Below are 139857 nucleotides of genomic sequence, written 5' to 3' on the forward strand. Positions count from 1 at the left end.
CTAGATTAGAGTTTTTCAGCCTTGGCCAGATAAAATTCTTTGTTGTGGGTGGCTGTCCTGTGTATTGTAGGATACTTAACTGCACCCCTGGCCTCTCCCCACTAGGTGGTAGTAGCATCTCACTTTTAGTTGTGACAACCAAAAATGTTTCCATTTTCCAATGTCCCCTGAAGGGTGAGCGAGTACCCCGGGTTGAGAACCACTGATGTAAACATATTCCTCTAATCAGGATTAAACAATACACATAAACTTTATTTATCAATACTTCTATTTTATAGGTAGGAAAACTAAGATTTCATGGAAAACGAAATCCATTGTACAATGCATAATATAGTCAAAGATCTGAAATAGAACTAGTGTCTTAACCATTTCTCATCTTTAATCAATGAATATTATTTCTCTTAAGAGGACATGAAAAAATTACCCATATTAAAAATACTGAAAATAAACATCATTAATAAATACCTTTAAACGCTGCATCTCTCTAACCTCTTTGTATTCATTAACTAGCATTCCATAGTAAAAATAATCATAGTTTTTTATGGCTTCCTATTTCTTTAAAATAGTAACTGAAATTGGTTTCCAATTTGGTAAACCTAGTAACTAATGCTATTTGGTTTCTTTTGTGTGTGTGTGAGGAAGATTAGCCCTGAGCTAACATCTGCCAATCTTCTTTTTTTTTTTTTGCTGAGGAAGACTGGCCCTGGGCTAAGATCCATGCCCATCTTCCTCCACTTTATATGGGACGCCGCCACAGCATGGCTTGCCAAGCGGTGCGCCGGTGCGCACCCGGGATCCGAACTGGCAAACCCCGGGCCACCGCAGCAGAGCGCGCGCACTTAACCGCTTGCGCCACCGGGCTAGCCCCTGCCATTTGGTTTTGAACAGAATTGTATCTTAATCATCAGGCTAAAGATATAAGAAAATAATGACATTGTCACTTGAAGGTCATCTCGGTCTACTGTTCACCATGTAATCAGACACCCTTAAATTAATTTCTGCAGAAAACTTAAGGAATTCATGGATCAATCTCCTAGGCACATCAAGAAAAGTGCTAATATACTGGACAGTTAAAAGACAATGGCGGTAGAACATCTTATTTAAACTTTTTTTTTTTGGTGAGGAAGATTGGCCCTGAGCTAATATCTGTGCCCATCCACCTCTATTTTCTATGTGGGATGCTGCCACAGCACGGCTTGATGAGAGGTGTGTAGGTCTGCACCTGGGATCTGAACCTGCAAACCCAAGGCCGCCAAAGTGCAGTGCACGAACTTAACCACTAAGCCACTGGGCTAGGCCCTGTTTAACCTTTTGATAATAAAACAATACAGAAGTGGAAACCCTTGTGAAATTTTTTTTCTCGTTTTGGTAACGAGATCATTAATTCTTTACACTTGTGTAATACTGTAAGATTTAAAGAATAAAATAAGCAAGAGAGCTCCAAAATATACTTGAAATATGAAAAACTATAGCCCAAAGTTCCTTACGTTCCAAGCAAGCTAGTCAACTTTCATTATTCATTAGGACACCATCAGGTAGGCCAGTTTACAAATAAGCAGTACTCTACAAACGGCTCTTACTTACTACATAGTTCTTAGGATAAACGTGTTTATATGCTGACTGAACAGTCACGTAGATACTATAAACATGACGACTGTATATCACTATTCGGTGAAGTTTCTTGCCTTCCTTCACAATTTCTTCATTCTTTTTTTCAGTGGACAAAAGATTTTCTAAAAAGTCTGAATCTTCTAAGTATAGCTCATCACCTGAAAAATAGTATTTTAATTCCACAAAGTGTTATTTTATAAAACATTCCAATATATTAGTGACACATAAATCTGTATTTATTTTTATCTATTTCATGTATTTGGAACTGAGATAGTTGTTAAATAACCCTAATTTTATAAGCTTACCTCAATTTCTTTCTTGTGTTTTTAATACCTATACACCCCCAGCTCCCCAATCTCCAGCCAAGAATTTTCTTTGGGCACATAAATTTTTATGATTGGTATTTTTTAATCATGAACTATAACTTTTATACTAGTTCATGACTCTCTTTAACCCAGTCAATATTAATATTGTCCTTGATATCCATACATTTTTGATGTTTCAACGTGAGCTGCTCTAATAATTTTAAGGTTAATTAGAGAAATTATCAATTACACATCAAAACTGCTAAAATGTCCCACTGTAGGATAAGTAACAAATATTATCACATTTCTGAGAACTGAGACAGGTAGCCATAAGACAGGTCACAAAGCCCCATTCTGAATAAAACCTCCATCCTGCACTTGCCCAACAACTGACCTCCAACAAACTCCTAATTCAAATAAGCTGACAATTAACACGTTCTCATGATTCAAAATTAAAGTATAAAAAAGTGAGAGCATATATGAGAAAGAACTTTGTCAATGTCTAGGAAACATATTTACATAAATATACATGTGTGTCTATAAAGAGACTTATTCAGAACTTCTGGTTATAATAAATACTATGACTATCTTATAGACTTTGACCTTATTTAATTAATACTGCTGTAGTGTGTGAAACACAGACTGTAATTCACGTCTCTGTGTCGGGCAATGCTGCCATCTGGGCCAGTGCATTAAATGTGAATACTGGGCCGGCCCCATGGCTTAGCGGTTAGGTGCACGCGCTCCGCTGCTGGCAGCCCGGGTTCGGAACCCTGGGCGCGCACCGACACACCGCTTCTCTGGCCATGCTGAGGCCACGTCCCACATACAGCAACTAGAAGGATGTGCAACTATGACATACAACTATCTACTGGGGCTTTGGGGGGAAAAAAAAAAGAGGAGGATTGGCAATAGATGTTAGCTCAGAGCCAGTCTTCCTCAGCAAAAAGAGGAGGATTAGCACGGATGTTAGCTCAGGGCTGATCTTCCTCAAAAAAAAAAAAAAAAATGTGAATACTAACAATAGCATTTACCTGGTAAAAGCTGGAGCCTCCCATCAGCGGTTAATAATGTGATTGGCAGCCACCGTTCCGTCCCTTCTAATGCACGATCCAAACAAAACTTGTGCAAGTCAGAGAGAGAGGCAAAGTTTTCCAGTCTTCTTATTTCGTAGAACTGTGGGGGTGCCAACCAAATTTTTTCTGCTACGAAACATTCAGTTGCCTCTGATGGAGATGACCACTGTGGAAGACAAAGGTAGGATTTCCTAAGGTTTATTCCATAGACAATGCAAGATTGGAGATCATTAGACCAGTGCCTAAGATCTAATTGAAGATGTAAAATTAATTCATTACTGTGTCTTACTAGATTCCTCGGAGACAACATGAAAAGATTCAGTGAAGAAAGCTGGGTTGATCACCTTAAGAGGTTGATTATTAGGACAGTGATTCTGAGAACTAGCAAATAAACCAGGATAGATCACCAAGGGTTGACCTGGGAGAGTTTTTCAGCATAAAAGGCAGGAAATGCTGAGAATGCAAGGTGGTTCTGGTCACTCCCAAAGGAAAGATGACTCTGAAATGTAAACTCAGGACAGCAGATTGAGAATTTAGTGCCCATTTGTTCCTCACATAAGTGAGTGCCTTGGCTGAGCCCTGAGAGATGTGGTTGTAGACAAGACAAAGTTCTCTCAGGTCCTATGGGGCCTTCAGGAAACAAAATGTAACATGATGTGTGTCACATGTTACAATGGGGGTAAAGAGTCAGAAGCAATAGGGGCTTTCAGGAAGGTCGACAGGCATGACTCAGTCTACAGTCCCACAAGTGTAATAATAGCAGGGTATCAACCAGACACTGTTTGCCTCACTGCTGTGACCTGCCCTCCTTCCCAAGCCTTCCTTCCATACATATTTAGATAAAAAGAGCTGATTCAATAAATATGGAATAACTCCAAAAGATCTTCCTTTAACTGGTTCACTAAATATCCACTTCACTGCTGGAAACTGATTCCCACGCCCAAACCCAGGGAGTTGAAAGTGATTTCTGCCTTGCACAACTATAGGCCAAAGGTTTACAAGCTTGTATGTGCTTAAATAGCCCCTGAGAAACCTGTTAAATCTTCAATCTGTGAGGCCCAGCAATCTATGTTTAACAAGCACCCCAGATTATTCTGAAGTTGGCCAAGGTTGCATTTTGAAAAACAAAGCTCGGACCTCAAATGACCACTGGATCTCTAAGTTATTTACCAAGCATTCTGCTTTGTCACTTCCAAGTGAGTTCAGTGATAACAATCAAGGTGACAGGTTAAACAAACGCATAAACCCACATAATTCAACCTATTCAGGTTAGTCCAATCCATAGGGTAAAAAAACTTATTTATTGGTTACTTGTTGTAAAGTATTTTGAGCAGTGCTTTACTGCTTTACAAGTAACCAACAAGTTTGAGCAGTAAAGCACTGCTCAAAATACTTTACATACAATATTTCCAATCCTTAGGACAACCCTGCATACTCTCATTTTACAGATGAGGAAATTCAGGAAGCTCCTCTAACTAGAAAATCTGGGATTCAAAATCGGGGGTAGGGGGCAGGGGGCTCTAAATTCCACTCTGTTTCTACTAGGTTTCTGAACCTCAGCATTATTGACACTTTAGGCCAGATGATTCTTTGTCGTGGCAGGTTGTCCTGTGCACTGAATGATATTTAGCAGCACCCCTGGGCTCTACCCAGTAGAAATTCCCGAGTTGTGACAACCAAAAATGTCTCCAGACACTGCCAAATAATACCCCGGGGTTGGGTGGGTGAATCATCCCCTGCTGAGAACCACCAGCCTGGACCAGGTTAGAAATTGTTTATGGAGCCAGCCCTGAAGGCCTAGTGGTTAAAGTTCAGCACGCTCCGCTTTGGCGGCCCAAGTTCAGTACCCAGGCGTGGAACCACACCACTCGTCTGTCAGTAGCCATGCTGTGGTGGCGGCTCACATAGAAAGACTTACAGCTAGAATATACAACTATGTACTGGGGTTTTGGGGAGATAAAAAAAAAAGAGAGAGGAAGATTGGCAACAGATGGTAGCTCAGGGTGAATCTTTCCCAGAAAAAAAAAAAGAAATAAAATGTTCTTTAAAAAAAAAAAAATTGTTTATGGAATCTCCTCTTCCAGCCATGAATGCTAGAATTACCTTCCCCCAACATAATATAAACAATAGAGAAGTGGACAAAAGCTATGAAACTACCATTTCTGGACATTGAAAAATGCAAAATTGTAATTTGCGAGAAAAGGAAAACAAATGAGTGAACTCTACCATTGTGAGTGCTTTCTGCCTAAAGATAATCCCCAAACCACAGCACACACTAGAAAACGATGATTCCTGAGAAAAGAACCATTACCTGGGAGCTTTAAGACTAATAATTCGCAGGGCTCACTTAGGGCCAGGAACTTTTCAAATTCCCTCCAACCACAGGGGAGAAACCTTGCTGAATATAAGGGGCACTGAGTAGACCCCAGAAGGGTTGCACATTAGAAGTGCAGCTAAATTAGCCCTAGAATAAAGGCTACTAGACCTACACTAAAACCACTTACAAAACAAACCTCAAAAGGATCAAGTTAATTTGCAATAACTTAACTCCTGCCAGGAAAAGTCCAACAATCTTAAAGGAATATGACAAAATCCAGTACTCAACTAAACATCACAATATCCAATATCCAATCAAAAACTGCAAGACCTAGGACAAAGCAAGAAAATGTGACCCATAACTAGAAGAAAAATCAGTCAACAAAAACAGACCCAGAAATAACAGAGATGATGGAATTAGCAGAAAAGAACATTAAAACCACTGTTACAAGCATGTTCCATTGGCTCAAAGACATAAAGGAAAATATGAACATGATGAGAGAAGCAAAAAATACTTGAAAAGAACTAAATGGAACTTCTGGAGATGAAAAATGTCTGAAACGAAAATACAGTGGATAGTATTTACAGCAGATTAGATACTACACAAGAAAACACACAACTTGAAAAATAGCAATAGACTCTATTCAAAATAAAGCACAGAGAGGAAAAAAGATTGGAAAAAAAAATTAACAAGGTATCAGTGACCTATGGGACATTATCAAGTAGTCTAACATGCATGAGGGGAAGTGAAAAATATTTGAAAAAATAAATAAATAATAAAACAAAAAGAAAGAGGCTGACCTGGTGGCATAGTGATTAAGTTCACAAGCTCCACTTCCACGGCCCAGGGTTTGCAGGCTCGGATCCTGTGCCGGGACCTACACACAGCTCATCAAGCCATGCTGTGGCAGGCGTCCCATATATAAAATAGAGGAAGATGGGCACAGATGTTAGCTCAAGGCCAATCTGCCTCAGCAAAAAGAGGAAGACTGGCAACAGATGATAGCTCAGGGCTAATCTTCCTCACCAAAAAGAAAAAAAAAAGAAAGAAACCCATGTACATGATAATCAAATTGTTGAAAACCAATAAATAAGAGGCAATATTCAAAGTAGCCACACACACCAAGAAAACAAAACAAACCATAAATTATGTACAAAGAGACAAAAGAGTTAAAAACAGACTTCTCATCAGAAAATTATGCAAACCAGAAAATAATGCAGCAATGTCTTTAAGTACTGACAGAAAAAAAATTGTTAACCTAGAATTCTATAGCCAGCCAAAATATTTTTCAAAAAATGAAGGCAAAATAAAATATTTTTCAGATAAACAAAACTTAGAGGATTCATTGTCAGAAGATCTGAAATACAAGACACATTAGAGGAAGTCCTTTATGCATAAAAATACCAGATGTAGATTTAAATCTACAAAAAGAATGAAGAGTGCTAAGAATGGTATGCGTGTAGGTAACCATCAACAACCGTTTTTCCTCATTTTCAAAGTCTTTAACATATTGACTGTTTAAGGTAAAAATAATCATGTATTGTAGAGTTTATAATAGCAATAAAAGTCCAATGTATGATAACGATAGCATAAAGGACGGCAGGGGAGAAATGTAAGTATACTGTTGTAAGGTTCCAGCACTATACATGAGGTGGAAGATGATTACTGCAAAGCCTAGAGCAACCACAAAGAGGTACAGTTAGTAAGTCAATAATGGAGCTAAAATAGAGTCCTAAAAATACTCAAATAATCTAAGAGAAGTCAGGAAAAGAAAAACATTGCAAAGAATAGATGGGACAGGTTAAAAACAAACAGCAAGATGTTAGATTTGAATCTAACCTTATTGATAATAACATTAAACATAAATGACCTAAACACTCCAATTAAAAGGCAGAAATTGTCATATTGGATAAAAAAGCCAGACTGCATGTTGCCTACAAGAAACACACTTTAAATATAAAGACACAGATAGTTTACAAATAAAGGATGGAAAAACATACACTATGCTATTGCTAACTGAAAGAAAAGTAGAGTGGCTCTATTAGTATCAGACAGACAAACTTCAGATTTCAGACTAAGGAGTACTACCAGGGATAAAGAAGGATACTTCATAATAATCAAAGGGTCAACCCATCAAGCTTTAACAGTCCTAAACGTCTATCAGCACCCCAGAGGGGAGCTTCAAAATACACGAAGCAAACCCTGCTAGAACTGAAAAGAGAAAAAGACAAATTCCTCGAAGACTTCAGCATTGTTCTCTATCCGACGTAACAAGAAATTGACATGGAAGACCCGACTCTATCAAGGAATTTAACCTAATTGACATTTTTACAAACACTCCATCAAACACAGAATACACATTCTTTTTAGGTGCAAAAGGAACATTCCCCAAGGTAGACCATATTTATGGCCGTAACACAAGTCTCAATAAATTTTAAAAGAGTCAAATCACATACAGTACGTTCTCCGAGAAACAAGAACCGAGCTGCCGCGGGGATGAAGTGAGTTAAGGCGCGTGAGGCGCTTGGGCAGGAGCCTGGCGCCTGGGCAGCGATCCCTGCAGCGGCGCTGCTGGGGGACCGCGTGGGGACACAGGGTCGAGGCCTGAGGGCTGCGAGCGGGAAAGCAGAGGGCACTTCACCCAGGTCCTGGCTGCGGCCCGCGTCCCCTGCCCGTTCACCGAGGTCCTGGCTGCCCGGCCCTGAGGGACCGGATTAGCCTCTGGGGTCTCGGCCTGTCGGGAGGCTGCGGCCGGGGCGCGCACCCTCAGGTGCCCGCGGTTCGCCGCTCGGCGCCGTGAGGACGCCCTACCTGGTAGGCCACCACCTCGGCCAAGTCCGGGCAGACGGGCGGCGGCTCGCGCAGGCAGCACACGAAGAAGGCCGTGTCGAAGCGGCGGCCGCCTGGGCTCGTGAAGGGCGTCAGCCAGGCGCTCCAGTCGTGCAGCGCCCAGACGTCGGGCGTGCAGTCGAGGTGCGCACACAGGCGCAGGAAGTGGCGCGGGTCGCGGCGGACGCGGGCGCGCCAGGCGGCCAGGCCGGGCGGCGGCGGCTCGAGGGCGCGGCCCGGCTCGCGCGCCGGGGGCCGCGAGCCCCTGGGCCGCAGCAGCAGCACGCCGGCCTCCTCGAAGGCCTCGCGGATGGCGCAGATGCGGAGGGCTACGTCATCCGGCAGCGCCGCGACGGCGGCGGCGGCGGCGGCGGCGGCGGGCCCGGCGGGCAGCTCCGGGAAGGCGGCGCGCGGCGGCGGCGCCGGTCCCAGGCCGAAGCGCGGCGGCCCGTGGTGCGGCTCGAAGAGGCGCAGCCAGTCGGCCGAGCGGTCTGCCGCGTCCAGCACGCCGCCCGGGAAGACGTGCGCCCCAGGCAAGAAGCCTTGGCTCGAGGCGCGCTGCAGCAGCAGCAGCCGGAAGCCCTCGGCGGGCGGCGACGGGGCGGCGGGCCGCGGGTGCGTCCAGCCCGCCGCCAGCACGACGGAGGCCGCGCGCCGCCAGCTGCTCGGGCTCGGCCGCAGGGGGCCGCTCATGGCGGGCGGCGGCGCGCGGCTTCCGGGCTCCGGGTTCTGGCGCGGTGGGAGCTCCCGGGCGCTGATCCTCCCGCCCCCGGCGGTCTTGCCGGCCTTGAGGACGGAGGCCCGTGTCTCGCAGGACGAACTCCGGGCGGGGCGGGCACCGGGCGCTCGGTGAGCCCGGGCTGCTCGTCCTTCACCGGCTCCCGCCGGGAGAGGGGCGTGGCGCCGGCGCCAGCAAGCACCTCCTTGAGTGCCCTTGTTCTCCCCCTGCTCACTCTCGCGGGACAAAGGCTGTCACAGCCGCCGGCCAGGGATTGTCGTTCACAGTCGCCTGAAAAGAAGGCTGCATCATCCCCACTCAGGACACTCGCATCAGGAGCAGGAATGCTCAGGGGCGCCCATGATCGGCCGCGGTGAAAAGGCAATGCAAACCCAGGCCTGGTGACGCTTACCCCACCAAAACCTCAGAGCTAAGACTTTCTCCCTTAAACCACGCGTCACCACAAGGATGTGTTTCTTTTTGGGGTGGGAGGGCCGAGAGGTCCAAAGTGCAAGTGGGTGAGCTTTACGGGCTCACGTGAACCCCAGCAATAAGAAACTGATGGATGAACCACGTGCCAAATAAGTTTCCTACTGCACAGCCTGAGTGTGAAAGTTCCTCCTTGAATCCGTGCTTCCCAGGGTAATCTCTCTTGTGTTCCGGACATCTTTTACTGGCAGGGCACTTGAGACCACCTTAAGCATCTTCCATCATTTGATGATTTCCACTTTCATGGGAGATGTTTAATCCAGGCCTAGAGATGGGAGTTTCTCTTCACTCTATATTTTTCGAAGCTGTAACACTCCAACCTCCAAGAGATACTTGATCCTGTTTCAATTTGAGTCTTCTCTTTTACCACTCCTTATCAGTTGCCAACAGCTTCTCTCACAATTGCTGTTATAATTGATCACACATTCATTATATTTTGGGATGAGATATAGACTATACTCTTGCTGAGCCTCATTTACAAACTATCATTTTGATGTGGGTCAATTCCTGGGGGAGAATCCACAGATGGCACCACCAGTATTTAGGTTGATTTTTGTTAGCATTGTTTTCTAAGAGTGCAAATCCCTGTGTACTGACTGCAGCCCAGAAACAAGAAAATGGGGCTACATGTTGAGAAAAGCAGGTATGGAGGCCAAGGGAGGTCACATGTCCTACTGGGAGGGTCTGCCAATTTTCATCCACCTTGAGTCTCTACAGAATCCACAGCTGGAGACCTCCTCCCTAAACTGCTTCCAACTGCATGCAGCTTTCTGCTCTGAAGCAATCATTTCAGAATCTGTTGTAGAGTCGGGTGGCACTCTGGAGCCTGTATTTTAACAATCCCCTACTCCCCGGGTCATCCCAGTGCTATTAGCCATTGGAAGCCATGAAAGCTGGTGACATGATCAAGTTCATATCTTCAAAGGTCACCCTGACGGCAGCATGGTGACTCCATTGGATTGGACTGGAGGCCCGTGGAATGCACTAGGCAAGAAATAATGAGGGCCTAACCTAGGACAGTGGCTGTAGAGAGGGGGTGAGGTGGGGAGAAGGGAATGATTAAGAGAGTATTTAATCTTGACTTGATGTAACGTGGTAATTGGTTGAATATGCAGAGCAAGGGAAAGGAAGGAGTTAAAGTTCTGGCTTGGGAGATTGAAGTAACAGTCCTTCAATCCCAGGAGTAATAATATTTACTAAGCACTTACTGAATGTGAAGTATTAGGAACTCTGTAAGTATTAGCTGTATAATCCTCACAAAACCCTATGAGGTGGAAATAGCTCTTACCATTTTACAGATGAGAAACCACTCACAGAGTGGTTGTCTTAAGAAAAGACACACTACTCACTGTAAAATAACAACCATTGTTTTGTACGCATAAATGTTTATTTCTATATCAGCTGGTTTTCCCAAAAGCTGGTTACTCCTGAGTAAGATGACCAAGTCCTGGAGTGCATAGCAAAACCATGCACTTTGGTTGGATCTTAACCTACGCAGAACAGTCTCCAGAACTGCACACTGCCATGTCGCTCTTACTCAGGAGGCTCTGTGATGATGTAGTACCAGTTGACACATCCTATAACTTCAAGTTATCTGAAATGTAGCTAAGAACCAGAGCAGAAGCAAAGAACAGACCCTGAGCAGCAAAAGAGATACAAATATCATATTCAAATCTAGTGTGCTCTGCTCACAGGAAAAATTAATTTATGGATATATTACTTATGTACTGATGTTAAGTAATTCCTCTAGAACTTGGTGGCTTAAAACAATAAACATCTCACAGTTTTTGTGGACCAGGAATCTGAGAGCATCTTAGCTGGGTGGTTCTGACCCAGTATCTCCTGTGAGATTGTTGTCAGCGTGTCAGCCGGGGCTTGAGTAGGGGCTGGGGGATCCATTTCTACAATGTCTCACCCACTTGTCTATCGGCCAGAGGCCTCAATTCCTTACCACATTGGCCTCTCCATAGGGCTGCTTGAATGTCTTTGAGACCTGCCAGGGAACTTCCCTCAGAGAGAGTGGTCCGAGAGAGAAGAAGAAAGAAGCCATGATGCCTTTGGTGACTTAGCCTCAGAAGTCACACTTCATCGTTTCCACAGTATCCTACTGTTACCCTGGTCAGTTCTATTCAATATGGGATGGGACTACATGAAAATAGCAGGAGGTGGGGATCATTGGGGTCATCTTGGAGGCTGGCTACCACAGTGGATAAAAAATGAAACCAGCTAAGCATTAGAAGAAAACAGGTAAATTCCTCTATAGTCTTTGACTCAAAATTTAGAAGTAATAGGGAAAAGATTGACCAATTTGACATTCTCTCTCCATATTTATAACTTCATTATGATAAAAAACACCATAAGTCTTAAGATAACAAACTGGAAAAATTATCTGTAATACCTGTGACAAAGAAGTAAGAGTTAGAAAAAAATGGAGAAGAAAAAACCTCCAATTGTGTAGAAAAATGGGCAAGAGATATAAAAAGACAGTTCATTGTGATTTATTTAAGATCACACACCTGCCAGAATCTGTCTCCAAGCCTATCATCATGCTCTCAGAGCACCCCACCTGGCCCTGTTCTGCCAGGGGCACAGTGCCTGCTACCCCAGGCCTGACAGTAAGTGCACGCAGCCATCCCCTACTAGCACTAGCAATACCATGGTGCCACTTGGTCACGAGAGTGCGTTTTTTGTTTATGACAACAGTTGCTTACTTCATAGGTAAGGACATTTGACTCTTTGTTCCTGTGTTCCACTGGTCCTCCCCAGCTATCTTTACAATAAGAAAGTCTTACGTTCTACTGGTTCATCCCAGCTATCTTTACAATAAGAAATTTCCTTATTTGGTTTATTAGAACACGCATAATTCTGAAAGAAAAAAAAAATTTTCCAAACTTGTCATGTTGCTTCTTACCTATAGCTCCAAGCAGGCTTTTATTTCAATCTCTAGTTCAGCGAGCCCAAATTCATTTCTGTTATCCATTATTTATCATGTTTTTCTGTTGAAAACGAAAGAAAAGAAGAGAACGTGATCTGCAGGGCTAGCCATGGAGAGATGACTTCGGCTGGAGACTCAGTGGTAGCAGGAGACTTTGTTCAACCTGCCTAGAAACCAAGGCCTGTCACTGCAGTTCAAAAAAATTCACCCATGAATGACCAGTTACATCCTGCGCACCAAGAGTCACTGTGTAGGGGGCCGGCCCCGTGGCTTAGCGGTTAAGTGCGTGCTCTCCGCTGCCGGCGGCCCGGGTTCGGATCCCGGGTGCGCGCCAAGGCACCACTCCTCCAGCCATGCTGAGGCCGCATCCCACATACAGCAACTAGAAGGGTGTGCAGCTATGACAGACAACTATGTACTGGGGCTTTGGGGGAAAAATAAATAAATAAATAAAATCTTTAAAAGAGTCACTGTGTGAAAATTATTTCTCAAAATGGTTTTTTTTGAGGGGAGGGGGAAGATTAGCCCTTAGCTAACATCTGTTCCCAATCTTCCTCTTTTTGCTGAGGAAGATTGGCCCTGGCTGACATCCGTACCCATCTTCCTCTACTTTATATGTGGGACGCCTGCCACAGCATGGCTTGATAAGTGGTGTGTAGGTCCGTGCCTGGGATCCAAACCCACAAACCCCGGGCCACTGAAGCAGAGTGTGTGAACTTAACCACTATGCCACCAGGCTGGCCCCTCAAAATGTTTTTTGAGAAAGGTCTAAAAAATGCTCACAACATTGTTTTCTCAAAAATATATGGATTCCATTTGTGTGACAGTCTGGAAACGGCAAAACTATAGGGACAGAAATCAGATCAGTGGTTGCCAGAGCCTCGGGTGGGAGGAAAGGATGACTACAAAAGGACGTGGGGGAGCTTGTGGGGGTGACGGAAACATTCTGTATCTTGATTGCGGTGGTAGTTACATGATTGCGTACATTTGTCAAAACTCAAAGCTGCACACTTGAAAAGGGTAAATGTTCCTGTATTTAAATTATACCTCAATAGATTTGACTTTTAAAATGTGCAGATTCCAACTTCTAGATCAACCTGAATTTCCCTCTGTAACCTTGACCCTTATACAACATACTTTCTCTCATTTGACAAGTTTACCTAGTTTTAACCTTCAAATTGATTTTTAGCAGATTTTACCTAAGTTATAGAAAGTTAAATGTTTTCACATATGTTGTGTCTTTTGCCCAACCATCCCATTTTTAGAACTTCTGAAGCAGTCTGATAAATAATAACAGCAGTGGCCGCCAATATTTATTGAGTGCTGTGCCTAGAAAAAGTCTCATCTCAATATCCCTATGAAATATACCCTATTATTACTCGCCTTGTAAAGATAAAGGAATTAAGTCAGAGAGACTAAGGAACTTCTTCAATGAGATCAGATCTGAATTCAGGTGCACCTTATTCCATAGTCTGCTCTTAATCTCAATGCTGTTCTCTCCTAACACTACATTTCAAAACACGCTTCTGAAACAGACTCATAGATACAGAGGACAATTTGGTGGTTGCCAGAGGAAGGGCAAAATAGGTGAAGGGGATAAGAGGTACAAACTTCTGGTCATAAAAAAAAATAAGTCATAGGGATGTAATGTGCAGCTTAGGGAATACAGTCAACAATATTGTAATAACTTTGTATGGTGACTGATGGATACTAGTCTTATTAGGGTGATAATTTTGTAATGTAAATAAATGTTGAATCACTATGTTGTACACCTGAAACTAAAACAATATTGTATGTCAACTATACTTAATTAAAAAATATGTATATATATATATATATATGCTTCTGATTCCCTGGGGGTAAGATTCCAAAGGTGTTTTGCTATGCTTTTTTGGGAGAAGGTTCTGAAATAGTTTCTCATTATAGTTGAGACCCTAACTGTTAAAATTTATATTTTAATAACAATAACATTTTCTAGATGATAAGAGCATTCAAAATTGTATTGTAAAAACAATATAACAACATTAAATAAAAATCTGAAAAAACACCATTCATAATCCCACCACCTTAAAGAGTCTTTTCATTTCTTGATATTTCCTTGTAGATCTTCTGTATATGCCTAACACATACACATAGGCAGGGGACATTCAACTTTGCTTTCTGGCAACAGCATATTAAAAGGACTCTTCAAAATCATTTTGCCAACAGGAGGTCTCATTTGGCTTATTTACATTTACCATATAACCATTATTGTTATAAAATTCTAAACTTAAACACCAAAGAACGGGGATGCCCAAGATACCATAGCACTGAATGAAAACACCCAGAATCCTCTGTGGAATGAGATGAAAATAAGTAAATGAAAGAGAGGAATGCGTTTCCAGGAATCCCCCTCATCTTCTTGGACACAGGGCTGTGGCGTATGGTCAGTTTCTGCCCTTTGGTCAGTGTCTAAGAGCAAAGAAACAGTATTTGAATATGACTCTGATCTGTGTTGACTACAGCCAAAGATCGTTGATGTGGAAACCTACTATTCTTCTCGGATTCCATCCTGCATTAAAAGATGAGTATAATCGTATTGTGGAAAAGCACTTGGCGATTTATAATCCTGGGGTATTTCTGAACATCTCTTTATGTAATGAAATCTGTGAAGGGTAAATATGTTGATCAGGACATTCACTTCAATTCAAATGTGCATGAAGAAAATGAAGGTTATTTTTTAAAAATCACAATAGTTGATTGCTGAATCATTTGAGGGTGACTTTTCCGAATAAAAGTTATAAATGCTGCATGTTATCTTTAAGTTTTTACTTATTAATAAGCATTTTAGTTAGAAGCATCATTCAAACAGTAGACACGAAGCCTTTAATTCCACCTTGGATCTGATGCCACATGCAAAACAACCCATGCTTCCCAACATGACGCAGCTAATGCAGTTACAGTTCTGAGGGCACCGGGTTACTCAGAACAGGATTCTCCCAGCCTCCATGACAAATGACGGTTTCACATCTGTAATTTATCAGAATCACTTGAGGTATCCCAATTACTGGGTAAAACAAACTTGAATAAATGCTAGGCCTTCTTGGACTCAGACATAGAGTCTGAATTTAAATTCCTAATCTAACTTAAATACTATAAATAAGTAGCATTTACACAAATTTGTTTTTAAGTCCATCCACTAATTCTGATATGGACTAAATTCACAGTAAGCTTAGTTCATTCTGATTTTTTAAATTCATATGGAATTTTACCAACAGACTAGTTTTAGACAATAACCATCAAACTGTAAGATTCCATTTCAATATGCACCAAATCCAACAATAACAACCAAAAAATCCAAACACACAAAATAACTCTTTCTTGTTTAATTGCATTCCGTTAAACGTTTTAAGCTCTGGAAGGGACCTTTGAGCTAATCAGTCAGGCCCCCCCCATTTCACGAATGAAGGAAGCGAGGCACAGGGAGGTCAGTGACTTGTCTGAGGTACTTGGAGAAAGAGGCAGAGCCCCTGCCCATTGCAGCTGGTCCAGCCTTGAGGGAGGAGGCACTCCCCAAAGGAATGCAGAGGCGAGTCCCACAGCCCTTCATTTCTCAGGCTGACATATAGGCTCATACTTTGGGGCTCAAACTCTTAACAAGCATGTACAGAACAGAGAACTCCATTCTGAAAAGCAACCAAGTACCTAAAAATGTATCAATGTGCACATTGAAAAGGAAAATGCAGCGTTATCAGAGTCTTCATGCGAACCAAAACTCTCTTTAACCAAAACTACTTTTCAGTCATTCAACATCACACATATCTCATGCAGCTTACTGTCAACCTTAGGTAAATCATGAGGTTTATGCTCTAATTTTATTTACCAAAAATATTTTCCCTTTAGGCATTGAAAAGCAGTTCTTAGAGCACATAAAAAAGAGTTTGCCAGGCATCATTTTTCTCCTACAAACATTACTAGTTTTTTTTTTTTTTTTTAATAGCCAACAGTTCAAAGTTCCCAAGATAAGTGCCTTGACATTCCAAGTTCTTGTCTTCTTCGGATCAGATAAAGCAGTACTGTTTTCCCAAAAGAGAAGCCAGGAATGTTTTCTCTTTTCAGATATTTAACTTTACAAGAGATTTATAGCATTTAACTTCGGAAGTAAAGATCTATCCTTTTACTTGTACCTTTAATTTGGGAAAGTAGGCATTCTCTACCAAAGACTTTGACATTGACCTCATCATATATAACCTATACTAAACATTTTGAATTTTTGGGGTTTTTTTCTATCACTTGTATCATAGTATAAGATCATACCAAATGTTTTTAGAAAATTAATGACTTTAATATCAAACATTTAAATTGAATCAGGCTTCAGTCAGAAAGTGATCTCTTGAATTACATGTAGAAATGAGAGTAGGGAGACAGACAGCATCCTATTGCTCAAGCAGAAAGTGATTTTGCTTGCATCATATAGCAAAAGTTCTACTAGGCAACGTTATAACTCCAAATAATGACAAATATTATGAATACTTAAAATTTTCAAGGTCAAAGAGTTGTTTAGGTTAACAGGTCCACGGGATAAATATGTTTATTGTAATTCAGCTTTTTTTTTTTGCAACATTTTATCACTAATTTCAGTGAGCAGAGGACTCTTAGAAGCAGGTACACATCTGATTGCACATGTAAGTAAATACTCAAGGATTTTCCAAGTGGGTGGAAAGAGTGACAACAAAGCAATTTGTCCGTTGCTCTCTAGGGATTACACAACGTCTGATGGGTTGTTTCTTGAATAGGTTCTGCTGAACAATTCTTTTTTTCATGAACCAAAACACCTTGTTAAGAACAGAGTCACAGTCTTAAAAACAGAAGATTATATTTAGGGCTTGTTTTTTAGGGATATTTTCCAACACTGGGTCACAATATGCCCCAGCCTCCTCATGCCTGAGAGATGAGACTTTGGGGAAGGTGGCAGAGATTCCATGTTGTGGTGTGTGTGGGAGGAGGAAGAAAGGAGTTAGAAAACTTTCTGTGTCATCTCTGAAAGTACCCTGGGCATGCAGGTGCAAAAGAATTTGACATGGCCCCTATTCAGATTCACCCAGACTAGATGAGGCAGACGGAGTTCTTTTTATTAGTTATTGTTGTAAAACTTTTGATTGGCTTAAGACCTTGTGGGTCTTTTAACACCATTATCACAGACACACACAAACAGATCCCATGTTTTCTCTATCAAGGTACTAGAGTCTCTGTGCTGAGGGGGAGTGGAGCCGGCTAGGCTGGGAGGGGGCCCTTAGGACCAGGTGCCCAGAGAGCACTCCTGCTGCTGTTTTTCTCTGCCCCTTGGCTCTCCAACCTGCCCTTGTGAAAAATTGCCAGTTCCCTCCTCCTGGTCCCCCTTCTCACTTCTGGGGTAAAAAAGAAAAACAAAAAATCCTTGTCAGTTTTTAATCAAACCAGTCTCTGGGTTTTGTTTCAGATTATCTTTAGAGTTAAATGCCTCTGTTTTCTCAGCCTTACTTCCCCAACAATGCTCTCTCTGGACTACACATGGGAAGTGGTGGCTCCTCTCAGGTAAATTCCAGCCTGGGATCCACATTTCCTTATTTAGTGACCAAAAGAAGCAGGGGCCACTTAACTTCTGTCATCTACACTTGTGGTTACAGTAGCTTATGCCATGACCTCCTGTCTTCAAGAAGATGGATTTTAAAAATAGATGCAGATGTATATTTAGCAACCTAAGTATATAAAGTAAAGACCGCTATGTTTGACTCATTGGCAAGTATGAATTTGTGACCAAACGTCCTTTATAAAAAACCAGCTTTGATAGTCCACAATGTGGTTATGTGATTTTTCTTCCAAATGATTTTTGTAAAAAGCTTCTTAAATTCCAAGTTAAAGCTGTTACATTCTAACCCAGTCTCAGGGCTAATTGGCTCAAAACCTCTGTGCGCCACTGATGCGACTTTACCGTCTCAGGGAGCAGTGTCGGGGTCAGGGAGCTGTGAAGCTCCCTCCACAGCTAGATCTCCTACTGGCCAGTAGGCAAATTCCAAGGGATAGATAGGATTAAGGACTCCAAAGAGGATTCCCCAGCCCCGCCCCCCCCAAAGGAGGATCAACAACTGCTCTAGTTCTGGAACAAAAATAAGCCCCAGCGAAGGAGACAGTGCCTGTTAAACGCCAGGTAGCTCTTCCCAAAGCTTGCCCCGCTCCTTTTCCATGGGCAAGAGTGTGCAGTGGATCCCAGCCCCTGAGGGCAGGTTCAACAGCCCTTCTCTGGTTTCCTAAGTAGAGTCAGACCCTGCGCGGGAGATCACGACCCCAAACCTCTTCTAGCTGCTTTTGGTGACTAATGGATAAATTCCGCCAAAAAGCGCAATCGTGAGCCATAGAGAAAGCACTTCGATAAACTGCTATTTGCACACCCTCCTAAACTTAGGCCCCAAAGGATTAAGGTAATAAAAACTGCTTACATCTTACTGCAATTTGTTTCTTGTGTAAGAAACAAAACCACCACCTACACACAGCAAAACAGCCCCCTTTTCCGCAGTTCATTTGACCTCACCCCATTTTCCAAAGTGCCCACCCGGAGAGTGGGTATCGCCGGCAGGGGTGGGGGCCCCAAACTCAGACTCAGTGTAAACACGCCCCAGCAGCACATGCGGTAACGCATTAACTCGGAGGAATCTGGGGTCACTGTGGCCGGTTTTCTATTAATAGGGGATAAAGCTCCTGCATATATTAGTGGCAATACGCCGGCGGCCCGCACAAAATTAACACTTCCCTGGCCAGCAAGAGGAAACCATGTTCTGCCCAAGGAGATGTGTGCTTGAAATACGCGTGGAGACGTACATACACAGGGTTTTAGAACCGCTTCCCTTAAACATGCCAGATCCCATTTCCATCCGGGTTGCCGTCTTTCCCGGAGGGCTACCCCTGGGGAGGACGCTGTGGCGGCGGGGAGGCGTCGGGTGTCGGGTCAGCTCAGCTTCACCACGCACACGGCTAGTGCCACAGCCACCAGCAGCACGGCGCTGAAGACGGTGGCGGCCAGAGCCTTGCTCAGGTCGCAGGGCCTCGTGCGCTCTTCTATGGACACGCCGCCCGCCGAAGAGACGCCGGCGCTGGATAGAAGCTCGGCGCCCGCTGCCAGCCGGGCCTGCACTGTCCAGCGGGGCACGTTGACCTTCATCTCCATGTCGTGGATCATCTCGCCCACCTGAAGGATCTCCCGCTCCAGCTCGTGCAGGTCGTTCACGTCGAAGTCTCGCTCCGCCTCGTGCCGCAGCCTGCGGACGCTCAGGGCGCGCGCAGCTATGCTCTCCGCACCACCGGTCACCCCCGTGTGCACGAGCGGCCGCCGCGGCGCGTGCAGCGTGAACGCGGTGCCCAGCGCCAGCGCACGCCGCATGTCGGCTTCCAGCAGGTCCAGGCAGCCGGAGAAGGCCACCCAGAGGCGCTCGAACTCGGCGCGCTCCTCGGCGTCCAAGCCCCGGTCGCGCAGCGCGGCCGTCAGCCGGGCGCGGGTGGTCACTGCCAGCTCCTGCGCCTTCTGGCGCGTCTCCTGCAGCTCCTCCCGCAGGTTCTGCGAATCCGCCGAGCTGCCGACGGTCAGCACCAGGTGGTGGTAGCAAGCTGTCGCCTTGTTGAGCGCGTCCAGCAGCGCCTTGCACTCCTCCCTCGCCATGGCGGTGCGCTCCGGCGCAGCGCGGCCTCCCGCGCCCCTCTCGGCCTCACGCCCTCAGCGCGGCAGGGCGCGGCCAGACCCGACGACAGCCCCGGGCTGGGCGGTCCGAGCGCTCCTCATGGCCCGAGACTAGCTCAGCGCTGCCGCTGCTGTCGACGGGGCCCGCTCGGGACCCGCGACGTGCGCCTCCGCAGACCGGGAGCAGAGAGGAAGCTCCGTTAGCTGCCTCCCGTCCCCTCGTCCATCCTCCCAGATGCGCTCTGAGTCACACGCCGAGTCTCTGCACGGCGCTCGCCTCCACGGTGGCCCCCTGCGAAGCCCAGTTTGCGGTCCCCATCCTCCTCTGGTGCCGACGCCAGGGCTAGCCGGCCGCCGAGCTGCGCTCAGCCTTAGCCGCTGCCAAGGGCGGCCGGGTCGGGTTTCTTAGGATCCGCCCACCCCCGCCCGTCCTCGCTGGGCGCTTCCATCCCCTGGACCAGGGATAGGCGGGGCCCCGCGAGGGGAGGTCACGTGTAGGTCCCCTTCTCCCCCTCTTCCGCACCCCACGTAAGTTCTGTAAGTTCTGGAATACTAGCGCTTGGCAGATCCAGCCCTCCCCTATTTTATGGATGGGGAAACTGAGGCCCAGGTAAAAAAAGGGTGCCTAGGTCACGCAACGTCCGTGCGAGTGAGGGGTAGAACCCAGGGACCCTGACTCCCAGACCCTGCCAGCGACAGGAGTGGTGTGCTTCATAGGACTGGGCACCTCCGTCCTCTAAAGTGAGCAATAAAGGGCGATCCGCGGGGCCGGACGGCTCCCGGGTCTCCCCATCCGGGTCCAGCCCACTTGCCAGCGAGGGAGCTCGGACCCCACCCCTAGTGTCAGATCTGCCCTCGGCCCCGCCTTCTCCCGTCACGGGCATGCGCAGTCGGCGGCTCTGGGCTGGTCCACCCTGAGTAGGAAGCGCGGTGCACCGCCTGAGCCCCACCCTCGGCTGACTGGGCTCAATGATTGTTCTGCGCACACGTCACTCTGGGTAAGGACGGCCGCTCATTGGGCTGACCGAGGGCCCTGAGGCGCGGCTCCGCCCGACGGTGGAGTAAGGCGGTGGGCGGTGGAGCTAAGCCGCCGCGCTGAGGTCATGGGCCCTGAGGTCCGAGCCCGTGTCACCGGCCGTCCGGGAAGGGCAGGGAGTGAAACTATGTAGCCTTTTAAGTAAGTGTCCTTTCTCCTGTCTGCTCCTGTGCCGCCCTTCCCTCGGGACGGCTGCGCCTCGGGGCCTGGAGGCCGGGCGGGGCCCCGGAGGGGGTAGGGGGAGGGGCTCCTTCCTCTCCGCGGCCGGTGCCCCAGGCTGGGCGGGAGGCCTCCAAGACCCCTGCCCCTCGCCGGGGGGACTGCCCTGCCCGCGCTCTCCCGAGCCCGGTCCGCCGCCGGGCTCGCTCTGCCCCTCGTGTCCGTTGGGGTTGGGGTGGGGAAGAATGCACCCTCTGACCCCCGCGGCTCCAGGACGGGTCTGCGGGTCCGGGGTCCCGGGAGCTGAGACTTGGGGGCAGTGGGCGGGGCTGTCGCTATGCCCTCAGTGGCCTCTGTGGTTTGCGGGCGGCCTGGCCCGGCGGGTGTAAGGGAGGCTGTGGGTGGGGGTCCGGCGCCTCAGGTCGTCTTTTATGGTCCCCAGGGGTGATGAAGGTGCGGGAGAGGGGCGAGGGAATCGCCGCCTGCCTGCCTGCCTCTCGCGGGGCGGGGTCTCCTGGTCCTGCTGGGTAAAGATTACTCCAGGAAAACTCCTAAGCACCAGGAGATGTTCTGCACTCTGGGTCTTTTCGGTTCTTTTCGTTGAAAACGGACTGCCCATAGGCGCGTCCTTTAGGCGGCCGGTTGTCGCCACCGCTTGGGGGCACCGGGCCTTGGGCCATTCTCTTCGGTGAAGGGTCTCAGCCACCCACCGGCCGAATGGGGGCCTTGACAGGGGAAGAGTAGTTTTCAGGATAAAATGTGTAGAAGCAGGGAGAACCCATCTCTTTGGGGAGCTTTGTGGACAGCAGAGGGAGACCAGAAGTGAGAGGTGCGCCATGCCAAGTAGAGAAGATGAGAGTTCCTCTAGTAGAGAGTGGAGGGGAGGTGGTGCAAGAATCCTGCACAGACCTCAGAGTTGGAAGGATCACTTTGTTGTGTGAGATCCAGGAGGCAGAGCTGGTAGGCCTCGGTGGAGGAAGTGTGTGACCAGAGCAGGAACAGACACTTCTGAAGAGCCCTAGTGGCAGGAAAGCAGTTGGGACTCTGAAGTTGGGTAGACACCTGGGGTGAGCTCTCCCCACCTTGGCTTGTCAGTTGAAATAGTCCTGCCTCCCAGCATTGCTGGAGGAGCGAGCAGTAGTGTCTGCATAGGGCCTGGGGTCAAGGTCTTGATCGTGCCTCTTTGTGACTCTGGGACTGTGTTGCCCTCATGAGGGCAGCTGCTGGGTCCTTGTTCACGTGTCTGGGCGCCATTGGTGTTTGTGACGGGGCTCCCTCTCTGTTTATGAGTTGCCAGGATAGCTTGGTGTCCATTGACTTCATCCTCTCCTAGAGGAGCAGAGGAGTGTGACCATGTGATGGTAGGTATCAGACCTAGAAAGGATTCAGACTTGAGGAATCCGGACATGATTTGTCCTGAAGTTGCTTCCACATCTGAGAGACACTGAGAAGTGGCCCTTGGAGCTCCTGCCCTTCTGCCCAAGATGCTGACAGGGAGATGGGTGCTGGTGGCTCTACCTGCAGCTCCAGGAGCAGGGCAACGAAGTGGCATTCTGAGGGACAGCTGTGCTCCTCCACACTTTCCTACTCCCTTGGTGGTCACACCCCTCTTCCAGCCCAGAGGCCTCCTTTCCCTCTGTGACCCTCCACATTCCAGCTGTCACTGTGTTTAGCCAACTCTGTTTCTGGCTTTCTGCCAGTGCCTGCATGGCTGCCTGGGGCCAGCCCCTCACCCTCCCCTAGATATGGGCAGTGGATTTGCAGCTCCTGTGAGAGATGATCCTTCCCTGGGAACTTGAGCTTCCTCTGAGACCCCAATATCCTTTTGTTCAAGTAGACACACAGTTACTGCATATGTACAGTGAGCCGGGCAGCCAGGCGCAGTCTGGGTGCTTTGAAGAAGAGCTCTGAGAAAAATGTGGACAGGATCCATAGACGTTACAGGCCAGAAGGACACCAGTGACTGTAATACCCTACATTACATCATCAAATTGCTTCCGTTTGGTATTAAACATAGATGAATAGAAAGTTTTCTCTTTTGCTTTTTCCTTCTGAACCAGAAATTAAATCAACTGGAGAATATCGCTCATCAGTTGGAAAGTACACCTGGTCTGGGTCTTTGGTCAGGGCCCTGGAACGGGGGAGCAGCCAGAGCAGTGAGATTTCAGCAGGGAGCGCATCTCTGGGAGGTGCAGACTTTCCTGTGCAGGGTTCTGCTGAGCCAGGCTGCACGCTGTCACCAGATGGTCGCTGACCACTCAGACTCATCCTGGCTGGCAGGACGGTTGAAGACCACAAAACCACGAGTGTGCACAGCGCCTCCTGAAGTGCCCGATACTGGTTTGAGGCCTCGCCTGGCTCTCCTGTTCGTAGAGTAAGCTCAGATAGCTCATGTTCAGGGCTATTTGGTATCTCTCACTAGCTTCACTGGATTTTCTGTAAATCATCCCGTCATTTGAGCTTAGGTAGGGGTGGAATTTTTTTTCTTTTTTAAGGAATTTTATTAGAGGATTCACTCATCTTTCCATTTTTACAAGGAAAAGTCAGTTTACTTTGCATCTTATTTTCAAATATAAAACTTAATTCTTGTAAGTAAACTTGTCAGGGTGTTAAATTATTTTTAAGCATGTACCCCTGTATGAGAAGTCAACTCTGGTATTAAGCACCAGATTGTATGCGATCGTTACATATTTTTAACACCGGACAGAAAGGTTGAGAACAGTGGTGGACAGAGCTCTTGGAAGCCCTGCTCCTGGACAGAGGGTTCTGTGATTGGCAAGCAGGAGGACTCATGTGCAAGAGAAAGCAGATGACTTGGGACTGAAAAACAGCAAGCATTCACCAGCAGTGCTTGCTGAGAGGCTTGTGTTGACACAGTTCACTCATCTGAACGGAGTGTTTTGATGTGGCATTCAAGGGCTTTCCTTTACTTGCTGCCCCTCTCTGTTTGGATTCTTATTATTTCCCTGGACTCATCTTCTCATCCTGTCAAAAAAGTTTACCTGTAGGTTTTCTCTGTCCACAGGAACCTGTTCCTGCCTCCTGAACCTGTGGCCCTGCTCTGGTCCCTGCGGGGGATGTTTGCCCCCTCACCACGCCCGCCCCCTTCCCTGCAGCTCCCGTCTCTGTCTGGTCCTTACCTCTCCCAGCACTGTTCTGGGTGTGTTTGACTCTTCCGGTGCACATTCCTTGCCTCCCAGCTAGGTTGTTAGTTCCTCCATCAACGCCTGCCCTTGTCACCTCCATCTTAGGGGCAGAGGTGTTGGTGCTCTGCCAGCATCTTGCCTGAGGAGCAGAAGGAATGTCCCTTCCTAGCTTTAGTCTGACCGTGTCTCATCCTGTTTCTCATGTGGTTTTTGTCCCAGGCATCTTTACTTTTGCGCTCTGCCGTGTAGAACCAGCTATATCAGGAACCAGGAAGAATTTTGTTTTCTTGTGACTCTGTTCTGGCAAAATTACATTATCCAGTTGTTCTGGTAGGGACTCATAAAAGGATTATCTGGGCTCCAGTAATCATTGAATTCAACAGTTCAAATACCTAAATTGTTGCAGAGCTGTCTCTGGGGTCCAGGAAGGGATTATATGTAGCCATTTTCAGGCTAGGATCTTTTCCCTAAGAGGATTTGCAGGGGCTTCCTTCAGGCGGTCCCCAGGAAGGCCTGCAGCCAAGACAGCTCTGGCCAGGCCAGACTGAGGGAATTCTGTGTGGGTGTCTGTCAGGGGGACTTTTCCTTTGGGGGAAATGAAGTATAGAATCTGTGCATCTGTGGCTCATGCAATAACCCCTGATCCAGGCATGTTTATTTTACATGATGGGTGTAGTGGTTAAAGGGATGGGTGTTAGAATAAATTCTGACATCTGTGTAACCTCAAGTTGGCCAGCTGAACCTCAGTTTCTTCATCTGTGACATAGGGCTAATGATACCTCTACTTATTGTGAGCACTAGTTGTAGTTAGTTACCTATAGTTATCATGAGCAATAAAATGAGATGAGGATGTATAGAAGTTATCACAGTGCCTGGACCAAGGATGCTCTCGAATGGTGGCTGTTTTTATCATTAACCATAAGGGATAGAATTCATAATGCACTTATGCGTACTGTTCTGGTGTTTTCCCAAGGAGGCATTTTGGAATATTGTTACGTAGTGAAAAAGTAATTCAGTTTTTCACTCATATTTCATTCATCTGATTGTGTCAAGGATAAGTTTACTTGATGCTCTTTAATAGTTGCTAATTTTCTCTTCTTAATAAAGAGAAGAGGCCTCAGGCTCAAGCTCAGAACCTTTGGCAGGCAATGGTATCCAGCAAGGTTTTAAGTAATATCAGTTGTTTTTATAATTTTTAATTTTAAGGTCATCTTCTCTTTATGGGAAGTGATACTGTTTTTCCATTTAAAGTAGTAATAGAGGGGCCGGCCCAGTGGCGCAAGCGCTTAAGTGCGCACGCTGCCCTGCGGCGGCCCAGGATTCGCCAGTTCGGATCCTGGGCGCGAACCGACGCAGTGCTTGGCAAGCCATGCTGTGGCGGCGTCCCATATAAAGTGGAGGAGGATGGGCAAGGATGTTAGCCCAGGGCCAGTCTTCCTCAGCAAAAAGAGGAGGATTGGCAGATGTTAGCTCAGGGCCGATCTCCTCACAAATAAATAAATAAATAAATAAATAAAAAGAAAAAAAATAAAGTAGTAATAGGGTTCTTTTTAAAGTAAATTTTCAAAGGAAGTACGTGTTTAAAGTAAAAGGTCAGACACTAACAGTGAAGCCATTGTGTACAGTTGTGCAGGTTATTCATTGCACAGGTGCCCTACCCAGGGGAGGGGAGGTGCTGGCAAACTGGGGCTGATACGGCCTGTGAGCTGCTTACCAAGCCATGTGCCCTGGCGTAGAACGGCGGGACTGGGAAGATGGAGTGCCTTTTTCCATTTCCCACAAAGGCACCGTGTGGGCCAGCAGTAAGTGGTGGTACATTGGTATGCAGTATGGCAAAAATAGCGAAGGTGGCATGTAGATGGGAATCCTGCAAGACAGGTATTCATATTCTCAATTGTACAAACTGAGATGGAGGCTCAGAGGGCTGGAATGACATGGCTAGAACTCTGATTCCTTTCCTGTGCCCATTTTTCATACAGGCATACCTCAGAGATATTGCGGATTCAGTTCCAAACCACCACAATAAAGCGAATATCCCAATAAAGCAAGTCTCACGAATTTTTTGGTTTTCTAATGCATATAAAAGTTATGTTTATACTATACTGTAGTCTGTTAAGCGTGCAGTAGCATTATCTCTAAAAAAAACAATGTACCTACCTTAATAAAATAATACTTTATTGCTAAAAAATGCTATCTGAGCCTTTAGTGAGTCATAACTCAATAAAACCACACTGATGTGAGATAAGGGGAGCAGACCAGGGGCAATGGAGGCCCCATTCACAACAGGAGCAAGTCTATACAGAATGTATAAATAATATCTAATAAAAGTTATATACGGGGGCCAGCCTGGTGGTGCAAGCGGTTAAGTGCCCGCGCTCTGCTGCGGCGGCCTGGGGTTCCCCCGTTCGGATCCCGGGCGCGCACCGATGCACCACTTGTTAAGCCATGCTGTGGCGGCGTCCCATATAAAGTGGAGAAAGATGGGCACGGATGTTAGCCCAGGGCCAATCTTCCTCAGCAAAAAAAGAGGAGGATTGGCAGATGTTAGCACAGGGCTGATCTTCCTCACATACACACAAAAAAAGTTATATATGATCTATGATCTTGATGGCGAAAATTTAATTGGAGGACATAGAAGAAGACATACATAGAAAGACATACCGTATTCATGGATAAGATTCATTATTATAAAGACGTTGACTCTCCAGTCCATAAAATTAGTGCAGTTTCAATAAAAATCCCAACAGGATTTTTCATGGAATCAATAAGCTGACTCTAATTCATATGATATTGTAAAGAATTAGGAATAACCAGACAATTTAGGAGAACAAGGGAGGAGGCCTTTTTCTATGAGATATCAAGGCTTATTATGAAACTGTAGTCATGCAAAATAATGTGGTCTAGCCCTGCTCTGTCTAATATAATAGCCACTAGTCACATGTGGCTACTAAGCACTTGAAATGTAGCTAATATGAATTGAGAAGTACTGTAGATGTAAAATAAACACAAGATTTTGAAGGCTTAGTAGGAGTAAAAAAGAATGTAAAATATGTCATTAATAATTTTAAAATATTGATCACATGTTGAAAATAGAATATTTTGGATATATTAGGATGAATAAAATATTAAAATTAATTTCACCTGTTTCTTTTTTCATGTGGCTACTAGAAAATTTAAAATTACATATGTACGGGCCGGCTCCGTGGCTTAGCGGTTAAGTGCGCGCGCTCTGATGCTGGCGGCCCGGGTTCGGATCCCGGGAGCGCCCCGAGGCACCACTTCTCCGTCCAACGCGAGGCCGAGTCCCACGTACAGCAACTAGAAGGATGTGAACCTATGACATACAACTCTCTACTGGGGCTTTGGGGGGAAAAAACTGAATAAATAAAATCTTTAAAATTACATATGTAATTATGTAATATATCTGTTGGATGGTGCTGGTCTAGACCATTGAAAGAGAGTAGAGCCCAAAAACAGGCTAAATGTATGGAAACTTGGAGTATGATGAAGGTAGCATTATCAGCCAGTGTGAAAGGGGTAGACTGTTCAACAAATGATGATGGGACGATTGGCTTATGCTATGGACTGAATGTTTGTGGCCCCCCTAAAATTCATATGTTGAAGCTCTAATCCTTAGTGTAATGATATTTGGAGGTGGGGCTTTGGGATCTAATTGGAGTTAGATTAGATCATAAGGGTAGGGCCCTCGTGATGGAATTAATGCCTTCATAAAAAGAGGAAGAGATAGGAGAACTCTCTTTCCACCATGTGAGGATACAGTGAGAAGGCGGCCGTCTGCAATCCAGGAAGTGGGCCCTCACTCAGAACCAAATCTGCTGGCATCTTGATCTTGGACTTCCCCACCTCCAGAATTGTGAGAAATAAATATGTGTTGTTTAAGTCACCCAGTCTATGGTATTTTGTTATAGCAGCCGGAAAAGGCTAAGACAGCTTACCATATGGAAAAAAGTTAAATTAAATGCTCAATTTATCATATATATAAAAATAAAGATGAATTGAAGACTAAAAATGAAAAACTTTAAGATTCTTAAAGATTTTAGGGAGTATTTTTATGGCCTTGGAGTTGGAAAGGATGTGGTTTTAGGTAGCCACCTTTGCTGTGCAACAAACCAGCCCAAATCTTAGTGGCTTAAAACTGCCAGAGTTTATTATGTCCTACTATTGTGTGGGCTGGCAGGGTGGCTCTTCTGCTGGTGCCACCTGGACTCACTCACGTGGCTGCGTTCAGCTGGGGGGTGGATTGGCTGTGCTTGCTGGACCGTCTGGGCCTCTCTCTCCCCATAATCTTTCATCCCATGGGCTTCCTCACAGCATGGTGGTCTCAGGGTGCCAGTCTCAAGAGAATGAGTGTGAGATCTACAAGGCTCCTTGGGGCTGAGATGCAGAAATCACAGAATGTCAGTTCTCTCTGTTGATTGGTTAAAGCAAATCACAGGGCTGGCTCGGATTCAAGGGGTGGTGAATTCTGATGGGGGAATGGTGAAGTCACTTTGCAAAGGGGCATGCCAGATAATAGGATTTCTTAAGATCCAAAAAACACTCACAATGAAGGCAAAGATTAACAAGTTCAATTATGTTAAAATCAAACACTTCTATTTCTGAAAATAGCCATTTGAAAAAATGAAAACACAAATCACAGATTGGGAGAAGATATTTGAAACATCTTTTAGTATCCATATATGTAAAGAACTCTAAATCATAAGAAAAAGGCCAACAACCCATTAGGAAAGTGGGCAAACATGGTGATAAGGTAATTTATGAACATAATGAAATGATGTTTAATTTTGTTAGAGAAATGAAAATTAAAGATGGCAAAATACTATTTTATACTCACAGACTGGCAGAAATGAGATAATCTGACAATGCTAAGAAGTGTTGGCTAGGATGTGATGTGAGGAAGGGGAATGCTCATGCACTTTTCATGGAGGTAGAGAGCGGTCCAGCGTTGTCAATATCTGGTGATGGTGTAGGTGGATGCTCCGCAGTGCCTCTCCTAGGGACATCCCTAGATATGTGCTCAAGGAACACTTAAGGGGATAGGAGTGTTCATTCCAGCATTGTTTGTAATACTGAAAATGTGGGAGCAACTGAAATATAAGATATTAGATGAATGAATTGTGTCATGTTCACCTAGTATACTATAACCACAGAAGTTAGTGAATTAAGGAGAGCTGTGTAGATCAGTATGGATAAAACTTGAAAACATGATGTTGACTGAAAAGGGTATGTTCTGGAATACTTATATTGTGATACCATTTATGTAAATTTTGATGCCCATAAATCAGCATTTTATATTATTTATGAATACATAAGTATTAAAGGAATAGAAACGTGAGCAAGATGGATACACAGCAACTTGCAGATAGTGGTTGCCCCTGCAAGGGGAGGAGAGGGTGGGATCAGAGAGGGGCACATGGGGGATTCCAGTCTACTCTACTTTATTTCCTAAAGAAAAGCTGAGGCAAATATGGCAAACTGTTAAGATTTGGTAATTCTGGGTGGTAGGTTTGCATAATTACTCTGTACTTTTCTGTATGCTTAAAGTATTTTGTTAAAAATATATGCATATCTTTAAAATGTCATAATTTTGGTCATGTAGGTTGTTCTAAATGTAGCCATTTTTATTTTTGCGATGACTTGGGGTTTAACAAGATTTTCTGAACGTAATTTGTACATTTAATCAGAAAAAGGTCATTTTGGAATTAGGGGGTTATCTTTGATATTTCCTGATGGAGTGTTAAGTCTGTAGAGTAGAATAATACACATTAGGGATGCTTTTTAGAAATTGCCAGATCAAGACTTTTATGTGTTATATAAATGTGAAAGTGATTGTTTACTGCCTTTTCCTCCCCTGTCCCAGGAGACTCGCTCTGCCCCATCTGAAGTCCATATGGCTCTGTATGATGAAGATCTCCTGAAAAACCCTTTCTATCTGGCTCTTCAGAAGTGGCGTCCTGACTTGTGCAACAAGGTGGCCCAAATCCATGGCATTGTAAGTGCATCCATCCTGAGGGTTGTCCTCCTTTGTTAGGTGTGGACCGAGCAGTGCTGACGAGGCCAGAAATATGGTAGACTTCAGGGAAGTTTAGAGGGAGTCAGTGTCAAACCTCTTCAGTGTAACAAGCCCCAGACCATGCTCCTTATGTGAACGAGCAGAGAGGGACCGCCATGAGCTGCTTCCTCCTGGAAGCCTCCTGTGACTGCACCAGCCCAGCGTGTAATCCATTCTCTGAACTCTGCCCCTGTTGACACTGGTCTCACGGTATTCACCTGTTTCTCTTGCTTCCATGTTGATCCTGAGGACTTCTCGAGGCAGAAATCATCTTCCTCCTCAGGGCCTCACGAGTCCTCTTCTGTGGGGTGGGTGCTCACTCCCATAGAATAAGGGAATGTGTGAAGGCATTTGCATGTCGCTTTCAAAGGCATTTCCTAAAGGGAAGGAACTGTGCTGAAAGAACTTTTGTGATAGAGGCCACAACCTGAGAAGCCCACGGGGGCAGCCAGGGAACAGGAATGAGAGAAGCATGCGAGAGAAATCCTGGCCCACTGGTGGGGCATCTGCTGCCTGGAGGGAGGGCAGGCCCCGAGTGGTGGGTCTTCCCAGTTCTCAGGTTGGTGAAATTGGCGGGCATCTGATTGCACAACATGGCGGGACGCAGTGTGCTAGGCACCTCTGTGCCGTCTGTCTGTGGCCTCTGCTTGAGGAGTCTCCTGTCTTCTTTTTGTATGTTGTCCTCTTGTCTTCTCGTACTGTGTCCCTGCTTTTCTTGCCGTGTGGTGTGACTGTACTCAGGCATGTCAGGTGACTGAGGATTTGAACCAAAGGAGAAGTCAGCTCAGTTCAGGTTGACTTCAGGTTCTCAGCTGCCTGTGGAAAAGTGGAATTGACTTTCACCTTATTCAGTCCCTCCCTCTGCCTTCAGAAGCCTGATTTCTTAAAGTCCCTTCCCATTTTTGTGATTGGTTTTGTGATTCGTATATTTCTCCCAGAATTTTTTACTTTGGATTTTGGAAGTTATAAAGTTCATTATAAAAAAATCAGAGAATACAGTTGTTTCCAAAGAAGAAAATAAAAATCTCATAAAGCTCACCAAAGATGTTCATGGTCACTGATTCATTTCACACTGGTTGTTAAATGCGGCTCTAGGCAGGGCACTGTGTCTGAAGCTGGGGACTCAGCACGACATGTGAATACGCATCACCGTCTTTACCCTAACGAAGCTGACATTCTAGTGGGAGACATGGGCGTACTCTGGGCGCGTGTGTACTAATCATAGTTGTGGTAAGTGTCACAGAGAAAAAGAACAGGATGCAAAGCAGTCCTGTTCACTGGGATGGCCTGACCTGATCTGGAAACTAGTTCCTTCCCATCTTTGTTCTCTGATGTTTTTTGAATGCTGTCTAGGTAAGAGCGTATCATCGTATGTCACTTTCTCTTGCTTTTTAAAAATGCCGCGCTGTGGAATGCTGTTATTTTTCAGGGAGCTGTGTGAGGCCTTTCTGGCTTACTCACCACTGTGTTGTCAGCACTTCACATGGTTCCTGTCACCTAGTAGGTGCTTTTCCAGCTGCGAGTAGTGGAGTTCCCCTCGAGCTCACTTCAGCAGAAGGGGAACTTGCAATAAGAACTGTAGCATCGTGGTCACCTTATTTTCAGGTCCACTGAGGAATGGGAGATTCTTCTTAAACTGTGTGTCCCGAGTTCCCGCTGGTGTGCTAGGCCTCTTACTCAGCTGCTCCTGAGATCCATGGGAGCCACAGGGGCTGCTTGGGGCCCGTGTTTGTCAGCCCTGAGTTTCTGGCCTTGCTCGGCCTCGTTCAGTGGACTCTGAATCAGTGAGGCCAGCTTCTCTGCAGGAGTCAGCAGTGAGAAGGAGCTAGGTCTCCTGTCTGCTCAGCCCGCTCAGATGTTGATGGCTACCTCCTGTTCCCTGTTGGCCGTGTGACAGGAGCACCGGCTCCTCCCTGTCTAATCCATAGTGGTGCTCCATCCATGTCTATTGGCTGAATGATAAAGTGGAATATTCTAGTCACCCCCAGAAGAGCACTTATCGTTTCTGCCACCCGTGAGGGATCCACATGGCCTCAGCAGGTAAATGCCACATTTCTTTCCATGAGTCTTGGGCATTGGTCCAAGGTTGGCCACTCTTGAATCTGCCCTGGGGATCAGAGTCCTTTATTGGGTTCTAAAAAATGTGAAATCACCACTTTTAAACATGCGTGTCCCCCAGGGTTAACTGCCTCTCACATCTCTCCCTACAGGCCAAGGTCCCGGGCCGCCTCATCCTCACGTGACGGTGTGCGTGGCGGCTGAGGGTGCAGCTTGACTGCTTCCCCCCGACGCCCCAGCCCCTCCTCAAGTCTGACTTCCTTCCCAGGCCTTCCTTAGATAGGGATGCCTCCACGTCCAGGCAGGTGCCTCCTGCCGTCGCCTGCTCTCTGCCTGGACAGCAGAAGCTCTTTTCCCCATGTTCCCTAGATTCCAATCACAGAGGCCCATGATGCCCACATGCTGCTTCTAATGGTCGCCCCTGTTCTTACAACCATCTGCCTAATAATGCACTGCGGCTTCTTCAGAGCAGGCAGGGAGGCCTACCGCATCCCTGGGGCTCTTGTCTGTGGGGCGTTGGGGGGAGAGTCCTCCAGGTTTCCCAGGGGGAGATTAAATTTGTGGTCCTTTAATTATGGAGTATGCAAGCTTTTGAGGGCTAGCCTGGAAAGCTAACAGCATGTCTTCAAAGTTCAAGGAACTGACTTTCAAGTAAAATACCTAGACAGCCGAGCTAAGGGCACTGGGGGCTATATTCCAGTTCTCAGGATTCGTTTAGTGTAGATTCGTCCAACAGACATTGGTTGAGCATCTCCTGTGTGCCAGGCACTGTGCTGGGTTCCAGGCTTACATGGATGAGTGGGGAACACGGCATGCCTTCAGGGAGTTCCAGAGACAGGCTCTTTGCAGGACAGAGGAATGAGTGTCAGGAAAGCAGTCGTCACAGGCTCACATGGAATGTCTAACCCAGCCTGGGGAGGAGTCAGGAGGGTACCCTGGAGTAGGTGTCGCTGATGCTGATTCTTGCTTTTATTCTATTGTCTTTTCTTTAATTACCATTATTTAAAAAATTCTTTATAAAAGGACTAGAATAAAAAGTTCTATTGTTAAGCTTTGAAATGAGTAGGTCCCCAGCTTATGGCTTTACTTGGTGACTCTAAACTTTGTGTACCCCACATAGGCTGTTGAACCTCATGTCTACTCCAGACGTAGTCTGAAGCTCCCTCTTGGAGAAGCCCCAGGGCACTCGACTCCAGCTGCCAGGCAGCTTCCTAGCTGCTCCGCCCCCTCCTCCATGGCCACCTTCCTCACCCATCTCAGCAGGACTCTGGTGGAGATGGGTGGAGCCACAGAGAGCCAGCCGCTGGCTTCCTCTTGCAGTGAAATACCCCAGGCATTGTCTGCCTGAAAACCGAGGGGATCCCTGAAATTGTAGGGCCCTGTTTTCACTCAACAAACGTTGATTGGTCACCTACTGTATCATTGAGTGGTGTGCTTGGTAATGGGGATACAAGGTAGCAGGAGCTGGTCATGCTTTATTCTAGGTAGGGAGGCAGGGAAGGAGTAAGTTTACGGGTAAATAGAGTGTAGTCACAGCTGGAGTGAAGTTCTCCGAAGTTTCTGGTCCCTCAGGGGCCTTTCCTCAAATGGGCCTGTGTGACTCCTTCGTCCATAGAGCTGGAGTGGGACCATCTCGTGGCCTCTCTGAGCATTAGACATCTCCTAGGTCTGTACATGGCGTTCCCTGCCTGAGGCCACTCTCAGGTTCCCCGGATCCTCCTTCTGTGCTCACTGCTGCCATGAGTCCTCCTGGGAGCCTTGAGGTAGTTTCTTGCTTCAGGCTCACACCTGAGGGCCTGCCTTTTCTTTCTTTGAGTTTTATTTTCATTAAAATTTTAAAATTATGATGTTTAACTTCAAATATACAGAGGTAGAAAAAGTAATGTAATGAGCCCCGTGCACCCATCACCCAGCTTCAACAGTGATCAGTTCAGTGGCTGGTCACATCTTGTTTCTATGCCTTTCTGCCCTCCGCCCTCAGCCACTGGATTATTTTGAAGCAAATCCCAGAAAATTATGTAAGGTAGTCGTATGGTTTCATCTGTAAATATTTAGGAATGTATTTTTAAATGATATGTACTCTTTTTAAAAATGTAAGCACAATGCCAGTATCACAGCTAAAAAATTCCTCAATAATTCTTCAGTATTGTCAAATATCTAGTCACTATTCAGATTTCCCAAATTGTCTCATAATTTTTTTTGTTTATTTGTTTTACAGTTGGTTTGTTCAAATCGGGATCTAAAGGAGGTCCACACATTACCTTGGCTTGGTGGGTCTTTTGTCTCTCTCTTTTTCTCCCCACTTTACTGAGCTGTTGAAGTACACTGAACTGCGCATACTGGGTGTGTAAAGTCTGATTCATTTTGACATGTGTATGGACTTGTGAAACCTTCACCACAGTCTTGAGTTTCTTTTTTAAACTATTTTATTTATTTTTCCCCCAAAGCCCCAGTAGATAGTTGTATGTCATAGTTGCACATCCTTCTAGTTGCTGTATGTGGGACGCGGCCTCAGCATGGCCAGAGAAGCGGTGCATCCGTGTGCGCCCAGGATCCGAACCCGGGCCACCAGCAGCAGAGCGCGTGCACTTAACCGCTAAGCCATGGGGCCGGCCCTTGAGTTTCTTTTTAATTCCATCTTCGCCTTCCCCATTTTCTTTCTTTCTTATCCAGGTCATTTATTCTGGAGTTTCCTGCATTCTGGCTTTGCCAGTTGCAGTCCTGTGCTGTGTTTACCATGGTCCTCTGTGCTGGTCGCTGAAATTGGGAGTTAAATCTGGATCTTGATCTGATTCAGTCTTGATTTTTTGAGGAGGGGCAAGGGGACGTGTTCTTCCATCAGCAAGCACCTCCCTTTTGCGCTGTGAGGAATCGGCGTGTCCGTCCGTGGGGGAGGGGCCGTGCTGCGCTGTCTAACCTGCCTGAGGAGGCTCCTGGGGAAGCTGCTCTCGAAGGCTCTGGAGTTCCATGTGTCTTTGCAGAGGAAACTCCAGCAGGTGCGGGGCTGTGCTTCCAGCACTGGCTCCAGGAGGCAGCAGGACGGGGCAGTGGTCAGGAAGGTGGCAGGAGTTCACTGGCTGTGTGACCCTGGACGGGTTACTTCACTCCCTGAGCCTCAGTTTCCTTGTCGGTACAGTGGGGATAGTGCAAAAGCCGCTTGCTCTGTGCTGGGCTGCTGTAGGAGATGGGGCTCTGAGGCACTTCACCACCATGGTCCTCTTCCATCCAGGTACGCTTGAGTCTGAGAGATTCCTCTTAAACGTGAGTCCCTGAACCCAGCACTGATCTGCGCCTGGTTGCCGGGGCAGAAGGCGGTGTTGAGGGTCGAGCTCCTTCCCTTTGGTGTGTTGAGCTGAGAAGCTGGTGCCAGGTCAGCGTGGTTGCCACGGTCGGACCAAAATTCACGTTTCACATTGAGCCTGCCCCAGTGAGGAGTCTGGCACTTGGAGAGGTTGCTGGTGGGGGTGGCAGCCTGCAGTAGGAAACTGTTTCTATGGATTGTATTACAAACTGTGATCACAACTGGGCTTACAAAACAACAACAGAAAGAAGATGGCAAGGAAGCTGTCTTCCATGTGCAGTGTTTATCATCCAGGTGGTGGAATTATGTGTGACTGTTTAGTTTCACTTTTCTGTACTCTCCAAACGATTCTCTCTTTATCTGGAATCGTTTCTGAGCTTGTTGAGAATAGAGGGGGGCACCTGGGGTTAGCTGTGGGGGGACCCGGCCGGTGTGGGAACAAGCGCGCCCGTCTGCAGGTCTGTGATGGATGAGGACTGGTGCCGCCTCCCTGTGCCGGTGTGGGGAGCCGCGGCTTCCATCACGACGATGACAGATTAACTCAGCTGGCCTCGACTGCTGTCATTGTGGCAAGTGGCCCCAGGCGTCCTCTCTGCCAGTGGGTCCCCACAGCAGTTCCGCTGGAGCGTCTTTGGATATGTTCTGTTCTGCTGGACTTGTCAATGACGCATCTCGCTGGTATTCACCCCCGTTGTTTTTTCCAGGTGTTAGTGCCCTGCAAGGGAAGCCTGTCGAGCAGTATTCAGCCTGCGTGTCAGTTTGAGTCCTATGTCCTGAGGCCATTGGAGGAGCACTTCCAGACCTTAAATGGAAAGGTACTCCTGTCTCTGTGGGTCACCCGGGGTCGCTGCCTCAGAGGGTGGGGCGGGGAGAGGACCCTGCTCCTTGCCTCGCACATCTGTTCAGTGCCGGCTTTGGCACCTGGCAGCCCTGTGGGAGGGGTGGAGGGCCGCTGCCTGTGAGGACGGAGGAGGTGCTGGTGGTGAGTAGGGCCCTGGCTGTGGCCTCGGAGGGCGAGGGGCGGCCCAGCATGTCCCCCTCGGCCCAGGAGCTTCTGCCGGGGAGTCAGGGAGTTGCTGTGGCACCTCCTCACCGAGGGCCTGTCAGAGAAGCTGTTTCATCCCAGTGCCCTTGAGAGCTCGCCGGTTTCTTGGCCACAAAGTGGACATCAGGGATGAATTTTTAATTTTTTAAAAACTTTTTGGTTTGAAATAATCTCAGACCTGCAGAAAGTTTCAGTAAAGTACAAAGAACTCGCATATACCTTTCCCTGAGATTGGTCAGCTGTTATGTTAGCATTTTGGCCACATTTGTTTTCTTTCTCTCTCTCTGAGGGAGAGTACATACACACACACGCACACACCCCCACACACACGTTATTATGACTTTTCTCTGAACCTTTTTCAGAAAGAATAAGTTGCAGACCCCATGTCCCTTTACTCCCAAACAGTGTGTATTTTCTACATAACTACAGCGCAGTGACCACACTCAGAAAATTCAGCATTGATAGAATACTGTTCCCCGACATACTCTCCTTATACAGATTATGCTCATTATACTCATAATATCCTTTTATAGCAAAACACAATTTTTTTTTCTTTTTAGATCCAGACTCATGCTGTGCATTCAGTTGTTAGTCTTCTCCGTTTCCTTTGATCTGGAACAGCTCCTCAGTCTGTCTTTTCTTTCACGACACTGACGTCTTTGTTTTGCTCTGTAGCCTCTCCCTTGTGCGGGGTCTCTGATGTTCCCTCGTGATTAGATTGCAGTCATGCATTTTTGGTAGGAATGCCCCAGAAGGATGTTTTACTTTCTCAGCGCATCGTGTCAGGAGGCACGTGGTGTCAGTCTGTCTCATCTTTGATGTTAACTTTGGGCTGCGCATTTTCTTATCGTGTAAGTGGAAGCAGATAGGTTCTGAGAGCGGGAGGTTCCATTCCCAGTTAGGACTTGCCATGGTCCCAGCCTACTCCCAGTCAGGGGAGGGGGCCATACCACCCTTTTCCACTGGGGTTGGTGCTGCAGCTTGGCCCCTTGGACCTGGCCCCTGGGGCTTGTGGGCACTGTGCGGGAGTTGCAGAGGGACGGGGCACGGGGTTACCAGTATGCCAGCTCAGGGTGTCAGCAGCCCTGTGGCTCACGAGGCATGCCACTGTTTTCCTGCCAGGGAACTGCTCACCACAGCTGCCAGCACTTGTCAGTTTATTTGTTCTCTTCAGGGTACCGAAATCCACAAAGAGAACAGAGGAGTCGGGCTTATGATGACTGGGCTGCTCTGCCCTGGGCAGCCCAGCCGCGGCGAGAGTGGTGAGCCATGGAGGGGCTGCAGTGTGCATCCTCCAGCCCCATCCACATCGCAGCACAGGGTCATTTTGATCTCTTGTTCAGAGAAGAGAGCCTTCTTACTTTTTCCTTTCCGAAAGGTACAGGTTTTCTTCTTCTCTAAGGAGCAGCTTAATGCTTTTCTGCTGCAACATTTAAAAAGGATCAGGGTCCTATGTAGCCACAGCTTTGGGGTGAGCAAAGAGGAAAGAAAACATTTTAGTCTCAAAAAAGCAAAATAGAAGAGTGTCCGTGCCCCTGCACCCCACACTGGAGTGAAGGTGGGCAGGTCGGGTGATGTGCCGTATCGGGAGCCAGGCTGAGAGGGGCCACTGGTCACCGCTGGCCGCGGATGCAGTGATGGCTCTCTTGTTCCAGGATGTCTTTATACACGGAAACAGGATTAAATTAGGAGCTGGTTTCGCCTGTCTTCTCTCAGTGCCCATTCTCTTTGAAGAAACTTTCTACAATGAGAAAGAAGAAAGTTTCAGCATACTGTGTATAGCTCATCCTTTGGAGAAGAGAGAGAGTTCAGGTATTCTGGGGGAAAACTCCTTTCTCCTGATTTGGTGAAATGTGTTTGTTGAACTTCCTCCTGACATAGCTGTTATAAACATCCCATAAAATATTTGAGTCCACTAGAAACCTGCGTAACTGTTTACAGTAATTCCTCATAGAGCTTAAAAAGTCATCTTGCGCCAAGGAGATGTGGATTGGGGCTGCTGCGTGTGGTTGCGCAGGTTGGATATTGCACAGTTCCAGGAGGCACTGTTCTCATAGACCTCAATGTGCATGTTGCCCCCTGGAGTTGCGCAGAGTGGCAGCCCTGGTTTGTGTCTGAGCCTAGCTTTAGGGCTAGCTCTTACAGCATTGTTACCCACCCAGCCCCACTGTTGTACCTCTTTGAGATCTCTTCATTTTTAATGAATAATAATTCTTCAGTTGCTCCAGGAAGTTGAGATGACAGTTAATGTGCCAAATGCACTCTTATTGTCGGGAATCAAGCAAGGCTTCTTCACCAGAGCCTCATGAGTCATCCCTGTGGTCCCAAATAGTCCAGGTTTGTCCCACTGAAGGGCTTCAAGAGGATCAGGCTCTCTGGACCCTGGGTTGTCCTGTCACTGGGCTGCTCTTGGGCAATATCTAAATCAGGTCATCCCTCTCCTTCCCTGGAAGATGGGGCCCCAGACCCTGGGGGAGCAGGGCAAAGGATGTGGCATTTCCTCTGGTAGGAAACAGTGAAGGCTTTAGCCAGCCTGACCCTCTGTCTCTTTTTCAGAAGAGCCTTCAACCCCCTCAGATTCCTTTTCTCTGAAAACCATTGAAGATGTGAGAGAGTTTTTGGGAAGACACTCGGAGAGGTTTGACAAGAACATCACCTCTTTCCAGCGAATGTTCAGGGAATGCGAAAGAAAGAGCCTCCGTCATCACATAGTCAGTAGCGTGTCTTGCTTTGCCAGGCGTGCCCTGTCTCAGGCCAATTCAGGGCGCCCGGATCCCTCTCAGTTCACTCTGAAACTTTGCTGCCTCCACAGTTGGAGGTTTCGTTTGAATATTTCTTTCTAGCTCTAAAAGTAGTACAAGCCACTGTGGAAAACTTGAAAATCATAGAGAAGTATAAAAATGAATATTATCATCTATGTTAACCCCAAGGGGAATTTTTTATTGCTCTTAATGCATATACGCCTAAAAAAAACGTTGAAAAAAATCACATAATTGATGTAATGAGCTTGCATTAGAACTGAAAGCTTGTCACCCAAGAAATACATTGTGTGAAATGTTCTCGCTCCAGGCTGCATTTGATGTTCTGGGTTTGGGGTGGCGGCCTCAGATGACGAGAGTGACCCGTCTCTCTGCTCTGTGTTGCGCAGGACTCGGTGAACGCTCTCTACACCAAATGCCTTCAGCAGCTGCTGAGGGACTCGCATCTGGTGAGCAGCAGGACTTTCCAAAGAGAGGGTTGCGGTTTGCCTGCCTGTAGATCCAAGCTCTTTAACTGTACTTTCCTTGTCCTCTAGAAAGTGCTCGCCAAGCAGGAGGCCCAGATGAACCTGATGAAGCAGGCGGTGGAGGTAGGAGGCCAGGGCATCACGGGGAGAGGAGGCAGCAGGGCCAGGGCCTCCCCTTGTTGCCCCCACACCCTGAACTGGGCCCACTGATTTCACAGATGTATGTCCAGCACGATATTTACGATCTGATCTTTAAATACGTGGGGACCATGGAGGCGAGCGAGGTAGGTTCTAAATCATTGTCATCCCGGATGGAAGCCTTATTCTGAGCCTTTTAAGACATTTGAAGCTTCATTAAAATCTGTTGTTAGGATGCCACCTTTAACAAAATCACGAGAAGCCTCCAAGACCTTCAGCAGAAAGATATTGGTGTGAAGCCCGAGTTCAGGTAAGGGTTTGCTCTGTGGCAGCTCGGGGTACTCAGAGGCTGGGGCATCGTTCCTCCCAGAAGCAGCGGTGGCAGCACGCTGATTTGACTTAGTTCGTACTGAGGACCAAAGATCAAGGGCTGAATTAGCAGCTGACTGTAGCTGTTGCCCTGCTGCACCTGTGTGCCAGCATGCCTGCTGGGTGGGAGCTAACGGGGGTGGGGACTCCAGGTGGGCACACGACTCGCCCAGGTGGGTCCCACATGCTGACATCTCTCCTCACCTGCCCATCTGAGGGAACACTGCCATAGATGCACCTCCTTTTGAATTAAGTTTCATTAGGAAACAAAAATGGGTATTTATGTTTAAACTTTTTTTTTCCCCCTTGGGCCATTTTAGTCTGGGGCTGAGGATTTTTGATTTTTTTTCCAATTTTCTGGGGCAGCTATATCACCTGACAGCCTGAATGGGACATTTAAAGCTGTTGTCTTTTGCCACTGACTTGAGTTTGATTACTTCTAAGTTTCTATTTTTGTTTTTTGTTTGTTTGTTTGTTTTTGTGAGGAAGATTAGCCATGAGCTAACATCCAGTGCCAATCCTTCTCTTTTTTGCTGAGGAAGATTGGCCCTGGGCTAACATCCATGCCCATTTTCCTCTATTTTATATGGGACGCCGCCACAGCACGGCTTGACAAGCAATGTGTCAGTGCGCGCATGGGATCTGAACCTGTGAACCCTGGGCTGCTGAAGCGGAGTGCACGCACTTAACCGCTGTGCCACTAGGCCGCCCCTCTATTTTTGTTTTTCATTATTTACGGTTTGTTGTTAGAAATGTAAATCTGAGGTATGGTATTAGATCAAGGAAGAAGGGCCCTCACACTGGGGTCTTGTCACTTTCCCAATTATTTCACAGCTTCAACATACCTCGTGCAAAGAGGGAACTGGCTCAGCTGAACAAATGCACCTCCCCACAACAGAAGCTGGTTTGTTTGCGAAAGGTGGTGCAGCTCATTACGCAATCTCCTAGCCAGAGAGGTTTGTGCTCGGGGAAGGGGCCTGGCAATGGGGTATCTGCGTATGGCCAGATGCAAAAGTCTGTTAAGGAGCAGTGCTGTCTTAAGCATCCAGTGTGAGCATCCCAGAGTCTGTTCTGATGAATGGGTGCCTAGTAATTGGGGGAGTTCAGTTAGGCATGATTAGGGTAAGAAAATAGTGGCAGAGAAGCAACAACCTCAAAAATGAGCCAAGCTGGTGATGGGTACATGGCGGTTCAACTGTTTGTTAGACTGTTCTCCAAATTTTGTATCTGTTTAAAATTTTCCATGAGAAAAAGTAAATCAAAACAAAATAAGCTAAGAAAAAAGTAACGAGGAGGCCGATCTGTGTGTGCAGATAGAGGATGATCTTCAAAGCATATTAAATGAAATAAACGAGAGTGTATATGGTACACTTCCAACAGCATTACAGAAAGAGGGGGATGGCTCTGTACCCATATATATGATGGTGAATTTGGAGACCCTCTCTGGAAAGCTATGTGGGAAGCAGTGGCAGTAGCCTCTGGGAAAGAAGTATGGGTGGCAAGGATGGGAAGGACATGCATGGCTTGCTCTTTGATGTTGTTTGAATTTTTAAACGTGTGAATGAATTACTTAAAAATGAAAAAAATAAAATTAGGCTACATGTCAGCATTGGTCTCCGCAGTGTATAAAATGGAAATGATCTCAGGAGGAAAGAAGCTCTTGGAGGTGGCTGTGGGCACACCTTAGCTTGTGTCCACCGTCGCTGACGTCCCTGGGCCTCTCTAACCGTCCCGGAAGGTGGTGAGGGGTGGTCTGCTTGGAATTTCCTTCTTTTGCACTAACAAGTTGTGACAATGCTAGGCATTCGTATTCCTCTTGAATCTGACATGTATTCAGGACACTGTAAAGGAAATTGTGCAATTGAATTTCTCCCTGATGTGTAATCTTACTGGGCTATGCTTTTGTGGGTTGGATGGTGGTGGGGAGTTGATATGCTTGCTGGTCCATTTGCGTCTCCTGATGGCTTTGAACATGTATTTCCCCCTGCAGTTAACTTGGAGACCATGTGTGCTGATGATCTGCTGTCAGTCCTGTTATATTTGCTTGTGAAAACAGAGATCCCCAATTGGTAATCTTGTTTTGTTAAAATACTTTTTCAAAATGGCAGCACAGTACTGTGGTGGCTTTGGTATAACTCTAGGAAATTGAGCATCTCTTATGAGTCGGTTACTGTGCCTGCTCTGTCTTCATTCTGCAGGTGGTGGCTATCATTCCATTTACAGATGGGGAAACTGAGGCCCAGAGAGCTGATGTTTCTTGTTCTGAAACACTCAGCTAGTCATTGACTGAGTGGGAAGCTGACTCCAGTTCTGTCTGGATCCAGAGCCCTTCCTCTTCCCACAGAAACCCACAGTTCACTTTACGATAATCAGCTTTCTAAAAACTAGCCTATTGCAGGAAAGTAACAAGTAGTTTTACTTATTTTCCTAATTGTACGCGTTCTAAATAGAGAGCAAGTGGGTAGTGGTCTTGGCTCCCCGGAACTAGCTGACTTCAGTCTCCCAGCCCAAGGGCGTTGTTTCTGCAAAAGTGGTAACTGAGTAGACAAGAATAAAGCTTTTTTCTTTCTTTTGTTAGGATGGCAAATTTGAGTTACATCAAAAACTTCAGATTTAGCACCTCAGCAAAAGATGAATTGGGATACTGCCTGACCTCAATTGAGGCTGCAATCGAATATATTCGCCAAGGAAACCTCTCCATTAAACCGCCCGTAAGCTCTCCCCCTGCCCTGGCTTTTCTTTGTGGGTGTCGTGGCATGTTTGATAGGGTTCTGAGGTTGGGGGGTGGAGAGGGGATTCTTAAATGGTCTCCCGAAAATGGGCCTCAGCTGTTGAGGGCTGTGAGGCTTGACAGCCACTGAGCAGACTGAACACCAGGCCCCCAATTGGATGTGCAAGTTGGCGGGTTCTGATCAGGACTCACATTGTTAACGTCCTGCTTCCTTAGTGCTTATCATCCTCAGAAGCACATGAGCAGAAGGGGAAGCTAGAAATGGTGAATTTGGCTAGCCAGGCAAGAAAGGAGATTATTAATGTGTGCAAGTTTAGGACTCAGTAGCCTTATTGTTATTTTCTTGGTTGGTGAGCTTTGGCTAGGGGAGGTGATTTTATTTCTATGTGAATTGTGAGAATCTTAAGCCAAGATTGCCTCGCTGGCATATTTCAGTACATACCAACAGGCAAAACATGACAGTACTCACAGAAATCGCAAAGTTCACATTAATAAAATGAAGAGGTTTCTGTATTACCAGCCAAGAGTCTTGAGGATTGGACATTCTCTTGATCTTAATTTTCTACTGATGTTAGACTTTCCCAAAGTAACGTTAAGTCAAAACACCTGGAAGAGAGCACAGGCTTGTCCAGACAGGTGCACTCCGGGAAAAGCTGTTGCCCTGAGTTCATTCATCGTTAACATGTTTATGTATTTTCCAGTCTTTTCTTATCTGTGTATACTTTACGTAATTGAAATTATATTGTATGCTGTGTTTTCCCCAAAAGAACAGTTTTATTCTTTTCTGATTAGAAGACTAATATTTGCTTATAGACAATATTTGCAATATATAAAGTTGCAGTGAAGACAACAAAAACCTCTCATAAACTCACCAGCTCGGGATGACTTTTATTAACATTTTGGTTTATGTCTTTTTTCTCTGCCTATACAATTGTATTTTAACCAAAATTTGAGATTCTGCTGCACTCCTTGGCACCTAGCCTGACAGTGTCGTGGTACTCACTGGAGTGTCTGGGGTCTGATTTGATCTCCCACACATACGCACGTGAAATTAGAGGCTGTCCATTTCAGCTCAAATGTGGCTGCCTGTGACTCTTGAGAAAATTTGTTTCTGATTTAGGGGGAAATCACTAACATTCTAGAATGCACATGTGTGTGCACGTGTGCCTCTGCATGCACACGTGTCTGCAGAATCAGAATTGCCGCTCACTCTGTAGTTGGGAGTAAGATTTCTTAGTTTGGATTGTCTTCTGTGAGGTTCTAGGAACATGTTGTTCCTATAGTGCCTGGGCTGTTGCCCTTCTGGTTCTTTCCCTCTGGTCGGTCTGAGAGGTTGCTCCCCTGCTGGCTCCACCACCCGGCAGAGGAATCACCTGAGGCTTCTTGATGGGGCCAGAGCACTCCTTGTCCCTGGAGGGAGGTGCCCACCTCCAGAAGGTGCTCCCGTCCCCTTGCTGCCCCCAGACTGTACTGGGGCCATGCTGCTTTCTTACTTTCCATGGTGTGTAGGCAGGAAGGCCGACACTTGAAGGCCTTTGGCCGGAGTGTAAGGAGGTGGCTGACCGAACAGTATCGGTAGGCTTCCCACACCCACTTTTAGTTCCGAAAATATTCCAGGTGGGATTGGGGAAGTGTTTGAGGGGCGGCCCCTCTTGTGCTGGTGTTGGTTTGACTCCAGCACTTCTGTTTGCCCATGGGCAAGTCTGTTTGTCTCTCTCAGCCTCTGTCCATGCTTTATTTTTCACCCCTTGCTAGGTAGCTGTGAGAATCGAGTGAGATATTTGAAAGTGGCTTTTTGAGGCATGAAGTGGTACTGGTGCCCGTACTTGCTCTTCCAACCCCCCTGCCTCTGGGTGTCTCTGTTTCCTGGTTCTCTGGTGCATCCTGCATGGATAGCCCCAAGGATGGCTGTTAGCTTGGGTGGGCAAGGCGGGGACACAGCCTAGCACTCCACTCTTGTCTGGGGCATCTGTCCCTGGTCCTGCCTTCCCAAATGGGGATGGTTGGTCCCGTCAGACGTTGGGACAAGGTGTGCGTCATCCTTCCTGCTGGCTGTAAAGCCCGTCCCTTGGGTCTTGAGTGGCAGGCCTGAGAGACGCTCTTCACCTTGACTGACAGAGCAGGTGTGGTGGCGCCAGCGTTGGGGTTCTGTCTTGTGGTGTCGCCTCTGCTGTAGCTGCCGGCTGGTGTCTTTTCAGTAGTGCAGTTCCATCTAGGAATGTGTGAGGCCCTGCTGTGTGTTGTGTCCTTTCCTGGGGAGAGCACCCGTGATATCTCCACACAGCGAGTGAGGTTTCTGAAAAGCATTAAGGACTGAATATTAGTAAATTCAATTATGTCTTATTATCAACTCTCATTTAATAGAATGTAGTTTCACAGAAATTTTCTCTCCTAGGTATAATCATACTTGAGGAGACCGTATGTTCTTTAAGCATAAAGACTTGAAGTCTCATAAATAAAGACTGTAGCTCTTTGAAAATGAACATTACTGGGATGACTGGTGTAACCTTTGTGGACAGAAACCAGCGGGGAGAACCTGAAAGAATCTGTCCGTGTCTCTGCTCCAGCTTTGCAGGCTTCTGGTCTTTCTCACTTCACTGGGTTTCTAGTAAATAATATTTGCCCCTTTCCCAAATAGGTCTTAGCTGATATGCTGTTTCTTCTGGTAGCTCATTCTTCCCTGAAGATTCAGTCCTAGAAGACCTGCCTGTCTTCATCACTGCCCTGCAGATAGTCACCCAGAGTTGAGGAAGGAGCCCCACATTTACCTGAACAGTAATAGTCTTTGACATTTCTTGGACCCTAAGCTGCTTGGCTGTAAATCACTGAATAAAGCAGGCTGTTGGGGTCTTATATAGCATACAGCAGCTGGGCGCACAAGTGGCTCTAATTCGAGGGTTGGTGCTTGTTTGCCAAGTTAACCCTCTTAGGGCAGCTGGTGTGAGGGACCCTGTTTGACAGTGGACCCCAGAAATGGTCCTTCCGCCAAGGTGCTTGCTGTTGGCTCTGCTGTTAGCTGGACCTATCAGTCAGAACTTAGAACTTAGTTAGAACTTAGGCCATAAAGAGAGCTTGTCCCGTGATTTTGTCAGGGTTTGGTGAGTTCTTCTGGCAGCAGCTGGCTGGAAAAGATTCTCTTTACCTCCCACAAGACTCTTTGAGGAGGGTACTTTGTCGGTAGACACTTGAGTTGCAGGTGCTCAAGTGAGTGTTGAAGTGCCTTGCTAGAAATTATTTCATAAAGGAAGGATGCATTTTAGATTTTTGTATGTAGGTAAACATTACCTGCAATATGAAGACCTGAATTTATTAATTGGAGTGACCCCAGTATCTTACTGGACTTTAGGCCAGTGGTCATATTGTCTGCTGTTTTAATAAGGGTGTTCTAAAAGCAAAACCCCTCCCTCCTGCTGGTTGATACTGGGAATATAGACCAGCCTGTCAGATGGTTTTCCTGTAGGCCCAGGTAAAATAGCAGGGGAGAGGGCTAGGCAGGCTTTATGACAGAGGTTTGAGAGGAGGAGGAGGCCAGGACAATCCAGGTTTCCCTCTGGAGGATGATGGTGTGAGCGTGCTACATTCCACACTTAGAGGTGGCATTTTCCACACACGTGCACATGCACACACATGCACGCACACTTAGCCAAGTGCCGGCACTCTCCCAGATCTCAGATCCCCACCAGGAAACACTTCTCCCAGCCCCAGGAGGGTCTGCTCTCCGGCTCAGTGAAGGGCAACACGGCACTGCTGACCCTGTTCTGTGGGAAATGGCAAAGATGTTCCTGGGTCTTCTATTTTGAAGGATCTGCACTGATACCTCGTGACGTGTAATACAACAGATTGTCGGTTTTTTCCTGTAGGAGTCTGAGGGATTTGGTGACAGACTGTTCCTTAAGCAGAGAATGAGCCTACTGTCTCAGATGACTTCAACTCCCATTGACTGTCTTTTTAAGGTAAGACATCTATGGGCACAGATGTGTGAGGAGCACTCCATCTCTCCACGTCTCTAGAGCCTCTACACTGTATCAGTGTGGTCTATGTAGTTAAGCACTGACGTTCGTTTGTGCTGAGTGGGTGGTAGGATTACTGAGGTTTACATTGGGATCAGCACGTCTTCCCATCTCCCCCATGTGTGCTGTGCTGTGCTGTAGCCACACTGGATGGCACACTGAGCGTGCCAGGCTGTCCTCTTGTTCTTCAGAGCCAGCTCACTGGTAGCTCCAGCGGAGCTGATGCCTCTCCTCGGCTCCAGGAGCCCGTATCACAGATGTTCGTGTGTGTGCCCTGGGCTGGGAGCTCAGCACCGGTGGTGGTTTGGTCATATGGCACATGCAGGCAGCTCCCTACTCAGGTCTGATTGACCACTGGGGGCTAGCGAGGTGCTCTGCCAGGCAGTCAGCGAGGGCTGGGTGAGGGCCGACCTCCTTGGGGAGCCTGCTGAGGCTTCCAGGCTACCCAGAGCCAGAGTGGGTTCCATGGGGTCCCAGGGAGCCTCCCAGGGCAATGTGCTCCCCAGGACATCTCTCTCCCTGAGAGGAGCACATCCAGGAGTCACAGGGGTGGGCCCTGCGGGTTTGTTTGTTGATGAGGTCTCCTGCCAGCTGCAGCTGTTCTCTTTCCCCCCAAATGGAGGCTCCAGAATACAAGAGGACAGAACCAGGGCTTGTTCTAGCGAGGTGTCCGAATCCACACTGAGGGTCAGGATGTATTGCCTCCCGACTCCTGTTGCTTTGGAAATTTTGTCATGTTGTTTTTTTAATTATGGAAAATTTCTAACATTTACAAAAATGAACGAGAGTAGTAGAGTGAACGAACCCCCATGTGGCCATCTCCCCGTCTTGTTTCATCTCTACCCCACCACTTTCCCCATCCACCCAGATTATTTTGAAACAAATCGCAGAGAGCAAGTCATTCGCTCCATACATACATAGATACGTGTTTCTGTAAGGACATCAAAAAATTCTCACCTTGGGCCGGCCCCGTGGCTTAGCGGTTAAGTGCGTGCGCTCCGCTGCCGGCGGCCCGGGTTCGGATCCCGGGTGCGCACCGAGGCACCACTCCTCCAGCCATGCTGAGGCCGCGTCCCACATACAGCAACTAGAAGGATGTGCAGCTATGACAGACAACTATGTACTGGGGCTTTGGGGGAAAAATAAATAAATAAAATCTTTAAAAAAAAAAAAAATTCTCACCTTAAAAAGTAAATAATGCCTTAATATCAGTAATTTTTTTGATGTCACTTTTTAGCACATTGCATCAGGTAACCAGAAAGAAGTGGAAAGACTTCTGAGCCAAGACGACCAAGACAAAGATGCCGTCCAAAAGATGTGTCACCCTCTGTGCTTCTGTGACGAGTGCGAGAAACTCGTCTCTGGGTAAGTGGGTCCTCGTGGAGGCTCAGTGTGCCAGGAAGCGGGAGACTCAGGGCCTGGGCGGGACTTTTCCACGTGTTTGCCATGCGGTTTTGAATAAGGAGCTATCCTCGCTGCTGCTTCTGCTGTAAAGTGGAGACAAAACCTCCACCTCTTTGGAGAATCAGATGGCATAAAGTTTCTAAAAATACTTGGCACTGCTGGGCTGGATACTAGGGTGGGCAGGTGAAGAGCCTGCCCAGCCTCAGAAAGTGGGTTTTAAGATGGAAGAATATTACCCTCTCCCAGCAACCTTTTGGTTTCCCCTTATTCATGTCAGGCTGTTTCGGGGTGGGGTGGGAGGAGGGACCCTGGAACTAGACGCTTCAGTTCCTCGTCCTGCGGGAGACCGAGCAGGGCCTGATGATCTCTGGGGCACTGCAGAAGAGACCCAGCTTGGATCACACTCGGAGCTCGGTCTTCTAGCCCAGGACCCTGGCATGGGCAGCCTGGTCAGGGAGAGGCTTTGCCATGCCGTTGCTAGGGTGTATTTTTCTGTATCTTCTCTTTATTTTAGAAGGCTGAATGATCCCTCAGTTGTCACTCCATTCTCCAGAGATGACAGGGGTCACACCCCGCTCCATGTGGCTGCCCTCTGTGGTATGTGGTCTCAGGCTGGCCTCTGTGGGCTAGCAAGGCAAAGAGATGGAGCCAGGGGTGGCCCGGTGGAGGCCTGGCTGAGAGGGGGCCGTGGAGTTGGGGTGGTGGAAGGGGCTGTGCGTGGGTCTGCCCCTGAGGGCCTCCATCTGCTGTCTCCCGGGCTGGAAGAGCACGTATCCATAGTCCCACTGTGCACACACCTGACACGGCCCCTGACCTGGTCATCTAGTGAGGGAAGGCTTGAGTCCGAGCTATGAGAGTGGTCTCAGAATTGGGGTTCTCATAGTCCTGCTTTTAAAAAATAATTGTATTGTATTTTAAAGTAAGCATTCAAAGTAAAAAACACAAACTCGCCAGTATCACCTGCCATCCTTCCATGTTCCAGGGATAATTTTGATTTGTGAGTGTCTGGGATTTTGGCATGCTTGTATGTATGTATTTATAAAATATATGAGATTGTGGGGATCATACTGTTCTGTCCTGTGCTTTTTTCACTTGGCAATATATAAGAACATTTCTTCTTGTCAGTATTTTTTTAATGGTTGCATAATATTCCATCCTATGAATTGATGAACCATGAAGTCTTCTGTGGGCGTCTAAGGCTCTTTTCCACTAACTTCTGGAGCCAGGTCCCCTCCAGGGCCACCCCAGAGTGTCCTGAATTTGCAGGGTCTGCCTTGACATCAGTCTGGTTCCTCTCAAGCCAAAAAATACTTCCTGGCATGTCTCTTGCCAGGGAATAAAATAATGCTGTGGCTTCACATTTAGGGTTTGGAGAGCCTCTTCTCTTTCCTTCTCCATTGTGAAGTCCTTCTGTTCTGCAGGGCAGGCGGCCCTCATTGACCTCCTGGTTTCCAAAGGTGCTGTGGTGAACGCCACGGATTATCATGGGGCCACTCCGCTTCATCTGGCCTGTCAGAAGGGCTATCAGAGCGTGACGGTGAGCAGGGGGGCACCCTGTGTGCGTGCAGGTGCCCCGTGTGCATGCAGGTGCCCTGGGCGCGTGCCAGGCGGAGCTGGGCTCCGCCTTCCGACTTGACCATCATGCTGGCGCGCTCCTCTGTTCCGCACGGGCTCCCTGCAGCTGCACAAGAGGGGCTGCCAGTCGAGGCACCTCCCTGTGGGTCTGCTGGACAGAACTGTTAGGTGTAGATTTGAGATGATAATCTGGGGGAAGAAGGGTGGGGCCGTACACTTGTAATCTCTGCACTGCTGTAAGGGAGGATGAGAGTGATGACACCGTTTTAATTGTAGTTTAGGTAAGTGGGATTGAAAAAGGAGACGAGTGACCCCTTGTAGGACTCCAGGCCACCCTTCCTGAGGAAGCGTGTGCCTGCACCTCGGGTGCTGGCGCTCATCACTTTCTTCTCTCCTCGGCAGCTGCTGCTGTTGCACTACAAAGCCAGCCCCGAGGTGCAGGATAACAACGGCAGCACCCCTCTGCACCTGGCCTGCACCTACGGCCACGAAGACGTAAGTGGTGCTTCTCGTTCCGAAAGCCGCTATCTTGCCCCTTTCTCGTTACACTAATTAGTTTAATGTAGTGTTTTGTGTTGATAATTATTGGGATATTTGGTCTGTAATTTTTTTAATTAAAAAATTTAAAATTTATTACAGATGCTATGTTGAAATAACTGAAATCTAAAACTTAATTGCCCATTATCTTATCCTGAAATTAAATCATTTTCATTTATCCCTGCTACCCTCTGGTTCTTACCTTTGTTGATATTCAATTTTTACATTTTTATAGTAATATCAAGGAACTTTATAATTTCCATTTTCACTTAATGTTTAACTGTGTGTGTGTTATTTTTTCCCAACCACTCTCTCCTCCCCTTCTCCCCATAGTGGTACAAAGATGGATTTATACATAGGGTTAAGGCTGGGTTAGGTGGTTGATGTGCAAAAATGGGATCATACCCTACACATTTTTATGCAACTTGCTTTCCTAACTTAACAGTACATCATGGAAATCCTCTAGATCAATAAATGTAGATCTAGCCCATTCTTTAGTTGCTACACAGTAATCTATTATAGGTGTTGTGTCAGTGTCCCCAGGACCGCCCCAGGTTCAGTGATTTGCTAGGAGTACTCAGTATGTAGTTGTACTCAGGGCTCTGATTTATTCCACAAAGGGACACAAAGCAAAATCAGCAGAGGGAAAGGTGCACGGGGTGAGGTCTGGAGGAAACCAGACACAGGCTGCTAAGACTCCCCTCTCCCAGGGGAGTCACACAGTATGGCTTAATCCCTTCAGCAAAGAGTTGTGACAACACGTGTGAAGTGCTGTCTACCAGGAAAGCTCATTCGGGACTCAGGGCCTGAGATGTTCATTGGAGGCTGGTCACATATACACCCCCTGCCTAGCATGTACCCAAATTCCAGACTCCCAGAAGGAAAGCGGGTATTCAGCATAAACCACTTTGTTGTACAGTTTAGGCACACTGAGCCCCTCTTACCAGTTAAGGGACTGTGGGAACACTCCCCAAATCCAGGCTCCCAAGGAACACTGCATGTCAAGGGCTAGCCTTGCAGGCAGGCCTTTCAAGGGGTAGCGGTCTCAGGCCTGCTCTGGTAACTCCTTCCTGCACCTGGGTACATCGCAGTGTTATTCAGCCTTTTCTTACTGATTGGCAGCTGGGTTCTTTTGAAAAAATGATGTGTCCTGATCAGGTAACCTGGAACCCTTGAGGTCTGACTCTGTCACTGCACAGTTGTCTAGTGAGTGGAGCCTGGATTGAACTGGGACACGGACTGAGGCTGTGGAGCGCACAGACATTGCCCCAGGCCTGGTGTGGGAGTTAATGGTCGCTCTCCCATTTTCTTCGCAGTGTGTGAAGGCTTTGGTCTACTATGATGTGCAGTCGTGCAGACTCGATATCGGCAACGAGAAAGGAGACACTCCACTACACATAGCTGCCCGTTGGGGTTACCAGGGCATCATAGAGACTTTGCTACAAAATGGAGCATCCACGGAGATCCAGAACAGACTGAAGGAAACGCCCCTCAAGTGTGCACTGAACTCAAAGGTAGCCTTTTTTCATCTTAGAGCAGCAATGACTTTAAAAAAATCAGTGTCCACAGACTAGGTCTTGGCTGTACTGGACAAACTGTGCGTTAGTGCCTGAGGACAGAACTTGGCTTGCACCTCTCTTCTACATTTAGGAGCTGGTTGTTAATGGGTTTTACTTATTTATATTATTTTCAGTTTTACTAGCAATTTTTCTCAGTGTTGTTCCAAGAGCTGCTCCCAGCCTTGTTTGCCCCGGCCTCTGAGTGCTGTTGGTTTATGAGCAAATGGAGGAGGTGAAAGAGGATGGTGGCTCTGGCCAAGAAAAGCAGGGACAGGGCCTGGGGTGTGGACGCAGTGTGTCGGGCTCTGTTTTCCTGTTACTTCACCCTTGGCTCCTAAAAACCTTATTCTGATTTGGCCAGTTTTGAACATCATATTGTTTCGTTCATAGATGATTTGCTAATGAACTACTCATCCTTTCCTGGTAGTAATTTCTGGAAACGTAGTTTTTGGCAGCGCGTCGTGAAGTACTCACCTCGTGAGTGGGTGGGGAAAGGGGGAGCTTATGGAGACCAGTTCTTCGTGCCTCGTCTCCCAGCAGCAGCCTGATGCCTTCAGAGAGCGTGTTCAGCCAGCTAGCCCGAGGAAGCATAGGGCCATGCGCTGTCGAAGTCCAGGGTCATGAGGCTGCTGTGTCCAGAACATCGTTGATTTGTGGCTCACATGAGCCATTGCATTTTAATACAGGTCTCCAGCTGTCTCCCTTTGCACATCCCCTGCCTTCTGCCTCCAGATGTTTTACTGGCTCCCTTCTACAATTTCCACCGCTCTTCTCGGGAGCTTTTCAGTTTGTTCATGTTGTCTTCTTGGAGTAGCACAGTTTTTGTCGATGTTTTTGTAAGCCCCTTTATTGAGGTCTGATTGATATACAAAGAGCTGTACATAATTAATGTGTACAACTCAGTGAGTTTGGAGGTAAGTGTACACCTGCGAGACCATCACCACAATCGATGCCGTAAACCTATCCATCCCCTCCAAAACTTCCTCCCACCCTCTTTATTTATTGTGGTTATTTTTGTTAACATCAGATCTACAGTAAGACGGTTTTTGAAGGTTTACACCCTTGCGCCCGACCCCAGGGGGTCCTCAACTTTGTAGCCGCCAGGGCTGCTGGGACTGGGCAGTGCTGCCCTTGGCCTGAGATGCCCGTGAGGAGCTGAGGGCTCCTCTGCTGCTGTAGCTTCTACCAGAGGCCCCTTCTAGAGGGACACCTGCAGAGGGAAGGGGGAGGTTGCCTTCTTGGCTCCGTTCTGAGCTGCTCCTGCTTGAGACCCACGGGTGCCAGTGCAAAGGTCACTTTACACCTGTGGACAAACAGCCGGGACCGGACAAGGCAGCCTTTGAGGCCCCTCTGTGCTTGGGCTTCTCCTGTCCTCTGAGCCCATCCATGGGAAGCACAGCTCCTCCTGTGGGCCAGCAGGAGTGGTGGTCTGGTGGAAGAAGCCCAGACTTAATCAGTGCGATGCCACGTTCCCACCTGCTCCAGACCTTGGCTCCTCTGGCTCTCCAAGGGTATGGCTGGGCTGCGTGCACCTTCTAAGGAGATGGGCAGGCAGTGGGGCCTTGTGGCTGATGACACTTGGTGACCCATCTCGTTTAGTGCTCTTCATGTCCCCTTCATCCTCCCAGATTCTGTCCATAATGGAAGCCCGTCACCTGTCCCTCGAAAGGAGGCAGAGGTCTTCAGAGGTACGTGGACAGGACTGTGCTTGTTGGCCCTATTTGAGAGCAGGGCCCCCTCTCTGGCCCTCACACGTCCCTTCTCTTGGCGGGCTCCTGTGCTCCAGGTCCCTGTGCGTTCCCCGCAGCGCTCTGTGGATTCCATCAGCCAGGGCTCCTCCACCTCCAGCTTCTCCTCCGTGTCAGCGAGCTCCAGACAAGAGGACCCCAAGAAGGACTACAGAGAGGTGAGGCTCCCAGGCAGAGGGTGGACACAAGGGCTGGGCGGCCCTGCGTTATGGCAGCCAGTTAAAGAGCCATGCCTGACGAGCGCTGCCCCATCGGCCTGCTCGCCGTTACTGGGACACTCACGTCTGCTGTGGCGGAGGCTGGTGCGCTTACGAGGAGCCCAGCCAGTTCTTACCTGCTTGCCCTTCCTGGTCTGCTCCCGAAGCAGCTCTTTCTTTGTGGGCAGCACGCGCGTGTGTGCGTGTGTGCATGTGTGTGTGAGAGAGAGAGAGAGAGGGACCTGTAGGTCCCCTGATTTAAGATCGTTTTGCCACATAAGTTCCCAGTCCTTCCCTCCCACTCCCTAAGCACCCCGTTAACCTGATGCGTGTCGTTCCTGACTTCTTGCAAAGTTCATGTATACGTTTGCAGGCACTCCCACATTGCGTTTTGCAAAAGCTGATTTATAGCCTGTTTTTTTTTTTTTCCATTTAACCTGTCTCAGAGCTTGTCCACTGTCAGCCTACAGAGCAGGCTGTTGCATGGATGGGCCACGGTTCCTTTGCCTGTTCCTGTGGATGGGGAACCCTCACTGACTCCACCCAGGGCCCCCCTCCCCTGCCACCCCCAAGCCCTGACCTGCTCTTGGAGGGCCCAGTAAGCTTAGCTTGATGCAAAAGCACAGCAAAGAAAGCCAAGAGATGCACTCCAATTCTAACTGAGACCTGGACTCATTCTTGGGAGGGGTGTCCCCCTGGTGTGCCCTCAGCCAGTGGATAAGGAGAGCTGAAGATACGTCATTCTAAAGGGTGGCTGGCTTCTTGGGGAGCACTTGTGCTTCAAGGTGACCATCATTGCACCTTACCACATAAACAGCAGCGTCATTTTATAGACCTTAAATGGTGATGGTTCAGTGCACACCAGCACCCTCCTGGGGTGTCCTGTCTGACAGTTTTAGGGATATGTTTGAAAGGGACTGGATGATTTGTTAAACCTCCACAGATCAAGAGACAAATGAAAGCTACTAGGCTTTCAGAATGTTGTTTTTATTATTTCTATTTTATTTTGTATTAAAATAATTTTTCTAACATTCTTTTTCCTTTTATTAAGGTAGAAAAACTTTTAAGAGCAGTAGCTGATGGAGATCTAGAAATGGTGAGTGTTTAGAAGGGCATTTAAAAAAGCTTGCTCTTGGGTTAAAACAGCCACACCTGTGTCTTGTCCCCAGTTGACGTGGGAGCTGTGTGGATTTTGTTCCCTCTCACGTAGAAGGGGCACGTCGTAAATAACTGGTAATGACACGTTCTTGTTTTCCCTACAAGTAATGGACAGGTGGACAGAAAGCTGCATTGTGAGCAGGTCCTCGCCTTTCAGACATTTGTATTCCAGGAGGGTGGTGAGATGTTGGCAAGAAGACCAGCCCATGTCCAGGGGCACAGAGTGTGGGCTCAGAGCCCGGGCCCACCAGCAGGGGGCAAGATGAGCAGACAGCGGTGGGGGTGAGGAGGCGGCGGAGGAGGTGCAGGCAGAGCCCAGAGGGCGTTTGTGTGGCCCTGTAGAAGTTCTGGACGGCTGTGACCCCTGGGCCAGGAGGCCGAGGTCTGAGGCTTGGGGCCCCAAGGAGTCACAAGCAGGTGTCTCGATGAGATGGTGCTGGCTACTCTGGGTTGGCACGTGGAGAGGATGTCCTGGCTGGAGGGAAGGTATCTTAACCCTCACTGTCGGGTGACAGGGACCATCCGTGATGCAATCCCTGGGGAGTGGAGACAGCCTTTGTGAGATTCCCGTGGGCACTTTTCCCTGGCTTGCCTTCAGCCAGCTTCCTGAAAGGAATTTGTTCCGTTTTCCACTTTAAAAGGAGGAGTAATTAAGGGCTTACCAAATTAGGAGTTCTGAATAAACCATGTTACAGGAGAGCTTCGCATGGTGTGTGTTTTGGGACTGCTTTTCGCTGATGTTGAGTTTGAGGTGGTGGACAGATGACTGGGACCTGTCATAACCGCCTGTGGGGTATCAAGAGTCTGAATGCAGTTACAAGTGTCCTGGCCTTTGCCCAGGAGGCCACTCTTCATCCACACAGTTCCTCGGGGGCCGGGACACGAGTGTCTGTATCTGGCTGATGTTGTGTTGCTCCTGCGTGAGACCAGCCGCAGGAGGACCCAGTGTTTTTTGGGAGAAGGAAAGGAGGACTTCTTTGGGCACCCTACGAGCCATGGTGTGAGCCAGTGGCAGAGCCTGTGTGGAGAAGAGATTACGACTGTCTCTGTGTTCTGACACACCTGCTCTTCCTTCTCTGGGCCGGTGAGGGGGCTGAGGCCACTCGTGAAGGAGGTGAGCAGGGACAAACTGCCCAGTGCCCTGGAGTCTCCATCCAACTAATCTACACACTTGACAGCCTCCAAGTCCCTGTGTGAGGCCACCTGCCCCCCGCCCCCGATCTTGTTCCTCTCGTCACGAGGACCCGCCCTCTGTCTGCCCCAGCTAGCCTGCTAGGTGAGGGCTTTGGTGTTTCCAGCCTGAGGAGTGTCTGTGATCGGGAGTGTGGAAGGGATCTGGAGGAAAGAAGTTTGGGGTCGAAGGGGGTCTTCCTGGAACATACACTGACTTCCTTAGTGCTTAGAACCAGGCCTACAAATGTATTTATATTGTTTTCTTTTCTCAAGTTTAATATCCTAGGAACTAGTCTTTACTAGAACATAAATTTGACCTGTTGGGGGTCTTTCCAGTGCTCTCACCTGTGGGCTAGTGCATGACAGTGGAAAGCACACTGGCATGGAGTCAGAGAGCCCCTGTTCAGGTTCCGACCCCCACTGACTGTGGTATGGCCTTGAATGAGTTGTTGACCTCTCTCCCAGGTGAGGAGGGACTGCTTGTTGAAAGCGTACAATTAGATCGTGTACGAGGAGGTGCTCACGAAATGCTCCAGGACCAGGGTTTAAAGCTTTTGCCCTGACACGGCACCGCCCTGCCCCTTTCTGAGAAGAAAAGAATCTCTAACACAAGTTGCAGAAGTGGCAGCTTAATCCCTCTGTGTCACCATTAAAAGGACTTAGGAAAGGTTTAGCACAGGTGTGCCCTGGAATCTTCGTGAGGGAGCAGCTGTCATGTAGAAGTTACTTGGGTGGTTGAGGAAGTGTAGGCCCTGCCCTGGGAACAGTGGAGGGTGTATGTTGAAGATACTCTCGCTGGGAAAGGAGCCAAGGCTGAGTTTTGGTCCCTTGTTTCTCCTTCCTGCCCCTCACCAGGTGCGTTACCTTCTGGAGTGGACCGAGGAGGACCTGGATGAGGTGGAGGATGCTGTCAGTGCCGCGGATCTTGAACTTTGTCATCCCTTGTGCCAGTGCCCCAAATGTGCTCCAGCTCAAAAGGTTTGGCTTTGCTTCTGTGGGTGGGGGTGCGGGGGGGTGGGCAGATACTTTTTTTCCACTTAGGAAAGTTGTCTGCCTCTCAGCCAGCTCATTCCTGAGTGGCTGGCAGTGGTTTCCTCTGAGATGTGGTGGAGATCAGTTAGCTCAGGGTGGAGAGAAGCGTACGCTAGTACAGGATCTGGCTTGGGCTGCCTCCGCTCTGAACGGGCAGGGCAGTGAGCAAGGACGTGCACACGGGCTCAGTGTCTCAGCTGTTCTCTGGGCCCCTCAGTCACAAGGTAGGAGCTTAGGAACAGATGTGCACAGGGTTGCTGTCCACATGGCTGCAGTCCCCATGCAGGCGGCATGCGAGATCCATGCCACTGCCTTACCTCACATTGGTATACCCTCTGCGGGAGGACCCTCCCTCCAAGTACAGAGGATCCCCTGTGCCCTTTACATAGTTTCCCCCAGTGGTAACAGCCTGCAAAACCACAGCACAAGATCCCAACCAGGATATCAACATGGATACAATCCATCTGTCGTATGTAGCTTTCACCACTTTGACTTGTGCTCATTTGCGTGCGTGCGTGTGTGTGTGTGTGTGTTTAGTTCTATCCAGTTTTATCACATGTAGCTTTGTGTATCCGCCACCACATTCAAGGCACAGAACAGTTTGCTTACCACAAGAAGAACCTCTCATGTTGCCCTTTTATAACCACACCACCTCTCTCACTGTCACCCCCACCCCACCATCCCTGACCCCAGGGACCTACTGATCCGTTCTCCATTTCTGTCACTTTGTCATTTCATCTCATTACATTTTCTATAAATGGAATCATAAGCATAGAACCTCTTGGGATTGCCTTTGCTCACTCAGCATGATTCCAAGTTGCTGCATGTAATCGACAGTTCATTCCTTTATTGTTGAGTAGTAGGCCATGGTGTAGGTACCACTGTTTGTTAAACCATTTACCTGTTGAAGGAGATGGGGGTTGTTTGTGGTTTTAGGATATTACATATAAATTTTTTTTTTTTTTCGTGAAGAAGATCAGCCCTGAGCTAACATCCATGCTAATCCTCCTCTTTTTGCTGAGGAAGACCGGCTCTGAGCTAACATCTATTGCCAATCCTCCTCCTTCCCCCCCACCCCCAAGCCCCAGTAGATAGTTAGATGTCATAGTTGCACATCCTTCTAGTTGCTGTATGTGGGACGCGGCCTCAGCATGGCCAGAGAAGCGGTGTGTCTGTGTGCGCCTGGGATCTGAACCCGGGCCGCCAGTAGCGGAGCACGCGCACCTAACCACTAAGCCACTGGGCCGGCCCTTACATATAAAATAGATAGGTACATTAGTGTACAGGTTTTTGTGAGAACATAAGTTTTCATTTCTCTAAGATAAATGCCCAGGAATGCAACTGCTGAATCGTGTGGTAATGACATGGTAATCCTATAAGGAACTGACAAACTTTTTCCTGAGTGGCTGCACCATTTTACATTCCCACCAGCAATGTATGAGTGAACCAATTTCTCCACATCCTCACCAGCATTTGGTGTTGTCACGATTTTTTATATTAGCCATTCTGATAGGTGTGTAGCGCTATCTCATTGTAGTTGTAATTTGCATTACCCTAATGGGTTATGATGTTGAACATCTTTTCATGTGCTTATTTGCCATCTGTCTATGCTCTTCAGTGAAATGCCTGTTCATTTCCTTTGCCCCTTTTCCTTATTGGTTTGTTTTTTTCTTTACTGTTGAGGTTTGAGAGTTCTTTATATATTTTAGATTCTAGTTCTTTGTCAGATATTTTCTTTTAGTCTGTAGCTTGCCTGTAGCTTCTTCACATGGCTTTTCAGAGAGCAAGTGTTTTTTGTTTTTTTTTTTTGCTGAGAAAGATTTGCCCTGAGCTCACATCTGTGCCAATCTTCCTCTATTTTTTTGTATGTGGGACACTGCCACAGCATGGCTGGTCAGTGGAGTAGGTCCACACCCAGGATCCAAACCCACGAACCCTGGCTGCCAAAGTGGAGCGCGCAGAACTTTAACCACTTGGCCACGGGACTGGGCCCATCACAGAGCAAGTTTTTAATTTAGAAGTCTAGTTTATCAATTTTTCCTTTTATGGATCATGCTTTTGGTGTCAAGTCTAAGAACTCCTTGCTTAACCCTAGATTCCAAATATTTTCTCCTAAAAGTTTTATAATTTTATAGTTTACAGTTAAGTCTGTGATCCAGTTTGAGTTAATTTTTGTACAGTATATGAGACTTAGGTTGAGGTTCTTTTTTGCCCGTGGGTGTCCACGTGCTCCAGCACCATTTGTTGAAAAGCCATCCTTCCCGCGCTGACTTGCTTTTGCACCTGTTGACTAGGTATGATGTGGGTCCATGTCTGGGCTCTCTGTTCTGTCCCATTGATCTGTGTCTCCCTCCACCAGTGCCACACTGTCTTGATTATTGTAGCTACATAGTCAGTCCTGAAATTTGGTAGACTGATTCCTTCCACTTTATTCCTCTTTTTCCAAAATTGTTTTAGCTATGCTAAGGCCTGTGCCTTTCCATATAAATTTTAGAATAAGCTTGTCTCTGTCTACAAAAGACCTTGTTAGGGTTTTGATAGGAATTGCATTAAAACTGTAGATCAATTTGGGGAGAAATAACATCTTTACTATGTTGAGTCTTCATGAACATGGTATATCTCTCCAGATGTTTAGGTCTTCTTTGATTTCTTCATCCTTTTGTGATTTTCAGGGTACAGATCCTGTCCATGTTTTCTTAAGTGTGTACCTAAGTGTTTCATTTTCTTGTGAGCTGTTAACATGGCATTGTGTACATAGTGTGCACTCATGTGCTAGCTGTTGAACTCGGTGTGTGTCCCATACTAAGAAAATTAATTTGACTTTACAAAACAGACACAGTGGTGGTGTCCTTTGTACTGCAAGATAATACTACCTTATTTAAAAGCTTCACATGGTTACTCTAACCCAAGGATATTGAAATGACTAAAATTTTCATTCACATTTTCAGCTGCCGGGTACTAAGTACACTGGGGATGTACAACCTTTTTTCTGTCCCCATGCTGGTGGACATGTAGCGTCTAAAAAATGATTTCCCTTAAGTGGGCTGCTGTGAAAAATAGGGATTAAAAAGGCAGATGATGTTTCAGAGGATACCTTGTGGAGAAACAAAGCCTTCAGGCCCGGTCCGTGACTGTGTGGCTAGACGCATCTCTGTTATTGTTCTTTCTGTCAGTTTCCTACACTCTGTTCTTCCCCACCTGAGAGTTCATTAGTTGTAACAAGAAACTGAATTACACGTTAAAATAACTGTTGAATTTATTGGGTAAAACCTTAGGTTTCCTGTTCTTTGAAAACCTCTTTTCTTTTTCTCTTTTTCTAATTTCTCAAAAAGAAACAAAATGAAATGTCTTCATGTCTGTGATTAAATTAAAACTCTCCCTTTAAGCCCATCCTTTTCTTTTTTTTTTTTAAAGATTTTATTTATTTATTTTCTTCCCCCCAAAGCCCAGTAGATAGTTGTATGTCATAACCGCACATCCTTGTAGTTGCTGTACGTGGGACGTGGCCTCAGCATGGCCAGAGAAGCGGTGCGTCGGTGCGCGCCCGGGATCCGAACCCGGGCTGCCAGCAGCAGAGCGCGCGCACTTAACCACTAAGCCACGGGGCCGGCCCTAGAAGCCCATCCTTTTCTAGCTCACTGGTGTATTTAGAGGTTTTTTTTGTGTGTGTGTGAGGAAGATTAGCCCTGAGCTAACATCCGATGCCAATCCTCCTCTTTTTGCTGAGGAAAATTGGCCCTGTTCTTCCTCTACTTTATATGGGATGCCACCACAGCAGGCTTGACAAGCGGTGCGTTCGTGCGTGCCCAGGATCTGAACCTGTGAACCCCGGGCCACCAAAGCAGAGCACGCGCACTTAACCACTGCGCCACCGGGCTGGCTCCTAGAGTTTGTTTCTTTAAATCTTTATTGAAGTACAATTTACATACTTTAAAGTGTAGAATTTGGTGAGTTTGTACAGAGGCATAAACCCACGAAGCCATCACCACAGTCACGACGTGGAACGTCTGCATCACCTCCAGGAGCTTCCTTGTGCTGCTTTGGAGCTCTTGCCTTCCTCCCTCTGTCCCTGTCCCAGGCAGCCGCTGTTCTGCCTTCTCTTGGCACTTTCTAGAGTTTTATGTGAATGGAACCACACAGTACACACTCTTGAGTCTGGCTTCCTTCACTCAGCAGAATGTTTTTGAGATCCACGTGGATCAGTAATTCATTTCTTTTTACTGCTGGGTGGTATTTTGTTGAATATACCGTGATTGGTTTTTCTAATCACCTGTTGATGGGCAGTGGCGTAGTTTCCTGTTTTTGGCTTTGTGAAGAAAGCTGCTGTGAACATTTGTGGACGAGTCTTTGTATAAATGTATGTTTACTTGGGTAAATACCTAGGGCTGTAATTGCTGGATTATACAGTAAGTATACATCTAACTTGATGAGACACTGCCGGCTTCCCCGAGTGCTTGGAGCATTTCCGTTCCCACGGGCCGTGTGAGAGGTCTGAGTGCCCCACAGCCTCTTGACTTTAGCCATTTTGGCTTTAATTTTGGCCATTCTGGTAAGTGTGCAATGGTATTTCATTGTGTTTTTTTCTCCCTACTTCTTCATGTGTTTATTTTTGATTTTTGAGGTAAATCACTCTTAATTTAAAATATAGTTTTTCTAAGAGATAACATTTTTAATTATCAAAAAGCGAACTAGAGAATTAAAGTTTTAGTCCTTGATCAGTCACATAAAACATTGACATATTAATTTCACTATCAAAATGTGTGATTCAACATCACAATTTAATGTTTGTTTTTAGTTATATCGTTTATGTCAGTTTTATTTGCCATTTTAATGACTGATTATTCTTATATTGGCATGATTGATTTTAAAACTACTGTGAATAATAAGGTAGTTTCATGATAAAAATGAAAGTGAACTATGGAGATAAGTAGCAAACAGTTTGATGCGGCCATGAACACGTGGCCGTGTGACCACCAGCACCATCAAAACGCAGGATGTCTGCATCGTCCCGATAGTTTCTCCTGCCCCTGTGTAGTTAACCCCTGGCAACCACCCATCTGTGTTCTGACGCTTTGCTTTTGTCATTCCTGATTTTGATCTGCACTTCCCTGATAACTAAAGATGTTATTTTATGTGCTCTGTGACCGACCATTCCTCTGGCCTCCTTTTATGAAAAGTCTTTTCAAATATTTTTTTTCAAATCTTTTGCTGATTTAAAAAAAAAAATTGGATTGTCTAATTGAGTTATCAGAGTTTTTTGTATTTTGACATTCTGGTTGGTACAAGTCCTTTGCCAGAGACACATATTGCAAACATTTTCTCCCTTTCTGTGACTTGCCTTTTCATTTTCGTAATTGTTTCTTTCAAAGAGCAAACATTTAAAATTTTTATTAAGTCCAGTTTATCAAACTGTTCTTTTATGGTTTTCGCATCTTGTGTCTTATCTAAGAAATCTTTGCTTATCCCAGTGTTGCAGATTTTCTCCTGTGTTTGCTTCAAGAGGTTTACATTTGTAGCTTTTACAGGTTTTTGAGGTCTGTGATACATTCTTAATTTCTGTGTTTGGTGTGAGATGAGGGTTGATGTGCAGTTTTCCGTATGTGGGTATTCAGTTGTTCCATCTGTTGAACAGACTTTCTGTTCCCACTTGAATTGCCTTGGCGTAAAGGGTATCATTTTAGGGGGCTTGCTTTCTTGAAAACGGAAGTTAATCCTTTGGTATATCACACCTTTCTAAAGTAGTAGGAATTCACCTGGGGACAGCCTGATTCTGGATCCCACTGCGATCCCAGATTTTGCACAGGGGCTGTGGGGGGTATATGGCTTCGATTTCTTCAGCCTGGTTTCTTAAATACTATTGACATTTCTGTCTCCATTTTGCACTTACTAGAAGCTGGCAAAGATTCCTGCCAGTGGGCTTGGTGTAAATGTGACCAACCAGGAGGGCTCCTCCCCACTGCACGTTGCTGCCCTGCACGGTCGGGCAGAGCTCGTCCCCCTCCTGTTGAAGCATGGTGCCAGTCCGGGTGCCAGAAACGTGAACCAAGCCGTCCCACTCCACCTGGCCTGCCAGAAGGGCCACTTCCAGGTATGGGTTCTGTCTCTTGGGCAGCGTGTGCAGGGTGCTTGCTTTGGTTAGAACCTCCTTTGGTGGGAATTCTGCCGAGGGGCAGGGTTGGCAGCTGGCCCAGTGGATGGCACAGGTCCTTTCTCTCAGCCCTGAGATTCTGTGATGCAGGACCGCTCAGCAACACAACACAGAACTCTGGTGCTTCTGGGGGTGGGGCCATCCCCTCTTCCACTCCAGTGCACACCTGGGTGGCACAGAGGCTGTCATCCTGATTCTGACCCCACCAGGAGCCGTCTCTGGTGCTCGAGTGTTAGTCGTCGAGGGCTCTACCCACGTCTTAGCACCTTTACATTCCTCTTGGTCTGTGCCAAACAGTTTAGTACTTTATAAAGTGGACTGTGGCCCTATAGAGGAGGTTCAAGAGATAATTGTGGAATGATTGACTTTTTTTTTTTTTAATTTTATTTATTTATTTTTCCCTCAAAGCCCCAGTAGATAGTTGTATGTCACAGCTGCACATCCTTCTAGTTGTTGTACGTGGGACGCGGCCTCAGCATGGCCTGAGAAGCAGTACATTGGTGCGTGCCCGGGATCCGAACCCGGGCCACCAGCAGCCGAGCGTGCACACTTAACCGCTAAGCCATGGGGCCGGCCCTAATTGACTTTTTTTAAATCACATTTCTTTTTGAAAATTATCTATTTTTTAAAATTTTCCCTTATTAGTTCTGCTGTGAGCTTTGAGACAGGAACCATATTTCAAGTCTTCCGTCTCTCTCATAACACCTAGCAGAGTGCTTCAAGCGTCAGTCCCCTAATCTGTAACACTGGAGTCGTAACTCCAGCTCTCCATGGGACAGATCTAATGATGAAATGAAACGCAGGGCCCAGGACTTGTCTGGCACGGAGCAGACCCTCAGCAAATGTTAATCCGCCCCTTCAGTTGGTCTGCTTTCTCCCGAGGAGCAGACGTGTCTAAAGAGCCTTCTAAGTGAACTTAGAGAAATGTCAAAAGAATATCAAGTTAGAGGATTTCTCCCTGCCAATTTTAATTAAGGTTGAAATTTTTCTGCTCTGGCCTAGGTGGTGAAGTATTTATTAGATTCTAATGCAAAACCCAATAAAAAGGATATAAGTGGAAACACACCCCTCATTTACGCCTGTTCCAGTGGCCACCACGAAGTCGCGGCACTGTTGCTGCAGGTAAGGCCCACAGCCCAGGAGCTGCTGACCCGAGTCCGTGATGGGCGTTTCGTCCCCTGGGTGCTGCGTTGCTATTGACTGTACTGTTCCTCCTTCCAGCACGGGGCCTCCCTTAACGTTTCTAACAACAAGGGCAACACGGCGCTGCACGAGGCTGTGATCGAGAAGCACGTCTTGGTGGTGGAGCTGCTTCTGCTTCACGGAGCATCGGTTCAGGTGTTGAACAAGAGGCAGTGCACGGCCTTAGACTGTGCTGAGCGGGTGAGTGGGAGCGCTTAGGAGTGGAGGGCATCCCAAGGCCCTCACAGCTCCCTCTGGATTCCCTGTATTTAAGGCAGATCTGAAATAGCAAGAGCTGGACCTTTGAGTCGTTATGCCGGGCTGACGTGGTGTGCCGGCAGTCAGCCGGTGTGGCTCAATACCTGGTCCTTGGTTGCCTGGCAGAGGGGGCTTGCTCCGGGAGCCGGTGTTTCAGGGGTCGCTTTCAAGGGCTGAGCAGAGGTGCTCCCCCAAGTGCGGGTGTCAGCGCCCTGGTCTGGCCCTCTGACTTGCAATCAGGGCCTCACAGGAAGCAGCAGGCTGAGTTCCGTTCACCCTCCCTGCCTGCGGTGGGGTGCACCTGTGGTCTCTGTTCGCCCTCTCTGCCTGCAGTGGGGTGCACCTGTGGTCTCTGTTCGCCCTCCCTGCCTGCGGTGGGGTGCACCTGTGGTCTCTGTTCGCCCTCCCTGCCTGCGGTGGGGTACACCTGAGGTCTCAGCACAATGGAGAAAGGTCGTTCAGTTGGTGGCTTTGAAAGTCCTTCAGTTCTGTAGGGAGAATCGTGAATTTACCCCTCTCCCCACTGCTGTTCATGTTTGCCATGGAGAAGTGGGGAGGAAGTCTTCTGAGGAGAAGGTAGCTCTTTACTGTTCCTGTGTTCATGATGAATATCTAGTTTTCTACTCTGGGTAGACAACTGGTAGGCTGTTAAATGACACTACTGTCATGTTAGAGTCACCATAAATCTGGCCTACTCATAGGCTTATTAATTTTCAGTGACATTTCTTAACAGAATTGAAATATTTTAAACTTTCAACTTAGCACTGTCTCAAATGATAATGATGAATGTCTTTTATTGAGTACTTCCTATGCACCAGGCCCTCCATAACCTCATGGTAACTCTACGATAATAGATCCTGTTATTGTCAGCCCGGCTGCAGAGCAGTCCAATTCCCGGCCCAGAGTACCCAGGAGAGGGCAGGGCCAGGCTGTCCTAACCACTAGGCTTTATGGCTTCCAAGTGTTGTGTGTAATTACTTCTTAGCTTTTGTGCCAGCCACATCAATAGTGACAGATCAAAAACAGGCAATTACCTGTTACCTTTTCCCTTTCAAATTGTAGAATTCAAAAATAATGGAATTACTTCAGGTCGTACCAAGCTGTGTGGCCACGTTAGATGATGATGGCAAAACAGACCACCAGGAATACGTTACTGTTAAGATCAGGAAAAAATGTAAGAACTTACATCCTTTCTGTAATTTTCAACTTGGGTTTATTTGGAAGTTCATGAGTAGGTGCTGGTTTCATTTAATTGTAGATGTGAAATGTAATTGTAATCATGACTGTGGGTGGAATGTAGGCACCAAAGAAATGTATGTGACATCCTAATTCATCAGCTTTTTTTGACACTGGTTTTCTGGTTGATGTGATGCTTCCTGAGGAAGTCAGGTGGAGACTCTCAGCGTGACCTTGAAGGTTCGGGCCTCCCTCACCAACTGGAGAGGAGGACCAACCTTGGGTAGTTTCTTTCATGCCTCATGTTCCAAAGCCAGGCCATTTTCTAAGCATTTCCTGGACATCCGGGGTAAAACGGACCTTTCAAGATTTTTTTTTTTAATTTGCAGGTGCGCAGAAGTTGATGGTAATTATAATGGCAGTTGCCAACCGGGTGGGGCTGAAGTATTTTCTTCTTTTTTTAAAAGTTGTTATAGTTTAGAGGAGGTCCTTGTTCTACTCATTTTTTTTTTTAAATTACGATATGAGTTTGCAATGCAGTGTGAACAAACCCACTCACATGCCTGGATAATCCTGAGGCTGTCTCACCGTAGTTGGCTGGGGAATATCAGTGTATTGAGGATTTATCTTTCTTTTTCATGGGGGTTCATACAGTAATAAATAGTTGTCTACGAATATGCTTCTTTAAGCAAATGCAGTGCTTAATTTTATAAATTTTGTTAAAGTAAGAAAATTGAGAGGTTGCGTCTATGCTGTAATTTGAAAACAATTCTTCAACTATTTTGGAAGTTTTCAGATGTTTATCCTTTCATCTACAGGGAACTCAAAAATGTATGATCTACCAGAAGAACCTTTTCCTAGGCAGTTTTACTGTGTCCCCTCAGTTGGTCAGTTTAAGTGAGTATCAACTTCGAGCTGATTTCTGTGCTTTCGAGCCTCCCTTGACCTCCAGCTGGAGTCGGATATGCAGCTTTTCTGAAAGGGCTGTAGACAAGCCTGCACTCCGCGAGCGCTGCCACCTCGTGGCCAGCCAGTGCCTTGCTATCCCCACTATCCCAAACGTTTATTTTAGTTTGCTTTGGGTTTCAGGGGAATGACTTCAAGGGAGATTATGGCCAGAGATAGAAGTGCCCCCAATCTTACTGAAGGTTCGTTGCATGAGGTGAGTTACTACACTGGCTTATAATCGTATTTTTTTAAAGCCTGGCTTTTCTAACCTAAACACATTGCTTATGTCATGATTCCCTTCACTGTAAGAGTTAATAATAATTAAAATGAGTTCTTTAGTGGGAGGGTCAAGTATAGACCTCATTTATTGTTATATTTAACAATACATTTCTGAGCTGAGAAAGTGAGGAAAAGTGGAAAATAGTTGTACACATGGAAAGACGCAATTCATGGTGTGTACACACACTGTGTGAACTGTCTCAAATGTCACTATCTAAGCAAATTCACTAATATGTGAACCACTTATGTAAGGAAGAAAACAAGTTTGTATATAGGTGGGTAAAAACTCCGAATGTGGTATAGAGTTGCTCATATAGACAGCGCTGTCGGTGGCCGTCTTCCTAAAGCACTCTCTAATCACTGTTATAAAAGAAGCCTGCTCTACGTTCTCAGGTGCCTCTTCTCAGAAACAGGACTTTTCTTATTGCTGCTTGACCTACGACTATTGATGAGAAATGGAATTCATAGCATGTATGGCATAGGCTTGTTGAAACAAATATACTGAAGTTCTAAATCTTTGTTTTAGAGCATTAAAGTGACTCTTGTAAACATGACTAATTTTGATTTCCTATTTCCTCTTTCATGACTTTGCTCATAGACCTGCTGTTGGGTGGGAAACCCACCAACTCTGAAATCTGCCTGGGTTCAGCTTTTCCCTTGCTAGCTGTGGGACTCCAGGCAGGTTGCTTGACTTTGCTCAACCTGTTTCCTCAGCTGTAAAATGGGCGCAACAATAGCACACACGTTAGAGTTGTAAAGATTAAATGTGCAAACGTGAAGCATTTGCGTTTTGTCTGACATTTGGAGTACACACATCCTACTATGCCCACAGGGATGGCAGAGTGGAAATTATGCCCGGAAGCACTGAGCACAGGGACACGTATAAGCACTCAAGGGTGGCTGTTAACGTGTGGCAGTGGTTTAAAGCACAGTGCAAACGTGAACTGTTTGAATTGTACCCTTTCTTCAGCCAGGGAGGCAAAGAGTCACACGGGAACAGGATAACCTGCCAGACCAGAGCAGATCTCAGACTGCTGACAAAGGAGGTGGTGAGCAGCCCCAGAGGCCTGGACTGAAACAGACTGCTCCTGGGAACAGGCGAATGCTCCGCAGACACACTGTCGACGATGCAGTTGTAGCCAAGGGCCCAGAGACTGCTGGCAGCCCTGCTACTCCCCACGAGGCTAGTATTTCCCAGTCTTAACAGGAATAAGGAATTGTTAAATTCGCTGCCAAGCAGTGAGTCCTCAACAAGAAGATGCTGGGCATGAAGACAGCTTAGAACTAAATGTACTTTGGCTTGAGAGAGAAGCAGGTTCCTGAAAGCTTTTCTGTGGCTAAGGGGAAGAATGCAACAACAAAAAACTACTACCATCTCTTTCCTCTTCAAAGTTAATAAATACACTTGGAATGGACAAAAATTCCAGTGGTGTCCAGATCCTTAAGACTGGGGTGTATGTTTCCTGAAGTATTAGGGTTCCCTGGTTAGAGTGAGAGGTTTCATCACCAGATTCTGACCTCCTCCTACTGATAGGTGCTAAACCTCTGTGATGTGTGTAAATTAGCAAACCACAAGCTGAAAGAATTCCTCCATCTGGGATAAGCTGGAGAGAGCAGCAGTTCAGGTTTCATGTTTCCGTGGAGGCTGGGCAGGAATGCCACATTTGCATGAAGAAAACGGGACCTGGAAAATGTTCCTTTGCAAAGCAACATTTGAACCCAAAGATGCCTAAATGCCATTCTGATGTTCATTTTAGTGAAAAGGACACTGTATAACCTGTTCTACATTATGTATGTGGGACAAGTTTGGTATAATTTTTCTTCCAACAGAGTACAGATATTTGATCACCGCACATACGCACTTGCAGCAGCGTCTCTAGAAACATCCCTTTCCGTTAAGAACCTCCCTTAAATGTCACACCTGACGGATGGTTACTGAACTAGAGAGTAGATTTGGCACATCTTAGTCTTTTGATTCAGATTCAAAACTTACAGCACAAACCAGGTCAAAGTTACTTTAAGTTAGAATTTATTGCCATTCATTCCTTTTTATAAACTTCTACAGATTACACTTATTTTTTTATGTTATTAATTGGTCTCGGAGCTGCAAACATGGGTTTACCTTGAGTACATTTTCAAAGACCTTTGTAATAGGGAAATGGTTTTGTGCATGTTCTTGGAAATAACTTGTGTATTATAGAAGGGAGGGGCTGATTATTTTTCTACAAAGTAATTTATGATTTCTAATTTTCTAATGTGCCTTGGATATGTGCCAAATGATGGAAAAGAAACAGTAAACTTTATGATTCTTGAGTGTGTCATGGTACGCTTTTTTAATTCATGTTTTGCTGTGGAGATGATATATGGGTTTCTCAGCCTCTGCTATAAACGTGCGCTTTGTGTATGGAAAAATCTTCCCCAATTGGGTGGACATACATTTTATTTTTCAGTTGTAGATGTGTGACTGAAACATGTAAACTGGATTATTGGGAGCAGATTATTATCCATCTGCCTGACTACGGCTGACTTGAGGCATGGTGCCTAGGGCCCACAAAAATGTTTTCATTTCTTTTAAACTCAGAACAAAAAATGAATATAATACAGCTTCTTAGCCCAAACAGGAAATGAACACTGTTGCTTTGCGAATTTCTTTGTTCTGATTTATTTTTTCTCCTTTACCCCACTTTTAAACTAAATAACCTTATCGACTTAAGTTGCTGTGGTTCTCTACCATCCTAATTAAGAAACCATAGCCTATACAGTTTATCAGCACAGCCATTTCCAAGATGCAAATATATACATTTGATACCACTTAATTTTTTGGGTGGTGCAGTATAATTTTGAAAACTTTCACTTATACCCCTATTTAATTCTAACATTTGCCCTGGCTGGTAGAATTGTCAAATGAGGAAACAGGTTTAGAGAAATAAGGGGACCAATTTGCTTGAAATATCAGAACTGGGGCCAAAGCCCAACTGGCAGTGTCATCTGAATTGGCAGTTTCCAGTGCAGTGTGCCCTTCATCTAGAGATATAAATACCGTGAATGGGACTGTCCATCTTACCAGAGAAGTTTCTTCTTGAGCTATTCTGGTAATCAGCAGTGTGAGTCATCTGAAGTGATTACCTCGATTATTTTTAAACACCTGTGTTTTTCTCCAATTGCTTTCCCCGCTTAAAACTCAAAAATAAAAAAAATAATAAAGTAAAAAAAACCCCAAACTAAACTTGACTTGACAATTCAGAAACTGGTAATGCCCAAATTTCTATTTTGTGTGAGAGTGTTTTGAATTCAAAGTATTGTCAGTTCACTGAGTTAAATGAGAAAGTTTAGAGTAACCACTCCCCACTCCCTAGACCCAAATGTACACCACCCCCTTGTTGCCTTCAAGAACTTCTATCTCCCATACAGAACCACTTTCCATTCTCAAGTGGCTTTGAAGGACAGGATTTGACAATCTTGAAACACATTCACATCAGTAGGTGCCATTAGGACAGTGGTTATTCTGCCAGAGACAGCATGTAACAAAACGGGCTGAAACTGTCTCCTTTCCCTCCAGCATTTTTATGTAAATGAGTCCCAAAGCAAAATTTACCTGTAATTGGGTTTTTTTTAAAAATCCTTGACCGAATTTTACTTTTGACTATTTATTCTGTTCCTTTAAAAAATTCTGCATGTTTTTAACGTTCTGATGTTCTTACTCATTTGTTTTCTCAGGAATGCAAGACACTTATTTCAATACTGACTTCCTTCATTGACCACAGTTACAAATTGTAAGTCTCAAATATAGTAAAATCTCACATACAGTTTACATGTTTGTCAGCAGTGTGCTAGCTAACGCGGAGACTGCGACTGTAAACCTCATTTCCCGTCGCTGTGCTGCTGCTAATCCTGTCCCCCTCATTAACCTTATGACCGTCCTCCTAGCTGGGTCTCAGGACTGACATCTAGAGGGCACACGACACAGCTCACTGGAGAGAGAAGTTCATGACTTACACGTATGAGCAAAGGTTACTGTAACCTAGTGGGAGTGAAGCACAACATAAGATGACATTTGCTTAAGTTACCTGCAACTTGATCAGTGAAGAACCCAGGCTATTTCTACCCAAATGTTTAACTGCTAAACAATCTTAACTGGATTTTAATCATTAGAAGTCATTTCTCTTACAAACATGTTTATTATTGTTGAAGTATTATTACTAGTATGTCCCAGTTATTTTGGTAATATTTTTCAATTCAAGTACCACTCTATTATAGAGGTAGTTTTGGATAGGGGTAATAGTTGTTAGATAATTTAGTCTCACTGCTTTTGAAAAGCAGATTATAAGTGAAACTAAAGCTAGGAATTTTCTTACATTAAATATAAGTACTATCTGCAGGAAGAAAAATAGCTTACGTGCTTTCAGAGCCTATGTCTTGGAAATATGAGACGTTTAATACTGGAGCTGATTCAGCTTAGTCCATGGGTTTTACCTCCCATGACGTTACTGGACGCTGTTTTCCTCTTACTGAAGAGTGCTCGAGCAGCTTCTGTTTCTGCTAAGGCCATTTTCCCACCTAACACTAATGTGACAATTAGAAAGGGTATATTCATGCTGCTACACATGTAAAAGCTTTTGGTAGGAAAGGAACAAATTCAAAAAGCAGATCTTCTGTTCATTCAGCTATGGTACTAAAACAACTTTGCCCAAATTGTTTCATTTTGCATAACAAGTTTATTTTTTTAAAAGGCATATAGACAATAAACAAAGTAAACATCAATCAAATCTCAACTTCTCCCAAATATTATCTATCCTAGAATGGTTCCATTAAGTTCCAGTCTCTAAACATCTTAAATTCAATAATCGTCATCTTCATCAGAGTCCATTACTTTTCTTCTGCTGAACTAGGGGGAAAATTAAATGAGTGTCATAACATGTTTAATAAAGCATAACTCAATTTTCTGAGAAGAAAAATGTCTACATACTATATATTTTTGTCTGTCTTTGAAACAACTCTGTGTTCTAGATCTAAGGGGGGGAACGTCAAGAGACGAGCCTTAAAATTTACACCCCTCGAAGGGAATTGGGGGGTGGGCACAAGGGGTGAAGGAGTGCATTTATATGGTGACTGACAAATAATAATGTACAACTGGAATCCCACAATGTTATAAACTATTATGACATCAAAAAAACCCCTGCCAAATCAAAAAAAATCAGACCCCTCAATATATGCAGCCTTCCTCCCCAAACTTCCGTGTTACAAAATGAAAATGTCGATGGGCGGAAACCTGTTTTGATACAGTAGGTGTATATTCAACACTTATTTAAAATAGCAATCTTTTTCTTTTGCATTGTGCATCTGTAGAAACTTACTTTAACTGTTGTTTTCTTTTCTGTTTGCTGGCTTACTTTTTCAAGGATTTCTATTAAACCTTGTTCTGATACCTAGGATAACCAGAAAGAAAAACAGTACTTTTTTAAAACAAAGTGTTGCCCTCAACAGACCGAACTGTTTTAGTCTCTCAGGGGTATGGGATAGAGGTCAGTGGGGAAGGAGAGGTGGACAGGGGTTGAAACTACTGGTTATAACTACTGGTTTAGTTCCAAATAAAATCTGCTCTGCCAGTCCTCCTTTGAGGAGGGGAAAAAGTATCCATAAATTAGCTTCCTCAGAAAAATCCAAAGTTAACAGATAATTAAGAACACCTTTATCACCACTAGCAGCCAGTGACAACCACCTACACCACTGTGTTAAGTGTCAAGGACAGACACACACCGGCCTCTGTCCTTGAGACGCTTAAGTGCAGGAGATAAGTCACTCAAAAAAGACGGGCCAGTCGTCGTACCTTCCACACACGGGCTTAGGGTAAGGGGTTCAGGCCAGGACTGATCCCTGCAGGCTGTGGTGGCAGCAGAGGGCTGCCCAGTGCGGGTGGGGCTCTTCTGGATCTTGAAGGAAGGTCAGGCTTGCCAGAATATACCCATCACGGCATTATAGCAACACACATAACTGGGGCATCTTAGCACCTCCTCACTCGCAAAACATGCTTAACTTCTATCTACACGGGTAGTATTTTAATTGGTACTACTGACAAACCTTGTTTCCAGTGTAGAAGCAGTTTAAGCTAGCTGACGCTACAATCATTGGGTCACACAGACACCAAGAAGGTTCCATAGCAACGTCAGGACAAGACAGCAGCAGAGGACTTTAGGAAAGGCCATTAGTTATCTTTTAGGATAGTAGATACAACTACTCATTCTCTTGTTGAACAATCACTTCACTGAAATAGTCAACAAGAATTCTGTAACCGGAAGATGAAGCAGACTTTTGAAGATAAGTTTTGATAAAGTAGGTAACATTACGTAAAACTGCCTCAAGGCAGTCCAAGCTTACCTTCCCACTTAGTTGTCCATATCTTGCCATCTGTATAAGGTAATTCTCTACTGCTTTAGTTTTTTCAGGCTTTACAAGTGCTAAGTTACTTACTGAAAAGAAAAAAATACATATATACACATTAAAAGGAGTCAAAACTCAATGCACTTGTTATACCTTAAAACTATGCACCGACATTTCCAAAGCACTTCACGGACTTATTTTGTCTTGAGACTAGCGAGGTAGGCAGGGCAGATGGTACTGTTATCCCTCTTAACAATGAGGAAACTACAGTTCAGCGACATCAATCTCAAGGCCACACAGAAGTAGTGGCACAGCCAAGATTAAACTTGGGCCCTCAGATTCTAAGTCCTTGCTTTTCTTTTTCTTTACATATATGACTGCCCTCTGGAAAGCAGATTGATATATTACTACACATATATAATCATGGTGACGCATTTTAAAGCTGCCTCTTTAAGCTGGGCTTCAAGTTACAACACAGAAGACACTAGTTCATTCCGATTGGCTCATTTTGTTTCTCCATGGTTTTCTTTCCACATTTTATTATAAAAAGTGATGAGCATACATTAAAACAGAGACTACAATAAACCCCTAAGCCCCTATCACCCCACATCAACTACCAGCAACATTTTGTGATTGACTTAAGAGTTCTTTCCTATACATTTTACCTAATATGCACTTGAAGATCATCTCCTGGGTAAGAGAGAGCCGAGCTGGTACTTTTAATAATGATTTAAGTACATTTATTTAGGTTTATAAACTTCACACTTACAAATAATCTGTATCTCAAGTGTCTTTAGGTTACACAAATATTCAATCTGGAGACAGCAATAATTTCATAAATATCTCCCTATTCAACTAACTCAAGCCAATTTTATGGAAATAACTTAAAAGGAAACTGAAGATGCTTACACCGGGCCCGAGCTGACTGATCCAGAACTTGGGCTAAGATACTGTTTCTCATTTCTGCTTCCCTACAACAAAAACAGGTCAAGCAAAATTAGAACTAAGCTGTCAGCATTCCTACTGAACATACAAAATGTAACTCACTCAATACGTTTCTCAAGATGGAAGCCTGCAGTACATAAGACTGCACTAGAGTAGGTGCTGTGTGGATGGCAGCAGCTACAGTAAACCGAAGAGTCCACTCTTGCCCTCAAAGCCAGTTTTAGATTATGTGGGTGTAAACCCACCGGGTTGACAGGTAAAACTTTACATTTTCATAATTCAGGGTGGAGTTTCAGTTCAACCACATTTACCAGCATTTATTAAGTACCTAGTGTGAGAGGTGCCAGAAATTTGTAGTGAGATTTCAGGCAATTAGAAGGACCAAGTGATTAATCTGTGTAATCTTCTCAGAGATGAAGCAGCTGAGACCCAGGGAGGCTCTGTTAAGGGGACACAGATATCGTGGCCAAGCTAGAACCACATCCCATGTCTCAAGACTCTCAGTTCTATTTTTTGGATGGGGAGGGGAAGTGAAGTTATAACTCTGCAACTATCCTTGCATCTTCCTACCTATCCAAGTAGGAACTGGTTCATATTGATAGGACCGTGGTTTCAAACTTTTTTTTTAAGCAGCAGATAAATTTTTTTTTCAAATGAAGTCCTTCAAGGAACTTAATACACAACACAGACAGAAGCAGAGATTCTTTGGCTGAATGAGAGGGGAGCTGGAGCTGGCTGTGCTCACTAACCACCCCACCTGAGGAGCCCTAGGGCTCATGGAACATGGCTTGAAGCCTACTTCCACAGGCCATTCTTCATTGCTCCTGCGTACTTCAACCCTGCCATGAACTACTGTTACTACGTTCACTGAGTCTAAGATGCCATCGATTATAAGATGCAACCTAGTTTCATGTATCTCTAGGAATGAAAAAACACCCTAAATGAGGTGTTAATGGGAGACCCCCACTCAAGGCTGGGGCACGAAGAGCAACATCCTCAGTACAAGGTGAACAAGAAAGAAACGCTCCCTGCAGAAAGGGACAGCAAGAAAGCCTGCGTGCATCAACCTTGGCCCCACGTGGAGGAGGAAAAAAGCTCCTCTGAGAATGTGAACGTCAAGCTTCAGTCTCAGGGCGGCCTGGTGGTGCAAGCGGTTAAGTGCGTGCGCTCCGCTGTGGCTGCAGCGAACGGTGGCCCCGGGTTCGCCGGTTCGGATCGGATCCCCGGCGCGCACCGACGTACTGCTTGTTAAGCCATGCTGTGGCGGCATCCCATATAAAGTAGAGGAAGATGGGCACGGATATTAGCCCAGGGCCTGTCTTCCTCAGCAAAAAGAAGAGGATTGGCATCGGATGTTAGCTCAGGACTGGTCTTCCTCAAAAAAAAAATAAATAAATAAAATAAGCTTCAGTCTTGCAGGCTTGCTGTCTGAATTCACACTACAGGGGTGAAGAGACCGGGGAGCCCCAGCCAGAGAATTTAATTTTACGGTCTCAAGTTAGAAATGTACCCAAGTGATGGCAGAAGCAAAAGTAAATCCTGTCTAGAAGAATCCAGGGCAAGAGCGTGCAAGGAGACACACCCAATTTCAGATATGTTCATATGTGAAAAAATGTATACCTTAGAACCAATGAAATTTGTGTAGTAGTTTTATTTTCTTCTTAGCACTATCTCAGGTGCTTACCGTCTGTCTTCTCCCACTCACATAAGCCACATATGGGCAGGAACCTTCTCTGCCTTGCCTCTTTCTGTAGACCCAGCAATGCTCAGTGCCTGACCTACAGCTGGTGCTCAATCAATACTTGATGAATGAATGAGTTAAAGGTAGCGTGGTGGGGGAGGGGAAAAGGAGTTGTTGTTCAATAGGCATAGTTTCAGTTTTGCAAGATGAAAAAGTTCTAGAGATCTGTTGCACAACAAGAATATAGTTAACACAACTGAACTATACACTTAAAGATGGTTAAGATGGTAAATTTTATATTTTTAATCAATTAGAAAAACAGGTAGCATGATGGGGTAATCAGGTATCATTCAATTAACCTGCCAAGTGTGAGGTGCTCTGCCACGTGCTGGGCTAAAATAAAAAGTTAACAGTATTTATTGAGCACTTACTAGACGTGAGGCACTGTTTCCATGAAATCCTCAAAACGTGCGTATGAGATAGTCCTATTATTATGCTTATTGTAAGGTAATCACAGTTTAGCAGAGAAGCGAACATCAACCAGTAACTGCAATACAAGGCAGTGAGTGCTGAGGGGCTCCACACGTTTATTTCATTAACAAATTAATGACCAAGATACCCTAGCGATTTAAGGACAAATCGCAATGATGGGAAAAACTTTAAGATCCACACATCTATTAAAATAACCCAAGTAAAAAAACCGTTTGGTGAGAAAACCCTTCAGAAAAGGGCAGAGCTCCAGCCCATACCTGTGCTTTGCTTCCTGTTGTGCTGCATCGCTAGGATCCTGAAAAAATAATTTCATCTTTCAGTTGGGTAATTTCACCGAAGAAAAAAACAGGAACTATTCTATTGTGTTTCCATACTTAATTGGCTCCTACAGTGATAGAGACCAAATTATTACCAAATAAATAAAAGCGGGGCCTCACAGAAGTTAATGGGATAGTTTTCCACTTAACTACAATGTTTTGATAAGCTTCTCAAGTCACAATCTAATAGAGGGTTTTAGAATACGTTAGGGAGGGGAGCATCTGTACTAGGATACCGTATTTTAAAATAGAATAAATCTGGAAAATAAAATGTGCTTGGGTATGAACGCTGATGATTCAACCGCTCTTCCTTCGAGGCCATCCCGCTCGGTCCTAACCCGTCACTGCTCTTCTCTTTAGGGTGGAGTGTAGTCAGGACTCGGGCATTTTGTCTACGGGATTAGCAGTCAGCGTCTGGCTCCTCCCGGGGCTGCCAACCCGTTAAAGAGCGGATGCTCCCCCTGCACCCTCAGCGCCCGGCACACAGCAGACCCTCAAGAAACGCCGACCCCTTGGGTCAAAACAACTGAATTCCAGACAGTTCGGCTGGAACAGTAGTGGAAGCGGGCTAGATCCGAACGCTAAGGGTCCGGAGAGCCCGAGGGGCTGGGCATTCGGCTGCCGACCCCCGCCCGGCACAGGCCGGCGCCCGACCGCCCGTGGCGGCACGTGGTCGGCTGGCCGCCGCGCGCCCCCCGCGACCGGGGAGGGCCGGGGCCGCCGGGGGGTCCTCGGGCCGCGGCGCCCGGAGCCTCCGCCTGGGGCCGCGCCCTCCACCTCGGGCGAGGGCGGCGCCCGGCAGGGACAGGCCCGGCGGGCGCGCTCACCCCATGCTTGGCCTGCAGCTCCGCCAGCCTCTGCTTCCGCAGCGCCTCCAGCTCGTCCTCCGCCATGGTGCGGCCGTCCGGGTCCAGCGGCTCTCGGCGTCCAGCAGCCGCGCCCACGCTCCGGCCCGCTCCGGGGGATCTCCCGCAGCCCCTCCGCGCGCGGCCCTCCCCACTGCGCAGGCGCCCGCAGCGCCCAGGCGTCACCAATCCAGCCCGGAGCGGCGCCGCCCGCCGCCCGCCGCCCGCCGCAGCCAGGGCGCCGACAGAGGCCCGATTCCGCGATCTGGGGCCGTGAGGCGTGGGCGGAGCCTTCCAGACCGCGGCCCATGGCCCCGCCCCATCCGGAGCTGGGCGCCCGGGCGCCCGGGAGCTGGCACCTACTACAGGGGTGGGGCAAGATAGTAATCTAGAAGGAGGTCGTCCACGGGTGTAATAGTAATAGGTAAAATTTGCTGGTGGACTGTTCCTTGCTAGGCTCATGTGTGTCCATTTACAGATGAGGCTGCTGCGGCTTAGGCTAAGTGGGGTGATGGAAATGTTCTAAAGCGGGATTGTGGTGACGGTTGCACAACTCTTACATTTGCTCAAAAATAGTAAATGCTACACGTAAAATGGGTTGGGGGTGCGGAGAAAGCAGAGACTCGCTGGTCACCAGACTATTAAGAAACCAAATTAAAGCACACTTGGAGGCTGACTCGGGCACAGACGGGCCTTTCCTCAGAGGCTGGAGCAGGGGCCGCGAGGTGTGGTGTAACCTCTTCCACCCCCACATCCCCCTATACCCGCTCCCCTTTGCCTTCCCCCCGCCACGCGGGCCTGTCCTGGAGGATGCTGGGGTGGGCAGCTGTGGCGCGCGCCTCGAGTGGGGACGTTGGGGTGGGGCAGGGGGTGGGCGGAGTGGGGTGGGGGGGTGATGCTCAGCTCCCTAAATCTTGTGACATGCAGATTATCCAGTTGTCGGTTTTTTGATTGTGCCAAAATATAAAATTTGCCATTTTAACCATTTTTAAGTGTACAGTTTAGTAAAAGTGTTAAATACGTTCACGTTGTGCAACTAATCTCTAGAACTCTTTTCATCTTGTAAAACTGAAACTCTATACCGATTAGATAACTCCCATCCCCTCTTCCCCCAGCCCTTGGAAACCACCATTCTACTTTCTGTCTATATGAATTTGCCTCTTCTGGGTATGTTACTGGATACATACCCAGGTTTTTTACCAACCACACAAGAGGGTCCAAATAAAAACTGGAACACCAGGCTTATGGCAAGGAAAGAGTTTTTATTTCGGGTGATGTCAGCAGGAAGATGAGAGCTCTCAAATTTGTCCCATCTCCCGGAAAGATGGGAGGCAAGGGGTTTTAAAGGTTGCGAGGGAGAGCATGTGCTGGGGTTTTAGGTAGGGGAGGGGGAGCACGTGGACGTGCTGGCTGGCACCTTCCCACCAGCTTGCGCTTGGCCTTGAAGACTGAATTTCTTTCCCTTGACTGTCTGGACTTTTCTGATTAGTTTTCATTTTCAGCCTGTGTTTGGCCTTGTGAGGCTGAAGCTTGATGTCTGGACCTTGACTTCCTGGGAAGGACAGCTCACTCATGTATTAAGGAGGGACAGAAAGACCTGGTTGGTTTTAAACAACAGTTGATTACACTGAATATGCACAGCTGCAGTTAGCAAAGCTTATCTCAGAGTTTTTGCTAACTTCTTCTAGCGGGGAAGGTTTTTTAACCTCTTTGTGCTTGGTTTCAGGTGCCCCCTATGAGTGAAATCATACAATATTTATCCTTTTGTGACTGGCTTATTTCACTTAGCATAATGTCTTCAAGGTTCATCCATGTTGTAGCGTGTGTCAGAATTCCCTTCCTTTTTAAGGCCGAATAATATTCCATTATATGTATATATCACATTTTGTTTATCCATTCATCTGTCAGTGGACACTTGGGTTGTTTCCACCTTTTGGCTATTGTGAATAATGCTGCCGTGGACATGGGTGTGCAATTGAGTTCTTGGCTATAGAGATTTTGTGTGTTTGGAATTTGATATTCTTAAACGTTAATGATACCTTTCCTCTAATATGTAGGCAGGCAAGATGTTGATGGGAGAGATTATAAAAATGATAGTCTGGAGTCTTCTATCTCAGAGTGTCACGGTGGAGACCCTTTGTGGGCCATATGTGAAATGGGTGATGTGATGGCTCAGGTGACTTCCACTCAGGAGGATGCAGACACCTGGGCTGGTGTCTGAGTGGCACTCGCCCATGAGGATGTGGGGAAACCAGAATCAGCAGACACAAGGGATTCTCACCCCATTCATTCCTTAAATTAAAATATGTTCCCAATGGATAAAATATTTAAAAGTTTAGAAAGTAAATCACAAAACTAAGATAAATTCTTTAGGTAGTTGTGTGACTATTTTAGGGCAGAAATGAAAGGACTCTTCATCAAACCATCTGGGTCTCTCAGACCCAGGTTGGGTCTGTCTTTTAAATATATTCTTTTGGGGTCATCCACCTGTTCGGGTTTCCTGTTTCTTCTCAAGATAATTTTAATTTCTGGAGAACCACTCATTTCATCCAGAGTTTCACATTTTAGAAATATGTGGCTACCACATCTGTATGTGTGGTTACTTCCCTTTTAGGGACTGTTGATTGTTTATTTGGGTTATTGTTTTTTCCTTGATTATAGTTTTCAGACATTTTAATATTTCACTGTTTTTCCCAAAGAGCTCAAATTTATCAGTAGTCTTTTATAATCGATTACTTTCTGCTTTTATCTTTATGTATTTCTGCCTCTTTTTCATATTTTCGTTGTCATTTTCTTTCCACTTCCTTCAGATGAATGTTCTATTTTTTTTTTCTTGTTTAATAATGAAAACATTTAAGGAATGAATTTGCTTGTGAGTACAATTTTGGTCACATCTCGTATATAGGGTTTTCAATGTTCTTGTTTTTTTCTCTTTCACAATGTCCTAAAACATTTTCCTGTTGTTTTGAGATAATGATAATTTCTTTAAACCTTGATGAAAATAATATATCTGTATGGTTAAAAGAAAGGTCAATGGTGTATGAGGAAAGACAGCTCTTCCTGGCTCACTCCTACCCCTCTCGGTTCCCCAGAGGTAGAAACTTTTGCCTCTAGCTTTTGCTTCCACCTTTTGGCTATTGTGATTAATGCTGCTGATATGGTGTATAAATATCTGTTCAGGTCCCTGCTCTCACTTCTTTTGTGTATATATCCAGATAAGGAATTGCTGGATTACATGGTAATGCTATGTTTAGTTTTTTGAGGAATTGCCATACAATTTTCCACAGTGGCTGTGCTATTTTACATTCCCACCAGCAATGCACAAGGGTTCCAATTTCTCTCCATCCTTGCCAACACTTGTTATTTTCTGTTTTTGGATCATAGCCATCCCACTGGATGTGAAGTTGTACCTCATTGTGGTTTTGATATGCATTTAAATTAGGTGTTGAACATCTTTTCATGTGCTGATTGACCATTTGTATATCTTCTTTAGAAATGTTTGTTCAAGTCCTTTGCCCATTTTAAAAATTGGATTGTTTCATTTTTGTTGTTGAATTGTAGGAGTTCTTTATATATTTATATATAAATATATGATTTGAGAATATTTTCTCCTATTCTGTGGGTTACCCTTTCACTCTGTTGTTAGTGTTCTTTGATGCACAAAAGTTTTTAATTTTAATGAAGTCCAATTATCTACTTTTTCTTTTGTTGCCTGTGCTTTTGATGTCATAATTGGGAAATCATTGCCAAGTCCAATGTCATGAAGCTTTCCCCCCAAGTTTTCTTCTGGAAGTTCTATACTTTTAGCTCTTATGTTTAGGTATTTGATCTATTTTGAGTTAATTTTTGTATATGGTGTAAAGTAAGTGTCCAACTTCGTTTTTTTTTTTTATTGAGGTAACATTTATAACAGTGTATAAATTTCAGGTGTACATCATTATATTTCGACTTCTGTATAGCCTACATCGTGTTCACCACCAAAAGTGTAGTTGCCACACATCACCATATAAATGTGCCCCTTTACCTCTTTTACCCTCTCTCCATCCCCTTTCCCCTCTGGTCACCACCAATCTATTCTCTCTATCTATGTGTTTGTTTGTTGTTGTTGTTTTTATCTTCCACATGAGTGAAATCGTATGGTATTTGAATTTCTCCATCACACTTATTTTGCTTAGCATAATACCCTGAAGGTCTACCCATGTTGTCACAAAGGGCACAGTTTTGTATTTTTTAATGGCTTAGTATTCCATTGTGTGTATTTACCACATCTTCTTTATCCATTCATCCGCTGATGGGCACTTAGGTTGTTTCCAAGTCTTGGGTGTTGTGAATAATGCTGCAATGAACATAGGGGTGCATAGATCTTTTCCAATTAGTGTCTTTGTGTTCTTTGGATAAATACCCAGAAGTGGAATAATTGGATCATACGGTAGTTTTGTTTTGTAATTTTTTGAGGAATCTCCATACTGTTTTCCATAGTGGCTGCACCATCTTACATTCCCATCAGCAGTGTACTAGGGTTCCTTTTTCTCCACATCCTCTCCAACACATTATTTCTTGTCTTTTTAATAATAGCCATTCTGATGGGTGTAAAGTGATATCTCATTGTGGTTTTGATTTGCAGTTCCCTAATAATGGGTGGTGTTGGATATTTTTTCATGTACCTGTTGGCCATCTGTATGTCTTCTTTGGAAAAATATCTATTTAGATCCTCTGCCCATTTTTTGATTGGGTTGTTTGTTTTTTTGTTGTTGAGTTGTATGAGTTCTTTATATATTTTGGATATTAACCCTTTATCACATATATCATTTGCAGATATTTTCTCACAGTTGGTGGCTTGTCTTTTGTTTTGTTGATGGTTTCTTTTGCTGTGCTGAAGTTTTTTTAGTTTGATGTGGTCCCATTTGTTTATTTTTTCTTGTGTTTCCCTTGCCTGAGGAAACATATTCAAAAAGATACTGCTAAGACCTATGTCAAAGAGTGTACTGCCTACATTTTCTTCTAGGAGTTTTATAGTTACATTCAAGTCGTTAATCCATTTTGAGTTAATTTTTGTGTGTGGTATAAGATAATGGTCTACTTTCATTCTTTTGCATGTGGCTGTCCAGTTTCCCCAACACCATTTATTGAAGAAACTTTCCTTTCTCCATTGTATGTGCTTGGCTCCTTTGTCAAAAATTAGCTGTCCATAGATGTGTGGTTTTATTTCCAGGCTGTCAGTTCTGTTCCATTGATCTGTGTGTCTGTTTTTCTACCAGTACCTTGCTGTTTTGATTACTATAGCTTTGTAGTGTACTTTGAAATCAGGGAGTGTGATGCCTCCAGCTTTGTTCTTTTTTCTCAGGATTGCTTTGGCTGTTCAGAGCCTTTTGTTGTTCCATGTAAATTTTAGGATTCTTTGTTCTGTTTCCATGGAGAATGTCACTGGGATTCTGATTGGGATTACATTGATTCTGTAGATTGCTTTAGGTAGTATGGACATTTTACCTATGTTAATTCTTCCAATCCATGAGCATAGGATATCTTTCTATTTCTTTGTGTCTTCTTTAATTTCTTTCAACAGTGTTTTTATGGTTTTCACTGTATAGCTCTTTCACCTCCTTGGTTAAATTTATTCCTAGTTTTCAATTTCTTTTAGCAACATTTTGAAGTTTTCAGTGTACAAGTCTTTTGCCTCCTTGGTTTAGTTTATTTCTAAGCATTTTACTTTTTTAATGCTAATATAAATGAAATTATTTTCTTAATTTCTTTTTCATCTTGTTCATTGTTAATGTATAGAAATGTAACTGATTTTTGTATATTGATTTTCTATCTTGAAACTTTACTGAATTTGTTTATTAGTTCTAACAGTTTTTTAAAAAATGGAATCTTTAGGCTTCTCTACATATAAGATCATGTTTGTAAATAGAGATCATTTTACTTCTTCTTTTGAAATTTGGGTGCCTTTTATTTCTTTTTCTTGCCAATGGCTCTGGCGAGAACTTCCAGTACTATGTTGAAGATATGGTGAAAGCGGGCCGGCCCCGTGGCTTGGCGGTTGAGTGCGCGCGCTCCGCTGCTGGCGACCCGGGTTCGGAGCCCGGACGCGCACCGACGCACCGCTTCTCCGGCCGTGCTGAGGCCGCGTCCCACATACGGCAACTAGCAGGATGTGCAACTACAACATACAACTATCTACTGGGGCTTTGGGGGAGAAAAAGGAGGAGGATTGGCAATAGATGTTAGCTCAGAGCCAGTCTTCCTCAGCAAAAAAAAAAAAAAAAGATATGGTGAAAGCAAGAATTCTTGTCTTGTTGCTGATCTTAGAGGAAAAGCTTTCTGTCTTTCACTATTGAATATGATGTTAGCTGTGAGTTTTTCATAGATGGCCTTCATTATGTGCGGGTAGTTTCCTTCTATTCCTAGTTTGTTGAGTGTTTTTATCATGAAAGGGCATTGAATTTTGTCAAGTGCTTTTTCTGCATCAATTGAGATGATGATGTAGTTTTTCCCCTTCATTCTGTTACTGTGGTGTATTACTTTGTTTGATTTTCGTATATTGAAACATCTTTGTATTCCAGGAATAAATCCCACTTGGTCGTAATGTATAATCCTTTTAATATGCTGTTGAATTCTTTTTCCTTATATTTTGTTGGGGATTTTGCGTCAGTGTTCATAAGGGTATTTGTAGTTTTGTTTTTGCTTGTAGTGTCTTTGTCTGGCTTTGGTGTCAGGGTAATGCTGGCCTTATAAAATGGGTTAGGAAGTATTCCTTCCTCCTCTGTTGTTTGGAAGAGTTTGAGAAGTGTTTGTGTTAATTCTTCTGTAAGTGTTTGGTAGAATTCACACGTGAAGCCGTCTGGTCCTGGACTTTTCTTGGTTGGGAGGTTTTTGATTACTGATTCAATCTCCTTACCAGTTTTTGGTCTATTCAGATTTTCTATTTCTTCATGATTTAGTCTTGGTAGGTTGTGTGTTTCTAGGAATTTTACATTTCATCTATGATATCCAATTTGTTGGTGTACAGTTGTTCACAGGTGTACAATTGTTCATAGGATTCTTATAATCCTTTTATTTCTGTAAAATCAGTAGTAATGTCCTCTCTTTCATTTCTGACATTAGTTATTCGGTCTTCTTTTTCCAGTTAGTTAATCTAGCTAAAGGTTTGTCAATTTTGTCATTTTGAAGAACCAACTGTTGGTTTTGTTTATCTTCTCTCTTGTTCTTCTATTCTCTATTTTGTTTATCTTTGCTGTAATCTTTATTATCTCCTTCCTTCTGTTAACTTTGAGATTAGTTTGCTCTTATTTGAGACCTTGTTTTTGAATGTGTTTATAGCTATAAATTTTCATCTTAGCACTGCTTTTGCTGCATGCAGCAAGTTTTGATATATGTGTTTTCATTTTTATTTGTCTAAAGATATTTTCTAATTTCCTTTGTGATCTTTTCTTTGACCTCTTGGTTGTTTAAGAGTGTGTTGTTTAATTTCCACGTATTTGTGAACTTTCCAATTTTCCTTCTGCTGTTGATTTCTAGTTTCATTCCATTATGATCAGAAAAGATATTTTGTATGATTTCAGTCTTTTAAATTTATTAAGACTTACTTTTGTGGTCTAACATATAGTCTATCCTGAGAATATCCCCTGTGCACTTGAGAAAAATGTGTGTTCTACTGTTGTTGGGTGGAGTGATCTGTATGTGTCTGTTAGGTCCCATTGGTCTCTAGTGATGTTCAAGTCCTCTATTTCCTTATTGATCTTCTGTCTGATTTTTCTTTCCATTTTTGAAAGTGGGATATTGAAGTCTCCTACTATTATTATAGAGCTGTCTATCTCTCCCTTCAATTCTGTCAATGTTTGCTTCAAGTATTTAGGAGCTCTGATGTTTGATGCATATATGTTTATAATTATTACATCTTCTTGGTGAATTGACCCTTAATCATTATATTATGTCCTTCTTTGTCTCTTATAACAGTTTTTGACTTCAAGCCTATTTTGTCTGATATTAGTATAGCCACTCCTGCTCTCTTTGGTTACTATTTGCGTGGAATGTTTTTTCTATCCTTTCAACCTATTCATGTCCTTAGATCTAAAGTGAGTCTCTTGTATACAGCATTTAGTTGACTTCTTTTTTTTTTTTTTCTTTTTGCAGAGAAGGATTTGCCCTGAGCTAACATCTGTTGCCAATCTTTCTCTTTTTTTCCCCTTCTCCCCAAAGCCCCAGTGCATGGTTGTGTATCCTAGTTGTAAGTCCTTCTAGTTTTTCTATGTGAGCTGCCACCACAGCATGGCAACTGACAGACAGGCGGTGTGGTTCTGTGACTGGGAAGTGAACCCAGGCTGCCAAGGTGGAGATCATGGAACTTTAACCACTAGCATCAGGGCTGGCCCAAATCCTGCTTTTTATTTAGCACTTACTTTTGCCATTTTGTTATTTGTTTTATGTATGTCTTGTAAGTTTTTTTTCCTCATTTCCTCCATTACTTACCTTCCTTTTTGTTTAGTTGATTTTTTTGTAATGACACATTTTGATTCCCTCAGTTTTGACTTTCAAATATTGTTCAACGCAGAGCCAAGTAGTGTACTATGCTATTTCTTTTCTCGTATAAATTTTTGCTTTTTCTAGAGTTTCTAATTATGCTTATTTTTCTTTTATTTCTTTTTTTTAGCTTTGCCTCTTATTTTTTAAGTAATTTTCCCCAGCTTTATTGAAATGTAATTGCCATATAACATTGTGTAAGTTAAGGTATACAACATGATGATCTGAATCATATATATATTTGAATATATATATTGTGAAATGATTACCACAATAAAGTTAGTTAACACTTCCATTACCTCACATAATTACCTCTTTTTTTTTGTGGTGAACACATTTAAGACCTACTCTCTTAGCAACTTTCAAGTACACAATACAGTATTATTAACTATAATCACCATGCTGTACATTCGATCTCTAGAACTTATTCATTTTACAACTGGAAGTTTGTACCCTCTGACCAATGTCTCCCCATTTCCCCCACCCCCAGCCCCTGGAAAGCACCAATCTATTTTCTGTTTCTACGAGTTCATTTTTTTAAAATTTCAGATATAAGTGAGATCATATAGTGTTTGTCTTTCTCTGTCTAACTTATTTCAGTTAGCATAATGCCCTCAAGGTTCAACTATGTTGTTGCAAATGGCAGGATTTCCTTCTTTTTTATGGCTGCATAATATTCTATTGTGTGTGTGTGTGTGTGTGTGTGTGTGTGTGTGTGTATACACATATGGCACATTTTCTTTTTTTGTGTGTGTGAGGAAGATCAGCCCTGAGCTAACATCCATGCCAATTCTCCTCTTTTTGCTGAGGAAGACTGGCTCTGAGCTAACATCTGTGCCGATCTTCCTCCACTTTATGTGGGACACCGCCACAGCATGGCCTGACAAGTGGTGCGTTGATGCGCACCCGGGATCTGAACCCGGGCTGCCAGCAGCAGAGTGCACGCACTCTGCCCGCCAGCCACGGGGCTGGCCCTTCACACACATTTTCTTTATCTATGAATATTGGGTTATTTCCATTTCTTGCCTGTTGTGAGTAATGCTGCAATGAACTTGGGGTGCCCTTTGTTTTTTTTAATCAAAGATAATTGAACATTTCTCTTCTAAACTCTCCATTATATCACACATGCTGACAGGCTTCTATTAGAGACCTGTCTTACAAAGGCCTTCCTCCTCCCTCTTTGATCTGGACAGGTTTCTCTCTAAGCCTGTTGCACACTTGTCATTCTGGATTTCACTTTGTTACTGTCTTGGGTTGTATCCTCTGTTTCTTGGATTCCTTGTTTTCTTTCCTGGTTCAACCCCTCATTTTGTTGAAGCACATCATCAAGTAATTTTCTAAGAAAAAGAGTGTGGTAGGTAATTTTTCTAAGTTCTTGTATGTGTGAATATTTAATCAACTCTTACACTTGACTAATTGTTTGGCTGGTTATAGACTTCTAGATAAAATAATTTTCCCTTCAAATTATTTTAAATTAAAAATTAAAAAAATAAATTGATATTTTCCCTTCCAGCTTTGTTACATATTGGCAGTATTTTAAAAATTCCTTATTTTTCATTTTGAAAAATATCAAATCTATAAAAAATGGGAAGAAGGGTACAAAGAACACCTATATGTCCTTCACATATATTCACTAATCATTAAGATTTTGCCACATTTGCCTTATCTCTTTCTGTCTACCCATGTGATGTGTGTGTGCACACACATACACACACACACACACACACAGAGTTTTTCTGAACCATTTAAAGTAATGTGCAGATATCTCGTCACTTCACTCCTGAGTATAGAGAACACTCCTAAGAACAAAGACATCTCATACATAACTACAATACACTTGTTGCACCCAATACATTAATATAGATGAAATAATATCGTCTACTTGATGTACGACCCACCTTCATATCTCTCCAGTTGTTCAAATAACCTTCACGACAAGTTTCCTTGTCAATCCATGATTCAGTTGTGTTTGGCAGTCATTCCCTTTGAACTATGAAGGTATATCTCATCTTTTTTCTAACATTTGGTGTTGGAGATGAAAAATCTGATATTTGTTCCTTCATAAGTGGTATTTTTTTCCTTTCTGGAGATTTTAGGATCTTTTCCTTTTTCCAATGTTCTAAAATTTTGCAAAGATGTCAGTGTTTTAAAAGTCCTTGTGCTGTTTGCTTGGTAAGTCTTTTCAATCTGAAAAGTAGATTTTGTTGTATTGTTCCTTTGATAATTTTCTTCTCTCTGATTTCTTTCTTCATCTGGAATACTTGTAAAACTGGGTCTCCGTGATAGATCTTCTGTATCTCTTTGCTGTCATGTCTTGCATCTCTTAGTCTTTTTACTCTACTTTCTGGAAGATTTCTTCTGTTTTATCTTCTGATCCTTCTGGTCAGTTTATTTCAGCATCATATTTTTATTTTAAAGGAGACCTTTCTTGTTCTCTGATTGTCCCATTCACATAGTATCTTGTACCATTGAATATAGTTATGATAATAATTTAAAAAAATTTTAAATTCTCTTCTGTATCCTGAATTAGTTCTCTTTCCTTTGAGGTTGTTTTTTCTTCCCTTTTCATGGAACTTTCTTTAATGACAGCCCTTAGCAAACTGATACACTTACTGTCTTTTCCTTCCTTCCTTCTTCTCCTCCTCCTTCTTTTTTGAGTTATTAAATTTCCTCATGGAGGAACTCTCTGATGTTTCCTTTGTGGATTTGATGATTCATGGACCTGCATTCTGAACATGGGGAGCAGATAAAGACCAGACTGTCTAAGAGCCTTTCAAGTAACCCCAATGTTTTTGGCCCAGTCTCACTTGTGTTGGGGAAGGGGGAGAATCCCCCTCCACCCTTTCCCTTCAGGTTCTTATGGCTGGCCTAATAATTAAAAGACAGGTTAGCAGGAGAAAATCAAAGTTTAATAACGTGTGTACGTGGGAGAAACCAGGGAAACTGAGTTTCTCAACAAATGGCGGAGGTTTTTCACCTAAAATAGCTTTAGATAAAGACAAAGGAGGATGCTGGAGTTGGAGGAGACAGCTATGGGGGAGACAGAAATCACAGTAATCAAGAGTATGCAGATTTAAGTCCTCTTCTTCTGTACCGATAAGAGTTTCTAGAGATAAGGTCACCCCCCCCACCCCTGCTTCCCAGTATAGAGAGGGAGATACCTTTACAAATGGAGATTTCCCTTATAAATGTAAATGTTTTGTTAAACAGAACTTTGAAAAGAATGGGTTTAGCAAGAACCCTCCCAGTCTGTCACTTTTAGGAGTAAGTTTGGGGGAAGGTTAAAATTCCTTTTGGAGAAAATAATCAAGGTAAAGAGATATATTTTGAGATAGCCAAATTTTGATCTCCCACACTTGCATCCTCTGTCTTGTGCCTCTGGAATTCTGTAGAGAAGATCAGTAACCTCCTCTGTGATGTGTCATCTGTTATCGCTTCTCTATCAGCTTTATATAGTCTCAGAATTTTTTTAAAGCTCTCTTCTACTTAAGGACAACTTCCTGTTCCCTTTGTCCTTGTGAATTTATTCCCATTTTAGTCCTTTACTGTAATTTTTGTAGGGTCTTAGGAGGGAGAAGAGACAAACTGAGTGGTCAGCCCACCATTTTGACAATAGCACCTATTTTCTAGTCTCAAACTTGTGGTTTTGATCTCCTTAGCTGAGAAGTTATTTAGGAGGCCTGTATCAGTGAGGATGGGCTAGGCTATGCTGTAGTAACAAAAAACTCAAAATCTTAATGGCTTAAAACAATAAAGGTTTATTTCTTGTTCATTTTTCCTGTCCACTGAGTTTGGCTGGGGGCTCTGCTCTATGTCTCCTCACTCTTGAGACCCAGGCTAACAGAGTAGCTGCCTTTTCAGTGTTACCAGTTGCCACACCAGAGATAACTTAGTGAATTGTGCACTCTTCCTTTAAGTTTCCATGCAGAAATGATACCCATCATTTCTCTTCATATTTCATTGGCCAAAGCAAATTGTGACTATGCCTAACATCAAAGCGGGTGGAGAAGTGCAGTCCTACCCTCTGCCTGGAAAATGGAAAGTCAGAAACGTCTGTTGAACAGTACTATGTACCACTGGAAGATTGGAAAATTCAAATGGTTGAATTAAGAAAACTTTTAACTCTTGGATTTTTTAAAAAAATTGTATTGAAGTCAGACAATGTGGGCTTGTATAAAACCTGAGGGTTTTTTTCATTGCTTTGTTTGTGATTAATTTTTATAAATGTTTTATGGGATTGGAAAAGAAGATGTATTCTTCATTTGTTGTGGACAAGTTTGATACACATGAAGCTAGTTATATCTTCTATATACTTGTTCATTTTTCATTTATTAGATCTTCAAAGACTAAAGAAGTATTTAAAGTTATTACCATAGTATTGTGTTTCTATAGATTTCTCCTTGTTTTTATAACAGTTTTGCACTCTTATTTACCTTGTAACAGTTCATAGTAGATGTGCATTTTCTATTTTGTTTAAATAACGTTCTTTGTCTCAATTAATGGGTCTGTACTCTATTAGAATCTCAAACTGCTTCTTAATTTTTTTCTGGATTCTGCACTAGCTAATTTTTATAACAATGGTTGAATTGTTCCTGCTCCTACTAAGACCAACCTCCATTTGAACATATTAAATAAAAAATTATTCTGACACTTGTTAAAACAGTAAGGAGACTTTATTTAAGACCATTGCAAATGCAGGCTTAACCCTGAACACGACAAGGACAAGTGGGGGTTTATAGCCAAGGAGCAGCGTAAGGGGGTCAGTGGATGGAAAATTACCACGAGGAGACATCAAGGGGAGGGAATTCTTGCCAAACTGGCCTAACGGGGTTCTTGCTAAAGGTGGGTCAAGGGCTTAAACATCAGGGGCAGGGGATGAGGAACTTGATCAGATATCCAGGGGAGGGGCTTGACTTAGCAGAATTCTTTGCTAAGACTGGGCTGGGCAGGCCAAAGACAGGACGGGGGCCAAGGTTGAGACCTAGTCAAGAAGAGGGGGGGCTCAGAGGAGCCTAACTGAGGGGTGGTCAAGGAGAGACTTGGCTTCTACAGTTGTCCCCCTTTCTCCTACATATAGTTTTTCTCCCTGCTTGATCACTTCCATCAGCTAAGAGACATTCTGTAGTATCTCTCTTCTTTAAAAGAAAAAGAGAGAACAAAACCTATCCTTACGTTACACCAAATACAAAAATTAACTCAAAATGGATCGAAGACCCAAACATAAGAGCTAAAACTATAGAACTTCTAGAAGAAAACATGGGGAAAAAGCCTCATCATGTTGGGCTTTTTTTTTTTTTAGGGTTATAGTTAGATCTTTATTTAAAATCTGATCTGCCAGTTTAGCCTTTGCCACCAACTTCGGGAGCAGAAACCTTCACAGGCTTCACAGTCTTTTGTTTAATTGCTGCCTTTGTGGGAGCCTTAGCAGCAGCTATCGCTGTCTTTTTAGTTGCTTGCTTAGCCTTTTTTGCTTTCTCAGCAGCCCTGATAACTTGTTCCCATTGAGCCTTTCTAATTTCAGTTTTCTGATTCCTCTTGGCCATTATATCAGCAAGAGATGCACCCATGATGGCCCTCTGGAATTTGACTGCATGCAGGTTCTTTTCTTCTGAATTTCTTCTGACTGTCCCTTTTTGTGCTTTCTTCTGTAGAGGAAAGTCCAGTTTATTTGCCAAGGAGTCCTCTTGGAAAGGAATGCTGACTTGCATTTTGCATTAAGAAATTGGAAAATCTTCCTATTGGTCCTGGCATTGTGCCTCTTGAGTCCTGGGTAGAACTGGTACCCGCTGAAACTGAACAACTGTGCCTTCATGGCTGCAGCTGCTGGGGAAGAAGAAAGATGGCAAAGAGAAGCATATGTCGGATTTGGCGATGATCTCTAGGATATGACACCAAAAGCAGAGGCAACAAAAGTAAAAATAGATATATTGGGCTTCATCAAAATTACAAACTTCTGTGTATCAAAGGACACTATCAACAGAATGAAAAGGCAATCTACAGAATGGAAGAAAATATTTGCAAATCATATATCTGATAAGAGATTGATGTCTAGAATATATAAAGAACTCCTACAATTCAACAACAACAAAACAAACAACCCAATTCAAAAATGGGCAAAGGACTTGAATACATATTTTTACAAAGAAGACATACAAATGGCCAACGAGCACATGAAAAGATGCTCAACATCACTAATCATTAGGGAAACGCAAATCAAAACCACAGTGAGATACCACCTCCCACCCATATGGATGGCTACTATCAAAAAACCAGAAAATAACAAGTGTTGGTGAGAATGTGGAAAAATTGGAACCTTTGTGCACTGTTGGTGGGAATGTAAAATGGTGCAGCTGCTATGGAAAGCAGTATGGAGGTGCCTGAAAAAATTAAACATAGAATTACCTTATAATCCAGCAGTTCACATCTAGGTATATACCCAAAAGAATTGAAAGCAGGGTCTCAAAGAGATATCTGTACACCCATGTTCATAGCAGCATTATACACAATAGCCAAAAGGTGGAAGGAACCCAGGTGTCCACTGATGAATGAATGGATAAATGAAATGTGGTCTATACATACAATGGAATATATTCAGCCTTAAAAAGGAAGAGAATTCTGACACATGCTACAACATGGATGAACCTTGAAGACTTTATGCTAAGTGAAATGAGCCAGTCACCATAAGACAAATATTGTATGATTCTACTTATATGAGGTACTTAGATGTTATGGACTGAATTGTGTCCCCCTTAAATTCACATGTTGAAGCCTTAACTCCCAATGTGACTGCATTTGGAGATAGGCTCTTTAAACAGGTGATTAAGGTTAAATGAGGTCTTATGGGTAGCACCCTAATCCAATACAACTGGTGTCCTTATAGGAAGAAGAAGAGACACAAGGGATGCATGCACACAGAGAAAAGACCATGTGAGGACACAGTGAGAAGGCCGCCATCTGCAAGCCAAGGAGAGAGACCTCAAGAGAAATCAACCCTGCCCACACCTTACTCTTGGACTTGTAGCCTTCAGAACTGTGAGAAAATAAATTTCTGTTGTTTAAGCCACCCAGCCTGTGGTAATTTGTTATGGCAGACTTGGCAGGCTGATACACTAGAGTAGTCAAATTCATAGAGACAGAAAGTGGAATGGTGGTTTCGGGGGGCTGGGGAGGAGAAGGGAATGGGAACTAGCGTTTAATGGGTATAGAGTTTAAGTTTTGCAAGATGAAAAGAGTTCTGGAGGTGAGTTCTACAGCAATGTGAATGTACTTAACACTACAGAACTGTATATATAAAAATGGTTAAGATGGTAAATTTTATGAACATTTTACCACAATTAAAAATAAACAAAAAACCTCCCCTGATGCTACAAACCCCTCCTCTCTGGTGGTATTTTTCTGCTCTCCTTTAGAACAAAACTCCCAAAAAAAGTACTTTATATTTGCTGCCTCCACTTCTTGACTTCTCCTTTTCTCTTGAACCATCCCAATCAGGATTTTCTGAAACTGCTGTGCTCAGGGTCACCGCGATAATTCCAGCCCATCAGCAGTAGTTGTGGTCTCCCGCTCCTCCTCGAAATACGGTCCCCTTGGCTTCCTAGTTTTCCTCTTGCTTCTCCTTTGTTGGCTCTAGCTGGCTCCTCCTCCTGACTGTCTGTGAGAGACCCAGGGCTCTGCCCCAGGCTTTCTACATGCACCGCCTGGTAGCCTCATCCAGTGCCAGCTGTACACTGGTGAGTCTCAGATCCCGTCTCCAGCCCACTCCCGTCCTTGGAACTCAGTGCAGGTTATCCACCTGCCCACTCAGCATCGTCATGAGGATGTCTAGCACACATCCCAAATTCAACATGCCCGAGACAGATCCTTGGCTTCTTCAGAATCTGCCCCCTCTGTTGTTTGCCATCTCAGTAAATGGCACTGCCTTGCAACCAGGTCCCAAAACAGGGACCCCCGTAACTGCACACCAAAGACCTTGGACTCTTCTCTTTCTGTCTCACCCCCCATCCAATGCTCGGGAATATCCTGTTGTCTCTCTCTTCAAAGTCTCTCCAGGACCTGACCCCACCCCCCTGCTCCTCCACTACCCGCCTTGGCTGGGCCATCTTCTCTCATCTGGATGGCTGTGGTGGCTTCCTAGCTACATGGACAATAGCTAAATGCTACCTATGCCTGTTGAAATTAATGATATGAAGTATAGATGTGTATTCCTGAGGACACCGTCAGAAATGTAATTGAACGGTTTTCTGTGCAAGCTGCAGGTGAGAATAGGTGATCATATATCAGCATATGTAGCCCAGAGAACTGACAAATATCCCCCCTCCCCTCTCACACAGAATCTAATGTATACCCAGTCAGATCGTAGCAGCCTCACCAACCTCACCTGCGAGGTCTGCAAACACACACATGGCATCTCTAGTGACTAATTGAAAGTAAATTAGTATGGCCATTAGAACTTTAAGAGAGAAATAGAATCTGAGATACTGACCATGTAAATAACCAAATTATCAGAGAAGGAGCTATTTTGCTTGGGATGGTTGATGGTTCTGAGAGGAGTGGGTGTGGTCCTAGGTTCAGAGAGTGTGCTGTCTGACCCCCGCCCCTGAACCTCCTGCACTCCCCATGCCCCAGTCCATCTCCAGGGGTTAGGGTTTATGATCTGTCACCTAAACCTTGGTAATAGAAAGCTGGAGTGTAAGAGTTGATTTTTGGTCTGACCGAAATGGACACATCAAAGTTGTGGCATTAAAATGTTTCTGGGGGCTGGCGCGGTGGCGTAGTGGTTAAGTTCACGCGCTCTGCTTTGGTGGCCCGGGATTCACAGGTTCGGATCCCGGGCATGGACCGACTTGTCAAGCCATGCTGTGGCGGTGTCCCGTATAAAGTGGAGGAAGATGGGAGCAAATGTTAGCCCAGGGCCAGTCTTCCTCAGCAAAAAGAGGAGGATTGGGGACAGAGGTTAGCTCAGGGCTGATCTTCCTCAAAAAAAAAAAAAGTTTCTGCTCTTGGGGTGGCTGCTACATGAGAACGTCCTGTTGCTGAGAGGAAGCAACTGTTGAAGTGGAACCAGTGGTGGAGGCTGGGAGCAGGCTGCGGCCAGGCTCATTGGGACGCACTGCCTACGGATGCAGAAGGTTTTGGTAAACCTTGGCACCACACGAGTCAGCTGCTGGCCGTCCTTGGACAAGGCTGACCCAGAGAACTGGCAAAACTGTTGGCAGGGGTCTGAAACAGAAGCGGAGGAGCTTCTGGCAGTGGCTGTGTGGAAGCAAAAAGGAGAGAGAGAGAGTGTGTGTGTGTGTGTGTATGAGAGAGAGAGAAAATGTGTGTGTGTGTGTGAGTGTGAGAGAGTGTGTATATGTGTGTGAATGTGTGTGTATGTGTGTCTGAGAGTGTGTGTATGTGTGTGAGTGTGTGTGTGTATCAGAGAGAGAAAATGTGTGTGTGTGTGTGTGTGAGTGTGTATATGTGTGTGAGTGTGAGTGTGTGTGAGAGTGTATGTGTGTCTGAGTGTATGTGTGTGAGAGTGTGTGAGTGTGTGTGTATGTGTGTGAGAGTGAGAGTGTGTGTGTGTGTATGTGTGTGAGAGAGTGTGTGTGAGAGTGTGTGTATGAGAGTGTGTGAGAGAGTGTGTGTGTGAGAGTATGTGTGTGAGTGTGTGAGTGTATGTGTGTCTGAGAGTGTGTGTGAGTGTGTGAGAGAGTGTATGTGTGTCTGAGAGTGAGAGAGTGTATGTGTGTCTGAGAGTGTGTGTATGTGAGTGTGTGTATGTGTGAGAGAGTGTGTGTGAGAGTGTGTGTATGAGAGTGTGTGAGAGAGTGTGTGTGTGAGAGTATGTGTGTGAGTGTGTGAGAGTGTATGTGTGTCTGAGAGTGTGTGTGAGTGTGTGAGAGTGTATGTGTGTCTGAGAGTGAGAGAGTGTATGTGTGTCTGAGAGTGTGTGTCTGAGAGTGTGTGTATGTGTGTGTGAGTGTGTGTATGTGTGAGAGAGTGAGTGTGAGTGTGTATGTGTGAGAGAGTGTGTGTGAGAGTGTGTGAGAGTGTGTGTGTGTATATGTGTGAGAGAGTGTGTGTATGAGAGTGTGTGAGAGAGTGTGTGTGAGAGTATGTGTGTGAGTGTGTGAGAGTGTATGTGTGTCTGAGAGTGTGTGTGAGTGTGTGAGAGTGTATGTGTGTCTGAGAGTGAGAGAGTGTATGTGTGTCTGAGAGTGTGTGTATGTGTGTGTGTGTGTATGTGGGAGAGAGTGTGTGTGTGAGAGAGTGTGTGAGAGTGTGTGTGTACATGTGTGAGAGAGAGTGTGTGTGAGAGAGTGTGTGAGAGAGAGTGTATGTGTGTGTGTGAGAGAGAGAGAGAGAGGAGCCACTCTGGCGGCTGCCTTTCAGCATCACCGCGTGACGTGTCTCAGAATGGACCCAGGGTGCGTGAACTGTATGTCTCATGGTTTCTCGCCATGTTTCTGTTACTTCCACGTCCTGCTCCTTGTTGCTGCAGCAGCACAGACAGTCCCAGCGTCCCACAGAGCCAGAGCCTCCAGAACAAGTCTGTCCCTCTGCAATGTTCAGCCCCATCTTTCTCCTCCCAGGACAGGCCACCTGCTCTGTTCAAGTCCCCAAGGAGCCCCTGGTGCCTGGAGTCCCGTCTCCTGCCAACAGCAGAGGGAGCCCACACTCTACCAAAAGGGATTGAGTGTCTCGTCATAACACAAAGCAGAAAGAACAATAATTGTTGTTTTTTGCCACGCAGTGTGTCCTTACAGATGAAGCTTTAATCTGCCTCGTACATCTCTGTTGCTGTAAATCCAAGCTCCGTTCTGGTCCCATATGCCCGGATTCTCTCGGAGAAAGCCAGTGAGCTTGGCGGCTCGCTGGGCCTGCAGAGCTGTTTGTGCTGCGTGTTGAGTTGCATGTGATCACACACTTAAAGGTTATGTCTTCATAAGTTCTTTTGTGTCAGTTTATTGCAGTTGATCAGTTATGTCATGGAAAGGTACCATTGAACTCACTGACAATGACGAGATGCAAGAGGCAGAAGGAGAGGTTGGCCCATTTAGAAAAATCTAGAGCGTAAAACACAACAGAGTGGGGTTTCGTCTAATTAGCAGCTGCCGCTTCGCCTTCTCATCTGTTTCTACGGAATAGATATTGATGCTTCTTTGCTCAGAGCAGGCCTGTTTTACGTACAATGGCATACAGTACACAGAATGGCATCTTTTTGTGTGTGTGTGTGTGAGGAGGATTAGCCCTGAGCTAACATCTGTTGCCAGTCCTCCTCTTTTTTCCTGAGGAAGATTGGCCCTGGGCTAACATCTGTGCCCATCTTCCTCTCCTTTATATGGGATGCCGCCACAGCATGGCTTGACAGGCGGTTCATAGATCCATGCCTGGGATCCGAACCTGCGAACCCTGGGCCACTGAAGTGGAGCGTGCGAGCTTAACCGCTACGCCACTAGGCTGGCCTCCAGAATGGCATCTTTTCAGAATCCTTTCCGGCTGACTGTGAAAGCCAGGCGTGATGTCAGGTATCAGGACCCAGGGTCACTCCTGTGACTAAGCAAGAACCACAATTGTTCCTCACACTGTGCTCTTCCTGGGAAAATAGAAAATGTTTGCCTTTTTCTGAAACATTCCCATTTCCTCATTCCCTCCCAAAGCAACTGACCAAGTTCTGAAACCACTCTTAGGAGGGAAAAACCTGAGCTCCTTTATCCTGACCCACAGAGCAGCTGTCATCATCCCTGGTGGGAAAGGGGCCAACGGGAAACATTTAGGAAGGAGTCCCTCATGTAAAATCAGTCAGAGCATCTTTCACTTCAGAAGCAGCTCCGCTCAAGCTTGCCTCCTCCTCAGGACCACCTCCATGCCGGAGGGTGTGGGCACGGCACTGTGACCCAGTCTAGGATTTCCTCTCAGAGCTGGAGAGCTAACAGGGCCAGCCTAAGAGCCTCCCAGCTCCAGGAGCTTTTCATGGAGCCCCCACTACATAAAATGTCAAAATACAGAAACACACCCCTACCTCACATCAAGATAAGTAGATAACAAGTGACAGCGTTACCGCACAAAATTGGGGTTCTCTTGCCTGATGCACATAAACAGCCAATTAACAATGACATCAGCCTTTGGGAAAAGAGATCAGCTTTATTCTGTGAGATTAATCTGCAGGGAGAACAGGGGGTGTGTGCCCTCAGATCTGTCTGTCTGATTCAGGATTTGGGGCAAAATTTAAGAGGTTGGGGGGAACAGGCTGACACATGGAAATGCTGGTGGGACAGGTTTTGGTTGGTGGGCTCCAAGCATTTATGGTGAGGTTTTAAACATTTACGGCAGAGTTCTAAACATTTATGATGGGGTTCTAAACATTTATGATGAGGTTCTAAACTTTTATGATGGGGTTCTAAACTTTTATGATGGGGTTCTAAACACGTTTGATGAGGTGGGGAAGGAATTTTAACACTGGATCTTCCTGAATGAGGGACCCCTTGTTTCTGATAAGAGTCCGATTTTCAAGTTCTGGTCCTGTCTTGGTCCTTGGGTTCCATGGGGAAGAGGATCTTTAGTTCCGAGGTTGTTTCAGGGCATGATTACTTCTTCTGTGCATGCTCTGGCTTTCAGATTTTCTGAAAGTCAATTTTAATCACTCTGTTGATAAGAGATGGGGTCAGTTGATCTGGTCCTGGAGGGCCTGTGGTTACAATAATACATGGCATGGAAACTAGTGGACATTCTGTCCCATCACATGTACTAATCCTGGCCTTGCATTTTTTTCCTCTGTAGTTTGGTGCTGATACATTTTTCCCATGAACTGTGTAGACTCCCTTGGGTCTTTGCAGACCTCTGGGTTCTGGGCCCCAATTCTGGGGGACTTGATGCAGATGGTGGGTCCTGAATGTCAGGGGCCAAGATGAAGCTCTTAGTCCTAGCCTGGTCCTAGCCCTCACCTGCCTGGTCCAGAGAGAACCAACCTCAAAGGAAACTAAGAAGACCCTTCTCTGTCCTTAAATAAAACCAGAAAGACTCTCACCTGTCCGTAAAGCAAATACTGAGAAGGAGATTCTTTTTCTCTTTCTAGCAAAATGCTCATTCATTCTTTCATTGATTCATTCACTCATTCAAGAAACATTGTATTGAAAGCCAACTAAGTGCCAGGCACAGTGCTGGGCATGTGGGAACCAAAGGCAGATGAGAGATGGTGCCAGCCCTAAAAGAGCAGAGTTCCTCAGTCCCTCTGTCCCAGGTGGGCTGCTCTCGGCCGGCCTCCCAGGACCCCACCCTTGCCTCCAGAACCTCCTCAGACATTCCCGGCTGTTGTAAGCTGAGCTGTGTCCTCCAAAAATCCATAAGTTGAAGTCCTGACCCCCAGGACCTCAGAATGTGACTGTATTTGGAGACAGGGCCTTTAAAGAGGTGATTAAGGTTGAATGAGGTCATGGGGGTGGGCCCTGATCCAACATGAGCCGTGTCCTTATAAAAGGAGATTAGGACACAGACATACACATAGAGAAGACCATGTGAAGACACACGGAGAAGACGGCCATCTATGACCCAAGGAGAGAGGCCTCAGAAGACAGCAGCCCTGCCGACACCTCGAATTTGGACTTCAAGTCTTCAGAACTGTGAGAAAATAAATGTCTGTTGTTTAAGCCCCCCAGCCTGTGGTACTTTGTTATGGCAGCCCTAGCAACTAATACACCCGCCCAGAAGGAGGCCCAGAAGACTCCCATGGATCTTTCTCAAGAGAAGAAAAAGAAGACACTCGGCCAACCCCTCCCCAACCGGTGGGAGCTTCTGCTGGAGGATGATCCCATTGTTCACTTTCCCACAACCTCCTCAGCCTCATTTCTCCTCAGTCCACTTCCTCCAGGTGTAGACAGATCAGCGGGGTTTGGGGATTTTGCTGGGGGTGAGGGGTAGGGTTAGGGGCAACCATTTCCTCAGCCACAGTGATTTTACTCTAGAGCTTCCTGTTTGTTGTTCCTTGGGGGAGGGGGATGGAGGGAGGCTTCACTCTGCTGCATCTACTCAGGCTCCAGGGGACAGTCAGTCCTATTTTCTTAACCCTGGGCGGTACTCAGGTCCTCTAAAGCTCTCAGGCTGGCTCATGCCCTTTGCTACCTCTTGCTACCTCCGAGTATCTGTTCAGACCGTCCACTCCTCTGCCTTTCACCAGCCTACCTGCTGGTGCCAATACCCAGTGGTGGGCTGGTGAAGGTGTAACAGGGGCTCTTCAAACAAACAAAACGAAACAAAAGAAACAGTAATCTGTCACGTTTGCCACTCTCTGTGGTGTAAATGCTCCCATCATGGCCAATTTCAGGCTACCAATGTGAGGTCAATGAAAAGGGATTTGAGTTGAGAAGAGATGACCAGTAGCACGCCATTATATTGTATTCCCACCACCGAGATAAAACAGACGTAAATAACCTCAAGAGCAAAGAGGGTAGTAAAACATAATAAAATAATTAGGAATGATGTTTTGGGTATTTATCACTTTTGTATTTTAATACAATTTAATTATAAGCTCATATAATTTAATTTTTAATAGTGACTATGTTTGACAACCAGCTTGTAAATTTTCCGCAAATTTAAAAATTGACTCTTGCAAGGCAGTAGGAGCTGGTCCAGCACACAGCTAGGGTAACAATCCTCTAGTTAGAATAGGATGGTGTGTGGATACAGCAAAAGGGGCAGGTGTGGTGAGCAAATGACCCTAGTCTGTGAGACCGTGTGGGTTGTGAATAAACACAGCAACCATCTGGAAGCCTCTGGTGGGAATGAGTGAGCAGACAGTGCCAGGGCCATGAAACAGTTCCTGTTTATTCCAAGCCCTGTGGCCCTAAGCGCAGTCTCCCTGCCCTGATTGTGAGCTTTCCTGGGTGGTTCTAGGTGGACCCTCCAGGTGTCCATCTCCATCCAGATAGCCGTGGCCTGGTCCCTGGGCTATAGCACCCTGACGTGCCCCGGCTTTCTCTGGGGCCTAAGTGACTTTCCTGGCCCCGGGAGCACCTAGGGCACTGTGACCAGGATTGGTTTTAAACAATAAGGAGCAGCAAAACTCTGTGCCAGGGGGCCCACATCTCTGCTGTGTGACACTACAGAGCAGGGTAATTTCTGGATTGAACTGTCTTCCCTGCAGTTCACCCACATCTGTTTCTTCCTGGGGTTGTGCTGAAATGTTTTGCTTCATGAGAAATGTATCCCTTATTCCTTAAGTAAGAGTGCATTTACTATAATCCACTACTATTGTTAAATCACCAAAATTCGCCATTAATATGATTGATTACTTAAATTATTATTAATTAAAAATGTAAAGATTCTTTTTGTGATAGGATCATTTCAGAGTGAAAATCCAAAGATCAATTGGTAATTAAAATATATCAAAGAAAATAGTCCTGGCCAGTATGTATTAATAGCAGTCAAGTGACAATCTCAAGGCACATTCTTCCTCTGCCGGATCTAGAAGAGGAGTATGGTGGAAACAGTGAGCTGGGATTACCCAGCTCAGTTAAAGAAGCGCGAAGCAGTAAGTGCCCGTCTTTCCAGGAAGGCATCACAGACATGCAGTCACTACTCTACAAATGCCTGACAATTGATTGACTGATATTAAACCTCAAGCCACTGGACTTGGGCTGCTGAAGACAAGATTGGCCATAGGATTTTAATTCACAAAGATAATGGACAAAACCAATTTGTCTTTTTTCACAACAAGCATTTATCTTGATATAAAAGCTTGCATAGATGATCTATATCATATCTGTGTTTATGTATATATGTATGTGACATGTAGATCACATACATACATGTATGACAGAGCGTTATGTGACTGTGAAATATCTGGAGGGAAAAACGAAAGCTTCAGCGGGCTGATGGGCTGTTTCCAAACGCTCTGTGAACATTTGGCTTTGTGAAGATAGAGCATCCGGATCCGTGACTTTTCCCTCACGTTACTTACTTTAGCTTTTGGCCTTGGCTTTCCCTTCTGTGCCGTGGCCGAGCCGTGCCTCCCTGTGAGCGGGGTCATTCCTGTTCACCCCTGCGCGGAGGGCTGGGACTGAGGGGCTGCTCTGTGGGGAGTTCTTCAAAGACTTAGATAAAAGGGGCTTTGAAAAGCGCAAAACGCATTTCCTTTTCTCCAGCTGACGGTGACTGCAAGGGCTGTGCGTCTCAGATGTTATTTTGATGGATGAGCCAGCCCCTGGATATTTTCAGAGGACAGGAGACAAAGGTGTGCTGGCCGGGACAGAGGACCTGGCGTCGCGGCCATGTATAGGCCGTGGAACCGGCAGCTGAGTGAGGACAGTTTACTTTTGTGTTCTCTGGGCTTCAAGTTAAAAAAAACAAACTGTGCTGTGACCCCCAAAATGTTTTTTCAAGGCCCAGCTACTGTGAATTCACTGAGGTCTTCGTTAGCTTATCAGTCAATTGTCTTCAATTTTATGCTGTTTTTTTAAAAATCAATTTTTTTAGGTATAGTTCGCATACAATAAAATGCACACATTTTATGTATATGGTTTGATGAGTTTTGATAAATGTATACACCATGAAACCATCGCTCCTATCAATATACACATCATTTCCATCACCCAGAAGATTCCCTTGTGCCCAGTAGTATACTGGTAAATATTTAACAGCAGGCTCTCTGGAAAAAAATGTTATATATTTAACATCTATTTATTTACCATATTAATAGCTTAATGTATTAAAAGTATTATAAATTTGACTGATATAAAGTATGTTTATTACATAATTTATAAATAATAATAAAATGTATGATATTCTTTAATGTAAATTCCATATAGTCCGTTGATTATCACAAAATGTTTTCACTGGTTTTTACCAGAGTCTTGTATCTGTAGCCAACCAATGGTTGCAATTAACTGGTGTAGCTCTGACGTAACTGTTGGTTGCTATTTTCATTTACTTTAAGGAGGAAGACAAAAGTGAAACAAGACATCTGTTGAAATATCACTTGTTTGTCAATGACATAAGCAACTTCTTTGCTGAGTCAGATAATAGTTTTTGAATGCCGGAAGAATATTTTCTTAATTTTTTGTGCTATTGACAACGTAACAGCTATACACACTACTCACTTTTATGTTTAACTGGCATTATTAACATTTTTTCCATCACTTTCTTCAGTCTAGACAATTAAAAAAAATAAATCAAGACCTGATTCGTAGTGTTTGCCAATTTGTAATGCTTCCACCGTGGCTGGTTTTAAGCTGCCAATGTGACATCACAGAATGTGGAGTTGGGAAGAGATGCACCCCGTTATATAGCATTATAGAGCATAGGTAACAGTAAAATATAGTAAAATGATTAGGAAGAGAGAAGATTTGAGTATTTATTATCTTCGTTTCTAACGTAATTTATTTAATTATAAGTTTAACTTAATTTTTAAATAATGGCTATATTTAACAACTGGCTCCCAAAACTCCTGAAAATTTAACAAGGGACTCTCGTGAGCCAGCAGGCGGCCTCTCCAGTTCCCCTTTCCAATCCATCCTCCCCCCGACTCTTAGCTCTAGACAACCATCCGATTTCTATCACCATAGATTAGTATTGTTAGTTCTTGAAATTCATCTAAATAGAATCATACTGTTTGAACTCTTTTTTGCCTGAATTATTTTGCTTAACATAATGTTCTCATAATGTTGTGTGACTCAGTAGTTTATTCTCTTTTTTGCTGCGAGGTATTCCATTGCATGGATATACCAGTTTATTTACCCATTCATCTGTTGATGTACATCTGGGTTGTTTCCAGTGTTTGGCTATTACAAGTAAAGATGTGGCGAACATTTGTGTATAACTCTTTGTGTGGACATATTTTCATTTCTCTGGGCTAAATACCCAGGAATGGAATTGCTGGGTCATATTATAAGTGTATCTTTAACTTCATGAAAAACTGCTAAATTGTCTTCCACAGTGGTTGCACCATTCTACATTCCCACAGGCAGGTTGACTGCTCCATTTGGTCGATATCCTCACTAACACTTGGAATTGTCAGTCTTCTAAAATTGTAACTGTTTGAGTAGGTGTGCAGCAGCATTGCATTGTGGCTTTAATTTGCATTTCTCTAATGACTAATGACGCTCAGCACCTTCTCTTGTGCTTATGGACCATTTGTATGTTTTCCTCAGCGAAGTGTCTGTTCAAGCCTCTTGCACACTTTTTTAAAATTAATTAATTTATTTTGTGTGTGTGTGTGTGTGTGTGTGTGAGGAAGATCAGCCCTGAGCTAACATCCATGCCAATCCTCCTCTTTTTGCTGAGGAAGACTGGCCCTGAACTAACATCTATGCCCATCTTCCTCCACTTTATATGGGAGGCCGCCACAGCATGGCCTGACAAGTGATGTGTCGGCGCGTGCCTGGGATCCGAACCCGCGCCGCCAGCAGCAGAGCACGCGCACTTAACAGCTACACCACAGGGCCGGCCCCTCTTGCACATTTTTTAAAAAAGTGAGTTGTGGAGACAACCCAAATGTTCACTGATGAATGGATAAATACAACATGATATATCCATACAATGGAATATTATCTGGTAATAAAAAGGAATGAAGCACTAATACATGCTACAACATGGATAAACCTTGAAAACGTGCTAAGTGAAAGAAGCCAGACACAAAAGGCCACATACTGTATGATGCTATTTACATGAAATGTCGAAAATATGCAAATCTATAGAGATAGTAAGTAGACTAGTGGTTGTGTAGGGCTAGGGAGGGTGGGGGTGTTGGAGAGGGACAGCTAAGATGAGCAAGGTTTCTTTTTGAAGTAATAAAAATGCTCTAAAATTGTGGGGATGGATGCACAGTTCTGTAAATATACTAAAAGTCATTGAACTGTACATTTTAAATGGGTGAATCGTATGGCATGTGGATTATATCTCAGTAAAGCTGTTAAAAATGTGGGTTGTTTGTCTTTTTATTAGTGATTTGTAGAAGTTCATTCTGTATTCTGGATACAAGTAATTTGTCAGTGTTTTTCGAAGAGAAGAAGCTTTTAATTTTAATGAAGTCCAATTTATGAATTTTTTTTCTTTTATATTTAGTGCTTTTAGTTTTGTGTCTAAGAAACCCTCCTTGGCAACTCTAGGTCACAAAGACTTTTCCTATGTTTTCTTCTAGGAATTTTATAGTTTCAGCTTTTACATTTAGGTCTCTGGTACATTTCAAGTTAATTTTTTTTTTTTATTGCGGTAACATTGGTTTATAACATTGTATAAATTTCAGGTGTACATCATTATACTTCTATTTCTGCATGGATTACATCATGTTCTCATGTTCACCACCCAAATACTAATTACAATCCATCACCGCACACATGTGCCTAATTATCCCTTTCACCTTCCTCCCTCCCCCCTTCCCCTCTGGTAACAATCCAATCTCTGTCTCTATGTGTTTGTTTGTTGTTATTATCTACTACTTAATGAGTGAGATCATATGGTATTTGACCTTCTCCCTCTGACATTTCACTTTGCATAATACCCTCAATGCCCATCCATGTTGTCACAAATGGCTGGATTTCATCGTTTCTTATGGCTGAGTAGTATTCCATTGTGTATATAGACCACATCTTCTTTATCCATTCGTCCCTTGATGGGCACTTAGGTTGCTTCCAAGTCTTGGCTATTGTGAATAACGCTGCAGTGAACACGGGGTGCATGTAAGGGTGTGAAGGGTGTAAATACCTTTACGCATTGGTGTTTTCAAGTTCTTTGGATAAATACCCAACAGTGGAATAGCTGGATCATATGCTAGTTCTATCTTTAATTTTTTGAGGAATCTCCATACTGTTTTCCGTAGTGGCTGCACCAGTTTGCACTCCCACCAGCAGTGTATGAGAGTTCCCTTCTTTCCACATCCTCTCCAACACTTGTTGTTTCCTGTCTTGTTAATTATAGCCATTCTGATGGGCGTGAGGTGATATCTCATTGTAGTTTTGATTTGAAGTTAATTTTTATGTACTGTGTGAGGTAAGGATTGGGGTTCATTTTCTCCATACAGATATCCAGTTTTACCAACATCACTAGTTGAAAAGACTATTCTTTCCTCCCTTAAATTATCTTGGTGCCTTTGTAAAAAATCAGTTAACCATATGTGTGTGGGTGTATTTCTGGATCTTTATTATTTTCCATTTATCTATACATCCATCTTCATGCCAATACTGTAGCTTATAGTAAGTCTTAAAATCAGGATCATATGTCCTCCAAATTTGTTCTTTTTCAAAATTATTTTGACTATTCTAAATCCTTTGAATTTCCACATAAATTTTAGAATCAGCTTGTAAATTTCTACATAAAATCCTGTTGGGATTTTGGCTTGTATTGCATTGACTCTGTAAATCAATTTGGGGAGAATGGACATCTTAACAAATGTTGAGTCTTCTAATTCATTAACATTTCTCCATTTATTTAGATCTTCTTAAATTTCTCTCAGCAAAGTTTTGTAGTTTTCAGTATAGATGTCTGGCACAAACTTCATTAAACATATTCCCAAGTATTTCATGGTTTTTTGATCAGATTTCTATCACTATAGATTATCTTTGATGCTATTTAAAATGGTATTTTAAAATTTTATTTTCCAATTATCTGTTGCTAGGTTCTAGAATAAGACTTTGGTGATAGTAAGAAAACTGAGAGTCAGATTCACCTTTGTGTGTTTTCATTAAGCACAGCATCTTAGTTTATGGCAATAATGTTTGTAAAGCATCATGTTAAATTCTGTTTGTGTGTGTGTATGCATGCATAAGACCGGTTCCCTGATTTCAAGAATTGTGCTTGATAAGACTGATTATAAAGAGCTGAATTTCCAGCAAAGTGGATCCTCTCTCTTTTCATCTCCCTCTTTCCTGAAGGCAGGAGGTTCTTGGATGGAATCCAATTCTTTTGTCCCTTTATCTGTTTTTGAGCAAGATGAATGTAAGTGGAGTATTATAAAGAAAAACCAGAATATTCTCAGATGAACCAAGGCACTGGGAATATGCGTAGGCTTCTCTTTCTTTGTCCTATATTTTTCTGATAGGCTCAGAGTCTTATTCCAGAAACTCAGCCTAGCAGGACAGCCGGCTCTCAGATGGTCCGAGGCCATTGGCTGGCTGGCCATTTGAACATGTTATCTGATAAGATCTTTCAGGAGAGGTACTTCACATCTATCACCTCAAGCCCTGTCTGTCTGCCACAGTAGAAGCTCCAGAATGTGCTTACCCTTTGTTACAGTTCCCAAGTGCACGAAGTCAGTGCCCAGTGTGCCCAGGATGCTGGGCTGATGTTCTCAGAAAGCCCATGTGGAAGACACTGGAGAGAAGCATCCCAGGAACTAGATTAAAGGATGGGATAGTCAGGCAGCTTCCCTGGGCACCAGTCTAGAGGGGATGCTGAGATCTCCCTGAAATGCATCAGAAATGTGGGGCCAGTTAACTCAGGTTTCTACACTCAGCTCTTCACATAACTGGCGCCGTGTGAATTGCTCCTGTCATGGTGGGAATTTACCTGATGCAATGGTAGCTCCCATTACACTGCCAGCCAGGCTACCACAGAGGTGACTGAACCAAAAGGCTCACAGGCCAAATTAAGATGCTTGTTATGTCCATTTTATTGAATCAATTTAAAATATACAGCGAGAAACAAGCAAAAACAGAAAAGGGACCCAATAGACGGAACGTGCCTGGGGTCAACACACACCTGTCCTGTTGGAAGAAGGCCGGGGCACGGCCATAGCTCTTGCTCACAGGCGACCTGTTATATCCATGACTGTTACCTGCATGTCCCAGGTAGGGGACTCATGGAGCCAGAATGGGTGTCACCAATGGGGGCTGATGTAGGGTTGACAGGGTTCAATAAGGAGCTGACATGATCTGTGCCTCATGACTAAGTGAGGTGCACTTGGCCCTTTCATCCCATAAAGGTAGCATTGGTTTGTTCCATCCTTTCCTTCCATGCTCACTGCACAGATGCTCTGTTTCTTCTCCCATATCTCCCAGGTTACTAATTTACAAACACATCTTAGGACTTTTCCTACCGCTCTATTCATTTGTTTCTCTTGTTCTATACATCCGAACTGAGTATTCTCAATAATACAGCAACACCCCTTACAATCCACCCCTAGGTATTCAATTCTGTCATTCGAACGCATCTTCCAGTTAAGTTGAAGACTGTGAATCATTACAGTTATAGCCCACAACAGGAATATGCCATCTTTAAACAATCCACCCACAAAACACAGGTCCATTCAGTCCTAGGGTGAGACTTGTCTCCAGGCGATGTGGTTCCAGGCATTGTGTTTCTTTTCCATGGGCTCAAATTGTCTTTTCAAGGCTGAAGTCCCTCTTTTGGTGTCAGCCAACACATGTTCAGTTATCTCCTGTGCTTTGTGTTGGAAGCATCATCGTTTATTGGTGACATTGATTCTGGCACAGCGAGTCCCCTGCCTAAGACATGCAGATAAAAGCCACGGCTGCTCATCAGGTTGTTGAGTAGCTACCGTCTAGACCAGGCGTCCTCCCCCGTAGCTCCCTGATACAGCAAGTGTGTGTGGGCCCCAGGCACCTGCTGGCTACCTGCTTGCTTACCCTCAACTCTGGTCCCCATCAGTGGGGAAGGCCAACGCCATTGAGAATGAGACAGGATTCCGGCAGCATGGTCCTTTCACCCACCTTCTGCACCCTATTCATCGTGTGCTGACTTGCCCCATCTCTCCCCCTTTGCTTCCAGCTCTCTTTTCTGTTGTTCCAACAAACAGTATGATTCAAGCCTCTTTACTTGGTCTGTGAGCCTTTCTGTTGTCACCCCTGGGATGGGCTGCCTGGAAGTGCCCTGGGAGGCTGCCATCACACCAGGGCAAGCTCCCACCCAGCAGTTCTGCTCCTGCAGAGGTGGACGAAGCCGGGAGTAGAAATGTGAAGCTGTCCTCTCGCTGACCCATCTAAGGGCTGTCTCTGACAGTCAGTACAAGTAGCACAGCTCTAGGTGCACAGCCCACTGAGGCCGGCCGGCCCCTGCACTCAGCTGGGATTCTGTGGGGACTGGGCTTACTTCACTGGAAACAAATGAGTTAATAATCTACATTTTGGGGCCTGCCGGTGGCATAGTGGTTAAGTTTGGTGCGAGCTGCTTCGGCGGCCCGAGGTTTGCAGGTTCGGATCCTGCTGCAGACCTACACCACTGGCCAAGCAGTGCTGTGGCGGTGACCCACGTACAAAATAGAGGAAGATTGGTACCGATGTTAGCTCAGAGCTAATCTTCCTCAAGCAAGAAAAAAAAACCAGGAAGATCAGCCACAGATGTTAGCTCAGTGCCAATCTCCCTCACCAAGAAAAAAAAATCTACATTTTAATTGGTATAATAAGCCTCCAAAGTTCCAAAAGTTTGGAAATAGGCATGAAGTTATTTCTATGTGTTAATATATTTTATACATTTTTTTGAGAATTAAAGAATATCAGTTTGGAAGGGCACCTACTTATCCACCATGCCCAGGTGCTGGAGACCCTGGTCTGACCCTGCAGTAGTGACCTCTGGTGTGGGTCTCCTGCCTGCCCCTCTCCAGGGCCCCCAGGGGGAGGAGGTGGGCTACACAGCCCAAGGCCTGAGAGGGGTTGGGGTGGGGCGGTCGTCTCCAGCTCTCCCACAGTCTAGGGCCCTGGCAAGCCCCGGAAGCAGGGAGGGGCTGAGACCCCCGGCCTGGCGTCGGAGGAGGGCGGGATGCGGCGGGGCGCTGGGACGGGGAGCGAGCGGGCAGGCCCCCCCACCCCCCGGGTGGCGCGGTGACCGCGAGCGCCGACGCACTGACCTGGGCAACGTGCCCAGCGCTTCCCTTTACCAGCCACTTAGGGATTAATTTTGCAACAGAGACCAGGGCGCCCCAGAAACCACACTGGGTTTTGCGGCACTCTTCGCTCCCCGGGGGCGTTAGCTCAGAAGGGTCAGCGGTTCACCGAGGCCGCAGGAAGCAGCCATCGCCGGCGCGCGCGGCGCAGGGACTCGCAGGAACGCCGGCGACGAGCCGCTCCGTCCCGCCCTGGGCGGCGTCAGGGGGCTTGGCCAGTGCCCCTCCCCGCGGCGGGAGCCCCCGCCCACCAAGCCCGGGGGAGGAGGGCGCCACCGCGATCCCGTCCTGGGCTCGCGGGCTCGGTTCTCCGCGGGGACGGGGAGCAGAGGCTGGGGCCGCACCGAAACGTCGAAGGGTCTCTTGAACATCGGGGGTAGCCTTCCTCTGGCCAAACCCTTGTTTCTGGGTGGCCCTCGGAGGCGTGGCTCCCTCCAGTCTTGCTTCTTCTCCGGGCTGCGCCTGCCGTGGCCGGGCAAGCAGAGGCTGGTCGGAGAGTCAGAGCTGGGAGGCGCCCCCGGACCCTGGCCGCCCTGCCCCCAGCGGGGAGGATCTGGCATCTTCCTGCTCTGCGAGGCCGCGGACCTCTGGAGGGGCCCCCAGCCGCCTGGGGCGCAGGCTTGTCTGTAAGGAGCCCCCGGCAGGGAGGAAGCCTGGAGGGAGGCGGGATTATTTGGCTACTTGTTAGCTCCATAAACGTACTTTTCAGAAGAAAAAGAAAAGTATTTCCCACAGTAAATCTGCATTTTAGAGCTAGCAGATATTTGTCTTGAAATCATTATTTTAGCAGAAATGGTGATGACCCCTCACCTCCTGGGGTATCGAATAAGTCCTGTGTCCCAGCCCCTAGAGGGGTGAAAGTCAGGGACAAGTTGAAAACACCAGCAAAGTGTTTCCCAGGTAATAAGAATAATATAGAGAATAATACTTGATGCCACCTGGGCATGTGCTCAGAACGCCACTCCCAACTCCAGGGGCGCACAGGGCCTAGGGCTGAGCCAGTCAGCAGGTCTTAATCTCCTGGGACCACTTGGAGCCACAGAGGAAACATGAAATTGTTCTCTGTACTGAACTTGGGAGGCCTGGGCCTGCCACAGCCTTTGCCTCCCCCCCACCCCCCCCACCCCAGGTGCCAGGCAGTGTCCGGAAAAGTGCTGGGGTTCTCTGATTGGACCAACTTGAGTTACTGGCCAGAACCGCAGATGTCCACCACAATAGCTTTGTTTGTTTATGATTAGTTCAAAATTCCACGATTTATAATAAAAACAAAGTTATCATTTGTTAACTATTGCTGTATAACATATTACCCTAAAACTTATAGCTCAGAATGTCAACAGTTTATCTTGTGTTGTAATTTTTTAGGTTAACTGGGTGGTTCCTCTGCTGTTTCACTTGGGATCATTTATGGGGCTGTATTCAGCTGTTGGGTCCGCTGGGCTGGGAGGTCCAAGATGGCCTCGCTCAGGTGTCAGGCAGTTAGCGCTGGCCCCTGGGTTCTCCTCCACGTGGCCTCTCATCCTTGGTGGGCTAGGTTTTTCCTTAAGTGTTGAGGCAACATTCCAAGAGAGCAAAAATGGAAACTGCTGTGCTCAGGAATTCACACAACATCCCTCCCATACATTCTGTTATCCAGAGTAAATGGAGGATAGCCCAGGTTCAAGGGCTGAGAAAACAAACTCCACCTCTTACTGGGAGGAGGTGTAAAATATCATGGCTTTGTTCTTCAGTCTAGGCAGCTAGTTTTTAGAGTATAGCTGTGTCCTATCTGACAAACTTTGAAATGTGTTGCTCTTACTGTCATTTATTTATAGATGGTGACTTCTGTTGATTTTCAATTTGACCAGGAGAGTGACTTTCAGTTTACAAGTTAGTAGATTTTTTTTTTTTTGGTTTAAGCGATCATTTCACTATTATTTTTTTTATCATGGTGGTAAGAGTATGTGCCCTGTTATTTTGGGAATTAATTTAGGTTTTATTTGTAGCTTAGTATATGATTACTGTTTGTATATGCACCATGGACATTTGAAAAGATTGTATTTTTCCTGTTTAAAAAATACAGAAATTGATAGATTTATCAGTTTATATTTTTCAAATGTCCTATATCCACTCTTTTATTTTCTCTACTTGTATAGCGTTTCCTGGCGCTTTCCTACAGGATTCTCATGGCAGGCAGAGTTGGGGGGCCTTATGTTGAGTGAGGAGGAGGAGTTGAAATAAATCAAGAAATGATGATTTTCATTGTAACCGTAGTTGACCTCAGGAGGGGAAAACAACTCTGGAGTAGAGGGCAGGCACATGAAAAACCCATACGTAAGCTTTCTGTGTTTCATACGCTTAGCAGTGGTCACAGCCAGAAACAAGAGGGCTGTTTTCAAAGGATGTCAGAAATATTGAGGACAACATGATGCACATCTTCGTTGGTGATGGACCTACATGGTTGACTTGGGGAGACACAAGTAACGTAGCAAAGACATGAGGGAAAATACAGGAAGTGGCAAAAAGTTGTGAACCAGAGAGTGACAGAGGAGGGGAGCTGTGGGAGGGGAGCCAGGAGGGGGAGCCTGTGGGCTGGGGTGGGGGTCTGGGCCTACAGAGCTGGCTTGAAGCCTGGGCAGGGTTTCCTCTGGCCTGAGGGGCAGGGCTGCTTCTTGAAACCCTTACTTAAAGCACATACACAGTTTTTTTTTTTTTTTTTATTTTTTATTTTTTTTATTATTTTATTTTTCCCCCCAAAGCCCCAGTGGATAGCTGTATGTCGTAGCTGCACATCCTTCTAGTTGCTGTATGCGGGACTCGGCCTCAGGATGGACGGAGAAGTGGTGCCTCGATGCGCACCCGGGATCCGAACCCGGGCCACCAGCATCGCAGCGCGCGCACTTAACCACCAAGCCACAGGGCCGGCCCTCACATACACAGTTTAAATCGGAGTCACCACTAGGCTTCCCAGTGAACCAGAAGGTTCCCATTTTTGGTTGAGCCATTTTGCTTTGAGTTCCTGGTGGCTGCCAATACACCTCATGAACTTTAACCTACAGCACAACAAAGGCTGATCCTGAACAGAGGTGTTGGTGGGGGCCAGAGTTTGGTTTGCACAGGACAGGGACCTCGTGGCTTGTCCTTGGTCTTATGAAAACGTGGTGATTTCTGTTGTGTCCTCAGAGAACTCATGTTCTTCATGAGTGGAGCACTTTTTATTAAAACATTATTAAACAGCTTCAGTCGTTGCAAACTATAACTTTTTTTTTTGTCTTCAGAAAATGTTTGCTAGTTGATGGTTAAATTTGACCCTTCTACCTTCTAGGGTGATGCAAATCGTAGGCTACTTAAGAATTCAAGAATGGACTCCCTGTAGCATGACTTTCTATGGTCAAGGTAATGACCAGTTCAATAAAGGGCCAAGTGTAATCTTGATGTGGAGTGACATGCATTATGCAGGGTGGTCCAAACCCTGAGAAGGTCTTGAACTACTGTGCACATCTTGATTGCTAATTAGAAAAAGGTGTTTCAGCCCAGAAACCACTGCAATATGTGAACTGAGAGGCATTGGTTATGAAAATTAAAATCAAAGGCATCAAGCTTTGCATTTCTGATTACATATTCAGATCATACAATTACAGTGTATAAAATCAATTTGTACTATAATCATAAGTGTTAATTAGACACAGACTTTTAAAATTCAAATCATATTTGTATTAGATGAAATTCCTTCACTTCTTTACCCCCAAGCAGAAAAAGATCTGAATGGGAAACTACTTCCTGTGGCTCGTTTCTTTATACATAGTCCCTAAAATAGCTCAGTTGTAACTCATTTCAGCTTGAGGGGATGTGCTGGGGAAGAAATGAAGAAGCTGTCTCCCTTCAAATGTTGTACCATTTAGGTTCACAGTGTCTCATCTTCAGAGCTTCCAACGTTTTGTCAAGAATTCGATGCCAAAGGAGGGGGAAAAGAAAATGAGAGTGGGGCAGACAATAGTTGAGAGGTGATTAAACAGCAAAGACCAGTTCTTTACCAGAGTGAGTAAAAATGGCCTGGAAGCAATGAAACCCCCTAGCACCCGGATTGTGGTCTCTAAATACCATTCCTTACTGAAAGGAAACAAGGCTTCCTGGGAAATAGTAGATTCCAGGTCTGGAGCAGAAAATGTGCCAACTGAGGCTGGAGCATCTTGTTCCCAAATGCAAGGACATGTTCCAAGATTGATGGGAACATGGCAAAAGGACATAGGAGCTGGCTTGGTGGCATCCCCACTGGGCAAATCTGGACAATTTGAGCATAAAGAACGATGACAGTAGTGGATTATAACACATTGAATAAAAAGTAGTTTGAGTCATAATAATACTGCCCCCATAAAAAGAATGGCAATTAATAAATGTGGAGAAATGGTAAAACTAGAAAATCACTTTTTGCAACAAAGTTTGTTATAATTGATTCAGATAAAACCTATCAGTGAATGCTAAACCATTGAGTAATAGGTTGTTGGAACAGGATAGTCACACACTGTCAAAGTATTACCCCAAAAGACTTACTAATTACAAAGATGAATGAGAGTCATTACAATGGAGAAATCTGGTGGATGCCACCTTAGTCAAATGATCAAACTTCATCACCAATAACAAACGGGACCAGCGGACACCATGGGTCTTCTGATGAAAGACACAGCATCACCTGTCGTATCCTTGCCAGAAATGTTTGACCTGATTCCAGTCAGGAGGAATCAACTGGAAAATCCAAATTTAGAGACTTTCTGCAAAATAACAGGCTTGGATTCTTCAAAAATGTCAGTGTCAAGAAAGACCAGGAGAGATTTGGGGAACTGTTCTGGATTAAAAGAGACTCGAGAGATGTAACAACTAAATGCAACGTGTGATCATTGACTGGATCTTGGATAAAAAAAAAAGGTATAAAGGGCACAATTTGGACAGTCTGGGAAATTCAAACACAGGCTGTTGACTAGCTCACAATCAAGTTAAATTTCTTGATTTTGATAACTTGTGTTTTTGTAGGGAATATCTTTGTTCTTAGGAGCTACATGCTGAAGGACTTAGGGGTAAAGTGTCATGATGTCTACACCTAATTCTCAGATCATTTTGCCAAAAAAAAAAGTGTGGATGCCTGTGTGCATGTGTGTATAAATAGAGAGCGATAAAACAAATGTGGCAAAATATTAACAAGTGGTGAATCTGGGAGAAGAGTTTGCTGCTGTTCACCATACTATTATTTCAACTTTTCTGCAAGTTTGAAAATGGTTAAAATTAAAGGTTGAGGGACAGGAGCTGGCCGAATCATTGTGACTCTATTTTTCCATATAAATATGTTTGATGAGTTTTACATAAAAAGAATGCATTTAGGTGCATTCACATTTTTAACTAATGTCATAATGATTGTAATAGTACTTGCTTTTCTGAAAACATCTAATTAATTTTTGTGCATGTTTAATTTTTGAATAGAAATATGTTCACATGATTTTAAAAAAATGGCATGGAAAGAAATTTCGTTCCGTCCTTACCGCCATATACTCTGTTCCTGCCTTGATTCCCAGCCTACTATTGGTTCCTTATGTGCCCTTCTAGAGATTATTTATGCTTACATAAACAAATAAAAAATATATTTTATTTTTCTTTCTTTGCTACACATGACAGCACATTCTACATATGGTTCTGCATCTTGCCCTGTTCACCTAACACTATCTTAGATATCTTTCCATATAAATATATAAAAAGCTTTGCCTTTTTCTTTTTTTATTGAGATATAATTGACATATAACATTATCTTAGTTTCAGATGTACTACATAATGGTTCAATATTTGTATATATTGCAAAATGCTCACCACAATAAATCTAGTTAATATCCATCACCACACATAGTTACAAATTCTTTTTTTCTTGTGATAAGAACTTCTAAGATTTACTTTCTTAGCAACTTTCAAATATATAATACAGTATTATTAACTATGGTCACCATGCTGTACATTACATTCCCATGACTTATTTATTTTGTAACTGGAAGTTTGTACCTTTTGACCCCCTTCACCCATTTCTCTCACCCTCATCTCCCACATCTGGCAACTACCAATCTGTTCTCTGTATCTATGAATTTTGTTTTGTTTTGTTTTTAGATTCTACGTATAAGTGAGTTCATATGGTATTTGTCTGTTTCTGTCTGACTTATTTCACTCAGCACAATGCCCTCAAAAAAATCCATGTTGTCACAAATGCCAAGATTTCCTTTTTTACGGCTGCATAGCATTCTGTTGTATAGATATACCACATTATCTTTATCCAGTCATCCACTGGTGGACACTTAGGTTGTTTCCATATCTTGGCTACTGTAAATAATACTGTAATGAACATAGGGGTGCATATATTTTTTTGAGTTAGTGTTCTCATTTCCTTTGGATAAATACCCAGAAGTGGAATTGCTGGATCATATGCTAGTTCTATCTTTAATTTTTTGAGGAACCCCCATACTGTTTTCCACAGTGGCTGCACCAGTTTACACTCCCACCAACAGTGCATGAGGGTTCCTTTTCTCCACACCCTCACCAACACTTTTTATCTCTTGTCTTTTTGATAATAGCCATTCTAACAGGTGTAGGTGATACCTCATTGTGGTTTTGATTTGCATTTCCCTGATGATTAGTGATTTGAGTACCTTTTTGTACCTGTTGGCCATTTGTATGTCTTCTTTGGAAAAACGTCTGCTCAGATCCTCTGCCCATTTTTTAATTGGATTGTTTGGTTTTTTACTATTGAGTTGTATGAGTTCTTTATATATTTTAGATATTAATCCCTTTATCAGATAGGTGATTTGCAAATATTTTCTCCCATTCATTAGGTTGCCTTTTCATTTTGTTGATGGTTTCCTTTACTGTGGCCATTTTCATTCTTTTTTACAGCCGCGTAGCATTTTACTGTATGAATATACCATAATTTATTTAACTTTTGACAGACTTTAGATGGTTTCCTGTCTTTTGCTGTTGCAACCAATACGACAATGAACACCTTTTCACACACAGGTGCTGGTGTGACTATCTGTAGAACAAAAAGCCCGAGTGGGATTGCCGAGTCCTAGGGATATGATTTGCAGTGTTGGTGGCTATGCTGACGGGGACATCGAGCTCCTTCAGGTACATTTCCACCCCCGCACAGGAAAGCGCTTTCCCCATAGCCTCGTCAACAGAACGTGCCATCAAACCTGTGGGCTTTTGCTGGTTAGACAGATGAAAAATATATCTTGGGAAATGTTTATTTGCCGTGCTGTAATAAATAAGACTGAGCATCTTTTCATAAGTTTAAGAACCATTTGCAGTTCTTTTTCTGTGAACTGTTTGTTCACATCTTTTGCCCCTTTATTATTAGGGTATATTTTGTGGGAACAGGGGTTTACTAGAAGAATTAGAGCTCCTGCAAATGTGGGAAATGAAAGGTCTGGAATAGAGATGTAAGAAGTCTCTCTAACCACAGAAACACTGGTGCAGCTGGGCAGGTCAGGGCTTGCGGGAAAGTCCGCGAGGCTGGGTGGGTGAAAGGCGAGGTCTGTGTGGGCTGTGCTTGTGGGAACAGCAGTCCGGCACTCTGCAGCGGGCCGCAGCCACTGTCGGTTAATGGCGCCTGAAATCAGGAAGTGTCTCACCAACGAGACCTTCCAAGAATAAGGCTTCTCCTTCACTTCCGTCCTTTTGAATGTCACACAAGTTCCTCTCTCGGCCAACTCTACTCCAGGACCATGCAGGAAACTGGTTTCCCAGCCTTAGACTGGAGTGGGGGTGCCAAGGGAAAAATCTAGCATACTGCACCCCTTTGTCATTGTGGCATCCGTACTCACTTCCTTTACCCATGCCGTACTTATGTTCCAAATAAAGACAGTAGCAGAGCCACGTCTTCACCTAACGGAATGCAACTATCCCTCACAGAACCAAAACACGTGCTCTCTTTTCCTCAAAAGAGGGTACACAATCCTGTTTGTCACTTTACCCATCTTTAGGTGATGTTTATTCGTCTTCTACCCAAGTGACTTAAAACTGAGATGGAGGGTTATCTACTGTTGTCGACATTTCAGGCTGCTACAATGGAACACCAGAGACTGGGCGGCTTAAACCACAGACATTTATTTCTCATAATAATGGAGGCTGGAAGTCCAAGATCAAGGCGCTGGCAGATCCAGTTCCTGGTGAGAGCCTTCTTCCTTGTGTGCAGATGGACGCCTTCTTGCTGTGTCCTCAGAGTGTGGAGAGAGAGAGAAACACACACATACACACACACACACACACACACACACACACACAGAGCTCTCTTGTGTCTCTTCTTATAATCCCATTCGTGAGGGCTCCACCCTCATGACCTAATTCTTCCCAAAGGCCCCACCTCCAAATACCATCTCACTGGGGATTAGGCTTCAACATATGAATTTTGGTGGGATGCAAGCATTCAGTCCATAGCAACTACTCTCAGTATATTTTATGTCAGATAATACAGGAATGGGATAAGGAAAATATTGTATGTACATATAAATATATTCATACCTGAAGGGTTATATCTTGGAAGGAAAACATACTCATACCAGCTACAGGCCTGTTTTTTTTCAAACCACTGGTCATGTGGATGTAGGTGGAATTCGTGTAACTTCTGCTTCCCTTTCCACTCCCTTGGCCCTCAGCAAGGACCTCAGCTGGTTGCGACTCCTAGCCTTGTGGGTGACCCAAACCTTCATTCCTGAAGGGTCTGGATCATTCACAGCCCTGCCAGAACTGGGTTGTGGTAGTTTTCACTGATGTTTACCGCAGAATGAGGGAGTACTAACAGGTGCTTTGGAGACTCGCCTCGTGCCAGATCTCTTCCTCCCCATCCCCACTGTGCAGCAGGACCCATGTCCCCCTGAGGGTGGGGACCAGTCCCTGCACCAGCACAGTAACCTTCTTCGCCTGTTGATTCAGCAACAGGAGGGTCGGTGGTGTCTTGGTTTCCAGGTCGTGGGAAAAGTTGCGTGTCCCCTGGTGGAAGCATTCCTCCCTTGGGCCTGAGACCTCCAAACCAACAGAGGCAAAGTCGCAGGGACGGGAGGCAAACATTTTGCTGGTGAGTCACTAGGAGTATGGTGGGAGGAGCCCTTGATTCCTGGACCCGTGAATCCTGGCTGTGGGAGAAACACAGGTTTATGTTGGGTTCCTAGAAGCAGAGCCTACGCTGGGGATTATTGAGAAAGAGGGGAGTTGAGGGGGGGGCTCTCGGGAGGAGGGGGCCGAGGGACAGGGCGGGAGTGGAAAGCTAAGCAAGGGTGGGGTCTCAGAGGGACTCTGGTCTAGCCTGGTTGCTCAGGAAACTCTGGAGCTCAAATAGCACCACAGGATTGGACCTGTCTAGAGGTGAGGGGCTGGCATCTTGTGCCCCTGTCACTCAGTCCTGGCCATGGCTGCCTCCAGGGCAGGAGTGAGGGAGCGAGATATAACCCTTCATGCAAGGCAGCTTCTGTTTGGTTGAGGTCATTCTTTGGAGAAGGATGAGATATGAGCGGTTAGCAGCCAACATTCACAGGAATTCCAGTCAAGGAATGGAATCCGGGTGGGGCACAAACAGCATCCATGTATGACAGTCATTGACTCAGAGCAGGCAGCATATCCCAGGGAAGTGAAATACCCGCCAGGGAGTCTTCTTGGATCTAACTAAACGTTTGGACTCAGAAGATGACCACCACGTGGCATTAGACTACTCGGAAGGATACAGGACAGGAACAGGGCAGCATCAAGTGTTCCTTTTTAGTGGGAGTCCTTGTAACAGTTCAGGTGGCACTCTACTTGACATCTGAGGACTCTTTTCTTTGGTCCCTCAGGTGACAATTCAGGTACAAGGAAATAAAATACATTTTCCCCAGTGATCCACCCTGGCTCAGAAGCCTCATGCCTCACAAGACTCAAAATCTTGTGTGACAGCTTCACGGGCATACGTCAGGGTCCTTGCAAGGGCTATGCCAATAACAAGAGTTTCTGCACTCTGGGAGTCCAAGGGTCTGGCTTCCTATCAGGAGACTGTAGTTCACTAGTTCTTCCCAGTCCAGATGGAATTTAGCCACCAGAGGTCACTCTTACCATAAACAATTTTGCTTAGTAGCATAGTTAATGTACTATCTTATCAAACTTCCCTGGTGAATCAGTTATCTGTTGCTGCATACCCAACCACCCCAACACATAGTGGCTTAGAACACCAACCCTTTCATTTGTTCATGGTTCTGTGGATCAGTCATTTGGGCTGGCCTCAGCTGGGCGGTTCTTCTGCTGATCTCACTTGGGGTCACTCAAGTGGTTGTAGTTATCTAGTGGTTTGATGGGGTCTGGATGGTCTAAGATGACCTCACTCATATATCTGGTAAGTACTTATTGGATTCTTATTGGATTCTTATTGTTTTTCAATTAATTCCTTGAATTTTCCAACACATATTCTACTAATAGTGATAGTATACCTCTTCCTTTCTTATTTTTATAATTCTAATTTCTTTCTATCAACTAATTGCATTGGCACTGCCAAGACACTAGCACTGCCAAGACAATGTTATGCAATAGGAGTGATGGGGCATCCTTGTTTTCTTTATGACTAGGATGGGAATGTCCCTAGTGGATCCCCACTATGTTGATGCTGGCTTTTGGGTGGAGATTTTTTTTTTTTTAAGACAGATTTTCTTTTTTTTTTTCAATAATTTTATTTATTTATTTATTTTTCCCCCAAAGCCCCAGTAGATAGTTGTATGTCATAGCTGCACATCCTTCTAGTTGCCGTACGTGGGAAGCGGCCTCAGCATGGCCGGAGAAGCGGTGCCGCGGTGCACGCCCGGGATCCGAGCCCGGGATCCGAACCAGGGCCGCCAGCAGCGGAGCGCGCACACTCAACCGCCAAGCCACGGGGCCGGCCCCAGAGAGATTTTTTTTTTTTAATCGTACTGTAAATAGATAGATGTTTCCTTATTCTAATGTTTATTAAGAATAGTATTGAATATATCTTTTTAGCATTTATGGAAATGATCATAATTTTCTCCTTAGGTTCATTGATATGGAAACAAATCACATGGTTAGAAATCTATTCAGAGGGGCCAGCCCAGTGGCTTAGCGGTTAAGTGCACGCGCTCCGCTACTGGTGGCCCGGGTTCGGATCCCGGGCGCGCACTGACGCACCACTTCTCTGGCCATGCTGAGGCCGCATTCCACATACAGCAACTAGAAGGATGTGCAACTACGACATACAGCTATCTACTGGGGCTTTGGGGAAAAAAAGGAGGAGGATTGGCAATAGATGTTAGCTCAGAGCTGGTCTTCCTCAGCAAAAAGAGGAGGATTAGCATGGATGTTAGCTCAGGGCTGATCTTCCTCACAAAAAAAAAAAAAGAGAAAAAAGAAATCTATTCAGAAGATAGATTTCTCTGAATTTCCCATTTCCCCAATTTCCCATTTGATGTTGGCTATAGAGGGCTAAGTTGAGGCTGGAAACGATAGCAGTCCAGGAGCAGGCAGTAATGGTGGTAATAGGAGAAGTCGATGAATTTGAGTTACATTTTAGAAGTAAAACCACTAATGGATTCGATGTGGAGTGTGAAGGGTAAGGAGAAATTAGGGATGATTTCTGGGTTTGATCTAACAAATGGCTCAGACTGAGGTCACCAATAATTCTTGATTGCCAAATGCGGTGGGATCTTTCTCCCCTTACTGAACACCTGAGGTCTGAGACCCTGCTGACCACTCTCTCCACTTTGTGTTCTGCAGCACTAGGGCCTCCTCCTTCCCTTTCTTCATGGTTTCTTCTCAGTCTCTTGGTGGGCTCTTCTCCATCTGCTTTCCCGTAGCCTGGATACCCAGGCTGACATCCCTCATCCCGCCTCTGTTCTTAGGCACCTTCTTCTCTCCCTGAACATCCTTGGACAATCTCATTTCTCCCCAGGGTCTCAGGAACCACCTCTGATGCTGATAGTTCCCAAATCTGTGTCTCTAGCCCCATCTTGCTCCTGAGCTCCCAGCTGAAGATCCAGTTGTCTATAGGATTTCTCTCTACATGGGCCTTCTGCAGGTATCTCAAATCCTTCAAGTCTAAAACCAAACTCCTTGTCTACTCCAATTCTGACACCAATTCTGATGTGTGTTTTTTTCCACCACCAAGCAATTCTCTGACACCAGCTGGGTGTCCTACAATTTAACTCAATTCTGACACCATCTACTAGGAGATAGCATCAGATCCCACAGGTTAAGGGCTCAGTCCTACAAGACTGCCCCCACACTTGCCCCCTTCAGACACCAATCGAAATTCCAGGTTGTCACTTGTGCTTCTGACCAACCGGCTATAGATCAGAGGTTCCAACGACTGACTCTCTCCTTGGATTTGATTAATTTGCTAGAGCAGCTCATAGAATGCAGAGAAACATTTTACTAGATTACTGGTTTATTACGAAAGGATATATATAACTCGGAAACAGCCAGATGTAAGAGATGTGTAGGTCAAGGTATAGGAAAAGGGGCTCAGAGCATCCATGCTTTCTGAGTGCACCATATTCCCCTCATCTCCACGTGTTCACCAATGCAGAAGCTCTCCAAACCCCATCCTTTTAGGGTTTTTATGAAGGCTTCATTACAGAGGTGTGATTGATGAACTCACTGGCCATTGCAATTGATTCAACCTCCAGCCCCTTTTCCCTTCTTGGAGGTCAGGGGGTGGGACTGAAAGTTCTAACCCTCTAATCACATGGTTGGTTCTCTTGGCAACCAGCCCCCATCCTTAGGTTACCTAGGAGCTTCCGAAAAGCCACCTAATTAACATAACAAAAGACACCTTACCGCTCTCCTCACTTAGGAAATTCCAAGGGTTTTAGGAGCTCTGTGCCAGGACACATATTTCTTATAAATCACAATATTACATCTACTTTCCCTCAAAGGTGATGGCAGGCGTATCATAACCATGGGCCCACTAGGACCAGTTCAATCTGACCCCATTTTATCAACAGAGTAATTAAGAGTTGTTTTTCAGGAACTGAGAGTTGATGCCTTGTCCAGTTCAGGCCGGTTGAACCCACCAACCCACCGACTGGGCCTGCATGAATGCCCAATAGATGACCCTTTGACATCAGGGGGCCAAAAATTCCACCCTCAGATCATGCGAATGCCACCATTTTGTGAACATGCGTCCTCTGAGGAGCCGTGAAGCTTGACTGCGCTTGCGCAGCTCTTCAGTTACCTCACTTCTCCTCACCTCCAGTCATCTGTCTCCACGCTTCAGACCTCCCTGCCCCTTTAACCCATAAACTTTGTCCCAGGCCCTGGATCAGGGAGACAGATTTGACACCTTTGCCTCCTATCTCCTTGTTGGTAGACCTTGAAATAAAGCCATTTCTTTTCTCAAAAGCCAGTGGCATAATTGGCTTTTTTTATGTGCATTGGGCAGAGAACCCTCTTTTTGTGTGGTAACGGTATCATAGGTTCCATTTTCTCCTTCACCCTTTTTCCTGATCAATTAGTCACTAAGGCCTGAAGGTTCTACCATCTCAAATCAGTTCCTGCCAGCCTCTGTCTTAGTCCCAGTTATCTCTATTGGGACTCACAGGACAGTCTCCTAAAAGTACCCTCCACCCCTTCTTGCATTGCCCCCACAAATCCACCATTTCTGAACTTCTTTGTTTTCCCAGAGTGCTTTAAAAAAACCTGTTGAGAAAATTTTTGTGTTATAAGAGACTCTTCTAAGAATGAATTTTTGCTGGAAGGAGAATGAGCACAAGAACAGAATGCTGTGTCCTTCATAGCTCTTTATTCTGACCATATTGGGGTACCAAGATTCCTTAACCTGTGACTGGTACTTTGTAGAACTTCATGTAGTTTAAAGAGAACTGAGTTGACCAGGTCCATCACAAACCCTGTGCAGAATTCCAGCTTGAAAGGGCATTGGTCTCTGTATCTATTTGGGTGTCTGGAGCCCACTCTCTAATTGATGAGGCTGACATGCCTTGTGGTTCTGTAAACTGCTACCCTACTACCATCACTTGACTTTCAAGGTTAACATTTAGAAATTTTTTACGAGAAAATTTCATCCTGAAATAGTTTTGACTAATCACAGATACCAAGAACCACAGTCTGCTGCCACTGGCATTTTGAATGACAGAGGAAGAGGTGTGTGTCCTGAAGGCCCATCTGGGGCAAGGGCCCTGGACTTCTAGTGGCTGTCAGCCTGTGGGGCTGTGTGCCTTCTAGGGCAGGACTTGGCAGCCTGGCAGGAGTAGGACTGGGGCAGGTGGGCTGTGAGCCTGAAACAGGGCATTGGGGATGCCAGAGGGAGACCAATTCAGGGGAAGTCCTGGGGTTCAGTGTGGGAGTCTGCATAGGGAACGGAGTGGGGCCAGGAAGTTCTGGAAGGCCTAGGGAAGAGCAGGGGGAGGTAGAGGTGCAATGAGCTGACGTTTTCAGAGAGGGAATAACCTCAGTTTATGGGAGTTCCCGGACAGAAAGAGTGAGGGACAGGGAAAGACTGAGACAGAGACAGAGACACAGATAGACTCCATCAAGTGAGGGAAAGGCAGGAGCCGACAAGAATGCCTACAAGGCAGAGAACTTAATTGGAGTGTCCCTGTTGAACTATTCTAAAGTGGTAAAAAAAAAAGAAAAAAATACTATATGTATAATAACATATTTTTATATGTATTATCATATTATATATAGATATACTATTATTATATAATATATTTTACCACTTTAGGATGATTCAATATATGTATTTTTTTTTCTTTTTCTATATTCATTGAAAATAACTAACATTTATTGAAGGCTCTGCAGGCTCAGCACTGCGTTGTGTGGTTCTGGGCATTATTTCTTTTAGTCCTACAGCAGTCCCATTTCACAGCTGGGGCAGTGGAGTCCAGAGAGCTCGAGCAGCTCGTAATTGGAGGAGCCCGTGTTGCAGCCCCGGAGCCCAAGCTCTTGCAGGTGCTCTGGACGGAGAGATGACTGATGTGTGACAGCTGGCGTGAGTTATTCAGGGGTACTTCTGACAGTTCTGTTATGTTTTTGATGGTGATGAGTGTGAAAGAATAAACAATTAACTTAGGTGACGGATTGATTTCCGGTTTTGTTGCTGCCTGGGTTGTGAGTATTTCAGGTGGTGAAGGTGCAGACTGTCGAGCAGGTGGTGAGAAGGTCAGCAAACAGGTGACGGACATTGTAAAATAAGGTGCCGAATCCCGTGTGATATGACATCCCCGCCCCCGCGGAGCTTCTGATTCAAGTCGTTTGAGGAATCACCTCTTGATAGGAAGCCGATGGCCACATCTTTTCCTCTCCATTAGGGCACCCAAATTAAGAAATTGGACTTAAAATCACTGGAGAACGTTATAAGATTTTAATGTCTAAGAATCCAAACTAGCATGTCTCTGTCCAAAGGGTATGAAAAACTCATCTGAGTGTAATTACCATATAATGTGAGCCGGGGCAGGGACCCGGAGCTGGCTGCCTGTGGACGCGTTATTAATGAGGGGGGGCCTGGACCGCTATGGACTCCATCGATCTGAGTTCCGCTTGGAGCAGTTTATGAGAGCAGCTGGATTGGTGACCTCTTGAAGGTCTGAGAGGCGTTGGCTGCCGCTGAAGCAGGGCTATGCAGAGTGACTGTTTGGAGTCCTAGAAAAAAACACGCATTTAAGATTTAGATTTGAGAGGCTCTTAGGGGAAAATGCTTGTACAATGAGAGGTGTGACTAGGACAACAGGAGGCGAGGGGCGGGTGAACTGTTGACTGAATGCTGCCCGCCTTTTCGCGTCAGATCGGCCTCCGGGTTCCTCCAGGGAGCTGACCTGTACCTTCCATTTGATTCTAAGGGGTGGGGCCACTTCCAATATCGCATCAATAAAGCTTCAGGATAATTAAGTGCCTAATTGAGTGTCTAAATTCAGCTGAAGCAATTTATATGGAATCTTGCCGTGTCTGTGATGCCTTTTTCAGTGTCTAAGAAGTCTCATTTTTGACTTTTTATTTTGTTTCTTAAATTCCTTTGATATGATTGTGGCTGCCTTTTACATATTTATGACATTGGGTAGGTTGCTGTGGCCACACTATGCAAATCAACAAATAAATGCAGTAGAAAAGTAATGTGGAAATCCAAAAAGGTAAGCAACTGGGGTTAGAGAAATGAGTCTAGACAAGAACCACAGGAACTCCTTTGTCGGGATTGACCCTCAGAGGAGTGCTGGAATATTTGGAATACTGGCCTTCGTTCCTGCCAGGGACCCTTGCCATTTTGTTAGAAATCATCAAGATTTTCATTATGGCTTTATTCACAGACCTCTTCTCTCACCTCCGGGAAAAAGTTACTGCCTTTCTTCGGTATCTGTGCTTTGGTTCCCATCCATTCAGTCAAACATTTATTAAGTGCCTACTGTATGCTCTGTTCCAGCTGACAGTCTGGTTCTCGCTCCCAAATCTTGCCCCACACCCTCTCCTCCTGCTTCATTCTTCTCCCGGTCTCACCGAAAGTGGCATCCTGGCCTGGCCCAGCAAACCAGCCAGACAAGTGAATCAGGGGTTGGACTTGGGCAGAGGTGGGGGGGTCAGGGGACTGGGGGCTATTTCAGGAGGGTCACTGGAGTTTTGGGGAGCACAACGAATGGTTCCCTTTTATGCATTGGTCTCTCTGTTCCACATCACCCAAGAGCCAGAGTACTGCCAGTGAAGCCCACACCTCAACCCTTCAGTTGAGAAATTTATGTTTAAATCCCTTAGAAGGAGAGAATCTGTATCACTTAGGGCTTTATCCTGAAACTGAGCCTTGTGTTTTTAATAAAAAATATAAGATGTCAAAGTATGTGCTGTTGCCACTTTGTGTATACATCTCTATTCTGTGTCTGTCTTTAATATGGGAAATTTCAAACATACACACAAGTTGAGAAAATAGTATGACCGCCATATTTCAATAATTATCAGCTTATAGCCAGTTTGGTTTCATCTGTACCCTCTTCCCACTGGATGATTTTGAAGCGATCCCAGACATCATGTAATTTCATCTGTAAATATTTCAATATGTATTTCTAAAAAAGGACCTGTAAAAAAAATCCACAGAACCATTATCCCATCAAGCCCCTTCTCCTGCATTTCCTTAGTATCAAATATCTAATCAGCACATGCTCAAATGATTCAAGTGCTTTTTCAGTTGGTCCGTCATAATCAGTTTCCAGATAAGGTCCATACATTGCAATTGGTTGAGGGGCCTGTTAAGTTGCTCACCCCTTTTCCTTGTGTTGATCAACCCTTTTTTAAAATGGTAAAACCATCTGTTGAATATTATCAAAGATGTCTTTACATGTCATGAAATGATCTTCAGAGAAAAATTAAAATTGTTTTATCAATTTATGCACATGGTTGAAAACTTAGAGAATCGCTTACAATGGAAACAGTCTCCTGCCTCATCATCTTCCCCTCTCAGTCACTCTACACCATTTTCTACATATTTAGTTTTTCTAGTGTTTACGTCTGCAACTATAATTAACATACGTGTATCTCTGTTCCACGGACAATCCAGACCAACTCCCCAGTGTGAAGGATGAGGGTGTAGTGTTCTTACCCTGTCCCTGCTCCTGTCTCTTCCTATTACGTGTTGCTGGTGATGGTGGTGGTGGTGGTGGTTCCCTTTGTAACATTAAATAACTCAAACTTCTGTCTTGTTTCATCAATGTTCAGGAGCATCTCCAAGCTTGTCACTATGGAGAGAGAAGGATTGATCCCCTCTAACTTGCCTCCTCTCTCCTTCCACTTACATTTCCCGACTTCTGTTAGATGTACATTTCACTTTTTCTTATGTTCAAGGTAAAAGCATTGACTTTTTTTCCTGTAACAGTTTGTTCTTCCTGATCTATCTAGAGGCTAATTCAAAAAGTAGAATCCAATACAGCGTTTATATTATCTGTAAAAAAAGTTGGTCTAGATCATGTGAATACTGTTCACTGGCATTCCTCACTCGTGGCTGAATATATCCACATGAAAATTCCTCAGCATGAGTGCCCGGAGGGTCAATTTTCTAAATCTTTGCATGTGTGAAAATATTTGATTGATAGTTGGCATGGGTTAGAAATTCTAGGTCAAAATGATTGTCCCTAAGAATTTTGAAGGCATTTTTCCATTGAAAAAGTAATTTGGCGGGGTTAATTTCCTTAGCAATTATTACTATGCTGCTCACATTTGAGTACCTACCTTTTGAACAGTGCCATACGCTGTTCCAAGTGTTTTAATGGGGGTCAGATTTAACCCTTAGCCCTGTGAAGTCTGCAGGGCTGTATGGACGAGGAAACCAAGGCATGTCACTTGTCCAGGCGGGACTTAACTCCCAGAACCTGGCAACCTTCTTCTACCCAAGGCCACGGCTCCTGTTGAGGACCCCTCTCTCACAGCCCCAGTTCTCACAGGATTCCAGGATGACCACTCCCTCCCCTGACCCCTTCAGGCCTAGGGGTAACAGCTTCCCAGGGTCGCTAGTCCCCGAATGCTTCCCCACCCCCTGTTGGTTCTCTGTAACCCAGCCCACACCTCTGTAAAGAGCCTGTTCATTAAGCTGCTTTCCTTAAAACTTCTGAGCACCCAGAAGGGCCCATGACCAATGAAGCCGTGGGTGGGAAGTGCCAGGGCTCAGATTCAGGCTGGTTATGTCAGGCTCCAGGCACTGTTACCCAGAAACAGATTTAAGATGTAAGAAGACAATAGTTTAGAAGCTGTAGAAGATGAGGGTGGAGAAAATTTAGGTTGGTACATTTTAACTTAGTATTGAATATCCCCATTTTAAAAAAAGCAAACTAGTTTTCATGGTGTTATAATTATCACACAATTCATTTCGTCATATTTATCTATTACTACTTCATATCTGTGTAGTAAAACAATTGATCTAAGCAACATATCTTCTTACAAAGATGTCATGTCATGTAACTTTAAGTTCTTGTTTTACCATTTTTGAGGTGTTTTGAAAACCCTGTGGTACATGCTGACGCTGCCAGGTTCAGTCTCCCCACTGGGTTTTGATTGTCATCACAGAGGAGAACAGTTGTTCTCCAGAGTTTAGACAACCGGTCCATGGTGAAGACATTGTCTCTGAAAGAGTCACCATGACAACCTCCCTCTTCAAGGTAAGCATTTGAGTTTTCTCAAAACAAAGGGCTTAGCTTTGTATTGAATCAGTCTCCATGGCAGTGTTCATCACAGCATGCGTGCTGTGTTAGCCTCCTTAGCTCCTGGTGTTTTTTCTCCTGGGATTTGGGGGCTTAGCTCATGACTGGGTGGCTGCCTCCTTGCATCTTGGACTCAGACCAGAAGCCAGATCTCTTCTATGAAACAAGATCCATCTTCCCTAAATAAAGCAAGCTCTCTGTTGGCTGGATATGGCTCCTCATCACAGAGTTACTATTTCCTCTTGGAAGATAGGCTCTTAGATTTGGAAAGAAAATTTTGTGCACTGGAACAACCGCATGTTTTTTTCTCTGTCTGACAGGCCCCCCCATCTCCCCCTTCCTCTGGTGATGGTATTTCACTTCTCTTGGTGGATTGGTCCATTGGTTAGTTAGTGAATGTTGCCGAGACAGCTGGCTATACATCTGGGGAGAAGTCACTTCTCTGCTTTCATATTATTCACAAAAGAGTGGATGGTTTAAAAATCTAAAAGTAAAAAAATTGTTAAAATAGCAGAAGAAAATATAGGAGCATGTTTTGATAATCAGAGAGATATAAAGAAAATAAATCTAGAACCAATAGAAGAAAAAAGAGGGGACCCCAAATTTTAAAACTTATATACAAAACCCATCATACGTAAAGTTAAACAATAAGTAACAAAATTGAAAATGTGTTAGTGATAAATGGCAAAATATTAATGTCCATAATGTGTAAAGGACTTCTGAAAATAGATCAGAAAAATATATGGTAAGGGGTACTCCAGTTTATGAATCAAAGAAATATAAATAAGGTAGCACAAATAGCACTGTCACCTACTGGACCAGCTTAAATGTAAAAAGCTAGAAAAAAATTCAGTGTTTCTAAGGGTGTAGGGGAGACATTCCTGCTCTGTTGATGGAAGTGTGAAATTGTGCCACCGTTGGAGAGGATAAATGTGGCAGGTTTTGTCCATTTAAAATGCCCCTGACTTTCAACCTCCAAATTCTCTTCCTAATCCATCCTACAGGAATACTTGTACAAATTAAAGTTGAGTGTGTGAGAATGTGCCTGTGTGAGAGAGTGTGTGCATGACAGTATGAGGCTAACACCATTGGGAAATTTGCTCACAGTCTCTCTCCTACACTAGAAGCTCCATGAGGGCAGGGGCCCTGTTGATTCCATTCATCCCCTTGTCCCCAGCACCAGGGATGGTGCCTGGCACATGGCAGATGCTCAAATATTTGAATGAATGAATGTCAGGCAGATGCAATAAAAAAAACAAACTGGGATTATGAAATTAATATGTGATGTGGATTTGGGTCAATGGATTAATGATACAGAGGGTATGATGCACAGTGAAGATGTTCATATCACTCACACAGATATAGCAAATTAGTGAAGTTGAAATATACAAAGCAAAACTAGAAGAAATTGGAGAATTAACTGTGATAAGGAAAATCAGAGTGAGACACTTGAACACACTGTTCTCAATCTTTGACAGGTCAAACAGGAAAAACCAGAGAGTTAGAGGCTTTGTAATAAGGCTGACTTACAGATCCATGGAACTTGGTGCCCTGTGCATAATCACCTTCTTGTCTCAGAACCTATGAAACTCTCCAGTTCCACACAGCAGGAGCAGTACAGGGCACATTTTCTGAGAACAATGTAATAAAACTAGAAATCCTTGTGCCCGGCCCATGGCCGAGTGGTTCAAGTTCCTCGCGCTCCACTTTGGGGTCCCAGGTTCACAGGTTCGGATCCCGGATGTGGACATACTCCACTCACCAGCTGTGCTGTGGCAGTATAAAGTAGAGGAAGACTGGCACAGATGTTAGCTCAGGGCAATTCTTCCTTAGCAAAAAAACAAAACTAGAAATCAATTACAAAAAGTTTATTTTTAAAATTCAAGGCCTGGAAGTTAAACAAATAAGCCTTTTCAGTAACCCTCTGTCAAGGGTTAAGTTCTGCCACATAGCAATTATGAGCTCCTTAGAAGTTAGGAACATGGAAAGCATGAGTACCACAGCTTACAAGAGGTGCAGCCAACACTCTGCTCAGAGCAAGAGAATGGAGCATTTTCGTTATTAGGCAAGAGAGGATGGAAATAAATGAGCTAGCTATTCAATAAAAAACTAGAAAACCAATAAAATAAAGCCAAGAAAAATAAAAATGGAACCAGCAGAGACAAAATTAGAGAACAACAAATTAGAGGAAAGAACTAGAGTTGAATTTTTAATACAAGGAATGGTTCTTTGGAAAAAATTCAAAATGACTTAAATTTTGGCAATGCTAATCAAGAAAAAGAAAGAGAGAACCTTGGTAAATTGTAGAGGGCATGTAGCCACAGAGATGAGGGGGAGAAGACCACCATTACAACCCGATCTTCCTCTCCATCCCCCATTCTCCCACAGGCCCAGCTCTCCTGGGCATCAGGAGGCAGTGAGAGCTCTCACTGGTCCCTGGGGAGCGCCACTGATGTATTTGGTAATGAAAACGCAGAAACTTCATGGCCTTGTCCTTAGCTTCCAGGGGTCAAGGTGCAGATGCTGGAATCAACCTGGAGTGGGCACAGCATCTCTCCCGGAAATAGAGTTAAGACTGCGACTCTGGTCAGTCTGGGCCATACCTCTAAATCGAGACTATGCAAACTTGAGAGCTGTAGGATGGCCATTTTTCCCTAAGGCTGTGGAAAGAGAGCCATTCTGCCAAGAGGAGAGAGCAGCAGGCATGGGAATCAATAGAGAGATCAATAGAGAGAGAGAGAGGTGTCCCGTGGCCCAGAGCAACCCCAAGACAGTGGCTTCTCCGGGAGGCTGAGCACTTCCTCTAGCTCTTGGGTTCTCTGAGATCCTTTTTTTCCCCCTTACGTTCAAGTATAATTTATGAAAGATCAAATAACATGACTCAACAACAAAAAGAAGTGTGTCACAGATTCACTTTAACTCATTAATTAATGGGGGGACCATGAAGATGTTGAAACTGGTTCAAAGTGCATTTAAGGAACTGGATATATTTGGTAACTCAAAAGAACATTAGGTTGGGATTGCTGTTTTAGATAGAAAACTGGTTAATCTCCTACAGGGCTATAACCGTAACATCTGGGTTTATCTTCCAGTGGTCAGAGATTATTTGCATATGTAACTGAAAAAAGTCTCTAAATTCACGTCTCCCCATACAGAGCTGTAAACAGTCCGGTCAATAGAGAGCTATCACAGGGCAAGCCCAGCACTGCACTGACAGGGCGCCCAGCAAGTCTCATGGATCCATTTTCAAGTTTTGGAGAGCGTTTATGATACTTAAAAATAACTCCCCCCTTTAACCTAATCTGAGAGGAGTGTAGGTGCTCAGAGCCTAAAGGTCTGGTGGGAAGGAAGGGAGTGGAGTGGGCAGGCCTGGAAGACTTCACACAGCGGGAGGAGTCCAGCCCTGGAGCACACGGGCTCCCACGTGAGCTTCCCCTCCTCACTTCTATACCAAGCTCGGCAAGAAAACAACGTTTGGACAAATATCAGTGGATTTGAGCTCATTATAAATTAACCAATCAAACTCTCAGTCAGCTCGTGTGTTTGAGAGTCGGCTATGGGATTACAACCAGGCTGGAAGTACACACAGGTGGAAGTCTTCTGAGAGCACTCCACAAGACTTCATCGATGTAAACGAACACACTGAAATTAGTTCTGCAGGCATCACCATGTATATGTTATTGTTTCCTAGAAATCTTTATAATCATAGATGTTATTTTAATTTATGGAGAGAATAGGAATGGTGTATTTGAACTAGCAGCAATAATTACCAGTGAAAAAAATGAGAAAAAGGCACATTTGTGTTTTCAGGGATGATTCTTGACAGTCGCACCCACCGTCATGGTTTCTAGCACCACAGAGACTCTCTCCTGGGAAACTGGGCGGTTGGAGAGGGTGTCAGTTATCTAGGGCTGTTTAACAAGCCGCCCCCAAACGTGATGCTTAAAAACAGCAATGACTTACTATTCTCCAGTTCCATGGGTTGGCTGGGCTCAGCTGGGGGATCCTTCTGTTGGTCTCACCTGGGATTTCTCATGATTACAGTTATCTAGGAGCTCGAGGGCCCAAGATGGCCTCATGTGTCTGGGGCCTTGGTGCTGGCTGTCAGCTGGGCCCCTCGCTCTGCATCATGTGGGGTCTACCGCAGGCTTGCTCATGTGGCAGCAGGAACATTCCAAGAATTGGAAGAGGAAGCTGCAAGGCTTCTTCCCTCCTAGCCTCATGTCTGCAGTATTCTCAAGGTGCCAAACTGTCACAGCCAGCCTAGATCCAAGTGGTGGAGAAATAGACCCCACCACCAGACAGGAGGAGCCATGAAGTCACATTGAAAAGGGGCGTGGCCCAGGGAGGCGTGATTCACTGGGGGCCTTACTTGTCTCATGTTCCACAAAACCAGAAGGCAGTCAATATTTACGAGGTTCAGCATGAAACGCATTTGGCACTTAGGCTACCTGCTTAATTCAGACAGGGCCACACGTATGGGAGGATTTTAATGAACATTTACTGTATTGAACCAGACTGAATGAATTTAGATCCAAAGGGAGTGTTTCCTCTCCTTATTTTGTAACCTTCCTAACCTTACCTTGCACGGTCAATGGACCAAAAGCCCTGGAAAAGGTAGTTAAAGGATTGAGGAAAACCCTCTTCAGAATTTTTCATTTTACTTAATTTTAACAAATAGTATATATGTCAGCTAATGAATATTTCAGTCTTTCACATATGAACCAAAAATGTAATTATGGATTTGATTTTACCAACGCGTGCTGCCTGCAGTAGTCAGTGATCACAGATCACATTAAATGAAAGGTGAACCCCATTACAGTATCTGGAAAATGGAGCTTAATAAGTTTTGTAATTATGGGGCAAATCTATGCAAATTGCAATTTTTATTAGGCAATTTTCCATCTTCATCTAGGCTCTAATAGTCTATTAGACTTGTGGCAGTTCAGTGCTTTTATTAAGGAACTTCTTTAACTTCTTTTCTGTTTGGTTCCTTATAATGAAGAAATTATATTTTGGGGTAAAATGGTTACAGGCCTGATTTACTTATCTTTTTCAATCTTACTGCAAATAGGAAGCTGAATTCTATGTTAATTATTCAGCTAAACCTCTATAGAGCCAGTTTGTGTCCATCTTATGTAAAAACTGAGAATTTAAGAGAATTTTATGCCCCTATCCCTCAAAAATCGTACAGTTGAGGTCTTTTCCATTTACTGTACCATGTTGCAATGTTGGCCAAAAGAAAAGGACTTAATTTTAAAATCTTACCAGGTCAGTTTTTCATCCTAAGGTGTTGTTTCACCTATCTGGTGATTATAAAGCTATAAATCATTTTATAAACTTGGAATTCAAAGTTGACACATACAATTAACCACCACACTACATTTTCCTGTACTACATGGTTGTGGTGAGGTTTTATGATACAACAGATCCAGTAATTCTATGTGTAGCAGATTATCAGATTTTATTGTCATATGTTTCAAAAAAATGTGTCATGTGTTTTCCAATCATGATTTGATAAGAAGAGAATGGCCCTGTGTCACTGAGTAGTAGGAAAAAGCCTGTAGAAGGTTTTCCAGGTTGCTTGGGTATTTCTATACGCAGGATTGGTGGCTGAGGTAGGACAGGGCTGGGTTTTGCTCCATGCTCAGTTGGAGATTTAGAGCATGAACCTGCCTAGAAACAGAGGGCATGACAGGCAATGCTCGCCGTGAATAACTCCGTGCGACAGAACTCACCTGACTCGGCACGGGGACATGCATGCTTTGGTTTAATTTTAAGCAGGTTTTGTGTCAGGTGCTGATGTCTCTGTTACGCTTTAGGGTTTCAGTGAAGTGACAAACATGACCATCTCTTTCAACACTGCTTCACATCTTCTCCATGCTACCCTTGCAGATGGTGCAAACAACCTCTCACCTGGTGGGGTGCGGCTTCCCAAGCGAATGATGATCTGGGTTTCCTTGGGATCAATGATTCAATAGAATTATTAAATTGAGTTAAGACTTAGAGTTCACCAGCATCCGTATTGTTCCCTCCCACAAGGGAAGACCCTTGGCATCTTATCCCTTCTGCTTCCTCTCCTGTGAGGGTCATAGGGAACGTTAGTCTGTTAATTGAGACTTAACTATACATGTATTAGTATCTTTCTTCACTAATGTGGTACATTTCCCGACTCCTCCAAGTCTATGTTTGTCATCTGGCCCTTAATTTTGAAAGGTAATCAGGCTGGGAATAGTATTCTAGGCATAGAATAATTGTCCTCTAAGATCTTGAGGAAGTTGCTGTGTTGTCTTGTATTCAAGGTTGTCATTGAGAAGTTTACTAATTCTCATCCCTTGCAGGGAATATTTCTTTGGAAGCTTCCAAGAATTCTCTCTCTCTCTCTGGTGTCCTGAATTTCACACATGTGTCTCGGGTAGGTCTCCTTTTCATTGATGCTCCCAGGGCACTTTGACCTGGGGACTCAGGTCTCTTCAGCTGTGATTTCTCCTCCTTCGTTTTTTCTTCTTTCTCTCCCTTTTCCTCCCGGGTCTTCAGCTGAATTGCTGTTGAAACTCCTGGATCTCTCTCAGGCACTCAGCCTTCAGGCTTTCTATCCCTGGTCTCTGCAGGCCTCCAGATCCGCCCGGGGCTGGCTCACTGGCTCCTCAGCGCTATCCATTCTGTTACTTGGCACAGCCCTTCATCTCTGTGATTTTTGCATGTTCTTTCTCATATAGCCCATTCTCACTTCGTGGATTCCCAGGAACTCACCCTCTTTGCTCCTGCCCACTGTTTGCCGTGGCCTCCGGAGCAGAGTGGGTGGGCTTGCTTGGGGTCACTGTTGCAGTGCTGACCTGGGTGGACACCTCCTGGAGCATGTAGCCCCTCCTGCCCCAGCACTCCAGTGCTCCCACATTCCACAGAAGTCCACTCCCGTGCATGTTTTGGGCTGGTGAGTTCTCCAATTCAGGCCCATCTGCCTTCTGAATTTCAGGGATTCCTCAGAATTGCTGGTTCATTGAAGACACCCCTTTTTTTTTTCAGCACTATTCATAGATTAAAAAATACATTCACATATTTGTGTAAGCGTGCATGCTATAGTTAGGCATTTGCAGTTAGAGGAGGCTGGATACACTATCTTGATCTAGTCTCTGTGTTCTGAAAATTCTTTTCCCATTAAATTACATATTTTTCAAGATCCTAAAGTAGTCTTTGAGAACAAGATTCTTAATGTTTGCATGATGTTTTGTTGCATGTGTGTTCCACTGCCTATTTAACTAATCTCTTATTATTAGAGTATAATATTTGCTCTCACACACGTGATAAATGTCATATACAGAGTAACTGAGAGCTTCTCTCCAGGTGTTACCTCTTAATTTGCATCTCCCTGTGTTGTTACCTTTATGTTCCATCTCCTGTCTGTTGGGTTACTGCCTTTTTTTTCCTGTTGGCATTGTATATCACGATTCTTATGAACAATCTTCCATATGTCTCTTGGGGCACATGTGCAAGATTTCCTCTAGGGGCATAATAGTGGGAAATTGCTGGGTCATAGAATATGTGTGTGTTCAGCTGTCCAAAAGTGCTGTGCTCTTTTCCAAAGTGGTTTTGGCAGCTCACACTCTGATCAGCTATGAGCGAATTCCTGTTGGTCCACGTGCTCCTCAGCTTGTGTCAGGCTTCTTAATTTTGGCCAATCAATTGGGTGGAAAATTGTATCTGTTATGGGCTGAATTGTATCCTCTTAAAATTCACATGTTGGAGTCCTAACCCCCAGAACTTCAGAATGTGACTGTATTTGGAGATAAGGTCTTTAAAGAGGTCATCAAGTTCAAATGAGGTCATTAGGGTGGAATCTATTCCAATATGACTGGTCTGCTTATTGAAGAGGAAATGAGAACACAGTCATAAGCAGCCAAAAGACGATGTGAACACAAAGGAAGAAAACGGCCATCTGCAAGCCGAGGAAAGAGGCCTCAGAAGAAACCAACCCTGCTGATACCTTGATCTTAGACTTCCGGCCTCCAGAACTGTGAGGAAATAAATTTCCGTTGTTTAAGCCACCCAGTCTGTGGTACTTTGTTATGGCGACCCAAGCAAACTAATACAGTATCTCACTGGGGGTTTTTTAAAGCTTTTTATTAGGGACATTTTCAAAAGTGTATAAGTAGAGGGAATAGTATACCTGGCCCCATTTCCCCATCACCTAGCTGAGTGCATTTGTGGAAGTATTTTAAGGCAGATCACAGACACCGTATCCACTGTGGTCTCCAGCTGCATTTCCCTGATGTCTAAGGAGGTCGAGCATCATTTTTATGATATGGGCCATTCTTGTGTGAACCGACTGTTCATATGCTTTTGTTTTATTTTCGTTTTTAGTATTTTGTGTGTGTGTGTACTTTTCTTCTATTGGGTTATCCGTGTTTTTTTCTTATTGCCTTGTAGCCGTTCCTCACACATTCAGGATGTTAATCTTTTGGTTGGTTACATGCACTGCAAATACTTTCTCCTATGTTTGTGGCTTGTATCTTCACTTTCTCTACAGTTTGTTTTAAACTTTTTATTTTGAGATAATTTGAGACTTATGGAAGAGTTGCAACATAGTACAGAAAGTTCCTGTGTGCCCTTTACCCGGCTTCCCTGCTGTTAACATCTCGTGTAACTGCATGACGGTTTTGGGTGAAGAAAAGATCTTAAATTCTAATGTACACGTTTATCAATATTTTCTTTTATAGTTGTTGCTTTCTGTATCTCATTTAAGAAATTCTTGTCTGCTCAAGGTCATTTGTTATCTTATAGGCATTTGTAAAGTTTTGCCTTTAAGATTTAAACTTTTATAGCCCATGAGGAATTTTACCCATTACCCAATTTTATCTTTTTCTGTACAGATTGTCCCAATACTACTACTGAATGTTCCATCCTATAATGCCATCTCTGTCACATAGGGTTTACATATTTGCTAATGTGGGAGGTGAGAAGGCATACCTCGGTGCAGGTTTAATGCACATTTCTCTTATGTATTTGGGGGTATCTCTTAAATAATATTTTCAAGAGATGAGATGAAAAGTGGCGGACAGGGAAGGAAATTAGCAATTGCTGAGAACCTGTGATGTGCTGGCCCTTTGGGAGGCCCAGATGTCTCACTTCATTTAATGCCCATGATGGCTTCCTGAGAACAGGAGTCATTGTCTTCCCCATTCACAATGAGGACACTGAGCTCATGGAGCAAGCAAGTGGCTGAGCAATGGCTCTGGCCAAGCTTGTCTGGCTCCACAGTTCTGTCCCTGGCAACACCTTTAGGGATGGTGCATATGCCCAAGGGACTGTGGCCTGGTGTCACAGGTGGGGTGGTGCCCTCTGTGCCTCCTCTCCTGTTGTGGAGATGACATTAGTGGAGGGCTAGTTAGCTGTATAGGACCTTGAAATCTGTGGGATGTCAGCTTTCTCTTTGCTTGACTCCTTTTCCACCTGATCCCCATCAGGACGCTCAGCTTTATTAACAGACATAATCTTGCTTTAAATAGACAAACTTTTATGATCTTTCTAAAGAATTAAATCTCTCAATCACTGACTATAGAAAGGAGTGGAACAAAAAAATCTCTTGATTTAGGCAAAAGACTTTTTTTTTTTTTAAATGGAGAGTTTTGTTTTCACAGAGCTAAAATTAAGCTTTTGTGACTTCAGGATAAAAAAAAAATTATGACTCTAAATTGTCCAATGACATATTTGGCAACAATTATTTACAAGTATGTCTATTTAAACAAATTGTATGTAACACTCATTTGATATCCTATGCTTTTGAGTAATGTGCTGTTGGTAAGGGTCTATTTCTGTATTGCCTAGAGATTCGTCTTCATTTAATGCACAGGGAGACAACATGAGGAATCCCAGCTGATAGAAAGGGCTTAGAGGGGTGCTTTAATCCCTTGCTTCTTGCCTCTCTAGAAATGCCCATGTGTACATATTCATCAATGACATGAATGATAAGAGCAAAGTCTTGTGAATTCTGATTTCAGCTCCAACATCTAAAGAGCTTAGAAGAAATAGATAAATCCACTATTTGGATGAGTAATTGATAGATCAAGCAGGCAGAAAATC

At 44.8% G+C, this 139857-nt stretch overlaps 4 protein-coding genes and 1 pseudogene across 7 annotated transcripts; 1 reads left to right on the forward strand and 4 right to left on the reverse strand.

The window, feature by feature from the left end:
• Window positions 1-231: 231 nt before the first annotated feature.
• NUDT19 (nudix hydrolase 19) lies at window positions 232-8852 on the reverse strand. The gene is made up of 3 exons (XM_087421854.1): window positions 8121-8852; window positions 2951-3158; window positions 232-1769 (listed from the first exon to the last, which is right to left on the reverse strand). Exons 1-3 carry the CDS (start codon window positions 8829-8831, stop codon window positions 1564-1566), a joined length of 1125 nt encoding a protein of 374 aa, XP_087277980.1. The 5' UTR covers window positions 8832-8852; the 3' UTR covers window positions 232-1563.
• Window positions 8853-18362: 9510 nt separating this feature from the next.
• RGS9BP (regulator of G protein signaling 9 binding protein) lies at window positions 18363-20354 on the reverse strand. The gene has a single exon (XM_014794867.2). The coding sequence runs from the start codon at window positions 19947-19949 to the stop codon at window positions 19242-19244; it is 708 nt and encodes a 235-aa protein (XP_014650353.1). The 5' UTR covers window positions 19950-20354; the 3' UTR covers window positions 18363-19241.
• Window positions 20355-21021: 667 nt separating this feature from the next.
• Window positions 21022-69946, forward strand: ANKRD27 (ankyrin repeat domain 27). Of its 4 annotated transcripts, none has more exons than XM_004439788.3 (29): window positions 21022-21144; window positions 30190-30321; window positions 36445-36555; window positions 38441-38597; window positions 39342-39496; window positions 39934-39993; window positions 40081-40134; window positions 40230-40295; window positions 40383-40459; window positions 41353-41474; window positions 42509-42587; window positions 43097-43229; window positions 47110-47202; window positions 48497-48624; window positions 49178-49260; window positions 50085-50200; window positions 50641-50733; window positions 52092-52289; window positions 53963-54022; window positions 54121-54240; window positions 55331-55375; window positions 57466-57588; window positions 63533-63730; window positions 64793-64912; window positions 65012-65173; window positions 66293-66404; window positions 67225-67303; window positions 67496-67568; window positions 68604-69946. In XM_004439788.3, exons 2-29 carry the CDS (start codon window positions 30220-30222, stop codon window positions 68835-68837), a joined length of 3153 nt encoding a protein of 1050 aa, XP_004439845.1. In that variant the 5' UTR covers window positions 21022-21144; window positions 30190-30219; the 3' UTR covers window positions 68838-69946. The 4 variants fall into 4 exon arrangements, with proteins under 4 accessions (XP_004439845.1, XP_087277982.1, XP_014650346.1 ...); XM_087421856.1 differs by lacking the exon at window positions 68604-69946 and adding an exon at window positions 68232-68584; XM_087421857.1 differs by lacking the exons at window positions 21022-21144; window positions 30190-30321; window positions 36445-36555 and adding an exon at window positions 39005-39122 and having other exon boundaries at window positions 38483-38597.
• Window positions 69947-72325: 2379 nt separating this feature from the next.
• Window positions 72326-78456, reverse strand: PDCD5 (programmed cell death 5). Its single transcript, XM_087421858.1, has 6 exons — window positions 78274-78456; window positions 77387-77424; window positions 74921-74982; window positions 74009-74100; window positions 72988-73059; window positions 72326-72518 (listed from the first exon to the last, which is right to left on the reverse strand). The coding sequence occupies exons 1-6, from the start codon at window positions 78337-78339 to the stop codon at window positions 72471-72473; spliced, it is 378 nt and encodes a 125-aa protein (XP_087277984.1). The 5' UTR covers window positions 78340-78456; the 3' UTR covers window positions 72326-72470.
• A 13691-nt stretch (window positions 78457-92147) lies between these two features.
• On the reverse strand, window positions 92148-92620 carry LOC101396403 (large ribosomal subunit protein eL24 pseudogene; annotated as a pseudogene).
• Window positions 92621-139857: the final 47237 nt, after the last annotated feature.

This window comes from Ceratotherium simum, chromosome 33 (genome assembly GCF_057802395.1).
Source record: "Ceratotherium simum simum isolate JZ-2026a chromosome 33, ASM5780239v1, whole genome shotgun sequence".
Lineage (NCBI taxonomy): Eukaryota > Metazoa > Chordata > Mammalia > Perissodactyla > Rhinocerotidae > Ceratotherium > Ceratotherium simum.

Excerpts from the sequence above, each read along its gene's own strand:
- RGS9BP (XM_014794867.2), bottom strand. The coding sequence starts at position 19,949 with ATGGCGAGGGAGGAGTGCAAGGCGCTGCTGGACGCGCTCAACAAGGCG.
- NUDT19 (XM_087421854.1), bottom strand. The coding sequence starts at position 8,831 with ATGAGCGGCCCCCTGCGGCCGAGCCCGAGCAGCTGGCGGCGCGCGGCC. Across the intron at positions 3,159-8,120 it reads CCGAGGTGGTGGCCTACCAG|TGGTCATCTCCATCAGAGGC; the intron begins GTAGGGCGTCCT and ends TGTCTTCCACAG. Across the intron at positions 1,770-2,950 it reads GAGGCTCCAGCTTTTACCAG|GTGATGAGCTATACTTAGAA; the intron begins GTAAATGCTATT and ends ACTATTTTTCAG.
- PDCD5 (XM_087421858.1), bottom strand. The coding sequence starts at position 78,339 with ATGGCGGAGGACGAGCTGGAGGCGCTGCGGAAGCAGAGGCTGGCGGAG. Across the intron at positions 74,983-77,386 it reads CAACAGGAAGCAAAGCACAG|GGAAGCAGAAATGAGAAACA; the intron begins GTATGGGCTGGA and ends TTTTTGTTGTAG. Across the intron at positions 73,060-74,008 it reads ATGGACAACTAAGTGGGAAG|GTATCAGAACAAGGTTTAAT; the intron begins GTAAGCTTGGAC and ends TGGTTATCCTAG.
- ANKRD27 (XM_004439788.3), top strand. The coding sequence starts at position 30,220 with ATGGCTCTGTATGATGAAGATCTCCTGAAAAACCCTTTCTATCTGGCT. Across the intron at positions 30,322-36,444 it reads TGGCCCAAATCCATGGCATT|GTGTTAGTGCCCTGCAAGGG; the intron begins GTAAGTGCATCC and ends TGTTTTTTCCAG. Across the intron at positions 54,023-54,120 it reads GGAGGCAGAGGTCTTCAGAG|GTCCCTGTGCGTTCCCCGCA; the intron begins GTACGTGGACAG and ends CCTGTGCTCCAG.